The sequence below is a fragment of the Lepidochelys olivacea genome (genome assembly GCF_965140295.1).
Source record: "Lepidochelys olivacea isolate rLepOli2 genome assembly, chromosome: 14".
Classification (NCBI taxonomy): domain Eukaryota; kingdom Metazoa; phylum Chordata; order Testudines; family Cheloniidae; genus Lepidochelys; species Lepidochelys olivacea.
Genome location: NC_140424.1, coordinates 34,696,745 through 34,836,411, shown reverse-complemented (window position 1 = coordinate 34,836,411; position 139,667 = coordinate 34,696,745). Strand labels below are relative to the sequence as shown.

The window sequence follows — 139,667 nt, the reverse complement described above, 5'->3', positions numbered from 1 at the left end:
GCGGGAACCAATTCAGCCACCACATCCCACCTGAACATGCAGAGGAAAGGGTGGTCAGCAGGGAGGAAGTTAATGTCAGGTGTGAGTCAGGGTGCGTGGGAAGCCATGAATGACATATCTTGTGGATCTGACACCTACTGGAGACAATCCAGAATTAGGAGCGTACATGAGGACTTTGTGAGAATCCTAGCTGTTCCTTCATTCAGCAATGTTTTCTGAGTTGGTTTTAACTAACACCTTTACCTGCATGGCTATATCTCAGGATTCCCCTTTCCTCTGAGCCCTGGAGATCCGTGAGCCACGGCTCTTCTCCCCTTTCCAGCTGGGAGATCACTTCAGGTTTGGGAATCGGAAATCCTGCTCAAGGGGAAAGTAAACAGGTGAGAAGTCCCATGGCTTGTGTTATACTGGAGATCAGACTATACAATTACAGTGTCCCTTCCAGTCTTATCATCTACGATTCTATGAGATCAAAGTGAATAACGTGTGTGGAGAACAGTTCCAAATAAAAAGTTTAGTAATTTTGACCCAGTCACTGTTTGTGCTGGTGGAACATGCATGGGAACATGGTCACAGAGATCCTTTGGGATTCACATGTATGTGTCACATTTCAGAGTGGTAGCCATGTTAGTCTGTATCAGCAAAAACAACGAGGAGACCTTAAGGCACCTTAGAGACTAAAAAATGTATTTGAGCATAAGCTTTCACGGGCTAAAACCCACTTCATCAGATGCATGGAGTGGAACACACAGTAGGGAGGTATAAATACACAGCATATGAAAAGATGGGAGTGAGAGGGGTGTTGCACCTTTAGGACTTCCAGACACTGGGGAATTGGATCGCTAAGACATAGTCTTGATGCTACGTCCTTTGCTTGCTTCTAAATCTCCAGAGACCTCTCTCTGGGTAGAGCCAGTGCCAAGAAGGGAGGAGAAACAGAGAGCCTGTATGCACATGGGGGTGTAAGTACGTGTAACTCACACACCTTCTAGGTGTGGTGTTGTGTCTCCTCTAGTGGCACTGAAACCACTTACAGAGATTAATGAGTCTGTTACAGCCTTAGCTAAGAGCAATGTGGCTTTTAGCTCATGCGGTGGAGGCTCATGCATTTAGCTCCAGAGGTCCCAGGTTCGATCTTGCCCACTAACGACCAGTATCTGTCAGTGTTACCTACAGACAGGCAAATTCCGCCTTTCCGCCCTTTGAAAGTTCTGGGGTTGGCAGAATTAGCATCTCCAATAAGTATCTGGCTCCCCTAACCCCGGGGGAGGAGGTAAGAAGGAAGCCAGTCTCTCTCACTCAATTCTGGGCACCTGAAGAGCGTGCCATCCCCTCAGTGCCAACAAAGGGAAAACAGACCCATGCCAGTTGCATGAGAGAGATTCAGCCAGCAGCGGAGAGTTGGAAAGCATGCTGGGGGAAAAATAAAAGTTCCTCACATGAGGGTGTAACCCTGCAGTGGGGCAAGTTAAGGAAGTAAACAGTCACCAAAGAAGTTGCCCTGGTAAGAGTTCCTCGGTGCTGTGCCTGGCACCGCTATCACAAAGGCAGGCTGGGTGGGGGTGTAGCCTGATCCCCTTTAAATCTAAGGGACCAGAAAAGAACCTTGACCAGAAGCCAACCGGGCACTTCAGAGACAGCCCCCCACCCCCAGCTTCTACTTCCCAAGGGGACAGGGATACTTACCCAGCGAGGTCACATTATCATAATTCTCCTGCATGACGTCCCTGTACAGAGCTCTCTGACTCGGGTCCAGGAGAGCCCATTCCTCCTCGGTGAAATACACAGCCACCTCTTCGAAGGTCACTGGCTCCTGAAAATGACAATTGTCCCCCATTTGGTAACTTCTGCCCCAGCCCCAATCCCACTATTGATGGGGGAGGAGGGCCAAAAAAAGTAAAAGCTCTGGGAGGAGCACAGTAAAACAATCCCATCCTGTGCAGAACAACCTGGAGGTTTCCGGGTGTGAGGAGAAAGAGAGTCCTTGTCACTCCTAGCAAAGGGAGAGAGGGTCATTTGCATTTATCACACACCTACTAGCCAGATACTGATACAGACAGAGACCTACAGCAGGGTCCAGGGACAGACCCTAGTAAGAACCCAAACACCTCCCCCATTCCCAGCAGCTGGATGTGAGGAGACGGGGCGGGGAGGATTAGGAACAAAGGATGCAGGCCATACTTACAGGATGGGGGACTCTGCCCTGGGAAACAGTGACTCTGAAAAAGATTTCGGGGTCATGCTGAACACAAGCTCCATATGCGATGCTGTAGCCAAAAGAGCTGATGTGATCCTTGGATGCATAAACAGGGGAATCTCGAGTAGGATCAGAGAAGTTATTTTACCTCTCTATTTGGCACTAGTGCAACCACTGCTAGAACCCTGTGTCCAGTTCTGATGCCCACAATTCAAGTAAGCAGCTAAAAAGGAGGGGGTTCAGACAAGAGCCATAAGAATGATTGAAGGATAGTCTTTCACTGCCTTATAGTGAAAGACTAAAGGATCTCAATCTATTTAGCTTGACAAAGAGAAGGTTAAAAGGTGACTTGATTATGGTCTATAAATACCTACATGGGGAACAGAAATGTGATAATCGGCTCTTCATTCTCACAGACAAAGGTATAACATGATCCAATGGCTGGAAGTTGGAACTAAACAAATTTAGACTAGAAATAAGGCATACATTTTTAACAGTCAGAGTAAATAACCATTGGAATTATTTATGGAGGGTCATGGTGGATTCTCCATCACTAGCAATTTTAAAATCAAGATTGGATGTTTTTTCTAAAAGATCGGCTCTAGGAACTATTTTGGAGAAATTTTATGGCCTGTGTTATACAGAAGGTCAGAGTGGATGATTACAATAGTGTCTTCTGGCCCTGGAATCTATTAATTCTGACTAGCAGGGGGAAATTGGTTGTAAATCTGAAGTTTTGAAAGCAATTTGTGGGAAAGTAATCATGATATGGTAGATTTCATGATTCTAAGGACAATGGACTTCAAACTAACCAACTTAAACAATCTCAGAGATCAGGTAGGTAAGGTCCCCTGGGAAAAAATATAAAGGAAAAAGGAGTTCAGGAGAGCTGGCAGCCTCTCAAAGAGACAATATCTAAGGAACAGCAGCAAACTATCCCTATCTGAAGGAAAGATAGGAAGAACAGTAAAAGGCCAATATAGTTCCACTAGGAGCTCTGTAATGACCTGAAAATCAAAAAGGACTCTGACAAAAAGTTGAACCATGGACAAATGGCTAAGGATGAGTACAAAAATATAGCACAACCATGAAGGGACAAAAATCAGAAAGACTAAGGCACAAAATGAATGACACTAAGCAAGGGACATGAAAAACAGTAAGAAAAGGTTCTATAAATACATCAGGAGCAAGAGAAAAATAAAGGAAAGTGTAGGTCCTCTGCTTAGCTGGGAGGGAGAGCTAATAACAGATGACACCAAGAAGGCTGATACATTTAAGGCTTATTTTGTATCAGTCTTCACTAAAAAAGTTAAATGTGACCAGATACTAACACAATTAATATTAATAACAAGGGGGAAGGAATGTAACCCAAAATAGGGAAAGAACATGTTAAAAAATATTTAGATAAATTAGATGTGTTCAAGTTGCTAAGGCCTGCTAAAATTAATCATAGGATACTTAAGGAACTAGCTGAAGCAATTTCTGAACCATTAGTGATTATCTTCAAGCACTCATGGAGGACAGATGAGGACCCAGAGGTTTGTTGAAAGGCAAACATTTTACCTATCTTTAAAAAGGGGGGAAAGCTGGGCCTGGAAAATTATTGACCAGTCATCTTAACTTCAATGCCTGGAAAGTTAATAATAACTGGAACAAATAATTAAACAATTATTTTGTAAGCACCAAGAAGATAATAGGGTTATAAGCCAACATGGATTCATCAAGAACAAATCATTCCAAACCAACCTAAATTTCTTCTTTGACAGGGATATTGGCCTACTGGATATGGGGAAAGCTGTAAACATGATATATCTAGATTTTAATAAGGCTTTTGACACAGTCCCACATGACATTGTCATAAGCAGATTAGGGAAATGTGGTCTAGTTGAAATTACTGTAAAGGGAGTGCAAAATTGGTTGAAAGACCATACTCAAAGAGTAGTTCTCAATGGTTCATTGTCAAACTGGGGGTGGGTGGGGGAGATGTATCTACTGGGGTCCCATAGAGGTCCATCCTTATTCATTGTTTTCATTAATGACTAGGATAATAGAGTAGATAGTATGCTTATAAAATTTGCAGATGACACCAAGATGGGAGGAGTTGTCAGCACTTTGGAGGACAGGATTAGAATTCAAAACAACCTTCACAAATTAGACTGAAATCAACAAGATAAAATTCAGTAAAGACAAGGGCAAAGTACTATATTCAGGAAGGAAAAATCAAATGCACAGCTACAAAACGGGGAATAACTGGGCATGCATTGTACTGCTGAAAAGGATCTGGGGGTTACAGAGGATCATAAACTGAATATGAACCAGCAATGTGATGCAGTTGCAAAAATGGCTAATATCATTCTGGGGTATATTAGCAGGAGTGTTGTGTGTAAGACAGGCAAGGTAATTGTCCTGCTCTGCTTGGTACTGATGAGCCCTCAAGTGGAGTGCTATGTCCAGTTTTGGGTGCCAAGCTTTCAGAAAAATGTGGACAAATTGGAGAGAGTCCAGAGGAAAGCAACAAAAATGATGAAAGCTTTAGAAAAAGCTTTAAATTTAGTTGGGGATTGGTCCTGCTTTGAGCACGGGGTTGGACTAGATGACCTCCTGAGGTCCCTTCCAACCCTGATATTCTAGGATTCTATGAAAACGGGATCTCTACGGAAAGGTTAATTAGACGGGGTATGTTTAGTCCTGAAAAAAGAAGATTAAAGGGGGACCTGATAGCAGTCTTCAGATATGTGAAGGGCTATTTATAAAGAGGATGGAGATCAATTGTTCTCCATGTCCTCTGAAGGTAGGACAAGAACTAATGGGCTAATCTGCAGCAAGGGCGATTTAGGTCAGATATTAGGAAAAACATTCTAATTATAAGGGCAGATAAACTCTGGAATAGGCTTCTGTCAAGGTTCCTTCCCCACTCTGAACTCAAGGGTACAGATGTGGGGACCTGCATGAAAACCTCCTAAGCTTACTTTTACCAGCTTAGGTTAAAACTTCCCCAAGGTACAAACTATTTTACTTTTTGCCCTTGGACTTTATCGCTGCCACCACCAAATGTCTAACCGGTATATTACTGGGAAAGAGCCCATTTGGAAACATCTTTCCCCCCAGAATCCTCCCAAACTTTCCACCCCCTTTCCTGGGGAAGATTTGATAAAAATCCTCACCAATTTGCATAGGTGAACACAGACTCAAACCCTTAGATCTTAAGAACAATGAAAAAGCATTCAGATTCTTAAAAGAAAAATTTTAATAGAAGAAAAAGTAAAAAGAATCACCTCTGTAAAATCAGGATGGTAAATACCTTACAGGATAATCAGATTCAAAACATAGATAATCCCTCTAGGCAAAACCTTAGGTTACAAAAAGACACAAAAACAGGAATCTACATTCCATTCAGCACAGCTTATTTTCTCAGCCATTTAAAGAAATCAGAATCTAACGCATCTCTAGCTAGATTACTTACTAAATTCTAAGACTCCATTCCTGTTCTGTCCCCAGCAAAAGCATCACACAGACAGAGAGAGAGGCTTTGTTTCTCCCTCCCCCCAGCTTTTGAAAGTATCTTATCTCCTCATTGGTCATTTTGTTCAGGTGCCAGCGAAGTTATCTTAGCTTCTTAACCCTTTACAGGTGAAAGGGTTTTTCCTCTGGCCAGGAGGGATTTTAAAGGTGTTTATCTGTCCCTTTATATTTATGACAGCTTCCAAGGGAGGTTGTGGAATCCGCATCATTGGAGGTTTTTAAGAACAGGTTGGACAAACACCTATCAGTGATAGTCAAGGTTGACTTGGTCCTGCCTCAGTGCAGGAGGCTGGACTAAATGACTTGTCACGGTCCCTTCCAGCCCGACATTTCTGTGATTCTATGAACTCTCCTGGGGCTGCAGGTGTGAGTGCCCCTTTCACATTCCTCACCCTTGTGTATTTACTGCCTTCACCTCCTTCCCAGCACATACCCCCTCCACTGTGCACTGAAAAACCCCTACCTGAGCCGCCGCTACTGCAGTCATTTCCCTTTCCCGTCCCCCAAGAGGATGGGATGATCCGGAGTGAAACACAGACATTATTCTGCAGCCTGTCAGGGCGAGAAGGGAGGTTTCAGAAGGGGCTCTAGTCCATTCATCTCCCCTAGTCTCCACAGGGTCTTTCCCTGCAGACAGACACTCTAGACTGCAATTCAGGAAAAACCCTGGGTCACTTTACTACTGCACACAGCTGGCCCGTCTCACCAGGACTAAACCCACCAAGACATTTTTAAACCAACCCCCCTCCCTCCCCAGGAACAGTCTCTGAAGCAAATGCTAGAAAAGAGCAGAATCAGAGGCCGCTTAAGGGGATCCCCCCCCGACATTGTCCTTGAGGGGATTTTATATCAATATTCAATAATTTGAGAGAAAAGTGCAAAATCTGAGAGTTTATATAAATATTTGGTAAATAAACAGGAAGTTCCCTGGGCAGCAGGGAACCTTGGGCCCAATCACTTTACTGAAGGCTGAGGGGAGGAGGATGGAGACAAAAGGTTCTGTGATGGTTGGAAGGGGCAGCAGTGGGGCAGGAGCAGGTGACTGACTGGCAGTTCGTGATTGGGGGGAGGTGTATTGGGCTGGCAGGAGCTGGGAGAGGAAAAACTGGGGCTGGACAATCTCAGTTTAGGGCACTTGCTCCACCCACTTGCCCTGCTTGGCCCTCCAATCTAGGTTACTGACTCAGGGCAAGTTTCCCTCAAAAACAAAGAGAAGGTGCTAAAGTTAAAAAAGCATGGGGAAAGTACCCAATCTGAGAAGATTTTTAAATCAGTGTTCCATAAATGGAGAAAAAGAACAGCAACATTTGAATGGATTTTATGTCAACGTTCAATCATTAGAGAGAAAATGGCAAAATTTGACAAGATTTGATACTCAAGTTTAACAGTTAAAAAGCAATGAGAGCTGTTAGAATGATATTCAATAATTAGATTAGAGATTGGGAAAATTTGAGAGATTTTATATTAATGTTTGATAATAGGTGATGGGTCAAAATCAGAGTGCATTTTATATCAGTATTCGAAAATTGGAGAGAAAGGGGCAAAATCTGAAGAGATTTAATTCTAATATCAGGTAATTAGAGAGACAAGGCAAAATCATTAATAGCAAACTAGAAAATGGGGCATAATTTTAGAGGATAATATGTAAATATTTGAGCACTCGGGAGAAAATTGGCTAAAATCTAAATATTCAATAATATGAGAAAAAAAAACAGCAGCAATCTCCAATTGTATGAGAGAAAAGGGGAAAAATTGGAGGGGATTTTATATGAATATACAGTAAATAAAGAGAATGACCAACACTTTCCCAGTCACACACATCCCAGTGCTCTCCCGAACTCCAGCTACTTACCACATACTGACACCTCCCCATCCCACCTGGGGAATGACTCAAGGCAACAGTTTTCCTCCAAATTAAAATCAGGGGAATTTGCTGCATTTCAAAAAGGGAAGACACCCTCCAAATCTGAGTGGGACGGTTATAGCAAGATTTGAGAATTAGAGGAGAAATAGCAAAATTGGAGGGGATTTGACATTAATCTTCGTAATGAGAGAGGAAAAAAAGGTAAAATCTGGGGGATTTCATGTGAATTTTTTTTTTTTTTTTTTTGGTAATCAGAGAAAGAAAAAGAGGAAACCTGAATCGCTTTTTTCTACCAATATCAACAATTATCTGGATAATGGCAAAATCTAAAGGCAATTTTATGTCAATATTTGATAATTAGAGATTAAAAAGAGCAAAATGAGGCGTGTTTGTGTCCATATTGAATAATTAAGAGAGGGCAAGAGGGAAATCTGTGGAGATTTCTCACCCATATTTGATAGTGAGAGAGATAGGGACAAAATCTGAGGGGATTTATATGAGTAGTCAATAAGTAATTAGAAAATGCTGGTTCTCCTCCCCTCCTGCACCCTTCTGCCATTCACATGGACAACCAGGAGTCCTGGATGATGGTGCTTTAACAGGAGAAGCAGGCGCAGAGGGTGGGGGAATGGACCTGGAAGGTCTCAGGCAATTGGGAGCGGGAAAGGAACCAGAAGGCGGCATTGCAGCGGGAGGGGGTAGTAGCGGGGTCGGGGTAGTTGGTGTGTTAATATTCAATAAGTCTGTGAAAATGGAGCAAAATCTGTAGAGGATTTTTATATCCTTGCAGTAGAACTTAGATTCTATCAACCCTCTTCTTAAGAAAGTTCAGTTACATGAAATCATTTTTCCTGATAGAAAAAATAAATTATATAATGAAAGTGATATTAATGAAGAACACGTTGACATCTCTTCCCATTCTGATGCCTTGGAAATTGCTTTGCAATGGTTTGAAAGACATGAACAAAGCAATGTAATATTGAGACATTTGCTTCTATGAACTCCTCAATAAAAAATACTTCATGAAATCAGAGTTCTATTGGTTTAATAATTAGTTGGAAGTTGAATCCCAGTCACTCAGGGTCCAGCCAACTGCCCCGTAAGCAGCTGGGTGGTGCCACTCCCCTATGTTCTGTTCTATTCAGTTCTTACAGCGCTCTCATCCCCACAGGGTCCCAGCACTGTCTATCCGGGCCCCAGCCTCACAACTTGCATTTGTTAGGAGTGATTCTCTCTTTCTCCCCAATGAGAAGAGTGTGTGTGGGGGGGAGAGGAGGTTAAATTTAATGTTTTATTTATTTATTTGTGCCCGGATCCACCCAAGTCTCAATTTTAGGTACCACTGCAATCCACGAAACCTCCGCTCAGCTGCTGCCAAACCCTGTAGGTGCCTAAACTCACTCTCAACCTAAGATTTTGCAGTAAAAAGTCCCCTAGGCACCTATGTTTCTGCCTCTGAGCGTGCATACTGCTGCCTCATTCTAGGTTTCTAGACCCTTATCTCCCACCCTGAGTGATCCACTAACTGGGGAAAAAGAGACTTTTGGCGGCCTAAGTCATATGCAGGTCCTGATCCAGTAGGTGTATGCAGAGGTCGCCTATATGTACACGAAAGAGCTCAGTTAGGACAAGGGAGGACACCCTCACTTATAATATTTAGCCTGCTGGTAAGAGTGCTCATCTAAGATGTGGGAGACCAGGAGTTCAAGTCTCCTGTCTGCCTGATGAGAAGGGGGTTGAACAAGGGTCTTCTATGTCCCAGGAGGGTGTGTGCTATAGGCATCTGGCCTATAGAGTGTTTCTCACTCTTTCTCTGGGCCAATTAATATTAATTATTCAATTAAAGTGGAACAACTTCATTAGGAGAGATGGAAGGAGGGCCCACATCAGAATGTCCCCTAGCCCAGTGGTTACAGCACTCTCCGTAGGGGTAGCAGACTTGAACTTGGGACTCCCAAGTACCCTAACCAGTGGGCTAAAGATTGTAAGAGAGGCAATCCTCCTCTCCTGGCTGTTCTGGGTGGTGTTTGTTTGCCTCTGCGCACACTACCAGATCTGGTCTCTGCATTTGGAGAATCCCTGATTTTCCCCTAGTTTGTGGATCGCAAGCAGATTGGTGTCTCCATGCACCTGGGACTTAAGTGCTGAACTCCAAGCGAGGTGTGGTGCTTAGGACACATCCCTCTCCTCAGCTTCTCCCACTGGCTAACTTGGGCGGCTCCAGTCTGGCTTTTGTGGAGCCCATTCTAAGCACCTCTCTCTCCCCATTGATTGGATACGGAGCCTAGGGGACTAACACAGGCTTTGGGGATCACAGCGTTGTTACCTAAGACCATTTGTGGATTCAGGCATCGGATGCCAGCTGCAGTTTGTGGGCTGGTTACTGAAAGCAGGTCTAAGAAGTCTACTGGCACTGAGAATGCAGATCAGGGATGTTTGTGCTAGTTTTGAGCTCCTGTGGGAGTTTGTCCCATGGCCCAAGAAAACTGTCTCATGCACAGAAGAGTTTTCCCTCTGCCACAGACAGCTCCTTTTGCCTGAGGAGCCGCGTTGTTGCCAATGGTCATTATCCCAGAGCTTCAGGCAATCTTTAGGAATCCTGGTTCTAGACTGAGTGCCTTGAAGATAAAGGGCAGACTATGAATAGGGGGAGGCTCCTGGCTTTTATGTTCATTAAATCTGGGAAAGACAGCAAAAATGTCAATTTTAATGTACATAAATGGGAAAAGAGTTTCCTGCTGAAACGAGGGTAAGTGGCTACAGATAAAAAGGGTAGAACCTCCTCTCCCATCTGAGATTTTATATGGAGAATTGAGAATTATTAGTGAGAAAATAGAGCAAAATCTGAGAGGGATAATTGGCCAAGAAAAGCCAGGCCCACACTCAACATGATGGTATTTCTCTGTTTGGATGTAATAATAGCTTTTGAACACTGCGGCTGATCAATTCCAAAATGTCAGGAAATATTCTACATGTCGGTGGGTAGAATATGGATCTTGATGAAAATCAGAAAATAGGAAGGGGGAAAGAGGAGACACACAGTTGAAGCCCATGGCATCTGGTTAGCACAAACATCACTTTAACGAGGACTGTAATTGTCTATAGATCTGGTTGATGACAGCCATTGATGCCTTCCACTAAAGCAGTGGTTCCCAAACTGGGGTTCGTGAACCCTTAGGGGTTCGCAAAACATTACAGGGGGTTCTCAGGAAAAAACTCCCTAATGGTGGACAGAGCTGTCCCTAGGGACCCCGGGCAGCACGGGGCCAGCAGCCCTGAGCTCCTAGACTTCCAAGAGCTAAGCGGATCAAAGCAAGCATATCTATCACACTGAGGAGATTTAAATTTCAAGACTCCTTATTAGAAATGGAAAGGCAGGTGGATATTTTCTGCTGTTTTTAAAATTAAATATCAGCTAGTATTGTTTTTAAAATTATTATGTAGAACAAGTTTAAGCTTTGTTGTAATGTGAGTTGTTTGCCTGGACTGCTCCAGACCTGAATGCTTGTGTAGGAGGAACTCTTTGAGTTGGCTTCTTAAATCCCTTCATGCTGCTTCACAGCTGATATTCCTTGATGAAACATAGGAGCCTTGTTTTATAATAGGCTTATCCAAACTGATACAAGCTATGAAAGTGAGATCTTGGCAGATTGTTGCCATTTTCATAATGTAATAAAAATACTGTAATGATAAATAATAATTAATAATAAATAGTGTGCAATAAGCATGTCACAAAAAAATTATATTTCCAAGATCACTGCTTTTATAATTTATGTTCAGGTAAAGGAGAAAATCCCTGGAAATATTCATTTTTAAGAGGGGGTTCACAAGACTTGACATTTTAGTGAAAGGGGTTCAAGGGTTGTTAAAGTTTGGGAACCACTGCACTAAAGCAATAGCCCCATCTCAGCTCTGCCCTTTGTCCAAATGGAGTTTAAAATGTTGCAGGGAGTCCGTGAAATAGAGGGGGACAGGGGAGGGGAATTGAGGTATGCAAGGAGCTCTAGATATATGCAATCAGTTCCTACTACAGAAGCAAGATAGCATGTGTCCCCTTTTTTTAAATTTAATTAAATTTTTTTTAGCACCCATGATTGCAGTAACTTGGGGCTGTATTTTCAGAGGTGCTGCGCAGCACCCACCACTCAGCTGAAGTCAATGTGAGCTGTGGGGGCTCAGCACCTCTGAAAAATCAGGCCCCCCTGTGACTTGATTGACAAGGGGAGTGATTTTTTATTGGGACAGTTTGAACAGTTTTGCATTTGTTTATTTCTGTAATATTTAGCCCCAAAAGCTTTGAGGAAAAAATCTGTTTGTATAAGATTCAGCAACCCCTCCCCACTCTCAATCTTCAATGAGAAGCTGAGAAAGCTCCCACTACACTTGGGAATCATCCAAACAGCCCCCACCAACAACAGGGGAGACAAGACTTAACCGCCATTATATTATTATATTATTGTTTTCATTTTTAAATAAAGACCCCCTCCTCACCTGCAACTGACTATTTATCTAACAGAGGGTCACGCACTTTGGGGCTTCTTTAGACCAAGTTCATTGCACACCAACAACTCCTTGCTCTTATCCATTCTTCCCCACAAGTGCCCTGTGTTCTACACTCCCATCCCCTTCTATTTTAAAGACTCCCTAGAACCCCAATGCCAGGGGTTCTGTGTGTCACAGAGAGGAGAATGGGGACATGCCCAGGACTCAGTTTCCCCAGTTTCACTCTTTTGGTTTTCCAGATTTCACTCAAATCAATAGGGTTCTGTCCTTTGAGTCCTAGAACGTTCCCTAAAATCCTGGAATCAATCAGATGCAGCATTCAAAAGTTAACGTGTTACAGACAGACTGGAAAACAATATCGAGTTGAATTCAGGCCCTCACACGCTCACCCAAAAATCCTGGGAAAGAATCAGGGGTAATTTGCCACATTCTTGAATGTTAGAAACTTACTAATGCTCCAATGCTCCATAGAGTCTTTTAGGCTTAAGACTCTTTTGTAATACTAAAAAAAGACGACGAAAATCCCGTCCAGGTCTTTTTTAATGTACACAAGGAAGCACAAAATCAACAGAAAACCAATTTTTTTCGTTTTGTTTTATAAAGTCATTCTTAAAAACCCTGGGTGCATCCTCTCACCAGCTCATCTAAGTTGCAGTTGAGCAGCTATAAGGATTAGGCTGAAGGCAGCAGGATCTGGCCAAAGGTTTCTTTCCCACAAAGTTCTACTTGTACCTGCTGATGGGAACATAACCTGCTAACACTGGGGACTGAAAAGTAGCTCTTTGAGAATGAAATTTGGCAGCCCTTTTCTCCCTGGCAAAGCATCCTTATTTGTAGAGCTGTGGTGAAGTCCTAGGAGTGTCAAACAGAGATTTATTATTGGAAATTACAGGCTTTTTTTGAAACACAATATATTCCCTGAAGAGTTGGCTATTCAGAATCCCCTCACTCTGCGTTTGGCCGTTGGACAGGAATAGCTAGTTTCCTCCGATTAGCAAAACCATTAAGGGCCTGATCCTGCCAAGAAAACCATATGCATCATTTTAGGGGTGTCACATGATTTGCAGGAAGGAGTCCAAGCCAGGTTACACATGATGTGTCAGATGGAGCAAACATATACCGGTCAGCACTTTAACACTGGGGAGGTTTACTGGGTTCTGTGGAATCGGAATTAATCCCATGGTTATTTCTCAGGGGCTTGATAATGTGGAGAGATTTTTAAAACTACAAATAATCCCTCTCCTCTATTCTCTGTGCCCCCCACTCTCCTCTGCCGGTTACTTCCCTAAATGTGCAGAGATGGTTAAAACTGGACACATTTCTTGTTGTCCCCCCATTCCCTCCCTCCCTTTTTCTATCCATCCTTGCCTGATTTTTCACCCCTTTCCTTCCTGACATTCCTGCCTGCCCCACAGAGACACAAAAGAGAACCCTGCAGGGGAGCCCATTCATGACCCCACTGCAGCTCCTCTGAACCACTGTGCTCCCCTTACCCCCCCCCCCCAGTCCCCTGGTTTTTGCTCCTGGAGCAGACCCCAGGCAGAGGAGGGCAGTGACTTCATTGTTAAGGCCAGTGAGATCCCACCCCCAGCTGCATTAACAAACAGGGCTCAGGCATGGGTGCTGGACCTAAGGGTGTGGCCACACCCCCGCTCTTGAAGTGGTGTCCATCCCTTACAGGATTCACAGTTTGGTTCAATAGTTCTCAGCACCCCCACTGCACAAATTGTCCCAGCATCCCTGGCAGGGTTGCTTTGAGCAGCGAGTCCTTTTCCTGCCCAGTTCCCACCACTTCCCCCAGTTCTGTCCCAGTCACCTGGCGTCTCCCCTGCAGGGGCTGGTGTCGGCAGGCGCAGCAAGATCAGCAGAAACATCTTGCCACAAGCTGCAGGGCCTTTGATTGCTGCTGCTGCCGCTGCTCTGTCGTCTTCCTGTGCCCGTAGATACCAACCCGGGCTGCAGCACGTCCCAGGCAGGGACTGGAGTTTTCTTTTCCAGAGCTGGGAAGAACCCGGGCATGCTGACCTCCCCCCACCCCCGCCACACACACAGCCCTCCCCTCCTTCTTCCGCCCCTCCCCAGCGAGTCTGCCCTCCCCCTGTCTGGGATCCGGGGCTCTTGTCTGGGGAGGGTTTTCCTAACCAGAGCTAAATTCACCGCGTGTCACAAACACCCTATGAGCGGCCCCACGGCTCTCGCTGGTTTATTCTCCCCTCTTCGCCCCCCCCCCCCCCCTACGCCGATGGATCTGGCCAAGGGCTTTCCTTTGTGTTTGCAGAGGAGCCAGGCCCCAGCCTGGAGCCTGCAGGATGCGCTCAGCTGTCCTGGGGGGCCCTCAGCCCGCTTGCCCGGACCGCTGGGATGAGTGCCTTTGCTGCCCCAACATAGTGTCAGAAACGGCTTCCTCGGCACACTTTGCTAGCTAGCAAAAACGGACACGGAAGATGCCTTTTTCCTGCAACTCCTGTTAAAGTAGCAAATTCTGCCAGAAGAGGAAAGTCTCCCTTTCAGAATTTGCCTCCTCTCACCTTTCCCTGCAGGGTTCTGACCTCCCGCCCTGTTCTGAGAACTTCCGGCCTCCCCTTTCCCCGAGAAGTAGCAGCATGGGGGCAGGGGGAGCCTGCAGAACCTTCCCCACTTCTGCAAGCAACATGATTTAACCCAGTGTGGTTCTCAACCTATTTTCCACTGTGGGCCAGACACACAGCTCTCTGGGTGTTATGTGGGCTGCAGCCCTGCAAAATATATGCTACCTCTATGGCCCTGAGGATGTCACATGGGCTGGAGCAGTGTGCTGATTGGGCCACAAGTGGCGGACCTACTGATTTAACCCGTGATGTAAGCCCATTATTGACATCCAGTCTTTGATATTTAAATGGTCAAACACATAGGAAATAGTCAAAATTTTGATCTGTAAGGCTATGCAGTTTTGGTTAAGGGTGGATAAGTTGCTATAATTTTAAATCATTGCTTGAAAACTCATTCATCATAAAATATCAATGACTCAACTTAATTTTTCCACACTGTCCACTTTGCTGTGGTGTGACTATGTTGTTGCAGCTCCAGTAAATTATTTATCTTGTCTACTCATCAGCATAAACTAGTCAGTAGGCCTGCGTTTTTGGACATATGTTTGGTATACCAGTGGAAAGCCACAAGAAATGTAATTCTTGGATTCCTCTAGTTCAGCCTGTCTGTTGATAGAGGTCACAATGACTATCAATAAGGCAGCACAAAGATACTGAAAGTTTGCAGTGGCGCTGTGACAGGTGTGTACACATTTATACAGGGAAAAAAGTGGGACTAAACCTAAGAGAATGTGATAGGCTTGGATGGATTCGATTTTTATAGACAAATGTTGCTAAATAATTTCACTGCACACACACACAAACAAATTCAAATATTTCTATCATTAACTATTGAAATTTACAGGTAGCAAAGTAAGAAAATGCTTCTTGATAACTTATTGGAGTGTGATTTAAGGATATTTACTTTGTATATTTCGACATGTGATGTGTTTTAATGGTTAATAAAGCTTTAACTTTGTAATCACAATATCTGCTGTCATTCAATAATTATTGTCTGAACTGTGAAAATTTAAATCTATAAAAATCTAAAAGCATGTTTAAAAAAATCTATATTATCAGTTGAAATTAAAAAAAATCTAATTCTGCCAAGCCTATATATAACTTAAATACTAAGTGTAAAATTCTAAAAAGCTCATAAGTGACTTAGTAGCCAAAGTCAATAATACATGCTCCAACACCATTTAGGCATTTATGGAAATTTCATAAAAGTATATGCAAAACAATTCCACTGGTAATAAAGCTTAATGCTCTTTTGTTGCTGTCAGGTTTGTTTTCTGTTTCTTTTTTCATTTGTTACTCATTTAAATGTGAGTGCCACACACACAGGGAATTTCATTATCACCAACTATTCTGCCCATGGTCCAGGGTTAGGTTGCTAACCTGGGATGCAGGAGACCTTGGGTTACCTTCCTTGCTGTGCCAGACTGTTTGACTGTGGACTATTGACTTAGGCCCAGAAGTACAAAGTGAGTTAGGCACTGACACCCCCGATTTAGAAGCCTAAATCCCAGTGTTAGACGGCATTGCATCCCACAAATCCCCTGCTCAGCTGCTGCCGAACCCAGTAGGTACCTAAACTCACTCAGCACCTACGTTTTTGCAGTAAAAGTTCCCTTGGCACTTAAGTCACTGCCTCTGAGCATGCATGCCCCTGCCTCACTCCAGAGCCTGGTCTACGCTACAAAGTCAGGTTGACATATGCATAGGCGCCAACTTCTCCTGCCGCGGGTGGGTGCTCGACCTCCCCACCCCTGCCCCTGCCCCCACCCCTTCCCCACCCCCATTCCAACCCCTTCCCCAAAGTCCCCGCTCCAACTCCGCCCCCTCCCTGCCCCATTGGACTCCTTCCCCAAATCCCCGCCTGGGCTCTGCCTCTTCCCCGCCTCCTCCCCTGAGCATGCCGCATTCCCACTCTTCCCCGCTCCCTCCCACAGCTTGTTACACCGCAAAAGAGTTGTTTTGCGGCAGCAAGCACTGGGAGGTGAAGCCGGGACACAGCACGCTCAGAGGCGGAGGTGATGTGAGCTGGGGCAGGGGACGGGGGAGCTTGGCTGCTGGTGGGTGCAGAGCACCCACCAATTTTTCCCTGTGGATGCTCCAGCCCCGGAGCACCCACGGAGTCAACACCTATGGACATACGCCACCTTGCGTTGACCTGATTGTGCAGGTATCTACACTTGGTCTCCCAATGTAAGTTGAGCTCTCCTTTACACTGACATAGTAACACCACCTCCCTGAGTGGCGTTGAGCCATGGTCGATGTCCAGAGGTCAACGCAACGGGAATGTAGACACTGTGTTACCTATGTCACCCCAAATGTTCCTCCAGCAGCTGTCCCACAAGGCGCAGAGCTGACCTCTCTGGTCACAATTGTGAACTCCGCTGCCTAGAGGTCACAGAGACGGGAAGCCACCCGCCCCTTTAAAGCCCAGCAAATTTTTGAAATGCCTTTTCCTTATTGTCCATCTTGATGAGCACACCTAGGAGCTCTCCCTTGTTGTGTGCAACTGCCCAGCTGACCATGCCGGCTACATTATCCAGGCTCACGCCAGCCTGGAGTAGACAGGAGAGATTGGATCTCGTGGACCTACAGGGAGAAGAGGCTGTGCTCACACAGCTATGGACCAGCCAGAGAAACATGGACATCTCTGAGAAGATTGCATGGGGCGTACAGGAAAATGGGCATGACAGGAATCGGCAGCAGTGCCACGTGAAAGCAAAGGAGCTGTTGCAGGCATATCAGAAAGCCAGAGAGGCCAATAATTGATCCAGTGCCAAGCCACAGACCTGCTCCTTTTACAATGAGCTGCATGCCATACTTGGCAGAAACCCCACCACTACCTCACACACCACTGTGGATACCTCCGAGCATCCTGAGACCCAGGTCCCAGGTGTGAACAGCAAGGAGGAGGAAGAGGAGGAGGGTAGGGGACATGCTACAGGGAGGTCCAGCTATGCCACAAGCCAGGATCTCTTTGAGACTCCAGTGAGTCCCAACAGTCAAGCATAGTCGAGCCTGATGCAGGGGAAGGAACTTCAGGTAAGTGTGTAAATTTATTTCCCAATACAGTGATAGCACCCCCAATTTAGCAGGATACAGCTATTGACTTTTCATTAATTTACTACTGCTAGAAGAGGTAGCTGGGTACAGGAGTGGCAGAAGCGCCTAAAAGTGTGTGTGTGTGTGTGTGGGGGGGCGACAAACACCCAAACTGAGCCCCCATCCTCTGCGCCATGCTGTCCCTGAGGCTCCACCCTCACGCCACCCATTCCCCCTAAACCCCCGCCCTCACATTTCCCCTCCCCCAAGATCCCACCCCCACACCAGCTCTTCCCCTGAAGCTCCGCCCCGCTCTGCCTTTTCCCCCAGGGCCCCACTCCTGCATCGCCTCTTCCCCTCAAGACCCCACCTCCCACTCGCTCCTCTCTCTGCCCCCTGCCCCCATCACTCGCCCTTACCACTGGTAAAAAGTGGGAGGGTCATGGCCCCCTGGTCCCCCCCTTTTCCAGTGCCCCTGGGTGGGTAAGCGGAGCAGTTTGTTTATGTACATGGAGATATCCCTTGAATCCTCCTAAGAGATCTTGAATAAACTTTCATGGAGGTGCTCTGCAGTCCTCTCCCCAAGGTTTCTAGGGGTGTCAATCTTATCTCTTCCTCCACAGTAGGACACTTTCGTCCTACTACGTTAAACTGGCTAGTGGCCTATGGGCCTGGATGGTTTTGTTACCCTCAGGAGTGAGATACCAGCTAAAATCACACCCATCTGTGGAAAACGGTGCCAGTATTCAGTGCTAGTGCCCTATACTCATAGTTTTATGCAACCAAGCAATTCCCTCCTCATTTCCCTCTCCCCGGGTGGGCCATGCGCACCACGGCCGGTGCTGTGAGTAGCGCTGTGCACAAGCCCTCCCAAGCAGAAGTGTCAATAAGCAGGTCTTGTTTAAAACGTCAGGGGAGCGAGGGAAGGGAGTTCTGAATCTCAACTTCCACTTTCCATTGTGACAATCATGCCTGTGTGTTTTATCCAGACCTACTGCCCCTCTTGAGGGGTTCCCCTTTCACACCTGCAGAACACCTGAGCCAGATAAGTAGGAGAAAGAAGAGAACTCAGGATGACATGTTCAGCGAGATCCTGCAAGCCAGCGCTGCATCCAACGGTGAACAGAGGGTGTGGATCATGAATACTGTGTGGAGAAGGAAAGAGCGGACAGGAGAAAGGCGCAGGAAAAGCAGAGGGAGATGCACTAGGACATACTGGGGCTTCTCTGACAGCAAGCACAGATGCTTGTGGACCTACAACTTCAACGAACACGGGCTTGCCTCCCTTTACAGTCCATGGAGAACTCCAGGATAGCACCTCCCTACACCCCTCCTCAACCTTCCACATGGCATCAGGGCTGCATCTGTACCCTAGCACTCTGGGGGACATGAAGGACAACCACGGTGTCACATACATCAACTGTACCTCTCACAGGTCAGTGTATGTGTAGCTAAAATGGACATAAATGTTCCTTCCGCTTCTTTAAGCTCTGTTCTATAAATGTGCTAAGGTTTTAACGTATTTGCTTTTCATTTGCAAATAAATTTTAGTGTTTTCGTTGCTCAATAAAACTGTATTGTTTGGAAAACAATTCATCTTTATTAGTCCCCAACATATGTTGCACATTGCCTGACAGTAGTGAAAGCACCCACTTACTTGTTGTCGTACACTGCGACACAACTCATAAGATCAGCAACAAACACAGTGTATCACAGAGGTACAGCAAGCATCACAGAATTGCATTGTCAGTGTTATATTCATAGATGTAAACCAAGCACTACACAATGCCTAACGGGCCTCAAAACAGAAGGACCAGGTAGAGCATAGTAAACCACAACACATTACTGTGGCTCATTATTAAAGCACTCTTTCAAAGCCTTCCTGAGCTGTACAGCTCTGTGTTGAGATGTTCTGGTAGCCTTAGTGTCTGGCTGTTCAAACGCTGCAGATGGTCACTCCTCTTCTACCCCTGCTGCAACTTTTCCCCCTTTGCTTCACAAAAATTATGCAGGATACAGTTGGCAACTAACCACTGGGATATTTTTCTCACAGAGGTCCCATCTTGTGATTAAACAAAGTCAGTGCCCGTTCAGTCTACCAAAAGCACATTCAACTGTCACTCTACATCTGCTGAGCATGTAGCTGAATCTTTCCTTGGTGCTGTCGAGGTGGTGGTCGGGGGGTGGGGGCACCTTGCTCATTCTGCTGTCTAGGTGCTTGCTCTGTTCCACCAGCCGCCAACCACTCCACTCAGACGGCCGCCTTGCCAGGGTGAGAGGTGAGCTCATGCAGATGCACCTCTGAACTCTGGGTCTTCCCTGACCAAGGACAACCACTGTGAGTGGTGTGCCCTGGAGGGAGAAGGGAGGGGCACGTTAAAGGAACTTTTGGTTGCTGGAATTGGTTGCTGACATACTCTGGGGTGGGTGTTTGGCTCATGGTTTTGTTTATGAATCCTGATTGCAGCATTTTCCCAAATTAATGCCAGGGAGAATCCCTCCTTGTATTAAAAATTTATTTTCTACACACAGACTCAGTGCTTGTGAGAGGGGAAGTATTGCCTCTTAGAGATGCCCAGGGATGGTATTTAATTGTCCCAGGTTACTGGGCAGGGACTGGAGCCAGTTTTGTGTTGTATTTTTGAAAAGGAACCCCTAGATATTCAACCCGGCCCTTGTTGCTGCCAACTCCACCTGGCAGAAGGGTTACACGTATCTGCTTAACTTTACCTACGTAACTTCCCCCTTTGATTTAACTAACTTGCACTCATGTGTTTGCAGCATTGGGACCTTTGAACAAAGAGCCCTGAAAGATGGCTAACAGAAGAAGTTATACATTTAGTGAGACTCGCTCTCAACAAACTTTCCTTTGCCAGCAATAAAGTATCTGGATCCTCTCTGCTAATTGGACAGGATCCACCTATTGATTTGGGAATTGCTGTCTCCTGTTTCAGCTCTGCTAGAGAAAAGCGCCCCCTATAGGAAGCCAGTCTCACTGTCACAGATGGTGCATTCTCTGCTGAAATTCTCCCCAAGGGAGACACCACAGAGGAGACTATAACCAAAGTAAACACACTATTTAGTGGCTGATTTGATCTGTTTTTTCTTCCATAATAAATTGCTTATTGATCATAACTCTGTGTTCTCTTGGTGCTTTAAGACAGAGTGTCCTAGTCATAGTAAGAATCTTTAAGAGACAAATGGCATCATGTCCTGGCATTTAGCCCACCTGACTTGTTTCTGCAAACCATGGGCCTTTCCTCAGCTGGTGCAAATGGGCATGCACCCTAACTCACCTGTAAATTCCCCTTTCATATCCACCTCACCCAGCTCAGCAATGTAGTAGGAAGAAAGCCTGAGACATAAGCCCTTGTATCAGAGGCATGGTATGAGGTGGGCCCTGCTCACAGAATCTGGCAAGAACAGGGCTGATATTGCAGAAATACACATTCCTAAGAAGTGCTAGTTACAGAGTGCTTATGCAAACACATCCCGATATCAAGTGGTACCAGAATATCTCGATATCAAATATGGTACAAAAACATTCCCCAAGGATAACAGGAACACGCTGACCCCTCTTAAAAGATAAGGTCAGGATGACAATACGTAATAGAGATGTTTTGATTGAACCAACCTGTACAAGGTGATGGGTAATAACTCCCCATGTCAGGGAGTAGTAACTAATTGTCAGAGGCAGTACTAACTTGTTTGTATTGTGGTATAAAGATGCATCTTAGAGGGAGTATCTTTGTCTGGGCTAGGGAGGAATGGAAAGTTCCCCCATTCACTGAGCTAGTCCATTGTTATGGGCATACATGTATTAGTGGTCCGGTAGAGTCTGCGGGATACTAATACCATGTTTTGTCGACAATAAACCTGGCCTGGTAACTTCGTCCCTTAACAGATCTTGTGGTCATTGGGTGGTTTACTCAAGGTCTGCTATGCTGGCTGTCTGCGCAGAGCTGGGGCAGCACACAGGAACAACACACACAGGCAGCCAAACATCCTAACCACAAGCTCCATCCCCAGCCAACCAACTGCCCAAGTGCAAAGCCTAGGGTGCAGGAACCCCTCCTCAAGGGAGCTCAAGCTGCTGTTTCCTGGGGAGACAAGTGTCTCTGTCCCCTTTCCTCAAGACTGTTGCACCCCTGGTGCCTCCCCTGATTCCGGCAGCTGGCTTGACCCTGCCCTGCTCAGGGCTACTGCTCCCCCAGGGACAAACCCATCTACTCCTGTGAAGTCTCAGCTGAGTTGTAAGAGCTGCCCAAGGACTGAGTCTTTCACAGCACCCAGATCAGGGGCAAGGTCTCTTCCACTGGTCTCTGATGTACAGCAGGAGCCCATCATTCCAGCCTTCAGACAAGGCCAATGTTCTCTCCCCTCTGAGAGGTCCCTTGGCCAGTTTGTTAGAAGGTGGCGCTGGAGGTCCCCAGCTGGACACACCTTCAGCCTCATTTTCAGAAAGTGCTGGACAGTTACAGCGCCAAGTGAAGTCAGCAGCATCTACAGAACATGACAGCCCAGGCTGGGGGAAATGAAGCCTCAAAGAGACTTCTCAGGAGGTCTCCAACTCCCTTAAAGCCCATTTTTTTACTCCTTATTCCAGTCAAAGGAGTCTGGAGAGACTCCGGTGTCACGTTGGGGTCGGGTCACCAAAGCAAATGCAGGAAGTCAAGGGGGCTCAGATTCATGGGAACCACAGAATGAGGTAAATTTACAGCAGGGTCAGTGTTTCCAATCCCAGCGGAGGCTTTTATTCCTCTGGGGATATCCTGGGGCCGGGGGGGGAGGTGAGTGGGGCAGGCAGAGTTTCTATTGTCCCCATACAGAGCACTGCAGTAGAAGGGGGAAAGGGGGTGACCAGATAGATGTTTAGCTTCATCTTCTCCCTCTGGTCTTAGTGCTGGGACCTTCCCTACTCTTGCCCTTCCTGCCATTCTTCTCCTCTGCCCCCCACCCTTCTCCCTGATATTTGCCCTGCTCACTAGGATGGGTCTGGAGGGCCCATGTGGTTCTGATTCAGAGTTTCCGCCTTGTCCCTTGTCACATGTGACTTACTGCTAGGGGTCCCATGGTGAGGGGCCTGGAGTCTCTGTCAGAGCCAAGTGGGATTTGCGGGATACTAAGAAGGAGTGGGATGCGAGGAGGGTTCTGAAAACGCAGAGGGGGTGGCCAGGAGTACTGGGCATAAGGGGCAGCACAGGGGGGAGTTGAGGGGTCTCTGGTCATTGCAGGAGTCAGGATACTGTGTGATGGACAGGCAATGCTGAATGGGCTCTTAGGCTCCCCCATAGGGATGGGTCTGGTCACAACTGAAAGGATCAGGTCCAGATCTGTATTTGCTTCTTAGCCCTGGTACCCTGACTCAGCATCTCAGCTCCCTGCAGAGGGGAAATCCAGTCTCTGGCCCTAGTGAGCCACAGAACTGACAGGTACAGACTAGAAATAACTCTAAAGCCCATGTGGAAGTATAACATTGTATAAGTATAACGTTGTATAAGGGACATGCTGGATACATTGTATATGAGAGGGCATGCCAAAACATGTTACAAAGTATCTGAGGGAGCACACGTAGGGACAGTTAGCTTTGAATGGAGAAGCAATTAAGATAGAGCCAGCATGTCTAAGAAGCAGGCATCAGAATGGAAGGTGTGAAGGGCAATTAGTTAAGTTAACTGGAAGCTGGAGATTGTTAAGGGTGGCAGGTAATTGAAGATACGTGACTGGTCTCAGGGATCTCGAAGGGTGGTGACTAAAATCTTTTTCTTCTTTTGTCTGTAACTGCTCTGTAACTTGTTCTCCAAAAAACTGTATAAATTAAAAGACACAAGCCCCACTCGGGGGGCTCACTTCTAAATGTATTAGCAGAGCAGCTTTGCTAATAAAACAGAGTGGTCTGATAAATTGTGAGTCTGAGTCAAACTTTGACAATTTGGAGGTTCCACCGAGATGGCAAGCGGCTTCACTGAGGCTGTGTGATCCCTGACTGCCTTGCAGGACGATTGTGGCAGCCGGCGCCTGGACGCTTAGTCCAAGCGATCCTCCATGAGACAGAAAGGTACACAGCAGCAGCGCAGTCTACGCCATTGAACTTGTTGGTTCCCGCTCTGTTCGGGTAGGGGTCTTTGGATCCACCTTCTGGAATCAGACGTCTCAGGTAATTATTATTTTTGTGCTTTAACCGGTTTGAGGACTGTCTTGTCTTTGTGTCTATCTGTCTTCCCCGTGGTGTGTGTGTGAATCTGGGAGCCATCTCTGTCCGGAGACTGGCTGACCAAGGGGTCCCCGTCCCCACGGTCTGAATAAGTGGAATCTGCACAGCTGCAGCAGCACCACACCTTGGGTATAACCCCTGGTGTGAAAGCAAGGGCAGTTGAGGCAATAGCCTGTGGGCTCCTTTCTGTGTGTTGCACCGGATACATTAGTATCTGCTGAGCCTGAATTTCCTTCTTGTGTGAGTGCTGTGTGAAGTCCTCCTGGATGGGTAATCAGAAGTCTAAGGTAGAACAGTTCCCTAAGGGAACTCCAGCTTATTTTATGTATTTTAGGAGGGGTCCGGACTCTTGTAGGTTTCTTGAAAAATGGTCCAAATTAGCTCTAGAGAACCCCAAATTACAGTGGCCACTGTTAGGTTCTTGGGACAAGGATCGAGTGGACACTTTAAAAAGCAAACTCGTCCTCCCAAAAACCAAATTGGAGAGAGGAGAAGTAGACTGCTTCATGCAGTGGTGGGAAGAGGCAAATCGTAGATGGACTGAGTCAAAACTCACCTCTCTTAAAAATTCTATCAAAAAACTAACAGTTCAATTGGATGCAGTCTCTCCCACCACTAGTCCGAGCGCTCCCCTTTTTCCCAGTCCTGTGCAATGATCCGGATCAAACCTGACCCCCACCATACTCCTGCGCAAATGAGAAACCAGAAAAGGAAAAATCTTCAGTGACTACAGATAATGAAAGTGAAGAAGATACCCTCATTGGCCTTGCAGCTCTGCAAAATATTATGAAGAAGAAATCCATAGCAGACTGCAAAGATTCTCTTGACATCTCTTCTTGGAAAAGAGAACCTGATGGGAGGTTAATGAGAGACTCTGATCAAACTGTTGTGGCACCCTTACGAGTCCTTAAGATGGGAGAAAGTGAGTCCATATGGGATTATAAGCCCTGGACTTGTACGGAACTTTTATCTATAGTTAAAAGTTTTCCCAAACCACAGGAAAACTCTGTCAAATGTGCTGAGGAGTTTCTGTTAATCTGTGAAACCTATGAACTCTCTGAGACAGATCTCCTCCAACTGTGTAAATTGTTAGCTCCTGCCAGTTATTATGAAAAATGGTTGGCTGCCGCAGACTGGCCAGCTGAGGCACGCCACTCAACCATAAAAAGTACTGGCCCAGATTCGACATACAGAGACCAGTGTATGGCTCTTTGGAAGCGCCTGCATCAAGCCATTCCCAAAGTGTGGTCTCCTAAAACAAACTGGACAGCAATACGTTGCTGTAAGCAAGGGCAAGGAGAAAGCCCAGGTGACTATAGGTCCCAGCTAACTGATATTTTCCTACAGCATTCAGGAATACAAGAGCCCGATGTAAAAGGGCAGGGGGCCTTGGCACATGCATTTGTTGATGGTCTTCTCCCTGCCACAGGCAGCATGTTAAAACGAATAAGTGTGGGATGGGAGACTGAAACCATGGACAAATTGCTGGCAGTAGCAGAGCATTGCCACCGCACTTTAAAAGGAAAGGAGGAACAGTCCTCCCAAAAGTTAATGGCTCTGCAGATATAGCATTATTCAGGACTAAGCAGACCACACCGGGGACAGGGATGGGGTTGCAGAAGGGGGCGGGGGGCTGGATTAACTGGGGTTTGTAACTACTGTAAACAGCCTAGACACTGGAAAAAAAGAGTGTCCAAGACAACCTAATAATTGTATGGGAAATCAAGTGAACTCCCCGCTGGTTCCTCCAGCTGATCCCCAACCCTATTTTTCACCTCAACAATGACGGGATGCTGGGGAACCTCACAAAGTTTTAGCTCCCTTATTACCTCTGTCCCCTACTGGAGAATGTGTCCTGACTGTAAATGATCTCTCTTTCCCTTTCCTTGTTGATACTGGAGCTTCTCTTTCTACAATCCGCACCACTGACTTGCCTGAGGTTCCCCGATCTGGAAAATCTGTGTCTGCTGTTGGCATTACAGGGATCCCTACCTCTTTTCCCCTCTCAAAACCTTTGTCTGTTCAGGTCGGTCCCCTCTCTGAGGAGCATGCATTCCTCCTCTCTGATTGCACCCCTGCAAACCTTCTGGGATGGGACTTGCTATGCAAACTTGGCTGTTCTATTTACTGCCCCCCAGATGGTATCTATCTGCAAATCCCTCAGTCTTCCTTATGTGATTCTGTAGCCTCCCTGCTGTCTGAAACTTCCCTCTCTACTCCAGTCCCGTGCTGTCCCTTAACTCCGTCCCTAGAGCACCTAATCTCTCAGGTTCCTTCCTCCCTATGGCCATCTCACCCATCTGAAGTGGGCCGATTAAATACTGACCCAGTTCGGATTACTGTAGACAATTCCAAACCTCTGCCTCGCCTGTCTCAGTATCCTTTGAATCCTGAGGCAGAGGCTGGGATTGCTCCAGTTATATCTGCATTAAAAGAACAAGGAATTATTGTCCCTTGTTCCAGCCCCTGTAACACCCCTATCCTCCCAGTTCAAAAGGCTGATGGAAAATCGTGGCGATTTGTTCAAGACCTTCGAGCTATTAACCGTATTGTCATACCTTCTTTTCCAGTGGTTCCTAACCCTGCTACAATACTAGTGTCTATTCCTCCAAATGAAACCCACTTTACTATTGTAGATTTGTGCTCCACTTTCTTCTCTGTCCCAGTTCACTCTGAATCCCAGTATCTCTTTGCCTTCTCCTACAAGGGTCAGCAATATACATGGACTACCCTTCCCCAGGGGTATACAGAGAGTCCATCCTATTTTTCTCAAGCCCTAGCCAGGGATCTCGCTGATCTGGTTTTCCCATCAGGATCCACACTGATCCAATATGTGGAAGACTTACTCCTGTGCTCCCCCTCTCTGTCTGCCTCAGAAACTGATTCACTAACACTTCTCACAGCTTTAGCAAACAAGGGTCATAAGGCTTCTCACACAAAATTGCAGCTCTGCCAAACCTCTGTCACATACCTAGGCTTCCTTCTCTCCCAGGGCTCCCGTACACTCTATCCAGCCCGGGTACAAGCCATCCTTAGCTTTCCCCAGCCTTGCTCTCCACGCCAGGTCAGAAAATTCTTAGGCATGACAGGGTTCTGTAGGCAATGGATTCCCCAATATGCTTCTCTGGCTAAACCACTCCAAGAACTCACTCGATCCTCTGTACCTAACCCCATGCCATGGCCACTTGAAGCAAATGCTGCCTTCATCTCCCTTAAGCAGAATTTAGCCTCTGCCTTAGGGTTACCTAACTGACAAGCCTTTTACCCTTTTCTGTCATGAACAATCTGCTTGTGCCCTCCAGGTTCTTACTCAAGAGCACGGTGACAGAAATCACCCGATGGCTTATTTTTCTGCAACCTTGGACCCTGTAGCCCAGGGTTTACCCCCTTGCCTACGCGCTGTAGCTGCTGCAGCGCGCCTGGTTGAGATGTCTGAGTCCCTTGTCCTCCGTTCTCCTCTCACTCTCATGTTTCCCCATTCTGTGGAAACTCTCCTTCTGCAATGCAACACTGCTCACCTCTCCTCTGCTCGTCTCACTAGGTATGAACTTTTGCTGCTTTCAGCCTCACATATCACTATTAAGCGCTGCTCCCGGTTAAACCCTGCTACCCTCCTTCCTTTACCTAGTGATGGTGAACCCCATGACTGCCTTGCAACTGTCTCCGCTATCACTGTCCCGTGCCCCGACCTTTCAGATGTACCTCTCCCTAACTCTGACCTGGTATTATTCACTGATGGGTCCTGTTATAGAAATGACCAAGGCCACCTTCTTGCAGGGTACGCTGTGGTCTCTCTCTCTCTGAGACCATAGAAGCTGCTCCCTTACCCTCTGTGACCTCTGCCCAGGTGGCTGAACTGATTGCTCTAACCCGTGCCTGCTTTCTAGCCGAGGGGCTCTCTGCCACTATTTTTACTGATTCTCGGTATGCCTTTGGGGTTGTGCATGACTTTGGCACCCTCTGGCAGGCTTGAGGTTTTCTTACCTCTACTGGTACCCCTATCAAGAATGGCCCCTACATTGCCGCCCTCCTGTATGCAGTTTTACTCCCGTCTGCCTTGGCAATTGTTAAGTGTACTGGCCACTCAGTGGCAGACACCGAGGTGGCAAAGGTAATGCACTTGCTGATGCAAAATGTGCCGCCACTATAAAACCTTCACCAGAAGCATTTCTTGGTCCCCTCTCTGTCTCTGTAACGTCACCATCTCTGTCTCATCTCGCTCAGCTCCAGGATTCTGCCCCAGAAACAGAAAGACTCCTGGAGTGCTTTGGGTTGCTCTTTGCATTCTGATTCCCTTTGGTGATCGCCCACCAGTACCTTTGTAGCCCCCCTCTCACTCTACCCATCTCTAGCCGCCCTGCTACATGGTGTTTCGTATGTCGGCAAGGAGGGGATGGTCTCTGCTATGAGTAAGGAGGGGTGGTGGGCTCCCCATTTCAGCTCCTTTGCAACCCGCCACTGTGCCGCTTGTGTTACTTGTCAAAGCCACAATGTAGGCAAATCTGTAAAAGTAACACAAGGGTTTCGGGGTTTGCCTCAAGCACCTTTCCTACACTGGCAACTTGATTTTGTACAAATGCCAAAGTGTCAGAAATATGAATTCATTTTAGTTATAATATGTCTGTTTTCGGGTTGGATTGAAGCCTTTCCCTGTCGCAAAGCTGATTCATTGTCCGTTGCAAAATGTCTGTTAAACCACATTATCCCTACCAAGGGAATTCCTGCCACTTTGTCTAGTGACCGGGGAACACATTTTACTGGAAAAATTGTTCAACATCTAAACCAGGTATTACATGTCACCCACCTGTTGCACTGCCCTTACCATCCACAGAGTGCAGGGGCAGTTGAAAGGCGAAATGGTGTGCTTAAAAATAAGCTGGCAAAAATCTGTAGTTCCACAGGGTTAAACTGGCCAGCTGCTTTACCACTGGCCCTTATGGAAATTCGGTCATCCCCATCCCAGAGACACAAATTGAATCCATTTGAAATCATCATGGGACGCCCTATGCGAACAATGGCTACTATTACCTCAGCCCCAGACCTAAACCTAACTCACAGCATGCTCCTCCAGTACTGCAAAGGGTTAATGCAAGCTGTGAGCTCCTTCCATTCGCAGGTGCGAGCAGCTTGGCCGAGGGAACCCACCTCTGCTGCCTGTCACACTCTTGAGCCTGGTGATTGGGTCTACCTGCGGCACCACCTTCGGAAGCCCGCCTTGGAACCCCGGTGGAAGGGTCCATACCAGGTACTGCTCACCACCCAGACAGCAGTGAAATTATCCGGCATCGCTGCATGGATCCACGCCTCACAGTGTAAGCCAGCGCCACCTCAAGGGGACCAAGCACCTCTGCAAGACCACGCAGAACCAGCTTCAACCTCAGAAGACAAAGAGGAACAGCCTGCAATACCTTACAATCTGCGCTTTCGTAAGGGTTGCCACAAGCAGAGGGTAAGCAGACAGCAGGACCCAACAAACAAGAAGCAGTAGTGAGCCTAGCGCCTGCTGCCTGGTGGACGTAAAACCGTGACTGCGGTTCCCTCAAAAGGGGTTGTCGGAACCAGAAAGGGTCCTGCTTCCAACATGTGTCCTTTGAGAAGCTTAATCCTCAGCTACTGTGTCCTGAGGGTCTGGGGAATCCAGAGTGACAGTGACAATTCTTTCATCCAACAACAGGTGCAGATAGCCCAGATCCTGAATATTTCTAATTGCTGGGTCTGCAGCCACATCCCAGCTCACTCACAAGCTAGTATCCCCACCATGGCAATCCCTTTGAATTCCTCAGAGCTTGCTGGAGAACCCTATCCACTTAAAAGGACATGGAAGGAAAATGACACTTGGGGGCTGGGAAAAACATATGTTCCTAAACTTATAAGTGTGGTGAAAGGAAAGGGCCACTGGTGCTGGGTGTGTAATAGGACAGGGCTGAATCTAGGGAGGAGCAGCTGTATGGTGTATGGGACTATTCAAACAAGGTTGGAGAATGGCGAACCGGGTATGGAAAGATAAACTTCCTCTCAACCTGGGTTCAAACCAAAGATTCAATCTCTTGCTCCCCCTACAGCCTCCCTGAGCAAAACAGCACCATCTACAAATGTCATGTGAATGCTACCTCTTCTCCCAGTGAAAATCATCCTGTGCCCTTTGGGGGATACTATTCCTCCTTCATAAATTCTTACATGTCAAAGGGTTGCAGTCAACCCTTCCCAGCTTTAATGGGACATCATTGGGTTTGTGGGGAAAATGCTTACACTGTGTTACCAGCAAATTGGTCAAGTATCTGTTATCCTGCTCAGCTTTTCCCACAATTCCGGGTGCTTCAATCTTTCCCACGAAATCACCTCCATAATTTCAGGCGAAAAAGGAGGGACTTGCCAGATGCTAAATGGTATGTGGATAACATAAACCCCCTAACTTGGGAAGAAGCTGTTGGCATTTCTTTAGTCCCAGTAGGGGGGGTAATCCACCATGCAAAAAGGCTTTTAAGGTTACAAGCGGTGGATGAGATCATGGCCAATGAAACAGAAGAGAGCTTAAAAGCTCTAGCCAAAGAAGCAGGAGCGGTCCGACAAGTGGCCCTCCAAAACCGTCGGGCATTAGATATAATACTGGCAGCCAAAGGAGGGACCTGTGCACTAATTGGAACAGAATGCTGTGTATACATACCTGATAATACTAATGAGGTAATAAATCGTGCTAGCCATCTGGAGCAAATTGCATACCTTCCCCACGAAGAACCAAGTTCCTTGTGGAAATGGATAAGTAACTTATTCAATTTCTCTAGTCTGGGAAACTGGTTGTTTCAAGGAATCCTGACTATCCTATTTGGAATTCTAATAATCTTTGTGTATTTTCAATTGATTTCTTGTTGTATCCAAAACTGCACAAGACACACCATCCATCAGGTTACCCCTAACCAGAGTGCTAATCTAATGTTGTTAAATGTCACCAGTGAAAGTAATGAAAAAGAACGATTGATGTATGGAATCCAGTAAGTCATTGGTCATGGGCGTAGCCTTGACCAAAAGGGGGGATTGTGGAAGTATAACATTGTATAAGTATAACATTGTATAAGGGACATGCTGGATACATTGTATATGAGAGGGCATGCCAAAACATGTTACAAAGTATCTGAGGGAGCACACCTAGGGACAGTTAGCTTTTGAATGGAGAAGCAATTAAGATAGAGCCAGCACGTCTAAGAAGCAGGCATCAGAGTGGAAGGTGTGAAGGGCAATTAGTTAAGTTAACTGGAAGCTGTTAAAGGAAATTGTTAAGGGTGGCAGGTAATTGAAGGTACGTGACTGGTCTCAGGGATCTCGAAGGGTGGTGACTAAAATCTTTTTCTTCTTTTGTCTGTAACTTCTCTGTAACTTGTTCTCCAAAAAAACTGTATAAATTAAAAGACACAAGCCCCACTCGGGGGGCTCACTTCTAAATGTATTAGGAGAGCAGCTTTGCTAATAAAACAGAGTGGTCTGATAAATTGTGAGTCTGAGTCAAACTTTGACATGTCTGAGTGATAGATTCACCCTCCTGACCCCAGGATGGAGGCTTGCTGTCCTCTCTAGTGACCTCCAGTGTCAACCCCCCTCCTTGTAGGGTGAGCTCCTGCCACTTCCCCATCAGTGCCCCTGACAGCTGTTCCACCTCCAACCCACCTGGGGACACCGCTCAAGTTCATAGAACCCTCTCCTCCACCCCCACCTCCATCCCCACCCAGGTAGGGCAGGAAGGGGGCTCTAGCAGGGGGGCAGGAGGGATTCTGGCAGCAGTGAAGTGGGATGGGGAGAGCTTGAGACCTTTCCCCAAGTCACCCCAGTGACAAAAGGTGAAGCCACAGGATGGCAGCCCTGGTGAACGGGACAGGTCAGCAGCCCCTGCTGACTGAATCCTCCCAATCTCTCGAGAGCGGGTCCAGCCCTACCAGCAGCAAGACCCAGCTTCCCACGCCCATGTGCCTCAGCCCTTCCTGGTCAGTCACCATCACCAGTCAGTCCTAAGCCTCCCAGGCTGCCAGAGATGGGAACAACTCTCGATGGTGGCTTGGGTGACATGGACACTAGGCCATAGGGAAATGGGGGCAGCTCTGTGGGGCAGGAAAGGTTCCCATAGGGCACTTAGGGGACTCTCCTTTCCTTCCCAGGAGTGATAGCAGAGCACCACATCCTAAGAAGAGAAGTCCATGAAGTCCAGAAGTCCCCACTAGGCTCCTTGCTACCAGGCCAGCGAATGGCGAGAGGATGGGAATGAGGCCCTGGGCCCCACCCCAAGCTCCTGAGTTGATTGCAGCTGATTACCGTGTCCCCCATCAGTTGCTGGGCTTCCCCCAGGAGGGAGTAGATGAGCAGCAGCCCAGCCTGGCTGACAAGCAGCAGGGGGTCATGGATAGCCAGCACTGCTGTCTGCAGGAAGGATCTTCTCTGCCCGTCGGAGAAGAATTTTCCAAAGACCTAAAACCAAGAGGACACGAGGCTTGAGCAGATTGCCCAGAGCCAGCCTCCAAGTCCTGGCAGTACAATGGCGTCTCATGCCCCAAAGGACGGGGAAGAGAGCTGCTGTGGTCAAGGCAGTTCATTCCCCAGGAGGCTTTCAGGCTCCCAGGGCTCAGGGAAGCCCCTTTATTAAAAGGTCACACATGCTGAGGGACCAAAGCCTCCAGTGGCTCTTTCAGGATGGCAATTTATGGCAGGGGCCAGGATGGGCTGGAAATGGATCTCTAATGTGTGTGAGCAGGCCCACTCTGCTGTGCAGGCAACAGAGATGACAGGGTACCCTGTGTTGCTTCCAGCAGAGAGCTCTCCTTCACCTCAGCGGCTAGAGGAGTGTGTGTGTGTTGTGGGGGGCAAGGGGGTTGGAGCTGACAGACGAAAGGTCTATTCCCCGCAGCTTAGTGATTTGTCTCGTTGCTGGGAATGGCCTCTGCAGCTCCTTGGTTTCTTCAAGGGGAATCCAACCTGCAGCCTGACAAGGACAAGGAGACTCATGGCCCAGTCCCCATCCCAGACACTCCTAGGAGACTTTTCTTCCGCTGCAGCAATTTAGCTTGTGGGAGGCGGGACAAGCTCACACAGTCTCTCTCACAGGGCGTCTGTGGAGCAGCGTTCTGTAGATGCTCTTGTCGATCCATGAGCCATTCCAAGGCCTCCTCTGTGATGTGGAAATCACCCATTTCACCTTTCACTCCAGCCTGGGGGCACTGTGTTACGGTGTGTTCGAAGGTTTGGATATTCTCACCACAGTTGTGAGACGGGGGCGGGGGCGTGTCTTTGATTTTCTACTTGTGCAGCAAGTAGCCGCAACTTGTCTCAGTGACAATGTGCTTCTTTGGAACAGTGGCTGAGGTCCAGATACTCTGCCATTCCCTGGCCAGGGCTGGAGACATGACGGGGGCGCATGTGGTCCATATTGGCTCTGGAGCTCACTATGTCCCCTACCCAGTTCCCAGGTTGGGGCATTCTGCTTCCTGACCGGCAATGGAATTGGGCAAAGCCCACCTCCTTTCTCTGCTTCTACAGGGTGCAGGGAATTAAACAAGGGTCTGATCAAGCAATCGTGACTGACTGACTCAGGGCTCTCCTCTCAGACACTTGGGGATCAGTCAGGGGGACAAGTAGCAGAGAGACACCCAGAGCCATAATCCTATATTAACTCACTCACGGGGGATTCTCCTCAAATCACGGCAACTAGTGAGGTTCCAATGTGGGACCTTTAGCACCAGCCTGTCCCACTGGTTGCTGGATGAGGAACTCTGAGCTGGAAATAAGGAGTGGGCTCTTTTCCTGTCTCCAGGAGGCATCCACTGCAGGGAACCCAGCCAGCCACACTCCCTGAGCTGTGTCATGCCCTGGCACAGTGCCCTTACCTCCCCCACTCTGGCTGTGTTCTTGTAGCCCAAGAGCCTGCTGTCCTGGTGCCAGTCATAGCACCAGAGATCTTCCGTGTCATGTATGGTCAGGCCTGGGAGAGAGAGAGAGAGAGAGAGAGAGAGACTTTTCTCATTCTGGTTGCAGTTTCTGTGTCCTTCCAATCCCATTGGTGGCTCCACAGTGGAGTGGAGAAGAACAGAGGCAGAGAGAGACTTGTCCTCCAGCTTGGGTCAGTCTGAGAGAAATGGTCTGGGGTCCCATTATCCACCTGTGGTCACTCTCAGTCCCCTATTGGGTTCCGTGTCCCAGCTGGGTTCCTTACCCCTCTGTTGGAGCAGCAGTTGGTAGAGCCGGTAAGTCCCCTCCCTGGCCTGCCGGCTAATGTCCTTGTCTGGATCGCTGATTAATAGAGCCAGCTGGGCCACATGGTGACCCAACCGAAGGAACTCGGCTGAGATCTAATGGAAGGGAGAGCAGAGGGGACTCCATCAGCATTTTCCTGTCAGCTCCCTGTCCCCCCTGGGCCAGAGGGCTCCTTCCCCTTAGCTCCTCTGCAGGAGATGCTGGGGGAGAGGAGCTTGAGACCGACCCTTCATTTGCTCTGCTGCCAAGGGAGCCCGGAGCTGCTTTGGGATGCCAAGCAGGGCTGGAGCATGGTCCCCTTAAAGGCCCAGGGACAACACTGAACCAGGACAAGAAGAACTTGACTCAAGCCTAGCTCAGTCCTGCTCTGCCTCTGCCTCCCCATGAAGAACCCTCCTAAGCCACAGCCCCGGCAGCAGCAGCAGATCCTGCAGCCCGCTGGAGCCAGCCCGCCTCCGCCTGGAGCCAGCAAGCTGGGGTCGGAGGTCACTTACGTCAAACTCAGGGAGGGTGACTGTGTATCTCAGCAGGGCTGTGCTGCTCCTGATAGCCCTGGCTCGCTCCTGGGACACCCTGGACACGACCCAGAAGTTGACATGCTGTGGGGAAAGGAGGCAGGTCAGACTCAGGGGCCAGGTGCACCTGCTTTGCAAATGAGCCCCACGCCCCCAGCCCGAGGGGCCTGAGACATTCTGCTCAGGGGGGAATAGCTGAGTCATTGATGGCAGAGCTTTAGAAGGGGATTCTTTCCCCCAGGACGCAGCTTGTACCCTGCAGGTCACAACTTGTCAGCGTCTCTCTCGATTGGGACAATGTTCGGGGTCGGGGCTGGTCCCATCCTCCCAGAACTCCTGATTCCTGAACAGTTCACCAGAAAGGAGACTGATCCCTCGGCCCTTCCCTGCTATGAAAATCCTTGGGGGGATGTAGGGAGTGATTGAGAGCACAATCCCCCCAGGAATTTCAGAGCAGATCAGAGGGAAGGGCTGATTCCATGGGCTCCTCCTGTTTCTCTAGGAAGGAGCATGTGCTTCTTATCTGAGAACCATCTCCTGAATCTCATGGGGTGTGTGTGTTGGAGGGGTGGGGGAAGGGTGGGTTTTCAGACTCTCACTCCCCAAGACTGCCAGAAGCCCTGTGCTTAGTGCTCAGCAGAACCAGGCAGAGCTCTGGCTTGTAGTCCCAGCTCCTTCCTCTGTCCCTCAAGAAGGAAGGACCTGGCACTGCATTGCATTGACCTCCCCAACCAAGGACGGCCCCCTGGGAACCCAGCTAGGAGAACAGAGTAGAAAATGGATCTTCCAGTCTCTCCTTACCAGTCCCCCTAAGAGTTAAGATAAAATGGGGCTCACCTCCAAGATGAAGTGGAGCCTGTCTGTGTCTGGGGACTCTGCCAGCAGGTTCCCCAGCATGGCATCCAGGACCTCTGGGATGACTTTGCGCAGAGCCTGCAAAGCATGGGTCAGAGTTAGGGAACCTGGGACTACACCTGCCACAGGATGGGAAGAGGGGTCTCTGGTAAGCACTGGGGAGACTCCCAAACACATCTCCTGGCCTCTCTCCTTCACATCCCACTGCAGACAATTTGCAAGAATTGATGACACCTGGACCTTTGACCCATGAGCTTAGCAAGTCTCTGCAGAGGGCCTTGTAGGCAGAAAAGTAGGAAACAGCCAAGTTGCTATGGATGGAAGCTGGGCTTCTGGATAAAACATGGCTTATGAAAGAAAGAAAGACAGAAAGAAAGAAAGAAAGAAAGAAATCCCCCAGGGAGGGGTAATCTCTTCCCTGGTGGAGGGAAGGATCCAACCCTGCAGCTTGTTCCATCTCCGCTACCCCACCCCTAAATCTGGAGCTCCAGCGAATGAAGGGAGCAGGGACCAAGGACCATTCTGGAAAAGTGAGACGATGGAGGAGGAGGATGTCCCTGGATGCCGGTGGTGTCCTTCTCCGTGCCCAGAGTGAAGACGGAGTGAAGGGCAGCTCGCAAGAGGTGGGTCTCTAGGTCTGGCTCCAGGGCAGGTTTCATGGTGCTGGCAAGAGAGAGGAGCTGGTATTAGACTGTGCAGTACGGGAGTGGGACTGTTGCCAACACGGACACCAACCCACAGGGATAGAGGCACAGGCTGGTGAGAATGGAAACTGAGGCACTTAGCTAGGGAATGACAAGGCCAAGGAGTCCTCTTCACAGTCAGTGCTTTCCTGGATGCACTTCCCCATTCTGTAGGTGTGGCCTGCATGCTTTGTCGCTAGCTATAGGACCCTTCCTTTGGTTCTTTTCCAACTTGTTTTCTTTGAATGTCTCCACTTTATCAAGGGATCCGATTGCTCTGGGTCACTGCCCTCTCCTCATCATTGATTACCACTCTACTACTATTTTATCACCCACCAATGTTAGCAGCAGTGATTGTTATTTGGGTTGCAGTTCATTGATATTGATTTTCAAGATTTAGTCCCCGAGAGCCTCTTCATATCCCTAGTGCCCAGAACCTGCTCCACACAGCACAGCGAGAAAAGGCCGCCCAGCCCAGCTGTGCCAGAGGGGCTAAGCACAGAACAAACTTAGGAGCTTGTGTCATCCATAGCTTCTGAACAACATGTGGGGGTCATCAGCTTACAAAAAGACACTCTAGACCGGTAGCGTAGACAGGCCCCAAATGGCATGACCCCCAAATCTAAGTGTCCCGCCTTGAAAAACAGGAGAGAAAAAAACAGAACCTTGAATAGCTTTATTTTATAGTCGTGGAATCTGAGGCACATGGAAGCAAAGAGATTCGCTCATGGTGAAAAAGCCAGGAATAGAAAACGGCAGATCTGCTGATAGTCAGTCCTGGGCCCTAGCCGTGTTTGTCCTGGCCTCTCTGCTTCAGCTCCAGTAACAACCCGAGTCGAGGTTTTCTTCTTCTCCATGTCCTTTAACTTCACGGCACTGCAGAAGAAAGATTGTTTCTGACCAGCTGGCTCTCATGCATGTCGATGTCTTTCCAGAAGATGTGCTCTGGCTCAGTCACATGTCATGGGTTTTCTGGAGGAAGTGCTCGGTCCCGTTCTAGGGCCTGTGTTACACAGAAGATGGACAGAATGGTCCTTTCTGACCTTAATTTTTTTCTTTCACTAGGAGGGTAATGCTGGACATTTTCTCTCATTCACTTTCCTTTGGAATAATTTCAATCCAGTCCAAAGGATTTCCTCTTCCATTGTGTCTTCAGCACCTTTCCTAGCAAACAGTTCCTGTTCGAGCACAGGTTTCCAGTTTCAGGCTGTCCCAGGGTGAGATGGTCATGAAAGGGGTAGTAGCTCAACTGAACCTATCTCCAGGTGAAGGGAATAAGTGCAGGGGTCACATAAGAAGGAGCAGCATGCAACTAGGATCCAGGACTGTTGGGCGATATAAGAACAGCCTGTGCTCAGCCAGGAGATAGACCCGCACTGGGAGCATGGCTGGGAGGGGCTTGGATAGTCCCTTCAAGTCAGTTTTGGTACACAGTAGGGGATGGAACAGCCAAGCTGCTAGGGTTGGGAGCTGGGCCTCCTGGCAGTGTCCAGGAACGAAAGCACAGCATCTGCCAGGAAGGGAGTCCTCACAGAGGGACACCGTAATCTCCCAGGGAGGGAAAAGGCTCTCACTGCCATTTCTTAACCTCATGGGGTGTTCTCCTGTTCTGCCAACCCCACCCCTATTTCAGCATCTCCAGGTGCCTGAGGGAGCAGGCACCAGAGGCCATCCTGCAGCTGGGACAGAGATGGAGGTTCATGACCTACCTGCCTGTGGTGACTATGGTGCAGGACAGCCCTCAGGACATGCGAATGCAGCTCCAGATCTGGGAGTAGCTTCCCTTTGCTGGCACAAGACCTTTGCAGGTTGCGGGGGACAACACTAACTTTTGGTAACCCTCAGTGGGATCGGAGCATAATGGTTTGTAGAAAGTGGTGTTGGAGAGCTTTACAAAAACTAGGCAAGCCATTTACAACACACACTTTGCTTCTCTGCAAAAGAAAAAGGACACTAAACTATCTAAACTACTGCATGCCAGAAGGGGCCACAACAGTGGTTCCTTTAACCCACCCAGCAATATTGTTAATCTATCCAACTATACTCTTAGCCCAGCAGAAGAATCTGTCCTATCTCGGGGCCTCTCCTTCTGCCCCTCAACCCCCACGAACATGATACAGTTCTGTGGTGACCTAGAATCCTATTTTCGACGTCTCCCACTCAAGGAATATTTCCAACACACCTTTGAACAACATACTAACCCACAGAGACCTTCCTACCAAGATGACAAAAAGAACGTTTCTGGGTGGACTCCTCCTGAAGGTCGAAACAACAGACTGGACTTTTACATAGAGTGCTTCCGCCAACGTGCATCGGCTGAAATTGTGGAAAAGCAACATCACTTGCCCCAAAACCTCAGCTGTGCAGAACACAATGCCATCCACAGCCTCAGAAACAGCTCAGACATCATAATCAAAAAGGCTGACAAAGGAGGTGCTGTTGTCATCATGAATAGGTCGGAATATGAACAACAGGCTGCTCGGCAGCTCTCCAACACCACTTTCTACAAGCCATTACCCTCTGATCCCACTGAGAGTTACCAAAAGAAACTACAGCATTTGCTCAAGAAGCTCCCTGAAAAAGCACAAGATCAAATCCGCACAGACACGCCCCTGGAATCCCGACCTGGGATATTCTATCTGCTACCCAAGATCCATAAACCTGGAAATCCTGGGCGCCCCATCATCTCAGGCATTGGCACCTTGACAGCAGGATTGTCTGGCTATGTAGACTCCCTCCTCAGGCCCTATGCTACCAGCACTCCCAGCTATCTTCCAGACACCACTGACTTCCTGAGGAAACTACAATCCATCGGTGATCTTCCTGAAAACACCATCCTGGCCACTGTGGATGTAGAAGCCCTCTACACCAACATTCCACACAAAGATGGACTACAAGCCGTCAGGAACAGTATCCCCAATAATATCACAGCAAACATGCTGGCTGAACTTTTTGACTTTGTCCTCACCCATAACTCTTTCATATTTGGGGACAATGTATACCTTCAAATCAGCGGCACTGCTATGGGTACCCGCATGGCCCCACAGTATGCCAACATTTTTATGGCTGACTTAGAACAACGCTTCCTCAGCTCTCATCCCCTAATGCCCCTACTCTACTTGCGCTATATTGATGACATCTTCATCATCTGGACCCATGGAAAAGAAGCCAGCGAGGAATTCCACCATGATTTCAACAATTTCCATCCCACCATCAAACTCAGCCTGGACCAGTCCACACAAGAGACCAACTTAATGGACACTACAGTGCTAATAAGCGATGGTCACATAAACACCACCCTATACCGGAAACCTACTGACCGCTATTCCTACCTACATGCCTCCAGCTTTCACCCTGACCACACCACACGATCCATTGTCTACAGCCAAGCTCTACGATACAGCCACATTTGCTCCAACCCCTCAGACAGAGACAAACACCTACAAGAGCTCTATCAAGCGTTTTTACAACTACAGAAGCCACCTGCTGAAGTGAAGAAACAGATTGACAGAGCCAGAAGAGTACCCAGAAGTCACCTACTACAGGACAGGCCTAACAAAGAAAATAACAGAATGCCACTAGCCATCACCTTCAGCCACCAACTAAAACCTCTCCAACGCATTATCAAGGATCTAGAACCTATCCTGAAGGACGACCCATCACTCTCACAAATCTTGGGAGACAGGCCAGTCCTTGCCTACAGACAGCCCCCCAACCTGAAGCAAATACTCACCAGCAACAACATACCACACCACAGAACCACTAACCCAGGAACCTATCCTTGCAACAAAGCCCGTTGCCAACTGTGCCCACATATCTATTCATCACAGGGCCTAATCACATCAGCCACACTCTTAGAGGCTCGTTCACCTGCACATCTACCAATGTGATCTATGCCATCATGTGCCAGCAATGCCCCTCTGCCATGTACATTGGTCAAACTGGACAGTCTCTGCATAAAAGAATAAATGGACACAAATCAGATGTCAAGAATTATTACATTCATAAACCAGTCAGAAAACACTTCAATCTCTCTGGTCACTCGATTTCTGATCTCAAAGTGACTATCCTTCAACAAAAAAACTTCAAAAACAGACTCCAACGAGAGACTGCTGAATTGGAATTAATTTGCAAATTGGATACAATTAACTTAAGCTTGAATAGAAACTGGGAGTGGTTGAGTCATTATGCAAAGTAACCTATTTCCCCTTGTTTATTCCTTCACCCCCCCCCCCACTGTTCCTCAGAGGTTCTTGTTAAACCCTGGATTTGTGCTGGAAATGGCCCACCTTGATTATCATACACATTGTAAGCAGAGTGATCACTTTAGATAAGCTATTACCAGCAGGACAGTTGGGTGGGGGGAGAGAAAACCTTTTGAAGTGATAAACACCCATTTTTTCATGGTCTGTGTGTATAAAAACATCCTCACTGTATTTTCCACTTTATGCATCCGATGAAGTGAGCTGTAGCTCACGAAAGCTTATGCTCAAATAAATTGGTTAGTCTCTGAGGTGCCACAAGTCCTCCTTTTCTTTTTGCGAATACAGACTAACACGGCTGCTACTCTGAAACCTGACTACACAGAGTGCTGTCAGTTGCACAAAGATAAAATGTAGAAATGTTGTGTGTGTTTAACCTCTTTCAATCAGTGGGCTCTTAAATGTTGCAAATAATTTCTAACTCAACCAGAAGTTAGGGGCTTGAGGTAGGAGTCTCCCAGGCATTGTCTTTACTGCAAAAGTGTGTTTACACGGAGATAGCTAACTTGAAGTAAAATCCTACTGGAGACAAGGCACAGGTGGCTTTAACCTCTGTGTCACTTGTCCAGGTAAATTCCAGGCTGAGCGTATAGCATTCCTGGACTAGCTACATCAAGGTAAAAGGCACCTCTCCCTCACCTCTACTAGTACTATACATTGAGTTAGCCAGCTGAGTGTAAACACATACTTTTTGAGCTGGGAGGTGATTTTTTTTGTTTGTTTTGCTGCTTTTTGGTGGTGGTGGGGGAGGGCACTGAAGCCATAATAGTGACATTCTCTAGCCTGTGTTATTTGTATTACTGTAGCACATAGGAGCCCCCGTCATGGATCAGGACCCAATTGTGCTAGGTGCTGTACAAAACAGTACAAAAGACAGTCCCTGCCCCAAAGATTTGACAATCTAAGTATAAGACAAGAGACAGATGGAGACAGACAGACAGGGGAGTGCAAGGAAATAATGAGACTGTATTGATCGGTATGATAGGCAGTGGTCTCAGCACCCCAGGAGACAGGCTGTTGAATTTTTGGTAGACACCAGGGCAAAGAAGAGCTTTGATTTGGGAATTGGAGATGGATAATGAGGTAGGTTTGCAAATGTTGAAGGGGCTCTCCTCCCAAGCATGTAGGGCATGTAGCAGAAAGCATGGAGGTGGTTGTCTGAAAATTTAACAAGTGGGTGTTGCTGGCAGCATGGACCGATTGGAGGTGAGAGTCAACACCTTGGTACAGTGAATGAGAGATGTCCGGTTGGGAGAGGACAGTACGTGAAGGGCCTTGAAAGCGAAGACAAGCAGCTTCTGTTTGATGCAATAGAGAAGGGGGAGCCAGTGGAGGGATGCAAAGAGGGGTGACATGGTGAAAGCAATGGGCTAGGAGAATGATCTTTGCAGCTTGCAGCAATATTCTGAATGCATCTGAGCTGGGCAAGATGGAGAAGAGAAGCATGTGGTGGTAACTGAGATGTGATGTGATCAGAGCCTCGATGGGAATTTTAGCTGTGTGGATGGAGAGGAAAGGCTGTATCTTAGTGATGTTATGCAGGAAAACTCCACAAGACTTAAGCACAGCCCTGGATGTGAGGACCTAGAGCAGAGGTGGGCAAACTACGGCCCGCGGGCCACATCCGGCCTGCGGGACTGTCCTGCCTGGTCCCTGAGCTCCGGGCAGGGGAGGCTAGCCCCCGGTCCCTCCCCTGCTGTCCCCCCACCCCTGCAGCCTCACCTCACTGCGCCGTCGGCGACGGCTCTGGCCCGCTGCTCCTACCGGGTAGCGAGGTGGCGGGGCTGCGAGCTCCTGCTGCTCTGAGCAGAATGGTAAGGGAGCGGGGGTTAGATAAGGGGCAGTCAGGGGATGGGGGCAGTTGGATGGTGTGGAGGTTCTGGTGCGGGGCAGTCAGGAGATGAGGAACGGGGGGATTGGATAGGTGTGGGATTCCTGGGGGGGGCTGTCAGGGAGCAGGGGTATGGATAGGGGTCGGGTCACTCAGGGGACAGGGATTGGATATGGGATGGGGTCCCAGAGGGGGTGGTTAGGGATGGGGGTCAGTCAGGGGGCGGGAAGTGGGAGGGGGCGGATAGGGGGTGGGGGTCAGGCTATTTGGGGAGTCACAGCATTCCCTACCCGGCCCTCCTCTGGTGCACGGGGGGAGGGAAATGAACAATTCATGAAATGGAGTCAGACTGATCTTTGAAAACAGCATGAAAAAACTCAAACCCTGTAACCGCCATTTCTGGGTGGGATCTGGGGTCCCGCCCAGCTCAGGGCCAGGGGGCACAGGAGGAGGAGAAGGGGAGGGTGGCCTGGCATTGATAGCCATGTAAAGAGAGTATTAGGGAAGGTTTCTGGCTGTAACAACCGTAACACAAAATGTCCACTGGAAACCAAAGGACACATTGTTCATCACAGAGAGCAGGGCTCCCCTTGAAAGCTCCTATCCCCACACCCAGAGAACGGGCTGCATGCAGAGCAGACTCAGGAGAGGGGGTGGGGAGAACACCGGGGGTGGGGGTGGGGGGGGAGATTGAAATTGAGGTGAGGAAAGGAAGGGGGGAGGATTGAGAAAAGGGGGAACAGGAGAAACGCAGGAAGGGGACGGGGGAGAGAAAGAACTGGGGTAGAAGCAGGAACTGGAGAAGGAAAGAGAGAGAAGAGAGGAGGGAGAAGAAGAAAAACCCGAAAGAATCAGGGAGGGAAGGTGGGAGCAGCCCCCAGCGACTGCGATAAAGAAAACCCAGAGGTGGGAATGAAACCCACAGTCACGGCCCCTGGAATCAAAGTGCACCTCTGAGAGGTGAACCACTGAGGGGGGTTGGGGGTCAGATTGCACCCTTCAGCCTGGCCCCCCTCCATGCACCATGTAACCTAAACCAGCTCCCCACATCTGCCTGGAATCAGGGAGGTGTTTGCTGCTAGCCAGAGACGCCCAGGTGGGATATGTGAGCCGTGGCTCCAGGGCTCCCTGGCTGGCCACCACCCAGTTGTTCCAGCAGCCCCGGGGCTGGATCGGCTAGCAGGAGGCGCTCGGGGGAGGGGCGGAGAGGAGCAAGTGGCAGGCGGGGGAGGGGCCTCGGGGGAGGGGATGGAGAGGAGTGAGTGGCGGCCATGCGGGGCGGGACCTCGGGGGACGGGGGCAGGAAGAGGCGGAGCGAGGGCTGGGCCTTGGGGTGGAGCACCCACCAGGAGAAACAAAAGTCTGCACATGTGACGGGCCGGGCGTCCTCTTCGACCACACAGCCCCGTGCCTGTGTCACGCTCTGTGCTCCCCCCTTCCGGGGGACCTGCAGGCCGCTGGTCGGCCACTTCCCTGAGTGGCTACTGCAGCGTATTGTCTGGCCATTTTCTTGTGGCCCCAGCATCCTCTTTGCCCTCGCCTCAGGGCCTCAGCCTGCAAGCCCCAGCAGCCTCTCTCACTCCCCCATTCCCCGCACACTGCCCCCTAGGTCAAGTGGCTGCAATGTGGCTGTTAGCCCATCCTGGGTCTTTGTCCCAGCCCTGCAGCCAGCCAGCCATGGGCCCTGCATAATCCAGCAGGTTTTGGTCATTGCCTGACTGCTGCGTATGATCTGCATGCTCTGGTCCTCTTTGGTTCCTGGCAACCAGCAAGCAAGAAGTGGCCCTGAGCCAGGAGGCTCCTATCATGGCTCTAAATCACGTGCTTGACCCCCTGGGTCCTTTACTGCCGTGACAGGTTGTTAGACACTGCAATGGCCCATGCTGTCTGTTCCCTGCTGCACACGTAGGAGGGGTAAACTAAAGGGCTCTGTCCCCTTGAAGGGATTTGGCACGCTTTGTGCTAATCTGATCAGTGTCATTACAAATGTCCCGCCACGCCGGTCAAGTTTCATTCATTTCAACAGCGGATGTAGTTAAGGCTCTTGGTGCCTTGTCCAATCCAGGATCAGGATGCTAATAGAGTATATGGCCACGCCTCTGTGTGTATTGCAGTCCCCTTGCTGCTGGCTTTTTCCCCGGGTTTTTCCTTGCACTAGCAATGGGGGAAGACATGATGTGTGTGCACTCAGCTAATGCACAGAGAGGGGGAGATGGAGCAGGGACCTGACCTGCAAGGAGTGCTGCAGCCATGAAGTCCCTGGACGAGGTAAACCGTGATCTTCCTACGTAGCAGTGGCTTGTGAAACTGACTCCCAACCCCCTGCTCTGCAAAGGGGGACACGGGCTTGGGTGGAGATCAGAGGTTCTTTGGGAGACCCTGATATTGCAGCAGCCCTATTGTTGTTTTTACAGCCCCCAAAGGTGGGCTAAAGGGCCTCCCAGGACACATGAATGATGTACTATTATTTGCAGATTTAATAATTTTACTAAGATGATGCTGAAGTAAAAAGAAAATGGTACAGAGTTTAAGCATAGAAGTTTCTGGTGATCAGGGAATAAGGTACAGATTACCAAGGGGTGCGAAATTCGGTTTAGGAACAGATGGTGTAAGGAATACATAATCTGCAATCTCCGCAATTGGGGGTAAAAGTTTAACGGGTCAAAGTACAGACATTGAGATATGGGGGTATATTATTCATATAATGGCTATGTTCAGGTGTGGAGTATAATGAGTGGATAGGATGATGAGGATGGATTGACCCTCATTTGGTGGGATTTAATGTTCAGTGTTTTATGGCTCCCAGCAGAACAGAATCCCGTTGTGCTCGGTGCTGTATCTGTATGTAGTAAGAGACTGTCTCTGCCCTGAAGAGCTGTGCTAGGTGCTGTAGAGACACTTAGTTAGAACTGCATGGTCTCTACCCTGAAGCTGGTATGATCCAGTTTCACATGTGGCACCAGGAAAGGGATGAACAAAATACCTGAAAAGAGGATAGGTGTGTTACTGCCTCAGTTTCCATAGATACAGGTTTTTTAGGTCTAATTCTGAGTCCTCAGCTTGTCTAATCCCTATGGTATATCACAGCCCCAGTGCATGAAATGCAGCCACCTCTGGGTTGGGGCAGCTGGCAATAGCTGTGCAGCAAGGTTGCCCAGGGATTGCTTGCCAAGTACTGAAATATAACTGTCTCTGGGGTTGGGTGCAGCAGCTGGTTGACAGCCATATAGTAACAATGCGCAGCGATCGCTCGTCCAGTGCTGAAATGCAGCCATCTCTGGGGTGGGACTCATCAAATGTTTAAATGTATATCAACATTTTTGCAAAAAATTTTAGTTGCATTTTTTCACTTAGAACAAACTCAGGTTTTGGGTTAAAGGGGTCGGAGGCATGGAAGAGAGTATGTAGTGAACAAAAGATTCATTTTAAAAGTGTCAGAACAATATTGTGAAACCAGGAAATTCCTACAGCCTTGACTATCTTTCCTGAAAAACCCTTGCATTCCAAAAACAGTCACTTTTCTACAGACAATCCTTCCTCTGGAAAAGATTTTCAACCGTGTCTAGAAATCGCTCCCAGGTCAGTGTCTCTCTGAGTGTGGGGTGCACTCATTTGCCCTCCCCTTCCCCTGGGGATGTGTATGAAGCACTAGTTAGAGGGGTACAGAAGAGGTATAAATAAAGATGATTAGGTCTTGATGAATACACATGTGGAGGGTGTGGGGGGACAGAGACATGACTGATTGTATTGTCCTGAAGCAGTGCACAGCTTCCAAAGATTTGATGAATGCTTCTCTGGGGGAAGCAGTGAAACTGACTAGACAGAGTGCTGTCAAAAGAAAAAGAGTACTTGTGGCACCTTAGAGACTAACCAATTTATTTGAGCATAAGCTTTTGTGAGCTACAGCTCACTTCATTGGATGCATTCAGTGGAAAATACAGTGGGGAGATTTATATACACACAGAACATGAAACAATGCGTGTTACCATACACACTGTAAGGAGAGTGGTCACTTAAGATGAGCTATTACCAGAAAAAAATGGGGAGGGGAGGGCAAGAAAACCTTTTGTAGTGATAATCAAGGTGAGTCATTTTCAGCAGTTAACAAGAACATCTGAGGAACAGTGGGGGGAGGGGAGGAGAATAAACATGGAGAAATAGTTTCACTTTGTGTAATGACCCATCCACTCCCAGTCTCTATTCAAGCCTAAGTTAATTGTGTCCATTTTGCAAATTAAGTCCAATTCAGCAGTCTCTCCTTGGAGTCTGTTTTTGAAGTTTTTTGTTGTTGAAGAATTGCCACTTTTAGGTCTGAGTTCGAGTGACCAGAGAGATTGAAGTGTTCTCCGACTGGTTTTTGAATGTTATAATTCTTGACGTCTGATTTGTGTCCATTTATTCTTTTACGTAGAGACTGTCCAGTTTGACCAATGTACATGGCAGAGGGACATTGCTTGCACATGATGGCATATATCACATTGGTAGATGTGCAGGTGAACAAGCCTCTGATAGTGTGGCTGATGTGATTAGGCCCTATGATGGTGTCCCCTGAATAGATATGTGGACACAGTTGGCAACGGGCTTTGTTGCAAGGATAGGTTCCTGGGTTAGTGGTTCTGTGGTGTGGTATGTTGTTGCTGGTGAGTATTTGCTTCAGGTTGGGGGGCTGTCTGTAAGCAAGGACTGGCCTGTCTCCCAAGATCTATGAAAGCGATGGGTCGTCCTTCAGGATAGGTTCTAGATCCTTGATGATGCGCTGGAGAGGTTTTAGTTGGGGGCTGAAGGTGATGGCTAGTGGCGTTCTGTTATTTTCTTTGTTAGGCCTGTCCTGTAGTAGGTGGCTACTGGGTACTCTTCTGGCTCTGTCAATCTGTTTCTTCACTTCAGCAGGTGGCTTCTGTAGTTGTAAAAACGCTTGATAGAGCTCTTGTAGGTGTTTGTCTCTGTCTGAGGGGTTGGAGCAAATGTGGCTGTATCGTAGAGCTTGGTTGTAGACAATGGATCATGTGGTGTGGTCAGGGTGAAAGCTGGAGGCATGTAGGTAGGAACAGCGGTCAGTAGGTTTCCGGTATAGGGTGGTGTTTATGTGACCATCGCTTATTAGCACTGTAGTGTCCAGGAAGCGGATCTCTTGTGTGGACTGGTCCAGGCTGAGGTTGATGGTGGGATGAAAGTTGTTGAAATCATGGTGGAATTCCTCGCTGGCTTCTTTTCCATGGGTCCAGATGATGAAGATGTCATCAATGTAGTGCAAGTAGAGTAGGGGCATTAGGGGATGAGAGCTGAGGAAGCATTGTTCTAAGTCAGCCATAAAAATGTTGGCATACTGTGGGGCCATGCGGGTACCCATAGCAGTGCCGCTGATTTGAAGGTATACATTGTCCCCAAATATGAAAGAGTTATGGGTGAGGACAAAGTCAAAAAGTTCAGCCAGCATGTTTGCCGTGATATTATTGGGGATACTGTTCCTGACGGCTTGTAGTCCATCTTTGTGTGGAATGTTGGTGTAGAGGGCTTCTACATCCATAGTGGCCAGGATGGTGTTTTCAGGAAGATCACCGATGGATTGTAGTTTCCTCAGGAAGTCAGTGGGGTCTCGAAGGTAGCTGGGAGTGCTGGTAGCATAGGGCCTGAGGAGAGAGTCTACATAGCCAGACAATCCTGCTGTCAGGGTACCAATGCCTGAGATGATGGGGCGCCCAGGATTTCCAGGTTTATGGATCTTGGGTAGCAGATAGAATATCCCAGGTCAGGGTTCCAGGGGCGTGTCTGTGCGGATTTGATCTTGTGCTTTTTCAGGGAGCTTCTTGAGCAAATGCTGTAGTTTCTTTTGGTAACCCTCAGTGGGATCAGAGGATAATGGCTTGTAGAAAGTGGTGTTGGAGAGCTGCCGAGCAGCCTCTTGTTCATATTCCGACCTATTCATGATGACGACAGCACCTCCTTTGTCAGCCTTTTTGATTATGATGTCTGAGCTGTTTCTGAGGCTGTGGATGGCGTTGTGTTCTGCACAGCTGAGGTTATGGGGCAAGTGAAGCTGCTTTTCCACAATTTTAGCCCGTGCATGTCTGTAGAAGTCCAGTCTGCTGTTTCGACCTTCAGGAGGAGTCCACCTAGAATCCTTCTTTTTGTAGTGTTGGTAGGAAGGTCTCTGTGGGTTAGTATGTTGTTCAGAGGTGTGTTGAAAGTATTCCTTGAGTGGGAGACGTCGAAAATAGGATTCTAGGTCACCACAGAACTGTATCATGTTCGTGGGGGTGGAGGGGCAGAAGGAGAGGCCCCGAGATAGGACAGATTCTTCTGCTGGGCTAAGAGTATAGTTGGATAGATTAACAATATTGCCGGGTGGGTTAAGGGAACCACTGTTGTGGCCCCTTGTGGCATGTAGTAGTTTAGAGAGTTTAGTGTCCTTTTTCTTTTGTAGAGAAGCGAAGTGTGTGTTGTAAATGGCTTGTCTAGTTTTTGTAAAGTCGAGCCATGAGGAAGTTTGTGTGGAAGGTTGTTTTTTTATGAGAGTATCCAGCTTTGAGAGCTCATTCTTAATCTTTCCCTGTTTGCTGTAGAGGATGTTGATCAGGTGGTTCCGCAGTTTCTTTGAGAGCGTGTGGCACAGGCTGTCAGCATAGTCTGTGTGGTATGTAGGTTGTAATGGATTTTTTACCTTCAGTCCTTTTGGTATGATCTCCATCTGTTTGCATTTGGAAAGGAAGATGGTGTCTGTCTGTATCTGTACGAGTTTTTTCATGAAGTTGATAGATTTCCACTCCATACGGCTAAATTCAGTGCCTTGCATCAGGACAGGTTTCAGAGTAGCAGCCGTGTTAGTCTGTATTCGCAAAAAGAAAAGGAGTACTTGTGGCACCTTGTTTGATGCAATAGAGAAGGGGGAGCTGGGTTAAATGGAGGCAGGGCTGAGGGCGGGGCGCACGTGGATCGGCCGCTGTTGTGATGAAATCGGGCACTGGCGTCTCCGCTGTTCTCTTAGGTCGCGCTGTGGCTGTGAACTCACCCGGCGGGATGCGGCTGCGAGCTGGCCTGGCTGGTGCGTGGGACCTCACCTCCTTCCCCCCGGCTGCGGCACCGGGTGCTCTTCCCGTGGGCGAGACGCTCCCGGTCCCAGGGGTCCCTGCCAGAGCCACCCGGGGCGTGGGAGGGAGGGTGCTGCTGGCTGCTCTGCGGTGGCTCGCTCGCTGCTCGGCGGGGTTTGCGGGCTGGTTCCAGCCACAGCCGGGCTGGGGCGATGGGGGACCGCGGGCCCGAATGCGGGGGGGGGGGCTCGGGCGGGAGCCCGGATGGGGAGGGGCTGGGGACCGAATGGGGGCTGCAGGGGGCTGGAAGGTCAGGCCTGTGCTGCCAGGGGTGGTGGTTTGAGAGAGCTGACCCATGGCAGGCCTGGACAAGACTCCCCCAAAGGTGCCTCATTTGCCTGCTATGAATTGCTCAAACGGGCACACGTCCCCGGCTCATTCCACCCCTGCACCCCCCAGGTACAGCCCGCACAAGGCATTCTGCCTGGGGCGAGGAGAACACGTGAGCTTCTGCCCTTCTGTCCCATTCCTGCTGCTTGCCCGGAGCTAGGCTGCCTGCAATGGGTTTTCAGTGTTTGCTACTTTCAGTGGGTTTAGCATGCAAGTGGCTGCGGGAGGGGAAAAGAGAGTCGGAAAGTTGTATCCCGAGGGTTTAGGGAAGCATCAACCTCCACCGTCCCATGAAAGCCGTGGCAAATCAAGTATGTGAGGCGGTGCAGGGCGGTAGTTCACACTCCACCGCGTATGTCAGCCTGCAATGCAAGGAGGGGGGTGCACCAGACGTCTCTCTTTTCCTTGCTTGCCTGGACCCAATCCCAGTGATGATAGGGAGGATTTCTGGTTGGCTGTACCGGGTCTGCTACCCAGCAGTGTCTTGAGCCCACTCCCGGTGAAAATTCTCACCCTTAGTCTCACAAATAGGGTGCAGGCCGTATCAGGCCATACTGGGGTTGGCATTAGCTCCGCTCACCACAGGGCCCTAGGCAGCAGACGGTTCAGATTCTCAGTTGGTTTTAAGAGCCATGGCAGGAGAGGGGAGGTAGGAGCCCCTTAAAACTATATTGGGCACAGACAGGCTCTTGAGAAGTTTGATTTGTCCCATGGCCCCGTCCCCACTCTGCCCCTTCCCCCAAGGCCTCACCCTCGCGCCCCCTCTTCCTGCACCCAGGGAGTCAGCACCCACAGCAGGTGTGTAAGACTAAGTGACGCGCGTGTGTGTGACAGAGAGAGAGAGGGGTTAGATAATTTCTGTATTGATAAACGCAAGAGTTCAAAATGAGTCAGGCCTCAAAACCATGAGACCCACTTAAAAATCATGAAACTTAAAATACTAAATGCAGAGTTTTTTATCTGCTGGTTTGTGAGCCTTTGGCGGTCATGGTGTGGAACCAGGAAGAGTAGTGTCGTCCCCAGGGGGAGCCAGCGGGGCCGGGGCAGAGAAGGGTGTACAGTTCTGGGGGGGGGTGGGGGGGCATGGCAGGGGGGCCCAGGCCCAGGTCCAGGCCCAGGCGAGTTCAGTTTCAACAGCTGGAGGTGGTGGTGCAGGGTTCGGGGAGACTGAGGCACATGGGCCGGGCTGGGCTACCTACACTCAGAGCCCTGGGTATAAACAGAGAGACTCAGCCTAAGCAATTGCTTGGGGCCCCCAGCAGTTCAAGGGGGGGGCCCTAGTCCCTTTTTTTATTATAAGAACTTGTCTGTTTTAGTATTGGGGGAGGGGCCAAAAGGCAACTTGGGGGGAGGGAGAGGAAGGGATGGGGCGGGTCAGAGCCTCTCTGCAAGCTGGAGAGAGAGACACACACACACACCCCCCCAGCGCCTGTCTTCCCACTTCCACATTGTAAGGTGGGGGGGAGGAGCGAGGGGGCGGGGCCTCAGGGGAAAGGGTGGTGCAGGGGGCAGTGCCCCGGTTCGGGCGCCAGTGGTCCCGTCCCCCCCCAGCACACACACTGCCCCGGAAAGCCGAGTGTGGGGGGACTGGGCTGTCGCCCCTCCGCAGCCAGCTGCTGCACACAGGGCCTGCCAGGGAGGGGCTGCGGCTCACCGGGAAGCTGAGCCTGGGCAGGGATCGGGCTGCTGCTGCCGCCCCTCCCCAGCCAGGCTCTCCCCAGCAGCTGGCTATGGCCACTTGCTCCCTGCCTGGGGCCTGGCTGCCCAGTCTCTGTGACGCAATCGGTTAGCACATTTGGCTGTTAACCGAAAGGTTGGTGGTTCGAGCCCACCCAGGGACGCAGATCTGCTTTGGGGGGGTAGGGATAGCTCAGTGGTTTGAGCATTGGCCTGCTAAACCCAAGGTTGAGAGTTCAATCCTTGAGGGGGCCATTTGGGATCTGGGGCAAAAAGTGGGGATTGGTCTTGCTTTGAGCAGGGGGTTGGACAAGATGACCGGCTGAGGTCCCTTCCAACCCTGATACCCTATGAACAGGGGGAGGGGTGGAGCAGCAGGAGGACACAGCCCTGCCCCTCCCACCCACATGTCTGGAAGACGCGCCTAATATGGTATCATACGTCACTGGCCGACAGTCGATAGCGGGGGTGGTCAAACTACAGCCCGCAGGCCAGGGGACCCTCCTGTCCAGCCCCTGAGCTGCTGGCCCGGGAGACTCACCCACTTCCCCGCAGCCTCAGGCCAGGCGCTCTCCCCGGCAGCTGGCTACGCTGCACTGAGCCGCATCGGGGGGTGGGGGGCGGCTCTATCCCGCTCCCCGATGCGCTTCATATGGATAATTCCGTGTCAGTGTCCCCGGATCTCGCGGCGCGGCATATTTAAGGAGGACGCCCCGCCCCGCCCAGCCCGAGCCATAAGCCCGGGAGGCAGCCACACAAGAGCGGGGAGCGCTGCGGGATCCTGACCGGCTGGAGCCTCTGCTCTTTGCCTGCTCCCCGGGGACAGACAGCTGGGTGCGTTTCCCTTCGGTGTTGCTGACCTGCCCAGCTGAGCGGGGCTGCAGCTGCGGGACCCTCTCCCCGAGCCTGGCGGCTCCCGGCGGGGCAGCCCGTCCCCTCGCTGCTCCCTCTGCCTGCCAGCCGGGTTCGCTCTGAGCCCGCTCCAGGGGACACGAGCCTGGGCGAGCTGCGAGCCAGGATCCAGGCGCCGGCTGCCCAGGGAGCGATCAGGGGCTGGGGGTCTCCACCAGCAGGTGAGGAGGGGCTAGTGTTGTGCACGGATCGGGGAAGGGGCGAGCAGGGAGGTGCCGGGTGGGGGGGGGGAGGAGAAGACCTGGGTGGGTGCATCGATCACACTGGGGAACCCTGGGTCTATTGGGGAGGGGGTTGTGTGCTGACCAGATGGGGGCAGGGGCGGGCGGGGTCTATTGGTGAGGGGGCTGTGCGCTGACCAGATGGAAGGAGGGTTAAGGGGGCAAAATAGGCGGGTAACCTGCAGGAGCTGAAGTTGCCTCCCGAGACAAGAACTCCGCTGCTGGGCAGCAAATCATGAGCACGGATCGTTTTGGGGTGGAAGGGGAAATGATTTTTCTCTGCAGTGAGAGAAGATGTCTCCGTTGGTCCCCAGGGCAGACTTTGTTTCTTTGTCTTTTAACTGATGGGCCAAAGTGTCCTAACACCCCCTCTGAACTGCCGTCCCGGCAGCGTCGCGTGACTCAGCCCGCCGTGGGGGGGAGTCCGGGGCTGACCCTCACTTGGGGTCCCAAGCGAGCCCTGGGGACGAGGCGCTGAAGGACGGGATCTTAGTGGAGGGCAGCTAAAGAGATTTTATTCTAGCAAAGCGCCAGCTCCCTGCCTAAAGCACCGATCTCCTACCTGCTCTGAAATCCATCCACTCACTTGGAGCCTTGACAGTTTGTGTGCCTCGGGGGGGGGTGTGTGTGCCCACAGGGCCATTTGGACAAGGGATTTCTGAGATCCCCTCCTCCCCCAAACAAAGCCCCCAACCAGCTAAAGTTGACCTGCTTTCCTTACAGCCAGGGCTGAGATCACTGCACCAGGATTTTAAATGCATCCGACGCAGTGAGCTGTAGCTCCTGAAAGCTTATGCTCAGATAAATGTGTTCGTCTCTAAGGTGCCACAAGTCCTCCTGTTCTTTTTTTAGATGGCTGAAAGTTCTCCCAGCAGAGTGAAGGGCATCCCCCAGCCCTTTCGGGGAGATCAAATGACCACGTTATGAACCACTTTGATTCTAGGTTGGCCAGCTGCTGAGCCGGTGTGAGACTCATACGCCAAGCAGATCACGCTGTGCCCGTGCAGGGAGAGAGGGGAAGGAGCTTGAAAGCTAGTTATGACTCCAGGGGGAATGGTCCAGCCATTGAACCGAAGCGGGCATCATGAATTCATGCAGAACAGGTCCATCCATGGCTATGAGCCAAGATGGGCAGGGATGGTGTCCCTAGCCTCTGCCAGACACTGGGAATGGGCAAGAGGGGATGGATCACTTGATGATTCCCTGTTTTATTCATTCTCTCTGGGGCACCTGGCCCTGGCCACTGTCGGAAGACAGGACACTGGGCTGGATGGACCTTTGGGCTGACCCAGTGTGGGAGGTTTATGCTCTTAGGAGTTCAAATCCAAGCCTTGGTAGGAAATCTGTATCTTAAAAAAAGGAGGCATCTTGCTCTAATCTGCCTCTCTCCAAGGGTTTTTATTATTATTATAATTTATTTTGGGGAAACTTAATCCAAATACAGCAGAATACTCAGAAGGTGCTAACCCTGTCTTTGAAATGACAATGAATTCCACATGCAAATGCTTGCTGGGAGTGGAGGGTGAGAAGGACGGAAGAGTGGCTGGGAATAGGGGCAGAGAGGGGTTGAGGTTGGGGGCTAGATGGGGTGGGGCACTGAGAAGGGAGGAGTGGGGGAGAGGGATGGGGACTGGGGGAGAATAGGAGCGGGGGTGTGTGGGCCATGATCTGGCACCTCCCAGTCCATATATGGCTGATACCCCCATGGGATCTGGGAGCTGGAAGGCCTTGGCCTGTCCTTGAGGAGTCTGAGCCTGTTTCCCTAAAACTTCCCATGTGTGCCTGTCCCTTGTGCGAGTGGCAGGATCTGGGGGAGGGGGGAGGGCCCTGGCCAACTGTGTAGTTCTGACCCCACCCTCTGTGCCCTCCATCCTCATGTGAGCATGGTTCTGGGGGGCCATTGCTTTTGAGGGAGGGTCCTGAGCCCCCTCCCTCCCAATGATCCTCGACCCCCTCATGTGAGCTGGGCTCTGTGGGTCCCTGCCCTTCTGGGGGTGTCTGAGCACCTCTTCCTGCACCCCCTGTGAGCCAGTATGTGGGGAAGCCCTACCACTGTGGGTGTGGAGCGGAGAACAGGCATACTGGGAGCATGCACCAAGAACACACCGCTGACACCAGGGTGAGGAGCTGAGTCCGGGCACGCTTGGTGCATATCCCAGGCTCTCCAGCAGTGGGGATGAGAATATCCATGGCCATGAATGGAGCAGTTCCAGAATATCGAGTTTAGCAAATCTCAGCCACCTAAAAGCCAGGAAATACAGGTACGTGCCCAGGTAGCCGTAACTCCGCCCTCTGAGTGATGTCCCAACAGGTCCAACATACGCTCACACTCGGCCTTTTCACTGTCATGGACAGGAGCTGCCTCCGCTTGCCCAGGGCTCAAACACTAATCACAATCCCTGCACAATACTGCACATGTGAAATGTACCAACCACTTCCCACTCACTCACTGGATACCATCTAACCGTAGACTTTCCCTTACCCACCATTCAACCCACAGCCTGCTCTGGCATCCCACCTCACTGCTGCCAATCCCCGTGGCAAGACCCCGCAGTGCCTTGCTACTGAGACAGCATACACAAGTTTGCAACAAAATGAGGCAGACTGGATCCTCAAGGTACAAGGCTTCCTGCGCTTTGATGGGGTGGGAGCAACCCCTGGTTTCCTCGTAGCCCAGTCACAGCTCGGACACTCCTCAAACTAACGCCTATCACCTCTCTCGACCTGCCCCACCCTTCAGTACAGCTACAGGTCCCACAGTGAGTGCAGCCGCTGTACATGCCGATAATCCCAGTGCCTATTGCCTGCTCCAGGGAGAAGAGTTGAGGTTGCCTGGGCATGGACCGTAACTCTGTAATTCCCAGGTTTCTGATGCTTGAGTTTTGCCGATGCCCACGTCCTGGAAGGGAAGGAGCTGTCCCTGCCTGGCAAGCCGGACCTCTGCCTGCATGAAGTCTCTGCTGTTTAACTGATTTCAGATTCCTGCCCCTGGTTGGAGCTGAATTCACACTGCTGCGGGGTGGCGGCGGGGGGGGGGGGGACGGGACGGGGGACAGTCTCTCAGAGCCCCACAAGTCTTGTCCATCCCAGCGGCCTTTCAACCCTCTGGCTCTCTGTCTGTGCATGCTCAGTGTAGTCCAGGGGTTCTCAAACTGGGGGTCGTGAGGTTATTATGTGGGGGTCATGAGCTGTCAGCCTCCACCCCCAAACCCTGCTTCATCCCCAGCCATTATAACAGTGTTAAATATATTAAAGTGTTTTTTAATGTATAACGGCGGGGGAGGGGGGTTGCACTCAGAGGCTTGCTGTGTGGAAGGGGTCACCAGGACAAAAGTTGGAGAACCACTGGATAATCCATTTGGTTCTTGGGCTGGAGGCACAACCCTAAAAGGAGACGCACGCGCTTTTGCCTCTCGTGTTCTCCGTTTTGCTCCGGCTGGTGGGGCTGCAGGGGTAGCTGCTGCCCCTGTCCCAGGCTGGCTAGTGGGAAGGGAGGGACAAGGACCCTGGGCTGGAAGCACTGGGAATGAATTCTCAGCCAAGCAGATTGTGGGGCGTGACACCAGGAGCATGGGAGAGGGTATGAAGCCAGATAACTGGGTGTGGAATGGAGGGGCAACAGCTCCGGAGCCCATTGGGGTGGCATTGGGACAGGGGTGCTTGGGAGAGACACCACTGGTCACAATCCTGTAAGTGGGGAGTGGATGAACACGAGTGAATGTCACCACGTGCCTGAGGGATCCCAGCAGGCCAGGGCCAAGGACTGAAGTGAGATCCCTTCATCTGGTCCCTCCAGGGCGTGGTGAGGGGATATAAGGGGGGAATCCTGATACGGGGACCCCACAACCGGTTCTAAACCATGGAGGCAATGTCGTGACTGACAGGTCTGGGAGGAACTGTCCGAGCTCCCCTTAGAGAGAAGCTTGCCACGTTCAGACAATCTGCAAGGGGACAGGAGGTGACCAGCCCTGCAAACCAGCTGCTGAGCCACCCCAGAGGGGCCTGATCCCAACCCAACGCTCGCCTGGAGCCCAGATGGATCCAGCAGCTTCTCCCTCTGCCAGGGCACCACAGCCCACAGGGCATCTTCATGGCAGGATGGGCCTGGCACAGCCCCAGGTACCGCGCTTCTCTGCCCGGGACGGGGACGGGGAGAGGCTAAACACGGACCCTGCAGGGCTGAGCGGCAGCAGGTGCAGCTGGCTGGTCCCTGTGTGCATCCCCCCATTGGGATCTGCTGCAGTTGCTCTTTGGGGGGCAGGGAAGGGGCCCTATGGCCAGGCAGGGGGCGCAGCTGTGCGTGCAATGGGTGCAGGGGCTGGAGTTGGGGGGGAGGTGGTGGGAACTGGGGTGGGTGGGATGAGGGATTTCACAACAGCTGTAACGAGTGGACTGAAATGGTTCATTGACTTTTTTTTTTTTTTTAGGAAAAATTGGGTTTTGATTCAAGGCAAGTTTTTGTGGAAAGTGTCGGCTTTAATAGAAAACATTCACTGTCTTCCTGGAAAATTCAAAAACCAAAAATTATTCTGTTTTCAATGATTCTGGACTAATTTTTTCTGATTCTGGAAGAAGATTTTGGCGGGGTTGGCCATTTTTGTCGGAAGTTTTTCTTGTTCTAGCCCTCCTGGCTGGGGAGAAAAGCTTGAAAAGGTGACCCCTAAAGGCTGCACCACCAGGAGATCAAGAACAGAACCCAAAGTTGTTTTCAAAATCTCATCTTGTTTCAGCCAATCTGATGGTTTTGGGGGGCTCTGACTTGTGATTTTTGGTCACTGGGGGTTGGCCACATGGGCTAGAACCAGTTTGGCCAGGATCCAGATGTTAACACCAGTGTAGAGGGCCCTGGCAGTGGCCCATACCCAGCAGATGTGGGGGCAGGAGAGAGATTTGATGTGTTGCCTGAAGTTCAAATTAGCAAGAGAACCGGCCGGGGAGACGCATTATAAACTGGGGGATCAGTGACATTCAGGACGAGGCAACATTGAAAATACTCAGCAGTGTTACAGTTACTTTGCTCTGACGCTCTCAGCCCTGGTGGAGCAGAGCCCCCGGCCCTTCCCTGAACACACCCACAGATACCCCTGCTATGGGGGTCCAGAGCTAGGAGCGGGGCAGGGGGACCCCTGGGCACCAACTCCTCACCACACTCTCCTCTCCCTGTTCTCTCTCTCTCTTTCCAGATCCAGCCAGCCGGAGCGGGGTGGAAGCTCCTCCCGCCCCACAGGGACCCCTTGCTGCAGCTGTCATGAGTAAGTGTTGGGGAGCGAACCCCTGTGCCAGGCCGGGATCTCGGTGTCTGGGGTGGGGGGATTTCCTGGGGGGTGTCTCTCTTCTGCGCACTCACAGCCCTGCTTTCCTCTCTCTGTTAAATCTCCTGAGGTGGGATCTACCTTCCACCCCTCCGCTGACCTGCCTGTGCCCCTCTCCTCTCTCTGCCAGGCCCCTGCCTTCACTTGGAGCTCTCGCCGGGGAGGGGCTGCTGCTGCTGACTCTGCTCTGAGCTCTGCCTGAGGCTGGGGAAGATGCACTCGGCTCCTGGAGGGGTCAGGAACCGAAGGTAGAGAGCATCTTGCAGGGGTTCCTGTTTCAAACGGATCGCTGCACCCAGGGCCTGCTGCACTGGGAGAGCCATCGAGGGCCTGATTCTGGGAGCTCCCTCCTCTGAGAATCGGCCCAGAGACGCCTGGGAACTAGTTCATGGTTTGAGATTGTCTAGCTCGGCATTAGTCCAACTGGGAGTCCTGACCCAAAAGGGGGTTGCAAGTCTTTGGGGGGGTGGGGGGGTCAAGAGATCACAAAAATATTCTCAGGGGAGGGGGGGCAGGAGGGGAAGAGGGCTACAACAGCTGTCCCTCTCCAGCTGCCCAGCTCTGAGGGCAGTGCCCCGCCCGTAGCAGCCCAGAAGTAAGGGTGGCAATACCATGCGTATGTTTCTATGAGTCCGTACAGTAACTTGCTATGACTGTTTGGGGGTCGGGGGTTGTCATAGCCTGAAATACTTTCAAAGTGGGGCCAGCAAAACCAAAAGTTTGAGAAGCCCGGGTCTAGCTTATTCTGATACCTGCTGCTCCCAGCCTTCCCCCAGCTGGTTTTATAGAGCTGGTGAGGCTCTTCCTCCCCATCTAGTGTCCGATGCTAGTAAAGCAAGAGGGAAAAAAGTGATCCAGGCAACTACAGACCCATTCATCTAAGCAAAAAGAAAATGAGGACTTGTGGCACCTTAGAGACTAACCAATTTAGTTGAGCATAAGCTTTTGTGAGCTACAGCTCACTTCATCGGATGCATTCAGTGGAAAATACAGTGAGGAGATTTATATACACACAGAACGTGAAAAAATGGGTGTTATCATACACACTCACTTCAGATGAGCTATTACCAGCAGGAGAGTGGAACGGGGGAAAGAAAACCTTTTGTAGTGATATTCAAGGTGGGCCATTTCACTCTCACAAATCTTGAGAGACAGGCCAGTCCTTGACTACAGACAGCCCCGCAACCTGAAGCAAATACTCACCAGCAACCACACACCACACAACAGAACCACTAACCCAGGAACCTATCCTTGCAACAAAGCCCGTTGCCAACTGTGTCCACATATCTATTCAGGGGACACCATCATAGGGCCTAATCACATCAGCCACACTATCAGAGGCTCGTTCACCTGCACATCTACCAATGTGATATATGCTATCATGTGCCAGCAATGCCCCCTGCCATGTACATTGGCCAAACCGGACAGTCTCTACGTAAAAGAATAAATGGACACAAATCAGATGTCAAGAATTATAACATTCATAAACCAGTCAGAGAACACTTCAATCTCTCTGGTCACTCAATCTCTGACCTAAAAGTTGCTATATTACAACAAAATGACTTCAAAAACAGACTCCAACAAGAGACTGATGAATTGGAGCTAATTTGCAAACTGCATACAATTAATTTAGGCTTGAATAAAGACTGTGAATGGATGAGTCATTACACAAAGTAAAACTATTTCCCCATGTTTATTCCCCACCCCCACCCCCACTGTTCCTCAGACGTTCTTGTTAACGGCTGGAAATAGCCCACCTTGATTATCACTACAAAAGGTTTTCTTCCCCCTCCCCGCCCTCCTGCTGCTAATAGCTCATCTGAAGTGAGTGTGTATGAGAACACCCATTGTTTCACGTTCTGTGCTTATATAAATCTCCTCACTGTATTTTCCACTGAATGCATCCAATGAAGTGAAGTGAAGTGCATGCAATTATACTCTCAGCCCAGCAGAAGAATCTGTCCTATCTCGGGGCCTCTCCTTCTGCCCCTGCACTTATTCCCTTCACCTGGGGATAGGTTCAGTTGAGCTACTACCCCTTTCATGGCCATCTCACCCTGGGACAGCCTGAAACTGGAAACCTGTGCTCGAACAGGAACTGTTTGCTAGGAAAGGTGCTGAATACACAATGGAAGAGGAAATCCTTTGGACTGGATTGAAATTATTCCAAAGGAAAGTGAATGAGAGAAAATGTCCAGCCTTACCCTCCTAGCGAAAAAAAAGAATTAAGGTCAGAAAGGACCATTCTGTCCATCTTCTGTGCAACACAGGCCCTAGAACGTCACCGAGCACTTCCTCCAGAAAACCTACGACATGGGACTGAGCCAGAGCACGTCTTCTGGAAAGACATCTCCGTGCATTAGAGCCAGCTGGTCAGAAACAATCTTTCTTCTGCAGTGACGTGAAGTTAAAGGACATGGAGAAGAAGAAAACCTCGACTTGGGTTGTTGCTGGAGCTGAAGCAGAGAGGCCAGGACAAACACGGCTAGGGCCCAGGACTGACTATCAGCAGATCTGCCGTTTTCTATTCCTGGCTTTTTCACCATGAGCGAATTTCTTTGCTTCTCTGTGCCTCAGTTTCCATCACTATAAAATAAAGCTAATCAAGGTTCTGTTTTTTTCTCTCCTCTTTTTCAAGGCGGGACACTTAGAAACATTTGGGGCCTGTCTACGCTACCGGTCCAGAGTGTATTTGTAAGCTGATGACCCCCACATGTTGTTCAGAAGCTATGGATGACACAAGCTCCTAAGGTTATTCTGTGCTTAGCCCCTATGGCACAGCTGGGCTGGGCGGCCTTTTCTTACTGTGCTGTGTGGAGCAGGTTCTGGGCACTAGGGATATGAAGAGGCTCTCGGGGACTAATTCTTGAAAATAAATATCAATGAACTGCAACCCAAATAAAAAATCACTGCTGCTAACATTGGTGGGTGATGAAATAGTAGCAGAGTGGTAATTAATGATGAGGACAGGGCAGTGTCACAGAGCAATTGGATCCCTTGAGAAGCTGGACCCATTCAAAGAAAACAAGTTGGAAAATAACCAAAGGAAGGGTCCTATAGCTAGCAACAAAGCATGCAGGCCACACCTACAGAATGGGGAAGTGTAGCCAGGAAAGCACTGACTGTGAAGAGGATTTCGGGGCCATGCTGGGCAAGCCATTCAACATGAGCATTTGGCTTCCACCTTTGAAAAAAGATTTTGAAATCTTGGAGATGGGGCAGCAAAAAGCAATGAAACATTTCGAGGGCTGGAGAAAAATGCCTGCTCGTGAGCTATTGAGAGAGCTCAGCCTGTTTAGATGATAAAAAAGATCGGGAGGTGACGTCATTGAAGTGTTGAAGTGACTTCATGGAGAGAAACTATCGGGTATTAAAGGGCTCATTGATCTAGCAGAGAAAAGCATAACAAGATGCAGTGGCTGGAAACTCAAAAGAGACCAATTCGTATTCGAAAGAGGGCACACATGTTCAACCGTGAGGATGAATCACCAAAGGAACAAACTAGAAAGGGAAGTGGTGGGAATTCCCCACCTCTTGATGTCTTCTAATGAAGACTAGATGCCTTTCTGGAACGTGTGTAGTCAAAAACCAGCTCTTTGCGCTACAGAAAGCATGTGATATGCAGCGGGTCAGATGACATGCTCTAATTGTCTCTTCTGTCCATAAAGTCTGCTAATTTATGAAAAACTGAGCATAGCATGGGGAGAAGCCTCTGATGTTTTACTGTGTGGTTGGTGTCATCCCCACAAGGAAGAGTCATTGCGTGGGGTGATCCAGGGGAAGCAGCTCAAACATCCAGTGTGGCTGGACAGGGGCAGGACATCAGCACTGCAGGGGAGGGGTGGGTGTGGCAGTGACATCACAAGGGCCTTTGGCAGGACCTCAGCCTATTGGACAAAGGTGGTGGGGAGGCGATGACCTCACAGAGAGATCTTGACATCAGCCAGGCAGGACAGGGGTGCAGGACAGGGGCAACCTCGGAGATCCCTGTGGCTTTGCTTCAGCACGTCTCCTTCTCGAGGTCTCTCCTGGAGGACTGAGAGAGCATTCACTTGCACGTACGTGAGCGCAAGGAGGACCCTCTTCGGAGTTTTCTCCTATTCTTTTCGTGGTTTTGCTCGAAAACAGACGTCCCTGTATAGAAGGTAAGAGCCTCGGAGAAGTTTGGAACCTGCTCAGTCTGATCCATCAGGTGCCAGCTGATTTTTAGGAAAGGAAACCACTAGTTTGTGGGGGCAGCATTTTATTTCCGACCTAGGACTTAGTCCCTTAGAATTACTGGGGACATTGAGGTTTCTCCTTTTTGTTTTCCCTTTTCCTCTGTCCCTCCTACCTTTCTCTTCTTGCTTCCTTTGTCCTTTTCCTCTGCTCTCCTCCCACCACCAGGAGCTCTGTGTCTGGAGCGGGGGCCGGGGGGGGGGTTGTGGGAGGCCCTCACAGAGAGGTGAGACTGGACTAGCGGTGGTGACCAGGGCCATTCTTTGGGCTATTTGATGTGAACTCTTAGCCTCCCACCCCTCAAAGTCCCAACCTTGATTGGCTGAGGAGGGGGGTATTAACAGGGAGGAAACTGTGGTCTTTCTTGTTCTCTTTTATGATCAAGCAAATAAGTCACAACCAGTTAGATGTTTGACCAATGTGGACGCTGCTCTCCATTCATTGTCTCGGAGCAGTTCATGATCCTCTCGAACATTCCAATTCTTCTGAAATAATTGCTGAATAATTACTAGGAACAATTGTTGGTCTGTAGCTCATTTGAGAACAACTCTGCTACTGACTGGCTGCATCAGCTAAGACAAGTCACTGCTCCTTTCTCAGCCTTCGTTTCTCCTTCTGTCAAGGACGAATAACAATTCTCTCCCACCTACCTCGCCATGGGTGGATGCTGGGGATCCACTGAAGAGTGTCATTCGGAGCAGTGCAGACTAGGGGATGTCCTATCACACTGAGCCATAGCAGATTATGACCTAATATTCGATTGGATTTGTATTTTATTGTTTTGAAATTGTGAAGAGCAGCAACTACTTAGCTCAGACTGAAGTATCTCATCTAATTTTCTGGAGCACAGTGTCTCCCCTTTGTGTACGATGAGACAGTTTAATGCACCATGATAAACAGGAGATGCTCTTGTTTTGCAAACAAATATTTTTGCAAAGAATTTTCCTCCTACTTGTTACGATTTCAGGAAACAAAGTGGTTTCATCTGAATGGATTTTCTGACAGAAAACGGTTTCCATGAAAATGTTCACATCTTATTTCCTGGGCTTTATCCCTGCTTCCGGGGGGTTGTTGTCTGTTAGTTAGAACAGGAGTTAGGACTGTTGTCTTCTCTTTCTGGCTCCGTCCCCGTTTTGCTGTGTGACACCTTGGGTAGGTCCAACAGGAACAGGGTCAATTCTCTAACTCCAGGCAGCAGGGAGCCTGGGTGAGATAAGGGATGTTAAGGCCATCTGCAAAGGAGAAAGGGATGTTTCCAGGTGTTGAATGTCAAGAATTCTAAACTTTGCTAAAATGGCTAGTCTCGAGAAACAAGAACTAGTTGGGGCCAAACTTTAACCATTGTCTTTTTTAAAGCCCATTCAGGGATGTGAGTCCCAGAGAGCCTAGAGAGGGGGAGCAACTTGCCCAAAGTCCCACAGATCAAGAGGCATCAGTGGAAGCAGGAGTGACCCTCCCTCTCAAAGGCAGGGGGACCAGACGTTAGGGCCTGGTTGCAATTGCCAGCTGTGGGAGGGAGTGTGCGGCAGTGGTTAGTGAAGGGGTCCATCCATGGCTCTGACACTCAGTGTGACCCTGAGCTAGTAGCTGAGGTCCGTTTGCCATCAGTAGGGTTGGGGTCCCATCGCTACAGCCCAGCAGGGTTGGGAGGCTCCAGGAAGGTGTGTAAAATGCTGGGATGTCAGGATCCTGGAGGCGCTGTCACCTCCGCCCTAGGGCAGTGTTCTGCACCCTGCTGCTGGCTGAGTTTCTCCGTCCCTTGGCAATAAGACAGACTCTTCTTTTCACAGCCAGTCGATCGCCCTCGTGTCATCACCCTGCCTGCTGGCTGGGCAGGGTAACTCCTGAGGTCACCACCCTCTCCAGCCTGCCTTGGGCTTGGAGAGTGAGGAGGAGGGCGAGGGACGTCTGCTGACCCTGAACATCCGCCATCCCTCATCCCATCACTGAGAGCAAGTGAGTGGCATTCGGGTTCCTGGGTGTCTTCCCCTGTCTGTCTTGGGAGAGGCAGAAACAGGGGAAGAGAATATCTCCAAAGGGGGATTTCATTTGCAAACAGCCCCCAAGAGCCCCTCACTCTTAGACCGGGCAGGGGCTTCTCCAGAGCCATCTCCAGTGTGTTTGGAAAGGTTCCAGCAATGGGGCTCCCAGCCCTTCCCTTGTGGGACACTGTTCCCCAGGCTGAGAGTCTCTGAGCTGGGTCAGACCCTGTGAGCTGCTGAGCATGGAAATCAATGGGGAACGAGGAGGGCCCTGGTCTTCCTGTGCCAAGGGTCTCTGTGACTTTGACATGGGGAATGGTTTCGCAGGAGAAGTCCGGGCTCCTGGGTTCTGTTCCTTCTCTAGCCTGGGCGGGAGAGTGGCCTGGGACGACAGGAGGGGGCTGCATGTCCAGAGTAACCGATGGTCTTTGGGACTGACCCCATTGCTGGAAAAGGATGAGACTTCCTGGATATTGCAGCAGCAGGGATTATGAGGGGGAACGTTGGGAGCAGATCATGCAATGAACTCCTGCCCGTGTGTGTAGATGGCACTCCCTGCACTCCTGTGGGGGCAGAGGGGGCTGCTGTGGTTGGAGCAGGGAGGAGGAGGGACGGAAATGGGCCAGGAGTGAAAGGCTGCCTTGAGCCCAGACTCACCCTTGCTCCCCGCTCGGTTCCAGGATGGCCAGGCTCCTGCGGATGTTGTGGAGGAAGGCTCTGCAGGTGGCCCCAGAGCCTGAGGGAAGCAGCTGCCGTCTTCCCAAGGGGCAGAGCAAGCCCTGCGTCCCCGCTGGCGGGGAAGCAGGTCCCGTCCAGGCCAGACGGCGGAAGTGCCCGGCCTTCTGGAAAAGGACCCCGGCTCCCGGCGCAGGCGCCGAGCTGGGAGAGGCCCCGACCAGGCCCCAGTGGAGCTGGCCCAGGCTGCGGTTTGGCAGACAGGACCCAGCCCAGGAGGGGCGCCGGGCAGGGTGGCTCTGGGGCTTGTTGTGTGGGCAGCAGCGGCCCCAGGAGCCCAGCCCTCCTTCCCATCAGGAGGCCTCGCCCTGCCCGGTCTCTGAGGCCCTTCCAGCCCCCGCCGGCCAGGAGGGGGAAGGTCCCTGTCCCAGCACCGGCAGCTCAGCCTGGGACAGCGGCAGCACCTGGGCCTCTGGCAGCAGCCAGGCCGACGGGCGCCACTGCTTTGTTCCAGGTGAGGAGCCAGGCTGGGCTCCGGGAGGGCTGAGGACGGGATGTGAACACCCTGGGCCCAGACGCTCTCCCAGGGATACGGGGTGGGGGGGGTCCCCAGCCCAGGTGTCTGGCCTGAGCCCCGCGAACCCCACGGACAGCAGCAGCCGTCACACAGCTGCCCCTTCTGCACGGGGACCTGGGGGTGGGGGCGTGAAGAGCTGCTGCCAGTTGGTCCTTGCTGCTCCGGGCGGGGGGAACAGGCACCTCCCCTGGAGTCCTGGGCAGGGGAGGGGGGCTCTGCTCTGGGCTTCGGCAGCTGTTGGGGGCTGAAGGCATCCCTGAGAGGGAGGTTTGGGGCCCGATCTGCCCTGGGTGCCTGAAGCGGGAAGGGGGGTCTTGAATCCTGCTCTGCCCACCACGCCCCTGTCCTTCCCTCCCTGGTGCAGGGAGCCCCCTGGATTCGGAGCAGGAGGAAGGGGTGGACGTGGCCAAAGATGAAGCTGCTCTCAAGCTCATCCGAGAGCAGCTCCAGTGCGGAGATAAGGTACAAATGTTCCCCACTTGGGCTGGAACCAAGATGGCCCTGTCCCTTCCCAGCATCCCCACCCCCTGCCGAGGGTCTTGTCCCTTCTGGTCCACCACCCCTAATGGGGCCCTTTTACATCCATGATGTGGGACCCCCAAGATGGGGGTCTTTGTCCCACAACAGCCGAGGTCGTCTCCCCCCACAGGCACTGTCCCAGTTCCTGATCCTGCTTGTGTAGGAGTGGTGGGGGATTTGGACAATCGGCGGGTCCCCACAATCTCCCATTGAGGCCTGAGCCCTGGAGCTGGTTTGGGTGGGGCAGGAAGGTCCCTCGCTAACAGGTTCTCTCTCGCTATACCCCACTTCTGGTGGGTCCAGGATGAGGGGCAGCAGCTCCTGTTCCTTCAGGCCATCTACCCCGCATGTCTGGCTGCACGGGAGAGAGGGGAGGACACGCTGGAGCCGCGCTGCTGCAAGGCGGCTGTGGTGAAGAGGATCGTGGTGAGTGAGACACGCCATACGGCAGCTGGCGAGAGGAGAGAGACATGGGATTGGCAGGGGTATGGCCCTGCTAATGGGTGGGGGCTGGGTACTATTGGAGGTGGCAGCAGAGGACAGGGATTGCTGTCGCTGAAGACTTGGGAGAAGAGAAGGGAGAAATTCTGAGATTGGTCAGTAGTGGGCAGGGAGGGAATTGTGGGGCTGGAGGGCAGCTGAGAGTGGGAGACAAGGAATTACATGGTCCCAGATTGGTCATCGGGATGGGGCTGAATGGGGGCAGTTTTGACAGGGAGGAGGAAAGAAGGGGATTGGGGGTGAGCTGCGCAGGAATCCGGGAAGTGGGACAAGTCGGATGGGCAGGAAGGAATCGGGGGAGCGGGTGGTGGTGGGGGATCCTGCTGGCCATGTGGGGCACTGGCTGTGTCATCTCCTCACTGGGAGGTGTCAGTCAGGCCTGAATCTTACACTCTGCTTTGTCTCCTTTGCATTTCACAGGAGCTCATCGAGGAGCTTCCCGATGACTCGTCACCCAGCGCCGTCCTCGCCCACTCCCTGGCTGCAGTGGGCAACCTCTGGTACCGAGACAGCCCCACCCCCCCACCCCGCCGGCTCCCCTCACCCCAGTGCTGCTCAGGCCCAAGGCTGGGAGTCACCGTCACTCTCCCTCCCAGGTCACCTCCCAAGAGTGGCACCTCTGGCAGAGATGGTGGGGTGGGAAGATTCACTCTCTCCTGGCAGGGCTCTTCTTTTCACTTCCATAACATGACAGGGGCCTTGGGGAGGGGCTCACTCCCGTCCTCAGATACAGGAGGGGCAGCAGGCTCCAGGGAACAGGAGCTATTCCTGTCCTGCCACTGTCTGTCTGGGACGCCTTGGCCTTGTCATTCCCTAGCTAAGTGCCTCAGTTTCCATTCTCACCAGCCTGTGCCTCTATCCCTGTGGCTTGGTGTCCATGTTGGCGACAGTCCCACTCCCGTACTGCACAGTCTAATACCAGCTCCTCTCTCTTGCCAGCACCATGAAACCTGCCCTGGAGCCAGCCCTAGAGACCCATCTCTTGCGAGCTGCTCTTCACTCCGTCTTCACCCTGGGCACGGAGAAGGACACCACCGACATCCAGGTACCTCCTCCTCCTCCATCCTCTTACTTTTCCAGAGTGGTCCTTGGTCCCTGCTCCCTTGATTCGCTGGAGCTCCAGATTTAGGGGTGGGGTAACAGAGTTGGAACAAGCTGCAGGGTTGGATTCTTCCCTCCAGCAGGGAAGAGATTACCCCTCCCTGGAGGATTGATTTCTTTCTTTCTTTCTTTCTTTCTTTCTTTCTTTCTTTCTTTCTTTCTTTCTTTCTTTCTTTCTTTCTTTCTTTCTTTCTTTCTTTCTTTCTTTCTTTCTTTCTTTCTTTCTTTCTTTCTTTCTTTCTTTCTTTCTTTCTTTCTTTCTTTCTTTCTTTCTTTCTTTCTTTCTTTCTTTCTTTCTTTCTTTCTTTCTTTCTTTCTTTCTTTCTTTCTTTCTTTCTTTCTTTCTTTCTTTCTTTCTTTCTTTCTTTCTTTCTTTCTTTCTTTCTTTCTTAAGCCATGTTTTATCCAGAAGCCCAGCTTCCATCCATAGCAACTTGGCTGTTTCATACTCTTCTGCCTACAAGGCCCTCTGCAGAGACCTGCTAAGCTCATGGATCAAAGGTCCAGGGGTCATCAATTCTTGCGAATTGCCTGCCGTGGGATGTGAAGGAGAGAGGCCAGGAGATGTGTTTGGAGTCTCCCCAGTGCTTCCCAGAGACCCCTCTTCCCATCCTGTGGCACGTGTAGGCCCAGGTTCCCTACCTCTGACCCATGCTTTGCAGGCTCTGCACAAAGTCATCCCAGAGGTCCTGGATGCCATGCTGGGGAACCTGCTGGCAGAGTCCCCAGACACAGACAGGCTCCACTTCATCTTGGAGGTGAGCCCCATTTCACCTGAACTCTTTGGGGGACTGGTAAGGAGAGAGTGGAAGATCCATTTTCTACTGTGTCCTCCTAGCTGGGTCCCCAGTGGGCCGTCCTTGGTTGGGGAGGTCAGTGCAATGTAGTGTCAGGTCCTTCCTTCTTGAGGGACAGAGGAAAGAGCTGGGATTTCAAGCCAGAGCTCTGCCTGGTTCTGCTGAGCACTAACCACAGGGCTCCTTGCTGTCTTGGGGAGTGAGAGTCTGAAAACCCACCCTTCCCCTACCCCCCCAACACACACACCCCATGAGATTTGGGAGATGGTTCTCAGAGAAGAGGCACATGCTCCTTCCTAGAGAAACAGGAGGAGCCCAAGGAATCAGCCCTTCCCTCTGATCTGCTCTGAAATTCCTGGGGGGATTGTGTTCTCAGTCACTCCCTACATCCCCCCAAGGATTTTCATAGCAGGGAAGGGCCGAGGGTTCAGTCTCCTTTCTGGTGAACTGTTCAGGAATCAGGAGTTCTGGGAGGATGGGACCAGCCCTGACCCCGAACATTGTCCCAATCTAGAGAGACGCTGACAAGTTGTGACCCGCAGGGTACAAGCTGTGTCCTGGGGGAAAGAATCCCCTTCTAAAGCTCTGCCATCAAGGCCTCAGCTATTCCCCCCTGTGCAGAATGTCTTAGGCCCCTGGGGCTGGGGGCGTGGGGGGCTCATTTGCAAAGCAGGTGCACCTGGACACTGAGTCTGACCTGCCTCCTTTCCCCACAGAATATCAACTTGTGGGTCGTGTCCAGGGTGTCACAGGAGCGAGCCAGGGCCATCAGGAGCAGCACAGCCCTGCTGAGATACACAGTCTCCCTCCCTGAGTTCGACGTAAGTGACCTCCGACCCCAGCTTGCTGGCTCCAGGCGGAGGCGGGCTGGCTCCAGCGGGCTGCAGGATCTGCTGCTGCCGGGGCTGTGGCTTAGGAGGGTTCTTCATAGGGAGGCAGAGTCAGAGCAGGGACTGAGCTAGGCTTGAGTCAAGTTCTTCTTGTCCTGGTTCAGTGTTGTCCCTGGGCCTTTAAGGAGCCCATGCTCCACCCCTGCTTGGCATCCCAAAGCAGCTCTGGGCTCCCTTGGCAGCAGAGCAAATGAAGGATCGATCTCAAGCTCCTCTCCCCCAGCATCTCCTGCAGAGGAGCTAAGGGGAAGGAGCCCTCTGGCCCAGGGGAGCTGACAGGAAAATGCTGATGGAGTCCCCTCTCCTCTCCCTTCCATTAGATCTCAGCTGAGTTCCCTAGGATGGGTCACCATGTGGCCCAGCTGGCTCTATTTGTTAGCGATCCAGACAAGGACATAAGCCGGCAGGCCAGGGAGGGGACTTACCGGCTCTACCAAATGCTGCTCCAACAGAGGGGTAAGGAACCCAGCTGGGACACGGAACCCAATAGGGGACTGAGAGTGACCACAGGTGGATAATGGGACCCCAGACCATTTCTCTCCGACTGACCCCAGCTGGAGGACAAGTCTCTCTCTGCCTCTGTTCTTCTCCACTCCACTGTGGAGCCACCAATGGGATTGGAAGGACACAGAAACTGCAACCAGAATGAGAAAAGTCTCTCTCTCTCTCTCTTCCAGGCCTGACCATACATGATGCGGAAGATCTCTGGTGTTATGACTGGCACCAGGACAGAAGGCTCTTAGGCTACAAGAATACAGCCAGAGTGGGGGAGGTAAGGGCACTGTGCCAGGGCATGACACAGCTCAGGGAGTGGGGCTGGCTGGGTTCCCTGCAGTGGATGCCTCCTGGAGACAGGAAAAGAGCCCACTCCTTATTTCCAGCTCAGAGTTCCTCATCCAGCAACCAGTGGGACAGGCTGGTGCTAAAGGTCCCCCATTGGAACCTCGCTAGTTGCCGTGATTTGAGTGTCTTACATGGCTGCATTGCTCCGTGGCATAAGGAGGATCCCCGGGTGGGTGAGTTAAAATAGGATTATGGCTCTGGGTGTCTCTCTGCTCCTCGTCCCCCTGGCTGATCCCCAAGTGTCTGAGAGGAGAGCCCTGAGTCAGTCAGTCACGATTGCTTGATCAGACCCTTGTTTAATTCCCTGCACCCTGTAGAAGCAGAGAAAGGAGGTGGGCTTTGCCCAATTCCATTGCCAGTCAGGAAGCAGAATGCCCCAACCTGGGAACTGGGTAGGGGACATAGTGAGCTCCAGAGCCAATATGGACCACATGCGCCCCCCTCATGTCTCCAGACCCGACCAGGGAATGGCAGAGTATCTGGACCTCAGCCACTGTTCCAAAGAAGCACATTGTCACTGACCCAAGTTGCGGCTACTTGCTGCACAAGTAGAAAGTCAAAGACACCCCCCCGCCCCCGTCTCACAACTGTGGTGAGAATATCCAAACCTTCGAACACACCGTAACACAGTGCCCCCAGCCTGGAGTCAAAGGTGAAATGGGTGATTGCCACAACATCACAGAGGAGGCCCTGGAGCGGCTCCTGGATAGACAAGGGCATCGACAGAACGCTGCTCCAGAGACGCCCCGTGAGAGAGACTGTGTGAGCTTGTCCCGTCTCACACAAGCTGAATTGCTGCAGCGGAAGAAAAGTCACCCCTTTGGGATGGGGACTGGGCCATGAGTCTCCTTGTCCTTGTGAGGCTGCAGGTTGGATTCCCCTTGAAGAAACCAAGGAGATGCAGAGGCCATTCCCAGCAATGAGAGAAATCACTAAGCTGGGGTGAAGAGACCTTTGGTCTGTCAGCTCCAACCCCCTCGCCCCACACAACACACACACACTCCTCTAGCCGCTGAGGTGCAGGAGATCTCTCTGCTGGAAGCAACACAGGGTCCCCTGTCGTCTCGGTGCCCTGCACAGCAGAGTGGGCCTGCTCACACACATTAGAGATCCATTTCCAGCCCATCCTGGCCCCTGCCAGAAATTGCCCTCCCGAAAGAGCCACTGGAGGCTTTGGTCCCTCAGCATCTGCGACCTTTTAATAAAGGGGCTTCTCTGAGCCCTGGGACCCTGAAAGCCTCCTGGGGAATGAACTGCCTTGGCCACAGCAGCTCTCTTCCCCACCCTTTGGGACACTAGACGCCATTGTACCGCCAGGACTTGGAGGCTGGCTCTGGCCAATCTGCTCGAGCCTCATGTCCTCTTGGTTTTAGGTCTTTGGAAAATTCTTCTCCATCGGTCAGAAAAGATCCTTCCTTCAGACAGCAGTGCTGGCCATCCACGACCCCCTGCTGCGTGTCAGCCAGGCTGGGCTGCTGCTCGTCTACTCCCTCCTGGGGGAAGCCCAGCAACTGATGGGGGTCACGGTAAGCAGCTGCAATCGACTCAGGAGCTTGGGGTGGGGGCCAGGGCCTCATTCCCATCCTATCGCCATTCGCTGGCCTGGTGGCAAGGAGCCTAGTGGGGACTTCTGGACTTCATGGACTTCTCTTCTTAGGATGTGGTGCTCTGCTATCACTCCTGGGAAAAGCAGGAGAGTCTCCTAAGAGCCCTCTGGGAACCTTTCCTGCCCCACAGAGCTGCACCCATTTCCCCATAGCCTAGTGTCCATGTCACCTGAGCCACCATCGAGAGATGCTCCCTTCACCAGCAGCCTGGGAGGCCAAGGACTGACTGGTGATGGTGACCGAGCAGGAAGGGCTGAGGCACATGGGCGTGGGAAGCTGGTGTTGCTGCTGGTAGGGCTGGACCCGCTCTCGAGAGATTGGGAGGATTCAGTCAGCAGGGGCTGCTGACCTGCCTCATTCACCAGGGCTGCCATCCTGTGGCTTCAGCTTTTGTCACTGGGGTGACTTGGGGAAAGGTCTCAACCTCTCCCCATCCCACTTCACTGCTGCCAGAATCCCTCCTACCCCCCGCCACCCTGCTAGAGCCCCCTCCCTGCCCTTCTAGAGGGTTCTATGAACTTGAGCGGTGTCCCCAGGTGGGTTGGAGGTGGAACAGCTGTCAGGGGCACTGATGGGGAGGTGGCAGGAGCTCACAGTACAAGGAGGGGGGTTGGCACTGGAGGTCACTAGAGAGGACAGCAAGCCTCCATCCTGGGGGTCGGGAGGGTGAATCCACCACTCAGACATGAGCAGCTGCTGGGTGGAAATGATGGTGCTGGTTCCAGGTGCCCTTAATCCTCCCTGATTCCTGGGGAGTGTCTCTGTCTCTAACATGTTCTCGTTCCCCTGCAGCACGAGGATGTCACAGCCAAGGTCATGTGCCAGCTTCACATCATCAGGCACTTGCACCAGATGCCCGAGGCGCTGCAAGGGCTGTGGCTCGTCTGATGCTCTTAAAAGTTCCCCTCCCTGTTCAGCAAGTCCCGCTCCCTGCTGCAGGTACTGCTCTTTCTCACTGTAAATGCGGGGCTAGTGGAAGCAGAAATGGAGGCCCCTGGCACTCACAGAAATTCTCTGCCCTCTCTGTGGAGCCGGGTCCTTCCCTTGGCCCCCCAAATTCCTTCATGTGGGGCAGGAGCTCTTTCCCTCCCACCCATACCCCTCCCCTCTTTCCTTGAGCTCACCCCCATCCCATTCCCCGTGCTCCCAGGCAGAGATCTTCCTGCCCCATATGGCGCAGAAGGACCTTTGTGTCAGGGCTACAGACTGTCTGCCCAACTGAAGCTCAGGAAGCTCCACATTTGCGGAGGTGAGGATGGGACAGAGGCTCAGGGCTAGCTTCATCTCCTGCCCTTTATTCTTCTTTGGGCTCTCAGAGTCTGACATGAAGAGGAGCCTGCTCCCCCCACGTCTTCTAGGCACTGGGGTGTGTGACAGCCTCCCAGATGGCTGCACTCAGAAGCTGAACCACCTCAGGGAGCAGTGGGGGCAGGTCCCTTGTCCGAGGAAACCAAGCAGTGGTAGTTCTCAAAGAGGCTGAGAGGGAAGACCCCGTTCCCTCATGGAGGTAAGAGCCATTGACTTCTTTGGGCCTATGGGTTTCTTGGGGGAGAAATGGGATCCCTGCTGCATAGCCTGGCTAGGAGCTTCCCCCATCCCTGGGAAAGAGACATCTCCATCAATGTTCCACCCTTGTTTTTTTCCTAGCAAGAGACTCCCCAGAGAACTCCTCAAACCTGTTCTCCTGGGAGAGTTTCTGGGAGGAGGCTCCCATCCCTCAGTCTCCAACTCCATCATGCAGTCTCTTTCACCTTACTTCTCCGCTCTCCAGCTCCACTTCCCACAGCAGAACAAACGGACCTTCAGCTCCTAGAGAACAGACTCTGACCTCCTTCTGATCAGCAATGGGTTTTCACCATCCCCTCAGCAAACCTGTCAGCCGGGCTGGACCGGATTTGAAGGAGGAGGGTATCTAACAGGGTGGCTTGGCCTATGGCTGCCTAGCCTGGGGCAAGGCCAAATTGATGACCAAGTGAGCCCCACCTGAGAGGAAACAAGGGAAAACAGCATCAAAGGTACAGAAACAGAGCGAGCTGTTCAGTCGACGGCCTTGGGTCAAAACCTGGAGTCCAGGGTAGGACTGGGTTCTCTCACCGTCCCTAAGGAAGGGGACACAGAAGACCATAGAAACCCAAGAAGGGCAGGCCGAGCCGAAATCAGGAGGAGGAAGAACTCCCCACGAGGGTGGAAGGCCTTGTTTCTGTTCAAGACATTTTTGGACTTTGTTTGGAAGGAGCACGACCCAGGAAGGAGTGGAGTAAAGGCCAGTCACCTGGTTGGAGGGCTGAGTTCTCAGCCAAAAAACTGCAAGAGTGAGTATCAGTGGGGTTGCTAGCCAGCTAGAAAGCGGTGACACGAGGCCTGGCCAGCATCTAGCGGTGAGTGAACTCTGGTACGCACCTGCTTCCATTCTGGAAACAGCCTCGTATTGGAGAATGAGTGGGGAGAGCAGGGAGGTGGGAGGGGTTCCTGAGGCTGGGGTGGGGAGGAAGCTGTGGGGCTGGCAGGGGAAGGACATGGCCCAGCTTGTGGGAGGGATCCTGCTGGCTGTGTCCGGAGCCCTGTGTAGCCTCTTCTGTGGGAAGTTCCCATGGATCAGTGGGGCCTGAATCTCTCCTGCTCCTTTGGTCTCTTTGGGCTTCACAGGAGATGTCTGGTGAACTGCCCTTGGACTCTGGGCCCAGCACCGCTCAGAAATTATTCGCTACCTTCAGAGAGACAGGGCACAGCTCAGCCTGTTGGGTAGGTTGGAGATTCACACTTCACTCGAACACACAACGCTGAGGTGCTTTGGGAAGCACAGTAACAAAGAAGAGATTTAAGTGAAACTAAGCAAGAGAAAAAGACAAATTTCAATCAGACAAAGAAAACACAACTCACTTTGTAGTGACTTAAACTGAACCTTTACAAGTCACAATCTTTGCCTTAGCTGTTTCCAGACTAACATCTCAGCTTTCCTAACAGACCTTCTTTGATGTCCCTGTAGGGTAAAAAACTTCTCTGTCGAATCCGCGGATTTGATTGCTTCGTCTTGTGGTTTCAGACCCTCTGTTCTCCTTCTGGGCTGCCTGGACCCTGATTGTAACATCTCTCTGGCCCAGCCTCTTACACAGATGTGTGCTGCAGCCAGCCCGGCGCAGGGAGCAGTGGGGACAGATGATCTCATCCTGTCAGACCAAGAAATAGGGGTCCCAGTGAGGCTTAGATGGAAGATCCCAGGCATGTCCTGGAGGTAAGAACCGTCAATTCTTCTGGGCACTTGGGGCTGTTGCAACAAAGAGGGGGCTCCTGTTCCATAGCCTATTTGTCCTCATGACTGTGTTTTTTTATTCTCAGAGGATGCATCCGGGACCCTGGAGACTGTTTCATGCAGGAGGTTTGAGCGGGGAGAGATCACTCACTGTCATGACCCATGGCTCATTAACCCGGGTGTGCAGGGTTCCTGGGAGCAGCCACCCTCCAGCACGCCACCTGGAAGCCTACGAAAAACTGCTTAGCTAGGACTGATGAAGTCCAGACCCAGTTTGAGGCTCCTATTGGCAGAGTCCCAGAGCAGCTAATCGGCCCCCAGGACCTCCTTAAACCAGCAGCAGGAACAAGAAGCTGCCTGAACACCCGAGCTCCCACCCGCCCCCTCTGGACCGTGTGTTAGCTGTTCCTGCTCCCACTCCCCAGGCTTGATTTCCTGGCATCTGGACTCGGGGTGACTCATCTGACTTGAGGTGCTGAACACAATTTGGTCTTTTGCTTCTGCTCTTCCAGTGTCCTGACCCAGCTGACTCTCGACTCCTGTCTCGTGAGTGTGGACTCTGCCTCTGACCACTAGATCTGGCTGCCCATGACTCGGCCATGACACTGACTTTTCTACAATTCCTCCAGTGCCCTTTTCTGCTCTCCAGCTCTGCTCTCCCAGCAAGACACACCGATCCCTGGCTCCCAGAGTCCTGCTTGCCTGCTAGTCAAGGGCTCAGGGGGAGAGCTTGTCTTGCCCCCTCCCCTACCACAGCTGCTTTTCCTCGGGGACTCTCCCTAGCGTAGAGGAGAATCCGTCCTGGCAGCAATTCAGGAAGTCACAGAAGGGACGGTCTGCTCAGCTCCCTCTGCAATGCCACTGCCTGAGACCATGACGAGTGGGTGCCCAGTGACTGCGCCGGCAGCTCCTTGAGAGACTCCTGGGGCAGGGTAGTCGTGTTTCCCGGTGACCGCGGGAAGCCATGCAAAGAGTGCGGCGTTGAGGAGACTCTCCTGCTGTCCCAAAGGGTTTCTGTTCTCCTGCACGGTCAGACTGTGGGGCCGGCTGGCAGAATGGGGAAGAGCTGGTTGGTGATGAGTTGGAGGAATCACCATAGAGGTGGCAGCAGCTGCAGATCCTGGAGTTGCCTGTGGTCGGGTTACCATGCGTCCGGATTTTCCCGGACATGTCCGGCTTTTGGGGTTTTAAATTGCCCTCCGGGAGGAATTTGTAAAACTCTCCAAAGGGCCAGGATTTCCCTCCCAATGCAGCACTCTGGGGGCGGGACGGGGGGGAGCTGTGCGCTCTGTGGGGGAGCGCGGCACTGTGTCTGGCTCCGCACCTCAGACACACTGCTCTGAGCAGCAGGATAAGGGGGCCGGGGGGCTGGAGAAGGGGCATGGGGTCCCAAGGGACAGTCAGGGGACAGGGAGCAGGAGCGGTTGGATGGGTCAGGGGTTCTGGGGGGAGCCTGTCAGGGGGTGGGCATATGGAGAGGGGTCGGGGGAGACAAGGGACAGGGAGCAGGGGGGGTTGGATGGGGCGGAGGTTCAGGGGCAAAGTCAGGGGCAGGGAGCAGGGGGAGGTTAGATGGGTCGGGGGTTCTGCGGGGGCAGTCAGGGGACAGGGAGTGGTTGGATAGGTGTGGGAGACCTGGGGGTCTGTCAGGGGATGGGGTTGCGGATTGGGGTCCAGGCAGTCAGGGGACAGGTACGGGGGGAAGTTCTAGGGGGGCAGTTAGTGTGGGGGGTGTCTAAGGAGGAGGTAGTTGGAGACAGGGAGAAGGAAGGCTTAGACAGAGGGCGGGGTCCTGGGGGCGGCGATCAGGGGACAAGGAGCAACAGTGTTTGGATGGGTTAGCAGTTCTGTGGGGGGCAGTCAGGGGGCAGGAAGTGGGAGAGAGTAGATAGGGGGCAGGGCTACAACTGCCCCCCCCTCCAGAGTGTCCTCTTTTTGGAAAGTTCAAATATGGTAACCCTACCCTATGGGCCAAGCCTCCACTCCTGAGAGTTCAGGCGAACCTCCCCCTGTTCTCAGGGAGTCTTTGGCTTTCACGGCTGGGCCTGCCTGCCGAGACAGAGGACTCAGTGTTTCCATCAGGCTGCTCAGCTGCAAATGCAGCCACCCAAAGAGGTGAAGAATGGAAGCGAAAGAGCGAAGCTGGACCCTCCACTGAGCTCCTGCCATCAAGTGAGCACAGCCTGGGAGAGACGAGGGAAAGCTCCAAGGTGGCTGGTGGCTGCAGGAATCCAGGGGAGGAGAAATAAATAGTTCATGATGAATCCTACGGGCTTTGTCTTGTGTGGTGAAGAGTTTAAAATGGGTCTAGTTACTATCACATTAAACTTTCAATGGCTGTGTCTGATTGAAGGGCAGGTCTGGAAAGGTCAGAGGTCACTCGAGGAGCTTCAAGTCTCCGATTCTGTCCCTATTGCCTGCTTTGACCAGCTGATCTCAGCCCAACACATCCCTCAGGTGGTCGCAGTGGTGAGCTCTTTCCCCCTTTTTCTGGATTAGCCGCCAGCATGGGGACAGGATCCATGTGGCCAAGGAAATGGAGAGGCGTGGGGGTCACGTGCAGAGGCATGCAGAGAACTTGCAGAGTTGCCTGTTCATGCAGCTCCTCTTGGGGAAGCACGGTAGGGTACCGTGCACTCAGGGCACCATTTCAAATTTTGGTGGTGGTGGGGAAAATAATTTCACCATGATTCCAGGGGCTATTTAGGCACCTGAAAACTCTAGTGTTTTGGCAGATAACCTAGCAATGAGGTGACAGGAACACTTGCTAGACTGCTTTCCGGGGAAGACAGCTATAAGAATGGATCCAGGGAATGGTTCTGTATCTCTGAGCTGTTTGGACACTTTCAGGGAACATTCCAGATGCAAGACAGAGATCCCCAAAGTTATCCTGGGTACCCCTGAGAGACTTATGGAAAACTAGCAGATACCTCATCTCTGCTGTCACTTTGCCCTGAGAAACTTGGACTGTCCGAACCTGTTCATGTATTTTACCTGCTTTAAGCTCTCAAGAACTTTCACAAATAAAAGAAAGAAAATTAAATAAATGACGTAGTTACACCGATATAGGGCCGTAGCATAAACCCAACCTCAGAGTTGTCCCATTGAATGGAATTATTCACAGCAGTCATTAAAGTTAAACATGCACGTAAGTGTTTCCAGGGCCAAGATTAAGGCCACAGCTTATGAGAGGGGCAGACGCAAGAAGAGAAGAGCGGTGCAAAAGCTGAAATACCACTTGGAACTTGGCCCAAACAATGCAGCATGACAAATAAACTCATCTTGTTATACAGTAATAGAGCTGGTTCAAAATGTTTTTACACTGACAATGCAACCTTTGAATTAGAAATGCCACTTTGGATTACATTGATCATTTGAACAAAGTTCCCTTTTTAAAAAAAAACATTTTGGATTTCTCTGCCCACTTGAGAGAGAACGTGGAGTTTTTCCCACCAAAACTAAACAAAAATTTGATCTTTAAAAACATTTGCAAATAAGTTTGAAGAATATCGGGGGGGGGGGGAGTGGTTTCTTCTTCAATTTTCATGACTCTCCCCACCCCCCTATTTTTGACCAGTTCTAATTATGAATAAATGTCTGTCTGTCCATGAACGATAAATATGTCTGCTACTGAAACATTTACAAACAATAAGAAAAGGAGTACTTGTGGCACCTTAGAGACTAACCAATTTATTTTGGTTAGTCTCTAAGGTGCCACAAGTACTCCTTTTCTTTTTGCGAATACAGACTAACACGGCTGTTACTCTGAAACCTTTACAAACAATGGCTCTCAGCAGGAGCACTGAGGTCACATTAGGCAGAGAAACACCCAGGCCTGCAGGGCTCACATTCTCAAAGACATAAACCGCCCCAAGGACGGAAACGGGAATGTCACACACAGCACAGCGTGACTGGCCCGGGTTGGTTAGGTGTGTGTTTTGCTGTTGCTGGCGAATTGTGCTTTTTTGAGGTGTTGGGGAGTTATATTTGAAAGGAGTTCTTCATCCTCTCCCATTCTCATCCAGGGGAGACCAGGGCCCACCAGTTTTTACTGGCCATAAGTGTGAGCGACTGGATGAGGGGGGAGAGAAAGGAGCGGAGTGGGGGTGTTTTGGGGGCAAGAGACAGCGTGAAGTGGGAGCTCAGGGAGAAAGACGGCATGAGGGGGGCGCGTCAGGGAAAGGGGCAGTTTGAGGGGGCAGGACCTTGAGGAGAAGGGGTGGCACAGGGGCTGGGCCACAGTTTGGCTGCCAGCAGCCCCCCCACTTTTAGGAAGCTTTTGCCCATCCTGCCCTCATCCCAAATACATTTGTTACAGTAAGAAAACTTTGAGCAACAAGGAGACTCAGAGACCCACAATATAACCACTAATATTCTCAACCGCCAGGGTGAACAAAACTAAAATTTTTCCAAGTTTTTAATGAACCGAAAAGCTTTAAAAAAAATAAAAATAAAAAAGACCCAGGAACATTTCAAGGGTTGTAACTTTTAGAATTTTTAAAATAAAACTGAAGGACATTTTTAAACAAAAAATTGTTTCAAGCTGAAAAATCAAAATGGTTTGTTTGGAAAGTGTCTAAACGAAATGCTTCGACTTTTTAAGAACTGGGGGGAAGGGCTGGACGTGAACAATTCAGCAGACCAGACATGAATTCGCAAACTGCTGAATTGGCATTTTTCACCTAAAAAAAGTTTAGATGAAAAGTTTTGCCGAGTCTAGTCCCCACCATTGAGGGGCATCGTAAGAGGGATCAGCTCTTCTAGCTGGTTTCCCAGCCCAAGTCTGTCTCCATTTAATGGGTCCCTCCCCCCCACTCCAGTTTAGGGTTGCCAATTTTAATTGAACATATTCCTGAAGATTTTATCATATGACATAATTGTTAATTCAAAATTAATCTTTAATTCCTGCAGACTCCCGGTCATCCTGGAGGATTGGCAATGCTACTCCAGTTTCCTGGGCCACACCCGTGTCCCCACCTAATGGATCCCTTCCTCTGGGTTCCTGGGTCAAGCGTCTGTCCACCATTAGCAGGTCTCCTTCCCCATTCTCCAGGGCTGGGTCTCGATTCCTGTTTCTGGTTCCCTGGGCCTGGTCCCCATCCCTGTCACACACTGCGGTGAGCTCATATTCCTGTGAATCCTGCAGACTTCCAGGCTGCTGGGAGGGATGAGTCAGCAGCTTCCTGAAGACGAGTCGCGAGTAGGCAAACGCTTTCCCTCTACCTTTCCAAAACCCACATTCGTATAGTGAGACTAGCACCCCCACCACTGCCACCACTCCAAGCACCATGAAACGATTCCAGGACGCTGGCTCTGAAACAAAAAAAGAGAGAGAGAAAGGCCCCATGACTAAGGGACTCCATTAAATCATCCCACTGCTCCTATGATGATCCCAGAAGATGAAGACGTTCCTGGGATACAGGAAGAGCTGAGTTGGGTCGTGTGCACATGGTCACCACTCAGAGCAGCGGGAATGAGATCTCCAGGCTCATTATCCCCATCGGCCAACGTGACGGCGGGAGAAAGGTGAGCCCGGCAAAGCAGCCCCTGTTCCAGAGTCTGGGAACTGTGATTTTTAAGACGCTCCGGGATGGGATCCCTCAAGTCTTAAGGTTAGAGGGGACGGTTAGGATCATCTACTCCAGCGTCTCCTGAAGCGTGGGGAAGGGCTAGCCATGGTGGGAAGAGTGGGATTTGAAGATGTATACAGGAAAATGGGGGGTGAGGTCGCTAACACATTGCTGACAGGTGAGGGGCACGATTGGTTTCTTTGCCTTGAGGAGCGGGCTCAGCTTTTAAAAGTTTTGGGGAGAATAATTTAGTCTGAGCCCTGGCATAACCCAGGCCAGAGAACATCACCTACTGATTCCTGCACCCAGTCCAGTGATTTATGGCACTGACTTGGCATTGAGAGGGATTTTATCATACGCTGAAATCCAGCTGCAGAAGGGAAAGGGCATTAGAAGCTGAAAGACCCCAGAAGTGGCTCTGGTTTTCTACTCAAAATAACCACCCAGGGCTGATTTTCCCCAGCCAGCACCTTGCAGTCATGCACCCAGGGCCTAGTGAGTTCGGTGTGCAGGCAGGCTCCCAAATCCAGACAGTGGCTCTTCACATCCGCTTTCCCCTGGCGTCAGGGACTGCCCTGAGCGCCCATCCTGCAAACGCGTACGCACCTGAGCCCTCCCACTGCGATCTAAGGCTACTCCTGTGATGGAGTTAAACACGTGGCTAAAGCGTTTGCAGAGGTTCCAAAGAGCTGAGGCTCTGTGCAAAAGGAACATTAGTCCAGTTCTTCCAATCTTGGGTTGATGAGATGCTCCTGCCCACCCCCTCCCTTCACAGCTGAGTCTCCCATCCAGTGGAATTCTCCAAGGAACTTCCCACTCCAAGAGACAGAGGTGCCTGAAGTGGCCATTAGCCTCTTAAGTCCCTTTGTGAATCCAGCCCTAACCCTTCATCGGGACAAGTCCTCAGCTCCCTGCAGCTGTCCTGTTACCCAGGTCACACGGTGCAGGTTTCCTCTCACCCATCAGACTTCGTTTTTATAGGAAAGCTGAGATGCAGGAGATCAAGGTGGTGCTTCCAGTGAACAAGTACCAGGTCACCCACCCCATGAGATTCAGCCTCGTATGGTCCTTGCTCCAGACCCCCTAACTCTGTGGTTCTCAAGCAGGGGTACACGTATCCCTGGGGTACACAGAGCTCTTCCCAGGAGTATGTCAACTCATCTACATATTGGCCTAGTTTTACAACGGGCTACATAAAAAGCACTAGCGAAGTCAGTGCAAACTAAAATTTCAGACAGACACTGACTTGTTTACACTCTTCTTTCTGCTACACCCGGACATGTAAGTACAATACATGTGGAGAAAGAGGTGGTTCGGGACTATTTAGAAAAGCTGGACGTGCACAAGTCCATGGGGCCGGACGATTTGCATCCGAGAGTGCTAAAGGAACTGGTGGCTGTGATTGCAGAGCCATTGGCCATTATCTTTGAAAACTCGTGGCAAATGGGGGAAGTCCCGGATGACTGGAAAAAGGCTAATGTAGGCCAATCTTTAAAAAAGGGAAGAAGGAGGATCCTGGGAACTACAGGCCAGTCAGCCTCACTTCAGTCCCCGGAAAAATCATGGAGCAGGTCCTCAAAGAGTCAATCCTGAAGCACTTAAAGGAGAGGAAAGTGATCAGGAACAGTCAGCATGGATTCACCAAGGGAAGGTCATGCCTGACTAACCTAATCGCCTTCTATGATGAGATTACTGGTTCTGTGGATGAAGGGAAAGCAGTGGATGTATTGTTTCTTGACTTTAGCAAAGCTTTTGACACGGTCTCCCACAGTATTCTTGTCAGCAAGTTAAAGAAGTACGGGCTGGATGAATGGACTATAAGGTGAGTAGAAAGTTGGCTAGATTGTCGGGCTCAACGGGTAGTGATCAATGGCTCCATGTCTAGTTGGCAGCCGGTGTCAAGTGGAGTGCCCCAGGGGTCGGTCCTGGGGCCGGTTTTGTTCAATATCTTCATAAATGATCTGGAGGATGGTCTGGATTGCACTCTCAGCAACTTTGCGGATAATACTAAACTGGGAGGAGTGGTAGATACGCTGGAGGGCAGGGATAGGATACAGAGGGACCTAGACAAATTGGAGGATTGGGCCAAAAGAAATCTGATAAGGTTCAATAAGGACAAGTGCAGGGTCCTGCACTTAGGACAGAAGAACCCAATGCACAGCTACAGACTAGGGGCCGAATGGCTAGGCAGCAGTTCTGCGGAAAAGGACCTAGGGGTGACAGTGGACGAGAAGCTGGATATGAGTCAGCAGTGTGCCCTTGTTGCCAAGAAGGCCAATGGCATTTTGGGATGTATAAGTAGGGGCATAGTGAGCAGATCGAGGGACGTGATCGTCCCCCTCTATTCGACATTGGTGAGGCCTCATCTGGAGTACTGTGTCCAGTTTTGGGCCCCACACTACAAGAAGGATGTGGATAAATTGGAAAGAGTCCAGCGAAGGGCAACAAAAATGATTAGGGGGTCTGGAACACATGACTTATGAGGAGAGGCTGAGGGAACTGGGATTGTTTAGTCTGCAGAAGAGAAGAATGAGGGGGGATTTGATAGCTGCTTTCAACTACCTGAGAGGTGGTTCCAGAGAGGCTGGTTCTAGACTATTCTCTGTGGTAGAAGAGGACAGGACAAGGAGTAATGGTCTCAAGTTGCAGTGGGGGAGGTTTAGGTTGGATATTAGGAAAAACTTTTTCACTAGGAGGGTGGTGAAACACTGGAATGCGTTGCCTAGGGAGGTGGTGGAATCTCCTTCCTTAGAAGTTTTAAGGTCAGGCTTGTCAAAGCCCTGGCTGGGATGATTTAATTGGGGATGGGTCCTGCTTTTGAGCAGGGGGTTGGACTAGATGACCTCCTGAGGTCCCTTCCAATCCTGATATTCTATGATTCTATGAATACTTATTTCCAATGGGTTTATTTTATAATTGTATGGTACAAATGAGAGTCAGCAATTTTTCAGCAATAGTGGCTGTGGCAAAATTTTTATTTTTACGTCTGATTTTCGAAGCAAGTCGTTTTTAAGTCAGGAGAAACTTGGGGTACGCAAGACAAATCAGACTCTTGAAAGGGGTGCAGTGGTCTGGAAAGGTTGAGAGCCACTGCCCTAACTCATCTCACAGCCTGGGACGTCTTCTCGACTGATGCTCCGCATGGAAGTTAGAGATGAAGGAGAACACCAGAGCCCAGCTTCCCATTAGCGGGAGGGGGAGGAAACACTCACTCATCAGGGGACGAGGTCCTGTTCCTCCCCAGCCCAGCCCAAACTTGCAGCTAGAGCCTGGCACACGGTAGGAGCCCCTGCCCGGGACGCTCCCAGCCCTGCCCCTCCCCCATTCCAGAGTCCAGCACTCAGAGGTTAAAAGGGCCTGGAGCTGGCGGGGGGCGGGGCTCCCTCCTGACCACCGCGCTCGGGGCAGTTGCCCACGTCACCCACCCATAAGGTTGGCCCTCCCCCCCCGCCCCCCCCCCCGCAGCTGCTGCTCTCTGGCCGCCCAGCTCTGAAGGCAGGGTAGACGTAAGGGGGGCAGTACAGGGACATATTCCCCCCCCGCCCCAGCCAGATGTCACAGGGGAGACCAGATTTCACAGGCTGAGATGCATTTTTCATGGTCATGAATTTGGTAAAGCCCTACTCACGGGGCGGGACTGGGCTTTAGGCAGAGCAGAACTCTGGGCGGGGCCGGGACTCAGGTGCCCCGCGCAGTCACAGTTCCTCTCCTCGGTCCTCCTCACTGGGCTGGGGCCTTGGGGTGTCATTTCTAACTGCCCCAAACCTGCAGTAAGTTAATACCCTGCAATGCTTCCCAGGGTACCCAGGGCTGGGAGGCACCTCGCCACCACCTGCCCTTTGCCTGAGGGAGCCTTGTCTGTGCCTGCCAGGGGTCAGCTCCCCCACTCCACTGGCCACACGCACTCGCTGCTGGGCCTGCCGTCACTGCAGGGTAGCAATAGGCCCACTCTGCCCTCAAGCCCTCTGAACATCTGTCTGGAGCGTCCAGTCCCTGGTCCCCTGGGCACTGGCAGGATTCACAGATTCACTGTTTCCAAAGGAACAGTAACATCCTCGGCCCCAGCTTACCAGGTCCAGCTCAGATCACTGCTCCACTTAACACACAGCGCTGCCATAGGCTCATAGTGAAATCACCCCTCAGTTCAACAAAGCCAAGAGTCGAGTGAAAGTGTTGGAAACAAATGGTTACATATAACAAAGTCATAACGTGTTCTAGAGCCTAGACCGAACTAACAAGATATTCTCCTGTCTAACCAAGTACAGCTCACCCGAAATCCTTGCAGCACTTCACAGCCAGGCAGGCTCGGACTCTTCTTTCATGAGACACGTGTATGGTCAGTTTGTCTCCGAGGGGAAGGATCCAGTAGGTCTCTGCGCACCGAGAGAGATCAGACCGATCTTTTGTCTTAATGCTTCAGCACCACAGATGGACACACACACAGCCCCCTGCTCTTAGTTTCTTCCTGTAGATTTCCCTTTTTTGTGGATTTTGCAATCTAATTTTGCACCTGGCTCAGTGGCAAAGAGACATCCTACGGCAGGCACAGAATACACAGATGGCCAGTCAGGGAGGTAACCTCAGTTGCCTCCTGTCTGAAAGGAGCATCTGGGGTACATCACCTCCCTTGACCTGCCTTGACTCCAAGACCTTAAAAGCATCATTGTCAGTCTAGAGACACAGCTCCTTATATAGTATCCGTACAGAGGTCTTGCTCCAATTATGGTGACCATTGGGCTACTGGCCCTTGATACAGACCTCGCTTGCCCCCTTTGGTGAACTATTCTGTAGACCACTGGTTCTCCACCAGGGGAACATGTACTCCTGGCCGTATGCAGAGGTCTTCCCGGGGAGACATCAACTCATCCAGATATTTACCGAGTTTTAAAACAGGCTACATAAAAAGCACTAGCAAAGTCAGTACAAACTAAAATTTCAGATAGTGACTTGTTTACACTGCTCTATCCCTATACACTGAAATGGAAGTACAAGATTTATATTTCCATTGATTTATTTTATTATATGGTAACAATGAGAACGTCAATCATTTTTCAGTAACAGTGGCTGTGACGCTTCTGTATTTTTTGTGTCTGATTTTGTAAGCGAGTAGTTTTTAAGTGAGGTGAAACTGGAGTTTCGCTTTTTAAGTGAGGTGGCAAATCAGACTCCTGAAAGAGGTACAGTCATCTGGAAAGGTTTAAACCGACTGATGTAACAATCAGACTCAGGGGATTCCTGGAAAACCTTCTGTGCTGCCTGCCACTTGGCACCAAGGGGTCCCTGGGTCACATGCATCTTTCCCCCAAACTCCATCTCTGGGCAGGCTCAGCTCCTCTCTCCTGCAAGGAGGGAACTGGAGCCAAGGCCGTGCGCTGTTTGCAGTGTCTTGCGAGAGTGCGCGCCAACCTCAGGGCAGACTGCTGGGAACCAGGGCACAAATCCAAACTGGCTGAGAATTCTAGACCTAGATTTCACCAACCAAACATGCAGGGTAACCTCCTCCGGCATCCTAACAGCCTAGCCATGCAGTCCCCTTGGGTTCTCCGATCTGTCTCGCAACCCAGGTGAGCCTGCCTTTGAGAGACAGATGGTCTCTCACACTCAGAATCACAACAGTATTCAGGTTACTCCCAGTCCCACAGGCCCAGGCACCCCAGGTGAACTGCACCTTAGACGTCACACCAAAGACCGCGCATGTAGCCAGTCTTATTATATGACACTTTATTAAAAAGGAAATAAGATTTATTTACAAGGCTAAAGCGGGTGAACATACATACACAACGAAGCTACAAAGTTTCAAAAGGTAACAGAAGCATCTATAGCAGACATGGGGACTTTGGCATGACCTGCCACCTGGTCTGTCTGTCACACCGACCCCCTCCCTGCCCTTTTCAAACCCACTGGGCTCCAGGAAGGGAGAGAACAGACATTTCTCCTCTTACTCCTACGTTCCAGGCCCTAGGTGTCCCACGAGGAGTGTAACAGGGGTCCTACTCCCTTGGCAGGTGCAGTGCTCTTAAAAAATGGAAAATTAAAACTAGTTTAAAACGTTCATTCTTTCATCCAAAGCAGTATCTGGCAACAAAAACCAGGAACTGGTGTGTAAACCTGCAAACTTCAAAATCAATTGGGTTTTCAAAAAACCCAAAAACTGACCCATAAAAAAATCTTGTTAAAAAGTTTCTTGGGGCGGGAAGGGAATGGAGAACATCCCCCCTCAGCTCTATTCCAGACCATAAAATGGGAATGATGAATATTTTTAAAAGATTCCATAGATAATTTTCTAGAATAAAAAGCTTCTGTTGGGGAATGTCAGGGCAGTGAAAGCTGAGGCTGGTACCTTGGCTCAGTTAGGCAGAGTTCCTGGTGCAGCTGAGGAGGGGTAGGAAAGGCTGGATTTGAGCCGTTCCACTAGCGGAAAAAGAGATGGCACGGGTGTGGGGACAAGATGTGCAAATAGCATCTCTGGTTTTCACCTGAGTCCACAGTGCTCTGCCCAGTGATGCGCAGAGCATTCCCCGATATTCTGGAATTGTTCAGATGTGATCTTGTAAAGAGATCAGTCCGGCTTTTCCGGGACTAATTCCACAGTGCTCTCCTTACGAGCCCCCTTCCACGGCAGCCTCCTGTGCCTGTGTAAATGCATCGGGTTTGGTGCAGATCCAGGGTCTCTCACTGCTGCATCGCCAGCTGCTGACCGCACTCAGATCGTTCAGATACGCGCAGTCTCCTCCTCCTCCGATTGGAAACCTGCAAGACAGAAGCCAGGGAGCTGGTGTCAGGTAGGAGTTGGACATTTCCCATCAGTCACAGGCAGGGAGAGACGCTCTCGCACAGTGCAGGGAGCTGCTGCACTCACAGCCCCTCACAATTCCCCTTCCTGCACCTGCCACAGGCCCCAGCTAGAAAGGGGGCAGTGGGGCAGCAAGGCCAGGAAAGGCTCGAAGATCAACTGACCTCCATGGAGCATTTATGCCAGGTGGGTATTAACCCAGTTCCTACTCTCTCCCCCGCTCCCCCCCACCCCGGCCCAGCTGGGTCTGGATGGGCCCCTGCAGGCCCAACCCACCCAAACTGCCCCGGGCGCAGGTTCCAGGTGACTCTCAGCGTGGCGAGGAGCAGGAGTAATGCTGCACAGAAGAGCTGGGTCCAGGGCTCCCTGGACAGTTTACATCAGCTCTCAGGCCAGAGGCCTGTCAGGACAGGCTGTATTGCAGGGGGCGGCTGGAGTGAAATGCCAGCAGCACAAACCCAGCAGCCATGGGGTGACCCCAGCCACTCACACAGAGCTTCCTGTGAGAGCTGGAGGCCAGCGCTTCCCACCTGGGAACAGGGTGGGATCCAGGCCCACAGGCAAATCCTCCCCCATGGTCCCATCCTGGCTACTCACAGCTGTCATGTGCTGGGCTGGGAGGAGGCCCAGCACTACTCTTTGGGCAGGCCGGGATCTCCCTGCCCTCAGGCCACCAGCCTCTGGCTTGGGGTGAGATCTGTCCCAGAGAAGGGAGAACCCAGCTCACAGCCACCTGAGCAGTTGGCTGTGGGTGGCTCCCCCACCAGCATCACCCCGGAAGAGCTCTGAGGAGATGGCAACGATGCACCCAGAGCCTTCTGCTGGGGCGGGCGCCCACAGGGTGGCAGATTTCAGGGTTAACACCCCACTGAGATGCCTGTTTACCCAGTTCCGGTAAATTGGCGTCACATTAGCCATCACTGATGGTGTCTAAAAATCGCATCTCTGCATCCCATCCAGAGGGGACATGTTCCCAGACAATATGGGGATAGTTGAAAACCCCCATTATTATTGGGTTTTCTGCTTTTGTAGCCTCTCTAATCTCTGAATTTCACAGTCCCCATCCTGGTCAGTAGTATATTCCTGCTGCTAGATTCTTATTCTTCAAGTGTGGAATTTCTACTCTGAGAGATGCTAGGATACAGTTGCATTTGTTTAAGATTTTTACTGTACTTTACTCTATTCTTTCCTGGACATGTAGTGCCATTCTCCCGCCAGCGTGACCTACTCTGCCGTTCTTTCAGTGCTGATGCTCCAGGGTCAAACCCTGCTATCGGATCAGCTGGGGTTTGGTTATTTGATCCCACCCAGATCCCACTGAAATCCCTCTTGGGATGTCGTCTGGGCCATCTCTACTGTACCCCACTTCTCATGGCAGCCCCAGTCACTCAGCGTTTGTGACTATAAGGCATCTTTAACGCAGATGGCCCCACTAAAGCCAGACAGATCTGAAAGCTTTGGCCAGTCTCCCAGCAGACAACACTTGCTTCCACCCATCACTAATATGCAGAGTACATAGCACTGACTGGTGAGTCGGCTGAACTCGGTATTTCAGACACCAGGGACCCAAAGCCCAGGCATTTCACAGAGGACTTACAGGTTGTTGAATTTGGTGCCATTGGCCCATTTCCAGAGCTGCCCAGGGTCCCTCCGGAGGCCAATGCAGTGGTCAAATCTGCCTTTATAGCACAGCAGGAAAGCCTAAAAACAGCAGAGGGAGAGGTGGGGTCAGAGCACAGGCTCTGTGCACCAGAGACTCACAGGGATACACTGACGGGCTCTGTTTTCAGGGAACAGCTGAGGATTTTCGCCTCCTTCTTGCCCAGCTCTGGGTAATTCAGTATTAACTTTCCCATCCCAAACCCAGCTCCCCCTCAGACCAATCCGCCCAGGGCTGGAGCAGCTCTTGGGTGCTGCTGGGTCTAAGCTGCCCCCACACCTCTCTATAGAAGGCCACATTCTGTGTCAAAGCCTCGCCTTACAGAACAGCTGAGCTCCCCTCCCCATCACAGGGGAAGGGGAAGGAAAGAGCCCAGCTGAGCTCAATAAGGGATGCTGGGAAGGGCCAGGGATGAGAGAAGAGCCACCAAATCCTCAGCCAGAAGGGGCCAGGGCTAAGAGGAGCCCCCCCATCCTCATCTGGCTACCCAAGAGCACTGGCTCTTCAAGTCAATCTGGGATCTCAGTACCCCTTTGGCCCCATGCCACCCAGAAGACACTCAAGCCAGCCTAGCCCGAGAGAGGGGCGGTCTCCTTTTGAGAGGGCTGACAGTGAGTGATCCCTGCAGTCAGACACGGACACTAGAGGTGCCCCGGGCCAGCCAGCCAGGCCTGGCATTCAGCAACTGGAAGCTCATTTACTCAGAGCTGCTCCTCGAACCCAGGTTCTCCTGCAGCAGCTGCTGAGCCAAGACCAGAACGTTGCAATTTTAGCATCTCACACCATTTCCTGCTCACTGTTGATCTCAGCCAGGGAGGCGCTGAGCGCAGAGCAGTGGGTCAGGCTGCAGGTCCAGTTCCTTTCGGCCTCAGAGAAATAGTAGCATCTCCCTCGGTATCCGATCCAGCCGTCTGGGCATGTGGGGCCAGCAGGGAGGCCCAGATCAGCTGACAGAAGCTGAGGTCTCCACACTGAGAATGAGACAGAGACACGTGGTGTGAGCGAGACCCGCCACCCGCCAACGAGGAGAACAGGGGGAGATCAGCCCCTGCGCCCCAGGCTTCTGAGACACCTCGAACCAGGGTGGGTACTGAAAGGCCGTGAGGGAGCCAGGAGGACGCTGGGAATCCAGCCCCAGAGGGGGGTTATCTGACTCTGCTCTCACTCTCTTGGGTTCACATTCAACAGGGATGCAGCTGACAAACTGCTCATGCCATGAAGCCCAGGACAGCGAGCTGGGCCCAAGCTCAGCGTTACAACACGGGGTGGGCAGAGAGCTGCAGAGGGAGGGGACAGTTACCAGGGGGCCAGCAGGGGGGCAATAATTAATGGGTAGGAGATTAACTTCAACATGATTTGCCAGGTCTAGTATCCCAAGGAGTTCTGCTAGCCTGGACTGCTGCCCCCTCCCCCTGCTCTGCGCTTTGCTTCCCTGGAGAGGCAGGTTGAGATGAAGACGGGAACAAACTCCCTTCCCTTCAGGAGACCGAACGCCCGCTGCCCGGCCTGTCCAGCACAGCCAGCCAGGTTCACGGTCACCATAAGCAGCTGCCATCTGCGCTCGCACACGCTGTCTGTGCAGGCGGGGACGTCAATAGCGCGATGAGACCCTGCCCTGCCGAGGTCACCAAGGGGTGGGTTTCACGCTGCCTTAAGGGAGGTGTCCGTACTGCGTTCCACGGCTCCTTTCAGTGACACGCCAGCACCTGCCCAGCACTGGGACCACCCGGGGATGCAGGAAGGCCAGGCTGGCACCTCAGGGAGACACGCTGCAGGCAGAGGGCCCAGCTCATTCCTGCCCTGCACCGTCAATCACCCCCACTCTGCATGGGTATCAGTGACCGTGCCTGGGGCCCGGCAACAGTGACTTGGACCCAGAGTGCTCAGAGATGGGCTGCGGGGAGCTAATGTCAGTCCCGACACAGAGAGTGCCCAGGTGCAGGGGTCTGGGAGGGAGCAGGAGGAGGGTCTTGGAGGAACACCCCCCAGGAATCCTCTGTCCCAGGGGCAGAAGCCAGACAGGCCAGGAGGAGAGACTGAGTGTGGTGGCTCCAGGGGGAATGGGATGTGCAGAGAGGGGGAAGGGAAGGGCGAGAACTCACCTGCCAGGAGAATTATAAGAACTAAGAACATAATTGCGAGGGCGACTGTGAGCACAATTGTACATGTCTTGTAGTTACATTTCCTGCAGTTAGGACGAGGATCTGAAACAGAAAGACTTGTCAGGCAGGGCTGCAAGGACATGTCTCCCCGACAGCCCCAGGGCTGGAGCTGCCTTAGAACAGTGGTTCTCACCCACCGGTTCCTGTACCCCTGGGGGTAAGCAGAGGTCTTCCACGGGGCACATCAACTCATTGAGAGATTTGCCTCGGGTTACAACAAGCTACATAAAAAGCACTAAGTCAGTACAAGCTAAAATTTCCTACAGACAATGACTCGTTTATACTGCTCGATAGACTATACACAGAAAGGTACAGCGTTTATAGTCCAATTGATCTATTTCATAATTAAATACGCAACAATGAGAGACTCAGCAATTTTTCAGGAATAGTGGCTGTGACATGTTTGTATTTTTATGTCCCATTTTGGAAGCAAGTTGTTTTTAAGTGAGATGAAACTTAGGAGAGTGCAAGACAAATCAGCCTCCTGACAGGGGGACAGTCCTCTGGAAAGGCTGAGAGCCACTGGACTCGAACATGCACCTTTCTGTTGATTGCTCCTTCCCTCAGATGCTGAACAGCCCCTCCTTCCCCTCAGCCCAGTGCCCTCCCCTGGGCACTCCCAGCCAGGCTGCCAGGAGGCCTGGTGAGCTCAGGGGCACAGAGATAAGGACCCGCATGTCCTGGTGGCAGTTGCTCCAACTGCCCCCCCACCATCCCCACCCCCATTCTGCCCCCTGCCAAGCGCTGGCTGGGCCCACACTGCCGAGTGCCCCTGTCCCCGCACACTGGGGTCTCACACTGGCCAGACACAGCAGAAGGAGGGAGAACGAACCAGGCAGAGATGGGCCAGGGCAGTCACAGGGGGTCTGACACACCCAGCCCAGGAGGGCCCTGCACAGCCCCACGACCACCGCTGTGTGCGCCAGACAGCAGCTGTGAGCCGGGGATCGGTGCCCTGAGAGCCCCTGGGGGTGATCCAGTCCCTGCTACCCACAGACGGGGCATTGCTGGGCACTGGCTGCTGCCACTGAGAGCCTGGCCCCATGTGGGGAAGCCTCAGTGTCTCTCTCCAGCCTGTTCCCAGGCAGCGACACCCCATTACCTGGCTCTCCTCCAGTCTCCAGGTCTCCATTGCCCTCAACAGGCCACTCCTGCAGCGGCTCTTCGCTCCCAGCAGGTCCAGGTGCTGGCCCCATCATCTCTCTCAGTGACGCTTGGGCTGCACACGCTGCTGGAGGCGCTGGGCTGGGGTCGGCTCCTCTCTGTGACTGTGTCCGATTCAGCAGCAGCGAAGCCGAGCTGGGGCGGGGGTCCTGGCCCTGCTTCCCCCCACACCCTGCTCTGGACTCTCCAGCCGATCTGAAAGTCGAGACGGACCCAGCAGGACAGGCCAGTGGGGCGGGGGGGGAGGGGCGCGATTTGTGGTTTCTCGTTCCCTGCCCAGCAGCCCAACCCCCAGCCAGAGGCTGTGCCATGATGATTGAACGCCCTTAAACGCCATGGCCCCTCCATCCCCCAGGGCTTCAGAGACCTGATCTGCTGAGGACCCCACCCGCCAGGCACCACCCACGCGTGACAGGCACCCAGCTGGGGTTGACAGGAGGGAAAAACCCTCCCTCCCCACACATACCTCCCGCAATCGAGAGCAAGTCGAGAATCCTAACAGGAGTGGGGAGTTGGCGGGCGGGGGGAGAGAACCAGGATGGAATGAGTAAAATCAAGGCAATTAAATCACCAAGTCCAACGCCTCAATTTAAATGATCAATTTTAATCAACTTATCGATTCACACTTCAGTAATTTTCTAAGGCCAAGTGCCCACTCAGTGGGTGACAGAACCATTAAAACTTCATGTCCAAAACTTCCCCCACAGGGGGGGAGGAGGGGCGGGGAAATTGTGTGAGTGGCCCTTTCTTTCCCCCTTTTTCATTGGGAACGCAGGGAAGGGGAGGATGCCCGTGGGAAGCCCGGCCTGGGGCCCCCAAGGTTGGGGGTACAGGGAGCAACAGTGCGCTGATGCCCCCCCACCCCACTGGCTTGGGGCCATGGGAGGGGAAGGGCCCAGGTAGCTCCATGCTGCACACAGGTGCCCCATCCCCAGCGAGCCGACCGAGGCGTGGGGAGAGCCACCAGACACCTAAGAGAGGCCCTGCCCCCAGAGGAGAAGGAAGGGGGACAAAAGAGAGCCCCCCCCACCAGCCCAGAGAGGAGAAGAAGGGAAGGGAGAGGAGGCACCTCCCCCCCCCCCGAGCCTGGACAGTGGGAGGGGACGGGGGGGGCGCGCCCTGTCACAGAGTGTGGGGGAGTCCAGGCCCTGCACCCCTCTTCCTGGGATTCACTGAGACTCTCAGCCAGCCAGTAAAACAGAAGGTTTATTGGACAACAGGAACACAGTCCAAAACAGAGCTTGGGGGTACCCCCAGGACCCCTCCGTCAAGTCCTTCTGGGGGAGCAGGGAGCTTGGACCCCAGCCCTGGGGTTCCCTGTGTTCCTCCACCCAGCCCCAAACTGAACTAAACCCCCCCAGCCGGCTCCCTCCTGCAGCCTCTGTCCACATTCCCGGGCAGAGGTGTCACCTCCCCCTTCCCCTCCTGGCTCAGGTGCCAGGCTCTCAGGTCTCCCATCCCCAGGGCACATTCCCAGGTCAACACTCCCCCCTCCCTGCTGCCTCACATCCTCACAGGCCTCCCCCCGGAGCCCAGATGGGGGGGGCGCGCCGCCTCCCCACCCCGGAGCCCAGACAGGGGGAAACTTCCCCAGAGTCCTGCCTGGCTTCATGGGGAGCAGTTCCAGAGCATCGCCCAGGGACTCCGGGACACCCCCCCAGCCCGGAGAGATGGGGGGGGGTTCCAGCCCCTGCCCCCCCTGTGTCCCGGCGCTCCCCCCACGAGCCCGGCACGCGTGGCACGTTTCTCACCGGCTCAGGAGCGACTGTCACCATCCGGAGCCTCCCCAGCCTCTGCGACCGCCCCCCCCGGGCTGCGCTTTAAACCTCGCGCTGACTCCGCCCCCGCCCCGCCCAGTCCTGCCATAAAACAGTTGAACATTTTGACCCGTGACTTCACTTGCTGACCCGCTTCCGCCCTCAGCAAAGGCTCGAGGGGGAGGGTCCTCCGGCGTGTCCGGAACCCAGTGTCCCGCCCGCTGGCTGGCTCGGACAGTCCAAAATGATGTGCCTGGTTCTCAGACTTGTCCCTGCTGCTGGGGATCAGCTCTCACAGCGGGGCGCCCCCCCGGCTTTCTCCGGGAGAAGCCCCCCCGACCCCCCCAGCTGTCTGCTGCCAGGTTCCCGGTCCCTTCCCTCCAAGCAGCTGGGACTGGCCGCTCCCGGAGGCAGAAGACCCCGGGCTGGCCGGACCGAGTCAGACGCGGGACGGTTGTGCCCGAGGGGAGAGCGATAGTAATCCTGAACTTCAGCGAGGAGGAGCCAAGATGGCAATAAACAGGGTCCCACGTCATCGGGGTTGTAGTTGGGTTTGTAACCTCTTTGGTCTATTTAACTGCACCCAGGCTGTTCTGGTTACCAGCGCTTGTCCCTCGCTCGTTTCCAGCGGGGAGCAAGGGGACTGGACTAGGAACTGTGCTACAGAGAAAGGAGAGGGGAGTGTAATTGTTTGAATTAAGCGTCAAAGCCCAAGCAGATGGTGGAGAGACAGGTGGGCAAAGGACAGAGCCGAATAAATAAGGTGACAGAACAAATAAAAGTGTATTTTTACACCTCAAAATAAAGAAATACATTCGTCTTAAAAGCATCTGGTTCAAAACCCTGGGTTTTCTACAACACAATCCCTTGCTTTCCAGTGTCATAAATTATCAGAAGAATAGAAACGTCTGATATGTAGCAATACTGCACAGACGTACAAATCACAGTGCATTCAGATCCCTATGCCAGGTTTTAATGCCCCTGCTAGGATATATCTTTTAAAACAACGAAGACTGTTAACAGTGTGGCCTCTAGTAGAGCTGATCAAAATACAAAAAGCCATTTTCATGCACAGTGGCAAAGTTGTTTTCATTTCAATGTGTTTGAAACAAACCCACTTTTCTTCATTTTTGTTCGAATGTTTAATCCAAAACAGTTATTTATTTTGTTTGCCAAAATCCACTTTTTCAGCAAACCAGTATTTTTGCTCTGTGTTTTGGAAATGATCAAATAGTATTAAAATATTTATTTTTGGCAAACAAACAAAAAGGTCGACAACTGTGCATGAAAAATCTCACTGTTGGAAAAAAAAGCTTTTTATTGAAAAAACCATTGAAACATTTCGACCAGCTCTCATCTCCAGTGTTTCAAGAACAAGAATCCACCATTCAAACAGCTTTGCACAGTCAGGAGTGTTTACAGAGATATGCCCACTGTTGCACCCCCATTCCAGCTATTGTAACACCCTCCCTCTAGGGTTCAGCTGGGTAAGCAGATGGCACGGGCAGTGCTGGTTGGAAAAAGTGGGTCCCCCCACCATGGCAAACTGATGAAAATGCGGGGGGGGGGGGATAATTTTCACTGAAATTTTCTACAGAAAGTTACACTTTTAGGCAAAAAGTTGAAAACCAAAATATTTCAGTTCAACGTAATGCTGCCATGAGGCCACATGGTACCCTGGTAGGATTACATTGAACTGAAATATTTCATGACATGAAACAACATATAACATGGTGCATTTTTCTCAGGAGGCTTGGTGGTTTCTTGATCTGACTGCATCTCCCACAGTGCACCACAGTCTCTCCTCAAGGTGAGGGGAGCCAGCTGTATCGTGGGTGTCTCTGACTATGGTGCATCATGGGAGATGTAGTCCAGCCAACCAGAATGAGGAGAGTCCCTCCCCAGAGCAGAATGGGGACATGAGACACCTGGACCACAGCTCCCTTGCAGCATCCCAGCAGGCTCTACAGATTGAAATGTTTTTGGTTTAGTGCAAATATTTTGTTTTTCAGACATTGGGGGTGGTGGTAAAAAAAACAACAAAAAGAACTTTCCGCAGAAAACAGCCAATTTGTGAAAAATCTGAAGTCAGTCACATTCTGCCCCATTAAGTAACTCTGGGAGGCAAAGGGGATTTAAAATGGGTGTAAACAGCCCTTGAAAATTCCCCTGCACAAGGCATCTCCCTGGCTGTTGTGAAGGCTCGGCACGTGCTCTGCTCCTGGGCCTCTGGGGAGCAGAATGTTACAGCAGCCTCAAGGCTGCTCTGACTCACACCAGGTCAGCACAAAGCCTGCCGGTCGTTCGTCTGCTCTCGGATCACGCTGTCTGGATTGAAGAGATTTGATGCACCTTACCCTACTGTACCCGTATCGTGTCCGAATCCCAGAGCTGTCGACACAGTGACATCACTGTAAATGGAACATTCATTAATCCCCAAATCTGCTCAAAGCTTGTAAGTGCAAAGGAGAACGTAATAATAAAATATATTTTAAAAAATCCCTGAGAGGTTTAGGTCTGTAAACAGTGTCCCTCCTATAGGGGCACATCCTATGGTCCATATGCACATCCAGCACTATACAGATCAGATTCAGAGCGATGTTCTAATCCACGTCCATCTCCTCGTCCTCTTGTTCTCCCATCTCTTCCTCTTCCATCTCCCCCACATCGCTGCTCTTGGGGTCATCCTGGGGCTCTGTCGGGAGCAGGGGACTGGCTCTTTGGCCATCCGCTGCTCTGTAGTGACCCCTAACAGCATCTCCCAATGGCAGCTGCAATGTGATGTTCACAGCAAGGCACGAAGCATGGTTGAAATCTACAATCCAAGCAGAAAGCCCCATGGCTGGGTTAAAGGGCCGAGTGCAGGGAAGTTTGTGCTGCCCATGCAGGCAGACGGATGAAGGCAAAAAGATTGAACAAGGAACCAAATTGGACAACCATGTCAGGCTATGAGCTGTCTCAGTGTAGACAAACACCTCATTGCCCCTCAAGCCCAACCTGCAGCTCCCGGCTATCCCAGGCCTTGGCTCCCTCCACCAGAGATTTGTCAATACTCCTCAATCCCACCTCACCCCCCTGCGGTTATGGCCCGAGGTTACCCCGGACAACTCTTGATTCTCGTCACTCCTTCTGTGGCAGATACAGGATACACAGTGGGGCGGTAAGCGGGTTCCTTTGACACTCACTTGGAGTGATCTCTATGGAGATGGAGTTCATCTGTGAGGCTCCATCACAGCCATTATGCCAATTTTATAGAAATTGCACCCGTCCTAAAGTCTCATAAATGCTTATCAAATTTCTTGCACTGCACAGGCCACAGGGGAAGTATTTTACTCAATATTTTAAGCCATCAAAAAAGTGGGGGAGGTGTGGGGTTTGGGGTTTTTTTTTTTTTCTGCCCCACTAGCCAGGTATCTCCATTCCCCAGGCAGCGATTTTCAGAGCTACCTAAGGGATCTGCATGCCCAGTTCATCATGAGCCATGAAATCCTCTTGAAAATGAACTTCCCAGTGCCCCCTGGCTGGGGGTCGTCTGCTGGGGCTGATCAGTGACCTCTGGAACTGGAAAGCAGTTGCCTCTAACAGAACTGATTAAGGGAGAGATACCCAGTTGGTCCCAGCAAAGGATTTGCCCCCCGCACTGCAGAGGAAGGCTAAACACCCCCTAGCTCCCTGTCAATCTGATTTGGAGGAAAATTCCTTCCCAACCCCACATATGGCAATAACTGAGACCCTGAGCATGTGACCCAGCATTAGACCCAGCCACCCAAGCTCCTGAGAGAACGAAAGCTTGGTTCCACTCCAGAGAACTGGACCACCCCATCCAGTGTCCCACCTCCAGCCAGGGCTAACTCTGATGCTTCAGAGGATGGAAACAAACAACAAACACCGCCCCCAACCCAGAATACATGGGGCGCGGGGGGAGAGAAGTCCCTTCCTGACCCCTGCAGGTGACCAGCTGAAGCCCTGAAGCATGAGACTTGGGACTATAAGACATATGCCAGAAAAGACCCCAGAGTTGGCCAGTCCAACCCCCACCATCACAAGCAACCCTGTCATGCAAATCACACTCAAATGTGTCCAAAGCTATCTTAAAACTAATAAAGTTGTTTGTTCCACAACTCCTTTTGGAAGCTGATCCAGAACCTCCCTCCTTGGATGGTTAGAAACCTTCTAATCTCCAGCCTAAACTTCTTCTTGGCCACTTGATCCTCATTTGTTCTTGTGCCTACATTGTCCTTTATGTAGAACAGCTCTTCACCCTCCCTGGTGTCTACCCCCCGATGTATTTATGGAGAGCCATCAGATCCCCTCTCAGCCTTCCTTTTGCTAGACTAAACCAGCCCAGCTCTCCCTTTCTCCTCTCATAGGACAGACCCTCCATTCCAGATGAGGGCCCCCCAGTGCCATATACAATGTCATTAATGCTTCTCTATCTCTACTGGAAAGGCCTCAGCTGATACATCCTAGAGTCACATTTGCTTTCTTCATGGGTCACATCACATTGGTGGCTCCATCATCCTGTAATCGACCAACTCATGAAGGTCTCGCCCTTCCTCTGTCTCCTCCAGCTGATGAGCCCCCAGCATACAACAGAAATTCTTATGATTAGACCCTAAGTGCAGGATCTTGCACCCGGTACTATTAAATTTCATCTTTTTCTGTTACTCCAGTCTACAAGGTCATCCAGATCTTCCTGTGTAAGATTCCAACCCTCCTCTGTACTGACCACGTTTCCCAGCTTTTTATTAAGTTTTAAGTAAGTTTAAGTAAGTTTTGTTATCACTCTCCTACTTTTCGTGTTAACACCATTAGTAAAGAGATTAATGAAGATGGATCCCAAAACCGATCCTTGAAGAACTCCATTAGGAACCTCCCTCTGGTCCCATAGTTCATCTTTCAGCCTTCTCCCCTTCAGTCGGTTCCTCACCCACCTTACAATTCTTGTGCTGATCCCCACCTTCCTTAATTTAGCTAATTATTTCCCATGTGGTACCATATCAAATGCTTTACTGAAGTCCAAGTATATTAGATCTGCTGCATTTCCCTTGTCTAAACAATCAGTTCTCGTCTCAAAGACGGAACTCGGGTTAGTCTGGCCCCAGCTACCTTTGGTTACATCCCCCTTGCCATTTACCTCCATGAATTTCATCATCCTTCCCTCACAGCGTGTTCTACAGCCCCTTGCCTACTACTCAGCTAGGCTTCGATGAATGGGTCTGGAGTCGCCTGGATCACTTTTTTATCGGACACTAGATGGGGAAGAAGAGCCTCACCAGCTCTATAAAACCAGCTGGGGGAAGGCTGGGAGCAACAGGTATCAGAATAAGCTAGACCCGGGCTTCTCAAACTTTTGGTTTTGCTGGCCCCACTTTGAAAGTATTTCAGGCTATGACAACCCCCGACCCCCAAACAGTCATAGCAAGTTACTGTACGGACTCATAGAAACATACACACGGTATTGCCACCCTTACTTCTGGGCTGCTATGGGTGGGGCACTGACCTCAGAGCTGGGCAGCTGGAGAGGGGCAGCTGTTGTAGCCCTCTTCCCCTCCTGCCCCCGTCCCCTGAGAATATTTTTGTGATCTCTTGACCCCCCCCTCACCGCACCATAGCTTTGCAACCCCCTTTTGGGTCAGGACTCCCAGTTGGACAAATGCCGAGCGAGACAATCTCAAACCATGAACTAGTTTCCAGGCAACCCCTGCGAGATGCTTGCTCTACCTTCGGTTCCTGACCCCTCCAGGAGCCGAGTGCATCTCCCCCAGCCTCAGGCAGAGCTCAGAGCAGAGTCAGCAGCAGCAGCCCCTCCCCGGCGAGAGCTCCAAGTGAAGGCAGGGGCCTGGCAGAGAGAGGAGAGGGGCACAGGCAGGTCAGAGGAGGGGTGGAAGGTGGATCCCACCTCAGGAGATTTAACAGAGAGAGGAAAGCGGGGCTGTAAGAGCACAGAACAGAGACACCCCCCAGGAAATCCCCCCACCCCAGACACCAAGATCCCGGCCTGGGAGAGGGGTTCACTCCCCAACACTTACTCACAACAACTGCAGCAAGGGGTCCCTGTGGGGTGGGAGGAGCTTCCACCCCGCTCCGGCTGGCTGGATCTGGAGAGAGAGAGAGAACAGGGAGAGGAGAGTGTGGTGAGGAGTTGGTGCCCAGGGGTCCCCCTGCCCCGCTCCTAGCTCTGGACCCCCCTTGCAGAGGTATCTGTGGGTGTGTTCAGGGAAGGGCCGGGGGCTCTGCTCCACCAGGGCTGAGAGCGTCAGAGCAAAGCGACTGTAAAACCACTGAGTATTTTCAATGTTGCCTCACCCTGAATGTCACTGATCCCCCAGTTTATAATGCGTCTCCCCGGCCACTTCTCTTGCTAATTTGAACTTCAGGGAACACATCAAATCTCTCTCCTGTCCCCCACAGCTGATGGGTATGGGCCACTGCCAGGGCCCTCTACACTGGGGTTAACATCTGGATCCTGGCGAAGCTGGTTCTAGCCCATGTGGCCAACCCCCAGTGACCAAAAATCACAAGTCAGAGCCCCCCAAAACCATCAGATTGGCTTAAACAAGAGGAGATTTTGAAAACAATTTTGGGTTCTGTTCTTGATCTCCTGGTGGTGCAGCCTTTAGGGGTCACCTTTTCAAGCTTTTCTCCCCAGCCAGGAGGGCTAGAACAAGAAAAACTTCCGACAAAAATGGCCAACCCCGCCAAAATCTTCAGAAAAAATTAGTTCAGAATGATTGAAAACAGAACAATTTTTGGTTTTTGAATTTTCCAAGAAGACCCTGAATGTTTTCTATTAAAGCCGACACTTTCCACAAAAACTTGCCTTTAATCAAACACCCAATTTTTCCTAAAAAAAAAAAAAAAAAAAGTCAATGGAACCATTTCAGTCAACTCGTTACAGCTGCTCTGAAATCCCTCATCCCTCCCACCCCAGTTCCCACAACCTCCCCCACAACTCCAGCCCCTGCACCCATTGCACACACAGCTGCGCCCCCTGCCTGGCCAAAGGGCCCCTTCCCTGCCCCCCAAAGAGCAACTGCAGCAGATCCCAATGGGGGGATCCGCACAGGGACCAGCCAGCTGCACCTGCTGCCGCTCAGCCCTGCAGGGTCCGTGTTTAGCCTCTCCCCGTCCCCTTCCTTGGCAGAGAAGTGCGGTACCTGGGGCTGTGCCAGGCCCATCCTGCCATGAAGATGCCCTGTGGGCTGCGGTGCCCTGGCAGAGGGAGAAGCTGCTGGATCCATCTGGGCTCCAGGCGAGCGCTGGGTTGGGATCAGGCCCCTCTGGGGTGGCTCAGCAGCTGGTTTGCAGGGCTGGTCACCTCCTGGCCCCATGCAGATTGTCTGAACGTGGCAAGCTTCTCTATAAGGGGAGCTCAGACAGTTCCTCCCAGACCTGTCAGTCACGACATTGCCTCCATGGTTTAGAACCGGTTGTGGGGTCCCCGTATCAGGATTCCCCCCTTATATCCCCTCACCCTGGAGGGACCAGATGGAGGGATCTCACTTCAGTCCTTGGCCCTGGCCTGCTGGGATCCCTCAGGCACGTGGTGACATTCACTCGTGTTCATCCACTCCCCACTTACAGGATTGTGACCAGTGGTGTCTCGCCCAAGCACCCCTGTCCCAATGCCACCCCAATGGGCTCCGGAGCTGTTGCCCCTCCATTCCCCACCCAGTTCTCTGGCTTCATGCCCTCGCCCATGCTCCTGGTGTCACGCCCCACAATCTGCTTGGCTGAGAATTCATTCCCAGTGCTTCCAGCCCAGGGTCCTTGTCCCTCCCTTCCCACTAGCCAGCCTGGGACAGGGGCAGCAGCTACCCCTGCAGCCCCACCAGCCGGAGGAAAACGGAGAACACGAGAGGCAAAAGCGCGTGCGTCTCCTTTTAGGGTTGTGCCTCCAGCCCAAGAACCAAATGGATTATCCAGTGGTTCTCCAACTTTTGTCCTGGTGACCCCTTCCACACAGCAAGCCTCTGAGTGCAACCCCCCTCCCCCGCCGTTATACATTAAAACACACTTTAATATATTTAACACTGTTATAATGGCTGGGGATGAAGCAGGGTTTGGGGGTGGAGGCTGACAGCTCATGACCCCCACATAATAACCTCACGACCCCCAGTTTGAGAACCCCTGGACTACACTGAGCATGCACAGACAGAGAGCCAGAGGGTTGAAAGGCCGCTGGGATGGACAAGACTTGTGGGGCTCCGAGATACTGTCTCCCCCCACCCCCACCCCGCCACCCCGCAGCAGTGTGAATTCAGCTCCAACCAGGGGCAGGAATCTGAAATCAGTGAAACAGCAAAGACTTCATGCAGGCAGAGGTCCGGCTTGCCAGGCAGGGACAGTCCTTCCCTTCCAGGACGTGGGCATCAGCAAAACTCAAGCATCAGAAACCTGGGAATTACAGAGTTACGGTCCATGCCCAGGCAACTTCAACTCTGCTCCCTGGAGCAGGCAATAGGCACTGGGATTATCGGCATGTACAGCGGCTGCACTCACTGTGGGACCTGTAGCTGTACTGAAGGGTGGGGCAGGTCGAGAGAGGTGATAGGCGTTAGTTTGAGGAGTGTCCGAGCTGTGACTGGGCTACGAGGAAACCAGGGGTTGCCCCCACCCCATCAAAGCGCAGGAAGCCTTGTACCTTGAGGATCCAGTCTGCCTCATTTTGTTGCAAACTTGTGTATGTTGTCTCAGTAGCAAGGCACTGGGGGGGTCTTGCCACGGGGATTGGCAGCAGTGAGGTGGGATGCCAGAGCAGGCTGTGGGTTGAATGGTGGGTAAGGGAAAGTCTACGGTTAGATGGTATCCAGTGAGTGAGTGGGAAGTGGTTGGTACATTTCACATGTGCAGCATTGTGCAGGGATTGTGCTTAGTGTTTGAGCCCTGGGCAAGCGGAGGCAGCTCCTGCCCATGACAGTGAAAAGGCCGAGTGTGAGCGTATGATGGACCTGTTGGGACATCACTCAGAGGGCGGAGTTACGGCTACCTGGGCACATACCTGTATTTCCTGGCTTTTAGGTGGCTGAGATTTGCTGAACTCGATATTCTGGAACTGCTCCATTCATGGCCATGGATATTCTCATCCCCACTGCTGGAGAGCCTGGGATATGCACCAAGCGTGCCCGGACTCAGCTCCTCACCCTGGTGTCAGCGGTGTGTTCTTGGTGCATGCTCCCAGTATGCCTGTTCTCCGCTCCACACCCACAGTGGTAGGGCTTCCCCACATACTGGCTCACAGGGGGTGCAGGAAGAGGTGCTCAGACACCCCCAGAGGGGTAGGGACCCACAGAGCCCAGCTCACATGAGGGGGTCGAGGATCATTGGGAGGGAGGGGACTCAGGACCCTCCCTCAAAAGCAATGGCCCCCCAGAACCATGCTCACATGAGGATGGAGGGCACAGAGGGTGGGGTCAGAACTACAGAGTTGGCCAGGGCCCTCCCCCCTCCCCCAGATCCTGCCACTCGCACAAGGGACAGGCACACATGGGAAGTTTTAGGGAAACAGGCTCAGACTCCTCAAGGACAGGCCAAGGCCTTCCAGCTCCCAGATCCCATGGGGGTGTCAGCCATATATGGGCTGGGAGGTGCCAGATCATGGCCCACACACCTCTGCTTCTATTCTCCCCCAGTCCCCATCCCACACCCCCACTCCTCCCTTCTCAGTGCCCCACCCCACCTAGCCCCCAACCTCAACCCCTCTCTGCCCCTATTCCCAGCCACTCTTCCGTCCTTCTCACTCTCCGCTCCCAGCAAGCATTTGCATGTGGAATTCATTGTCATTTCAAAGACAGGGTTAGCACCTTCTGAGTATTCTGCTGTATTTGGATTAAGTTTCCCCAAAATAAATAATAATAATAATAAAAACCCTTGGAGAGAGGCTGATTAGAGCAAGATGCCTCCTTTTTTTAAGATACAGATTTCCTACCAAGGCTTGGATTTGAACTCCTAAGAGCATAAGACCTCCCACACTGGGTCAGCCCAAAGGTCCATCCAGCCCAGTGTCCTGTCTTCCGACAGTGGGCAGGGCCAGGTGCCCCAGAGGGAATGAATAGAACAGGGAATCATCAAGTGATCCATCCCCTCTTGCCCATTCCCAGTGTCTGGCAGAGGCTAGGGACACCATCCCTGCCCATCTTGGCTCATTGCCATGGATGGACCTGTTCTGCATGAATTCATGGTGCCCACTGCGGTTCAATGGCTGGACCATTCCCCCTGGGGTCATAACTAGTTTTCAAGCTCCTTCCCCTCTCTCCCTGCATGGGCACAGCGTGATCTGCTTGGCGTGTGAGTCTCACACCGGCTCAGCAGCCGGCCAACCTAGAATCAAAGTGGTTCATAACGTGGTCATTTGATCTCCCCGAAAGGGCTGGGGGATGCCCTTCACTCTGCTGGGAGAACTTTCAGCCATCTAAAAAAAGAACAGGAGGACTTGTGGCACCTTAGAGACGAACACATTTATCTGAGCATAAGCTTTCAGGAGCTACAGCTCACTGCATCGGATGCATTTAAAACCCTGGTGCAGTGATCTCAGCCCTGGCTGTAAGGAAAGCAGGTCAACTTTAGCTGGTTGGGGGCTTTGTTTGGGGGAGGAGGGGATCTCAGAAATCCCTTGTCCAAATGGCCCTGTGGCCCCCCCGAGGCACACAAACTGTCAAGGCTCCAAGTCAGCGGGTGGATTTCAATGCAGGCAGGAGATCGGTGCTTCAGGCAGAGAGCTGGCGCTTTGCTAGAATAAAATCTCTTTAGCTGCCCTCCACTAAGATCCCGTCCTTCAGCGCCTCGTCCCCAGGGCTCGCTTGGGACCTCAAGTGACGGTCAGCCCCAGACCCCCCCCCCTATGGCGGGCTGAGACACGCGACGCTGCCGGGACGGCAATTCAGAGGGGGTGTTAGGACACTTTGGCCCATCAGTTAAAAGACAAAGAAACAAAGTCTGTCCTGGGGACCAACAGAGACGTCTTCCCTCACGACAAGGAAAAACCACTTCCCCTTCCACCCCAAAACAATCTGCGCTCGTGATTTGCTGCCCAGCAGCGGAGTTCTTGTCTCGGGAGGCAACTTCAGCTCCTGCAGGTTACCCGCCTATTTTGCCCCCCTTAACCCTCCTTCCATCTGGTCAGTGCACAGCCCCCTCCCCAATACCACCCCCCCCGATCAGAGCACAGCCCCCTCCCCAATAGACCCCACCTGCCCCCTCCCTCCCCCATCTGGTCAGCGCACAGCCCCCTCCCCAATAGACCCGCCCGACCCCCTCTCCAATACCCCCACCCGATCAGAGCACAGCCCCCTCCCCAATAGACCCCGGGTTCCCCAGTGTGATCGATGCACCCACCCAGCTCTTCTCCTCCCCCACAACCCGGCACCTCCCTGCTCGCCCCCTCCCCGTTCCATGCACAACACCAGCCCCTCTTCACCTGCTGGCGGAGACCCCCAGCCCCTGATCGCTCCGCGGACAGCCGGAGCCCGGCTTGCAGCTCGCCCAGGCTTATGTCCCCTGGAGCCAGAGCTCCCCCGGGGAGCGGGCTCAGAGCGACCCCGGCGGGCAGGCAGAGGGAGCAGCGACGGGACGGGCTGCCCCGCTGGGAGCCACCAGGCTCGGGGAGAGGGTCCCGCGGCTGCAGCCCCACTCAGCTGGGTAGGTCAGCAACACCGAAGGGAAACGCACCCAGCTGTCTGCCCCCGGGGAGTGGGCGAAGAGCAGAGGCTCCAGCCGGTCAGGATCCCGCAGCGCTCCCCACTCTTGTGTCGCTCCCTCCTGGGCTTATGGCTATCCCTACCCCCCCAAAGCAGGTCCGCGTCCCTGGGTGGGCTCGAACCACCAACCTTTCGGTTAACAGCTGAATGCACTAACCGATTGTGCCACAGAGACTGGGCAGCCAGGCCCCAGGCAGGGAGCAAGCGGCCATAGCCAGCTGCTGGGGAGAGCCTGGCTGGGGAGGGGCGGCAGCCCAGTCCCCCCCACACTCGGCTTTCCGGGGCAGTGGAAGTACTTAAAAGTGTGTGTGCTGGGGGGGGGGGGGGGAACCACTGGTGCCCGAACCGGGGCCCCGCCCCCTGCACCACCCTTTCCCCTGAGGCCCCGCCCCCTCACTCCTCCCCCTCACCTTACAATGTGGAAGTGGGAAGACAGGCACTGGGAGGGGTGTGTGTCTGTCTGTCTGTCTCCTTCTCTCCCCAGCTTGCGGAGAGGCTCTGACCCACCCCATCCCTTCCTCTCCCTCCCCCCAAGTTGCCTTTTGGCCCCTCCCCCAATACTAAAACAGACAAGTTCTTATAATAAAAAAAGGGACTAGGGGCCCCCCCTTGAGCTGCTGGGGGCCCCAAGCAATTGCTTAGGCTGAGTCTCTCTGTTTATACCCAGGGCTCTGAGTGTAGGTAGCCCAGCCTGGCACATGTGCCTCAGTCTCCCCGTACCCTGCACCACCACCTCCAGCTGTTGAAACTGAACTCACCTGGGCCTGGGCCCCCTGCCGTGCCCCCCCCCATAACTGTACACCCTTCTCTGCCCTGGCCCTGCTGGCTTCACCTGGGGACGACACTACTCTTCCTGGTTCCACACCGGCTGGGCCATGGAGCTGCCCCCACAAGAGTACCCCCACCTCAAGATCAGGAAAGACTGTGACCAGTGAGGATCTCTGGGCGCTGACCCCGCTGAGCTGAGCCCTGGCCGGTGCAGCTTGCCCGGCACTGTGCGGATCCCCCGATGGGTCTCCGGGGGCACAAAGGAGCCAGGCAGGGGGCACAGCAGTGTGTGCAACGGGGGTGGGCTGAGGCTGCAGCTGGACTTGGGGAGAAATGTGGGGAGGGGGGTTCCCTGGTATATTTAACAAGAGGTTAACATGTGTCCAACTTTTTTTGAGGGAAAATTTTGCTCTGGGCGAAGGATTTGGGCTGTAGTTACGTAACCCCTCTTCCAGGTGGTGTCGGCAGCAACAAGGGTGCGGTTTAGTTTCCAGGGGTTCCCCTTAACAACTCAAAACAGAACCAGCTCAAGCCCCCAGCCAGTAATCTGAGAAAACTAAACACCCCCGGGGGCACATCTACGAAGCAACACTTTCCCCCTCACCAGCACGGAGTCTGTGTAGTAGAACAAAAATACCCTGACTTCTATTAAAAGTTCTCACCTCTGCCTGAAGGGGAGAGTTAACCACAAAGGAAAGGAGCACAGGAGACATGCACGGCAAAGCAGAGCACGGAGAGGAGCAAAGGAATCCTTTGCAAAGGGATTTCCTGTCTTGCACCTACCCAACCATCACAAAAGTTCTCTTGCTCGACCCTGTTCCATTGGGGTTGGGCTTCCCTCCCCTCCAGGTTAGGTGACCCAGGTTAGGGCAACAAAAATGATTAGGGGTCTAGAACACATGACTTATGAGGAGAGGCTGAGGGAGCTGGGATTGTTTAGCCTGCAGAAGAGAAGAATGAGGGGGGATTTGATAGCTGCTTTCAACTACCTGAAAGGGGGTTCCAAAGAGGATGGCTCTAGACTGTTCTCAATGGTAGCAGATGACAGAACGAGGAGTAATGGTCTCAAGTTGCAGTGGGAGAGGTTTAGATTGGATATTAGGAAAAACTTTTTCATGACGAGGGTGGTGAAACACTGGAATGCGTTACCTAGGGAGGTGGTAGAATCTCCTTCCTTAGAGGTTTTTAAGGTCAGGCTTGACAAAGCCCTGGCTGGGATGATTCAACTGGGAATTGGTCCTGCTTCAAGCAGGGGGTTGGACTAGATGACCTTCTGGGGTCCCTTCCAACCCTGATATTCTATGATTCTATGATTCTGTGACCCAGAGCTGGGAGGCAGAAGCAGAGTATAATCCACATTACACCAGGAGGCTGCAGGACTCAGATACACCTCCAACACACAGTTCCTCGTCTGCTTCCTTCTGACTTCTAGGGAGTTGCACTTTCTCTAAACCAGCTGTAACTTACTGCCCATTCTCCCCTTTTATGGCTCATGATAGCTGGTGTTTTTCTTAAAACCCCAGCTCCTAGAGTCCTGTGAGCAGGCCAGAATCTCAGTTCTCATGGTTTTCTTAGGGAGGGCAGACAAAATAAAGTCTTTAACCCTTGCAGAGCATGCTAGAAACCATGACCGCCAAAGGCTCGCAAACCAGGAAATAAAAAACTCTGCATTTAGTATTTTAAGTCTCATGATTTTTGAGTGGGTCTCACAGTTTTGAGGCCCGACTCATTTTGAACTCTTGCGTTTATCAATACAGAAATTATCTAACCCCCCCCCCTCTCTCTCTCTGTCACACACACACGCATCACTTAGTCTTACACACCTGCTGTGGGTGCTGACTCCCTGGGTGCAGGAAGAGGGGGCGCGAGGGTGAGGCCTTGGGGGAAGGGGCAGAGTGGGGATGGGCCATGGGACAAATCAAACTTCCCAAGAGCCTGTCTGTGTCCAATATAGTTTTAAGGGGCTCCTACCTCCCCTCTCCTGTCATGGCTCTTAAAACCAACTGAGAATCTGAACCATCTGCTGCCCAGGGCCCTGGGGTGAGCGGAGCTAATGCCAACCGCAGTATGGCCTGATACGGCCTGCACCCTATTTGTGAGACGAAGGGTGAGAATTTTCACCGGGAGTGGGCTCAAGACACTGCTGGGTAGCAGGCCCGGTACAGCCAACCAGAAATCCCCCCTATCATCACTGGGATTGGGTCCAGGCGAGCAAGGAAAAGAGAGACGTCTGGTGCACCCCCCTCCTTGCATTGCAGGCTGACATACGCGGTGGAATGTGAACTACCGCCCTGCACCGCCTCACATACTTGATTTGCCACGGCTTTCATGGGACGGTGGAGGTTGATGCTTCCCTAAACCCTCGGGATACAACTTTCCGACTCTCTTTTCCCCTCCCGCAGCCACTCACATGCTAAACCCACTGAAAGTAGCAAACACTGAAAACCCATCGCAGGCAGCCTAGCTCCGGGCAAGCAGCAGGAATGGGACAGAAGGGCAGAAGCTCACGTGTTCTCCTCGCCCCTGGCAGAATGCCTTGTGCGGGCTGTACCTGGGGGGTGCAGGGGTGGAATGAGCCGGGGACGTGTGCCCGTTTGAGCGATTCATAGCAGGCAAACGAGGCACCTTTGGGGGAGCCTTGTCCAGGCCTGCCATGGGTCAGCTCTCTCAAACCACCACCCCTGGCAGCGCAGGCCTGACCTTCCAGCCCCCTGCAGGCCTCGCTCTCTGTGTACAGGTTAGCGATCAACACCCCCAAAGCCTCTGAGCGTCCCTCGGGAGTGCTCAGCCCGTTCCGCTGAGCACACGCAGAACTGTGACTCTAATCCCACAGGCGCGGTCCACAGCAGCTTGTAAGATTCAATTCAGGCCAACCACTCTATTGAGAACCCAGCACTTAGATATACAGAAAACAGGAACGAGTTTATCATCAAAGAACAGAGATGCAAGCGAGAGTGAATAAATAAATACTGGAAAGTAATGGTTACATAGAAAACCAAATCCTCACACTTTCTAGAACCGGGGTTCTCACAAATTTTTGGCAGCCTCAGCATGCGGCTCTGACAATACTTAACTAACTGTAGGAAAAACAAACAAATAAATTACATGTGCATATTTACATAGGGATTTTTTGCAGACTCAATAATAAATATAAGGTACAGTTGTGTCCTATCTTTACTGGACCTAAACACAGAACAAACCAGTGCTTTGCACAGTCTTGTCTTTTTTGTTGTTCTTTTGCTTTTTCGGTCAAAGTTGATAATAGTAACAACAAAATCTGAGCTGTTGCTGTTGTCTTTTCAGCTTGGTTTTTGCATCATTTAACAGCTTGCGCCTCTGAAACTCACCGTGGTAATTTGGTTCAATTTCCCTTGCACGAGTGCTGTAGGGACGTTGCACGACATACATTTCAATTTGATGAATTTCTCTCGCACACTGCAACTTGCTCAGAAACGGAATCGGGTGGCTTCAGAAACACAGGAAACTACCTTTCCCCCTGGTGCTGAAGTGTTCCTTTTTCTTTCTATGTTTTGCTTTTCTTCGCAGAAGGTCCCAGGGGACCGAACTGCTGTCACATTCAAGGTCATGTTCTGGCACTAGATTATTTGAAATATTTTCTGATACCAAGTCACATTTTTAACTCTTTCACCTCCCCCGCCCCCATGAACAATCGCAACCTACACAAACACCACGCAGTGAGATGGCCCATAGCCACTTACAGAGCTACAGTAACATGAGATGTGAATACAGTGCTTAGAGGTCTATAAAATCATGAGTGGTGAGGAGAAAGTGACTAAGGAAAAGCTATTTACTTGTTCCCATAACACAAGAACTAGGGGCCACCAAATGAAATTAATGGGCACCAGATTTAAAACAAATAACAGGAAGTTCTTCTTTACACAGGGCACAGTCAACCTGTGGAACTCCTTGCCTGAGGAGGTTGTGAAGGCTAGGACTATAACAGGGTTTAAAAGAGAACTGGATAAACTCATGGAAGTTAAGTCCATGAATGGCCATTAGCCAGGATGGGTAAGGAATGGTGTCCCTAGCCTCTGTTTGTCAGAGGGTGAAGATGGATGACAGGAGAGAGATCACTTGATCATTGCCTGTTAGGTTCACTCCCTCTGGGGCACCTGGCGTTGGCCGCTGTCGGCAGACAGGATACTGGGCTGGATGGACCTTTGCTCTGACCCAGTCTGGCCCTTCTTATGTTCTTAGCCAAAGAATACACTTTGCAACTTCAAAGAAAACTACACCGATGTAGCTCAGCTCTGCTGGCATGGTACTATGTAAAAGGGAGCGCGCATTAGGATTTATGGCATTTAGAAGGCACCTTTAATACCTAACATCTCAGCGATTGTTGGGGCACTTTGGAGGCTCTTGTGGCTGCAAAACAATCAGCTGGTGGCTGCATTTGAGAAATGCTGTTCTGGAGTCTAAACGAACAAGGCCTTCCCTTCTCTCATTTCCCCAGCGTGTGGCTGAGACTCCTTCTCATGAGATCACTCCCTCTCAGCTGCAGAGAAAAGCTTGACAATGTGACCCTGAGTTTAAAGGTTCAAAAGCAGAAGGCACATATGAAGAATCCATAGTTTAAATGAGACACACTTATTGCTTGAGGGCCCCACTGCCTGATTTTGAGATCCTGGCCAGGCTGACGAATGGGGACTTGGCTCGTTCAAGTAGGTGTGAGTTGGATCAGTGTCATTTCTAGGAGTCTCATTTCGAGCCCCCTTCCAGTGCAGTCTCTTTTCCCATCACATACACCTCAGGTTTACTACAGATCCACCATCTTTCCATGTAGCACCGTGAGCTGCTGACCCCTTTCTCCTCGTTCAGATACGCGCAGTCACCTCCTCCTCTTATCTGAAACCTGCAACACAGAAGCCAGGGAGCTGCAGTCAGGCAGAGGCTGGGCATTTCACACCAGTCCCAGCCAGGGGAGCCGTTCTCCACAGTGCAGGCCTGAGTGCGGAGCAGCTACTCTCCCAGACCCTCAGGAGCAGAGCTCAGGACAGTGGGGGCTTTGCAGAACCGCTGACTGTTCGTGACCCTCTATGCTGAGCAGCCCACAGGGGTGCTGGAGAATGGAAAGTCCCCAGCAGGATGGAGAGAATTTGTTAGACTGATTGTCAAAAGGGACCGGTCCTCTAACAAGAGGGGCAGACCATCACCAGAACCAGACGACCAAGCAGGAAAAGCGGGGGGCAGGAGGAATCTCGCCTCCTTGAAACACACGGAGCAGAACCAAGATGAACCTGAAAGAGGAAATTGCATTCAAGGGTTTCCTTTTCCATTGATCTATAACTCCTGAGCTTTCCATTGGGGATGGGAGAAAAAGAGAGTGTTGAAGAAGTTCCTTTGTGAAAGCATGTGTGCCTTGTTTGTAATCCTCACGTGACCCTCCCAGAGTTCCTCTGGAGTGGAGGGTGGAGTTCTAGGGACAACATGCCTCTCGGGAGGTTTGGGAGGGTTCAGACCTGGTTTTGGGTCCTACAGCAGCTGATCTGCAGGGTCCCACATCCTAAGGAGGGAACCAGACAGGGAGTCCGTACCCCAGGAGACGGCCACAGAGGCCCGAACTCGGGACAGTGTCTGGTGGCTATTCAGACCCAGTGAGGCTGGAAGCAGGTGGGATCCAAAGGTTGGGTCCAATACAGCAGAATGGGGACTGTCCATTGGGGAGCCCTGACCCAGCGCCATAACAGCCTGAGTTTTCAAAGTACTGAAGTAACCCAGACCAGGGAAGTGGGGGGTCTCCACCCCCCTCTAATGGCTGGCCTGCATAAGAGCTTTATCAATCGGGGGGGGGGGGGGTTTCAGTTAAAGAAGTGGATTCTTTCGCTCCTATGGCAGAGGCTCATGCTTCTAGTGCTGAATTCCGGGGTTCAAACCCTGCTCCCGGCTCAAGGTTTTGTGATCACACTTGGAGCCCACTGAAACCCATCGCGGGGTGTTGGTTGGGCAGCCATCACTACTGTACCCCGTTCCCGTGGGAGCCCCAGGCGTCCAGCACCTGTGAACCGCAGGCTCCTTTAACATCGGTGCCTTGCTGCGGATTCAGAGGCCTCACCAGCCAAGTCACTCAAACCTGCCGGCTGCAATCCCCAGCGGGACCTGCACCTGCCATGCACTGCTCGGCATGCTGCCCTCTCTAGCGGCCACTGTTAACCTGAGCTCCCTGCTGCCTCCTTTCCGCAGGGGGGGTCAGACACCCCAGGGACCTTGCTGAAGAGGGCTGGGAGAGAACAGCGAGTGTCCCAGCTGAAATCCCAGCGCGCTGCGAGGGCACCTCTGGCTATGGCGGGCTCTGTCTCCGGCCCAGCACCGTGCTGCGGGGAGGAGCCGAGAGTTCAGGGACACGCCGGCTCCCATCGGTCTCCGATACACGCAGGACGCGAACGGACCAGGGTCGTGTCTGGTGGTTTCACTAGCACTGAATGGTGGATCGACCTGAGCTCAAACCGCTCAGACACCAGAATCCCCAAGCCCAGGGAATTAGTCCAGAGGGGTGAGAGAGACTCACAGGCCCTTGAATTTGGTGCCGTTGGCCCATGTCCAGGGCTGACCCTGCTCCCTCCGGAGGCCGATCCAGTCATAGACACCCTTATGGTGCAGCAGGAACGCCTTAAAGAAAGCCGAGGGACAGCAGGTATCAACCCCAGCTCCCGTGCTCCCCCCACCGCCCCTCCAGGGCTCTGTGCTGCAGAGAATCCCAGTCACATATTGAAGGGTGCTCAGTTTATTTTCGGGGGGGGGTTCCCTTCTCTCTTGCAAAGCACAAGACCACCCGGGCAGTCTTAACCCTCCCACCGCACACAGCAGCCCCACCCCAGTGCTCCCAGTCACCCACACCCCAAGTCCCCCTGGGCTGGGGGCAGCTGCTGGGTCTGAGCTCTCTGCAGAGACGTCTCTTCTCACAGAGCAGCCCCCGCTCACCACAGCAGGGTAGGAGGAGGGAGCGAGTCAAGCTGAAGTGGGAGGGGTCAATGTGACAAGTTCCCACCCCCACCCCACCCCCCCACATCCTCACCTGGCTGCTCCTTTCCCTTCCCCCAAACAGGAGCACTGGCTGGGTTCTCAGTCCCACTCCCGCAGCCAGTAGATGCCTGAGCCAGCCGTGCCCTAGAGAGGGGCTGTCTCCCTATTTGGGGAGGGTTAAGCTGAGAATGGCCAATCCTCGTGATCACACCCAGACAGTAGGGCCCTGGGCCCAGCCAGGGCTGGCGTTCAGCAGCTGGAAGTTCATTCACTCCGGCCTCCCAGCACGGGAGGGGGCACAGCTGCTCCTCACCCCACAGGGGCAGAGCCCAGGTCCTACTGTAGCAGCCGCCGCTGAGCCAAGGCCAGTGTCTGGCAATTCGAAAGTCTCTCACCATTTCCTGCTCACTGTCGATCCCAACCAGGGAGGCACCCGGTGGAGAGCAGCGGCTCTGGCTGTCGGTCCAGCTCCCTTCCCTCTCTGAGAAATAGTAACATTTCCCTCGGTATCCCATCCAGCCGTCTAGGCAAGCAGGGCCAGCAGGGGGGCACAGATCAGCTGATGAAAGCTTAGATGCCAGCACTGAGAATGAGACAGTCACATGGAGGGTAAGAGTTGCACCTAGAATTGGGCATTTGACTGGTACAAAAATTGGTTAACTGACCAGTCAAATGTGCCAGATAGTGGTCAGATATTTTAAAATACCAATTTATCAGAACAGTAACAAAAAAGAGCAAGACGTCATTGTCTCCAGTAGCTTTAGCTTGATATGGATCTACTGAATTTTTTTTTTAAAATGTACTTCATTGAGTTATTTTAACTCAGAAAGCAAAGGCGAAACACTGAAACCAAGTTCTGAAAAACACCAGCTAGGCTCCAAGACGCAATCCGAAAGGCAGGCTGCCTCCTGCCCCCAGGGCTCTCGCTGGAGTATTTGACTGTGGCCAAACGAAAAGGAGGACTTGTGGCACCTTAGAGACTAACCAATTTATCTGAGCATGAGCTTTCGTGAGCTGCAGCTCACTTCATCGGAGTGTAGCTCACGAAAGCTTATGCTCAAATAAATCGGTTAGTCTCTAAGGTGCCACAAGTCCTCCTTTTCTTTTGGCGAATACAGACTAACAGGGCTGCTACTCTAAAAGAAACAAAGAGGATCAATCAGCTCCACACGCTGCCAACTCATTTGCGGAGGGGTTTGGAGGCAAGGGGACCCGCTCCCCAGCCTGGCATAAGGGGCCCCTGATCTCGAGCGGGGGATGGGACTGTCTCTCACTGTGTCTCTGGGCAGCGCTCAGTACAAGGCAGCCCCGACCTCAAGAGCTGAGCTCTAGGTGCTGCCATAACACTCACAGTCATTTATAAGTGACCCAACTGCGTCTCCTTCAAGGCCCGGAAAGGGTTAAATCTCACACACTGATTTTGAGTCTCTCTCTTGTTTAACCCGTCTCCTCCCGCGAGAAACAAGCCCCCCCCCCCCCTTAAATAAACGGTGAATCACGTTCTAGCAGTGTCTGGAGTTAGTGTCTAACAGTCTGGGGCATGCAGTTCTTCTCGCACCGCCCCACATGCCCACTGCCTGCCACTGAGTGAAAATCACAGCACTTTTCCAAGCCATTCACCTCCCTTTGAATACCCACAGGTTCATTCTGAAAGGTTTTTTTTTAATTTGTTTAATGAAGCCATCACAGTCTCTTTAGCACATTAATAAGCCTGATATTTCCCAGCTGCTTAGGAGAGAATCCGATCAGACTTTCTGCCCCCTTATTTATTATTATGATGATTTTGTATTACATCAGCTCTTAGGAGCCCCATGCATGGACCAGGGTTGTGCTAGGTGCTGTACAAACCCAGAACACAAAGCCAGTCCCTGCCCCTTGTGCGAGAGTGGCACTGTTAGCCCCATGCGGGATTGATGGTAGGAATCATTCCCTTTGAGGTGGGTGAGACTGGAGGAGGAAGGTAGCTGGGTCCATAAGCGTGTGCCATGAACACAGCTGTGCAGGAAAGGAACAAACCGTGGATCAGGGTTTTAAAAATCAATGTAGAATAAAGGATTAGATGAAAAGCAGATGATGCTATGAAAGGAAATGCTCTGCTACATAATGCGTAATTAGCCTGCGGAACTCATTGCCCCAGGATGTTGTTGAGGCCAAGAACTTGGCAAGATTCCCAGAATAATTTTATTTGGATGAGGTGAGTATCCAGAGTTAGATACTAAAGGTTGTTTTGGAATCACTAAAAAAATTGGGAAGGGCTATAAACCCTCATGCTTCAGGGCACGATCCAACCTAACAAGGGTCAGGAAGGAACTTGCCTTGGGAGCACTTTTCAGAATTTGTTCATGCTCTGGGAGCAGCAAGACTGGTTCTTTCTTTAGGCAGCAGGAGTGTGGGAGGGTGGGGCCAAAAACTGGCTTTACCCAGCAAGATCCAACTTACACTCGCTCCCAGGAGGGAGGAAATTCCTACCTGCTATGAGGCCACAGTTAAAGAAAACATGGATGCAGTTGCAAGAATATGAAATCAGGTCACGTAGAATATCAAGGTTGGAAGGGACCTCATCTAATCCAACCCCCTGCTCAAAGCAGGACCAATCCCCAATTTTTGCCCCAGTTCTGTAAATGGCCCCCTCAAGGATTGAACTCACAACTCTGGGTTTAGCAGGCCAATGTTCAAACCACTGACCTATCCCTCCCACCCCCTTGCCTTCTGCTGACACACATGCACTCTACATGCCTGTCTATAGAAATCTGGGGTCCATCATGTTTGCTGGAACCCCACCCCTTCCATTCCACCCCAGTTACAGATGTTTTGAGCTCCGGGTCCCGGTACAAGTGTCACACCTGTCCCATCTCTCATCAGCCTCACACACTCCACTCTCTAGGCTCCTCCTGGTCCCCTCTCTCCCAGGCCCAGATCAACAAGGTATTTGGGCTCCTGACCTCTACTGATATTATGGGACCCTGTCGCTCCCCCAGGGATGCAGAGCTGCCTGGCATCATTCACCTTCTAGCCTGGCCTGGCTCCTGGTGGAGTTAGTCCCTCCCTAGCAGAAGGGCCCGTGGCCAGGCTGGCACTGAGCCCGTCGTCACAGTGGTGGAGCAGCCCACGAGGCTAGGGCCGCGACTGCGGGCGGTGCTCGGCGCTGCTAGGGAGCCGGGCCCAGCTTGTTGTAAATGCTTTAGTAGGACATGAGAATGTTTGAATGGTTCTGTCAACTAGGGAGTGCACACTTTCCCCTAGAAAGAGACTGAAGTATTAATGGAAAAGCTGATTTTAAATTGCTCTTAGCGAGTGGGGCTGATTTGATCCTGGGAGCGGCTCCTAGGGAGCTGGAGGCAATGTTACGGACCCCGCCGATCGCCTTGGGATCGTTGACCCGACAGAGCCAGCTGCAAGAGCAGCCCAGCGGGCTTCAGCCGAAGACGGGCTCTTGGCGAGACTCGCTTTTAGCCCGCTTCAAGGGCCCCCGATCCTGTGCGAGCCGGGCTCTGTTGGCCTAGGCTCGGGCTGCTTTGGCACTCCGGCGGCAGATGGAGCCATCGGATTCTCCCCCTGCCCAGGCAATGCACCCCGCGGGGCTTCCTCATGGCAGCAAAGCCAGGCCCAGTGTCACTGGGGGGAGGTTTTCGCCTCCCTGCTCCTGCCCGTGCGAGCAGCACAAGTCTCTGTGCGCTCTGCCTTCTCCCCTGGCCGTGCTCTGCCTTTGGATTGCACCTGCTGCGGTGCTAAGGGGAGGTGCTGCTGGGGGTCAATGTGGGGCAGCAGCCGGTCACGGGGCCAGTGCCCCAGCGAAGCCCCAGCTCCAGGAGGACCCCGACAGCAGCAACGTGAAGGAGGTGGAGGAGATGGGGGGACAGGAAGAGGAGGAGATTCAGACGTGGGGATTCCTGGCCCTACCAACACCCTCCACAACCTCCCAAGGCGGGCTCCTGACCCATGAAGCCAGAGAAGGCACTTCTGGTGAGCGAACCTTTGTAAATACAATAAGGGTTTAAAAGCAAGTGTGTTTAGTGATTCATTTGCCCTGAAGACTTGGGATGCATTCACGGCCAGTACAGCTACTGGAAAAGTCTGTTCATGTGTCTGGGGACGGAGCGGGAATCCTCCAGGGACATCTCAGTGAAGCTCTGCTGGAGCTACTCTGAAAGCCTTTGCAGAAGGTTTCTGGGTGGGGCAGCCTTATTCCGTCCTCCACGATAGGACACTTTACCACGCCAAGCCAGTAGCAAGTCGTCTGGAATCACTGCAGCACAGAGCATGGCAGAGAATGCTCCTGGGTTTTGGGCGCATTCAAGCAACATTTGTCATTTATCTCTCTGTGTTAGCCTCAGGAGAGCGATATCATTCATGGTCACCTGGTTGAAATAGGGGAATTTGTTCAAGGGGACATTCAGAGGTGCCTGTTCTTGCTGAGCTGTTTGGGTGTGGCTGATGATAGCCACGCGGTGGGGCGAGGGGTGAAGCGATCATCCCAGAGAATTGGGTTGAGGGGGGGTGTGTTGTGTTGCACATCCACCTAAAAACTGCAGCCTCTCCTTTTCAGTGGCCAACCCACCAGGCATTGCTTGGTATGGGAAAGGAGGGCACCGCAGTTCGAAAGCATTCCCACATGTTATGAAGGCGGAAGAAGCCAAACTCCGCGGGCCCCTTGGGATTACTAGGGCTACCTGCAAGCCAAATTCTGGTGCCCAGCCACATGTGATGTCTCACACCAAACCAGCAGGCACTCAATATAACAGGCAAAATGTGACCTTGTATCGAAAGAACATGTGCTGTGTGGTTTGAATCGCTTGATTCACTCTGAAAGAGTCTCCCCTTTGTTCTCTAAAATGTATCTTTTTTAATTCTGCTCTCCCTTTTTTTCCTCCCACAGGTGCAAATGTTTCTACGCTCCCCCTATCATCTCCATCCCAGAGGCTATCCCAGATTAGAAGGCAAAAAATCCGCACTCGTGATGACATGTTTTCCGAGCTCATGCAGTCCTCCCGCCCCACCACAGTTGGGGAACCCCATTGCAGCAAAGCCATCCACTATGACCTGCACATTTCCCAGAGTCACTACCCTTGGTAGCAGCAGCTCAGTGATTGCGTTGGCTACTTGGATCCAGCAGCCCCCAAAGTTGATTTGCCCACTCCAAATTAATTCCCAACTGACTGGTAGCAGTCAGGCGTTGCAAGCTTCCAGAGGGCTATCGCCACTCGTTTCTCAACTGTGAGGGCTCCTCCCATCTTGGTATTCTTGCGCTTCAGAGCAGAGGAAAGCAAGTCACAAAGTTCCATGAAAGTGCCCTTACGCATGAGAAAGTTTTGCAGCCACTGGGAATCATCCCATACCTGCAACACTATGCGGTCCCACCAGTCTGTGCTTGTTTCCCAGGCCCAGAATTGGCGTTCCACGGCATGAACCTGCCCCATTGCCACCAAGATGTCCAAATTGCCAGGGTCCGTGCTTTGAGAGAAGTGCGTGTCCATGTCCTCATCACTCTCGTCACCGCGCTGCCGTCGCCTCCTCGCCTGCTTTTGCAGGTTCTGCACGTACTGCAGGATAATGCGTGAGGTGTTTACAATGCTCACAATTGCAGCGGTGAGCTGAACGGGCTCCACGCTTGCAGTACTTTGGCGTCTGCACGGGTAATCCCGGAAAAAAGGCACGAAACGATTGTCTGCCGTTGCTTTCACGGAGGCAGGGAGGAAGGGAGGGGACACTGACGACATGTACCCAAAACCACCCGCAACAATGTTTGGTCCCATCAGGCATTGGGAGCTTAACCCAGAATTCCAATGGGCAATGGAGACTCCGGGGACTGGGGGTAGCTACACACAGTGTACCGCTCCAAGAATTGATGCTCCCCACTGTACTGTGGACGCACTCCCCGATGTAATGCGCTTAGTGGGGGGACACACAATCGACGAAATAAAGTTGGTTCTGAAAAATCGACTTCTGTAAAAGCGACCTAATTTCGTTGTGTAGACATATCCTCAGTAACAAAAGTAGTCCCCCAGCCTCACTACTTAGATCTGTCCTCTCTTGGTGGATACTTTCCAAAGCCAGTCATAACGGTTGCAGTAATTTTAAGACAACTGCCAAGAATCACTCATAAGAAAGCCAGCAGGTTTTCCCAGGTTGGACTCATTTGAACTTCAGTCCCAGTGTATCTTCTATTTGTTTCCAAAATGTTCAATCCTTTTGGACTCTTGCTGAAAAAAGAGTCATAAAAAAACCATGAAATTTGTGGCTTTTTAATGTCTTGGAGATTCTGCAGCTTGTACTAGCGCTAGTTGGCGTAGATGGCCTCTACAGTGTGTGTAGGAGAGATTAGGGTGACACTTTTCTCTGAGCAGAGCTTGTACTCCACTAAGTCTTCCAGAGAAGTTTGTAGCTCCATCAAATGCACAAGCAGCCATCTCTTTGGGGTTCAGTTGACAAGCATTTAACTCTTCTAAAATGTCACAGATGCAGCTGATGTGTCTCCTATAACCTGAACATCTAGAATGCACCTACTGGCCTACCAGAGACATCAAGATAACATATGCAATGACTTAATAATTGATGCCTATTTGCATTGGTGCATTCGCCAGCCATGTATGCACATATTTTGAATATAGTGAGAGAGTTCTTCATTTTTTCAGCTCCTGAGTCTTTCCCTGTTGCACTGCATGTTTCTAGAGAGTCAGCTGAGCTTCTTGCAGAAAGATAGTGAGCATTTGCCAGTCTTGTTCAGAACCAGTGTCCAACTTCAGGATTAACAAGTGACAGTGCGCTTAACATAGGCCTCTAGTTTGTAGTGTGTGGTATCTCCTGCACAAATCCAGGTTCTCGTGTGTGTGTGTGTGTGTGTGTGTGTGTGGTTTTTGGGAGGGGGGTGAGGGGGTGAGAGAACCTGGATTTGTGCAGGAAATGGCCCAACTTGATTATCATGCACATTGTGTAAAGAGTTGTCACTTTGGATGGGCTATCACCAGCAGGAGAGTGAATTTGTGTGGGGGGGTGGAGGGTGAGAAAACCTGGATTTGTGCTGGAAATGGCCCAACCTGATGATCACTTTAGATAAGCTATTACCAGCAGGACAGTGGGGTGGGAGGAGGTATTGTTTCATATTCTCTGTATGTATATAAAGTCTGCTGCAGTTTCCACGGTATGCATCCGATGAAGTGAGCTGTAGCTCACGAAAGCTCATGCTCAAATAAATTGGTTAGTCTCTAAGGTGCCAGAAGTACTCCTTTTCTTTTTGCGAATACAGACTAACACGGCTGTTACTCTGATAAACTGAGTTGTGTCTCCAGCATTCTTAACAGCCTCCTTAAGTTCTTCTAAAATTGGCTTTGACAGGGACTGGCTTAGAAGGCTTTCTGCATGTCGACGCAGTCCAGAGGCAGCCTTTTCATGTCGGTTGTCAGCATTGGCTTAGCTGATCAGTCTGGCAAACCAAGCTCCTCCACTTCTACTATATAAATTCATGACATGCCCACATCTTAAATACTGCATGTAGTTCTGGTCACCCCATCTAAAAAGAGATATATTGGAATTGGAGAAGGTACAGAGAAGGGGAACAAAAACGATTAGGGATATGGAACAGATTCCATATGAGGAGAGAAGACTGGGCCTTTTCAGCTTGGAAAAGCGTGGATAGGATAGAGTCTTATAAAATCTTGATTGATGTGGAGAAAATGAATAAAGAAGTGTTATTACCCCTTCATTTAACGCAAGACCCAGGGGTCACCCAATGACATGAATGGGCAGTACGTTTAAAACAAACAAAAGGAAGTATTTCATCACACAACGCACAGTCACTTTTTTGCCAGGGATCTTGTGAAGGCCAAAATTATAACAGGGTTCAAAAAAGAATTCGATCAGTTCATGGAGGCTAGGTCCATCAATGGCTATTAGCCAATATGGGCAGGGATGCAACATCATGATCTGAGTGTCTCTAGCCTTTGTTCGCCAGAAGCTGGGAGTGGACGACAGGGGACGGATCAATCAAAGATTCCCTACTCTGTTAATTCCCTCTGAAGCACCTGGAATAGTCATTGTGGGAAGACAGGACACTGGGATAGATGGACCATTGATCTGACCCAATATCACCATTCTTACATAAAATATAATTATAATAAAAAAAAAGTTTAGTACAGAAACTCCCCAAGATAATGACCTCTTGAGATAGCGATGATGTGAGATAATGACGTTGGCAAATAACGCATTTTAAAAATCTTGGCCTACTAGGGAAGATATATTGATGTAAGTTTCTCAGTCACAAATCTAGCTTCTGGAGAAAGGTCACTAAAACATAGTCCAGTGCTCTGGCTGCTGTTGTTTGTCAGGCCACCATTCACCCGATTGCTCTGCCCCAACAGCCCTGCGCTGTCACCGTCTGCTGCCACTTGCCACTGTGACCTCTGTGAGTTGGTCTCTCGCGGTTCCCACCCAGCTCTCAGTGGGGGAACCTCCCTGCTAGTGCAGGCTGGGCCAAAGTGTCTTCCACAGAAACACTGTCCCACAGCAGGTCTGAGCACTTAGACCTGATTATCAGAGATTTCAGCTGCAGTGGTCACTGAACAGAACAAAAGACTCTCTAGGGAGCCTAATCAGCTCTGTCTTTAAACAGTGGAGAGGGACAGGTCCCCACCCTCTCCTTTGATGCCCTCAATCAGCGCAGGCTAAGTACAGTTCTGCTGCCCTTTACTCATGCAATAAGAACAATAACCTTTCATCTCCCCCGCCCCCCCCCACCCATTCAAGGGATTTGTAACCCAGCCCCAGCCAAAATCTATCACTTGGGCAACAGAGCTCTGTTTGCTGGATACCAAGGTAGATTAGGTGTGAATGTAAATACAATCTGGTCCTGAAGCCTTTCCCCCCAGTCCCCAGCTCATCACTAGCTCTCAGGGGGAGCTCATTTAGACTTTGCTTACAAATCATCATTTGAAATTACTAGGTTGGCCAACCTCACTGAAATGAATGCGCTGACATCGCCACCAAAAACAACAGCTGTATAAGGAAGCTAGTCATGTTCATACTTTTCAAATCTACTGTATTTTTTTCAGATACACCTATTTTATCATACACTCTATATACTTTTAAAGTGGGTATTAATGTTTCAATTTCAATTCAAATTTCCAAACAATCACGAAAGTGGCAATGCTGCAGGTAACTAGTTCACAAAACTGTGGGGGGGGGGTTTGGGAAAATTTGGGGGTTGGGGTGTAGGGAAATCCCTGCCCCCAGCTTTCTCTGTGAAAAGTTTGCTGGGGCTGTGAGAAGGAAGCTGGCACTATTTCAAATCCCGGAGCTGTGCTCCACCCATGCGGTGGGCACGGGAATTGCACCTTTCCACGTTGCTTTTGAACACACAGTTGCATGAGCTGGCTTTCAGCACCCCCCACTATAAAACCGGATCGAGCCCCGCTGCCCTTTGCCCCCTTGTAGCCCTTGTAAAGAGCAGGCAGCAGAATCTGATTCCAAGTAAGGGGAGGCTGAGGACTGCAGCTTCAGCAGATGTTACCGAGCATGCTCAGGACAATCTAAGCAGCAAATTCTGTCAGGGAGCAGTTTTTTGACAGGACACCTGCCCCCACCTCCCACGTATGGGTGGAGTCTAGAGGGGAGGGAGGGGGTGTGGGCGTGAGGTGTTGCAAATTTTATTACAATCTTAGGCGAAGAAAAGACAATTTCCAGGGTGAAACTGGGGTGGCCAAACCCTGGGGCGTTGGCGAGATCCGATGTCGTCGCTGTAGCCGGGTTGCAGGCTCCTGGAGTCGTTAGCACTGACACAAGGTTTACTCTGACTTGGACAGGAAACCTCAGGGCGTTGGGGCATTTTTTATTGTGCAGGGGGGATTGCCAGTCTGAAAAGGTGGGAAACTGGTGGTCTGCATGATGAACAGAAAGGCCGAATGGAGGGGGGAGGAGGGAGAGGCTAATGGGGAGGGGCATGTTCAAGGCCGTGAGGGAGATGCTCGGTGTGGTGGGGAGGATCCAGGGGCACCATTTCAGATTTTGGGGAGGGGGCAACTCCAAGTCCATGAGGGAGGGGGGAGAGGAGCAAACGATGGGGGGGAGTTTGCTTCTGCCTGGTGGTACAAAACTATGGCCACCCCGGGGGAATCAAAGTATGAAACCTCTGGGGAATTCAACTCCTTCCCTATGGGGTCCGTTCCCTTTTAGGGGGGCCGAGAAAAGGCAGCACAGAAGAGCTGCCCCTTGCTCTCCTGGGCAGGGTAAAGGGAGCCGATGCCAGGGTGAGTCACTCCCTGTGGGTTCCTGTGCTATGGGAAGTATTAGGACAGGCTGGGCTGGGCCTGCCCAAAACTAAAGGCCCTGTCCCTTGACAAAGGGGGAGGAACCACTAAGTCCAGGCTCCAGTTAATGGTGGGGGACAACAAAGGAGAAAACAGGAACGGGAGCCTGGTCTCAGGTGGAAAATCAGGGATCCGGAGGGGGACGCCGAGCAGAGAACCCCCAACAGCCCCCACCGCTCCTCCAAGGCGTCCAGGAGTCAGTGGGCACTGCCCAGAGGAACTCTGCCCGGAGACAGGAGCGGACAAGGGACCGGAAATAGGCCCCACAGTCGCAGGACAAACCCCATCCAGCTTTCTGCTCCTGGAGTGACAGATGGCTGTCGGGCCAGCGCCAGGAGGTGGTTGAGGAGGAATCTTATGGCTTTGTGGGGCGGCAGGGGCATGTGTGCAGCTCAGGAGGTGCAGGGAGAAATGCAGAGAGGTTCTGGAGGAGCCGGAAGAGGGGCTGCAACAAAAATGCCGTGTGCCTGGGTCTCTGTCTCCACAAAAGGGAGAGGCACCGGGGGAGCTGGGGAGCTGTGCCAGGTACACACCCCTGCTTTGGCTCCAGGGAGGAGCCACCCACTAGTATCCTCGGCTGGCCGTGCAGCCGGACAGCGGTACTGGCCCCCTGGGGTTCCTCACGCGCTCAGGGGGCAGCAGGCCCTGCCACCCGCTGTTGAAGCTGGACGTGAGGGCGAGGACATGGGTGGGGTGAACATGAGAGGGTACAGATGTTCTCTGGTGCAGTTTGGAGGCGGAACATCTGGCTGTTCTCCAGCCGGATCAGGTGGAGTTTTTCCTAAGGGGAGAATTCAGGTTAGATACACAGGGACATTGGGAAGATAAATCCATCCAAAGATTGTGAGATGCTCCCGTACTACAGTGATGGGGTGCGGGGGACATAAGTGCCATAGATCGATGTATAGCCTTGTCTTCACAATCCACACCCTACCTGGCCTCTCTCATTCGCTATCACCCCTAGGAGGAGCTCCCCATCAACATTTGCAAAACCTTCGCATTGCCCTCTTTCAAATCACCCCTCAAAACCTCTCCTGTGTCGGGAAATCTGAAACCAACTTGACACTGGTTAGGTTACTGGGGTGTTGAGACCACAGCCTCTACAGAAATCCATGGTACGCCCACATCTTGAATACTGCATGCAGATGTGGTCGCTCCAACTCAAAAAAGAGATATTGGAATTGGAAAAGGTTCAGAAAAGGGCAACAAAAATGATTAGGGGTCTGGAACAGCTTCCTTGTGAGGAGAGATTAATAAGACTGGGACTTTTCAGCTTGGAAAAGAGACAACTAATGGGGGATAAGATAGAGGTGTATAAAATCATGACACGTGTGGAGAAAGTAAATAAGGAAGTGTTATTTATTCCATCTCATAACACAAGAACTAAGGGTCACTAAATGAAATTAATGACAGGTTTCAGAGTAGAAGCCGTGTTAGTCTGTATCCGCAAAAAGAAAAGGAGGGCTTGTGGCACCTTAGAGACGAACAAATTTGGTGTTTAAGTGTTTAAGTGACCATCGCGTATTAGCAGCGTAGTGTCCAGGAAGTGGATCTCTTGTGTGGACTGGTCCAGGCTGAGGTTGATGGTGGGATGGAAATTTTCTATACCTGGCTTTTTGACCATGAGCGAATCTCTTTGCTTCTCTCTGCCTCAGTTTCCATCACTATAAAATAAAGCTAATCAAGGTTCTGTTTTTTCTCTCCTGTTTCTCAAGGTAGGACACTTAGATACATTTGGGGCCTGTCTACGCTAGCAGTCTAGAGTGTATTTGTAAGCTGATGACCCCCACATGTTGTTCAGAAGCTATGGATGACACAAGCTCCTAAGGTTGTTCTGTGCTTAGCCCCTATGGCACAGCTGGGCTGGGCGGCCTTGTCTCGCTGTGCTGTGTGGAGCAGGTTCTGGGCACTAGGGATATGAAGAGGTTCTCAAGGACTAATTCTTGAAAATAAATATCAATGAACTCAACCCAAATAAAAAATCACTGCTGTTAACATTGGTGGGTGATAAAATAGTAGCAGCATGGTAATTAATGATGAGGACAGGGCAGTGACACAGAGCAATCGGATCCCTTGAGAAGCTGGACCCATTCAAAGAAAACAAGTTTGAAAATAACCAAAGGAAGTGTCCTATAGCTAGCAACAAAGCATGCAGGCCACACCTACAGAATGGGGAAGTGTAGCCAGGAAAGCACTGAATGTGAAGAGGATTTCGGGGCCATGCTGGGCAAGCCATTCAACATGAGCACCCAGGGTGATGCTGTGGTGAAGGGGGCTAAAGCCATCATTAGATGTATGGAAAGAGCAGTGAGGTGCATAGGGAGGTGACACACCATGAGGAAGACTGATCATGGAATACTGCATCCAGTCTTGGCATCCACCTTTGAAAAAAGATTTTGAAATCTTGGAGATGGGGCAGCAAAAAGCAATTAAACGTTTTGAGGGTTGGAGAAAAATGCCTGCGAGTGAGCTATTGAAAGAGCTCAGCCTGTTTAGATGATTAAAAAGATCGGGAGGTGACGTCATTGAAGTGCTGAAGTGACTTCATGGAGGGAAATATCAGGTATTAAAGGGCTCATTAATCTAGCAGAGAAAAGCATAACAAGACCCAGTGGCTGGAAACTCAAAAGAGACCAATTCATATGAGAAAGAGGGCACACATATTCAACCGTGAGGATGAATCACCAAAGGAACAAACTAGAAAGGGAAGTGATGGGAATTCCACATCTCTTGATGTCTTCTAATGAAGACTAGATGCCTTTCTGGAATGTGTGTAGTCAAAAACTAGCTCCTATGCTCTACAGAAAGCATGTGATATGCAGGGGGTCAGAAGACATGCTCTAATTGTCTTTTCTGTCCATAAAGTCTGCTAATTTATGAAAAACTGAGCATAGCAGGGGGAGAAGCCTCTGATGTTTTACTGTGTTCAGCTTGAGCCCACAATGAATGCTCATTGAGAAGGGTGATCCAGGGAAAGCATGTCAATGATCCAATGTAGCTGGATAGGGGCAGGACATCAGCACTGCAAGGGAGGGGTGGGTGTGGCAGTGACATCACAAGGGCCTTTGGCAGGACCTCAGCCTATTGGACAAAGGTGATGGGGAGGCGATGACCTCACAGAGAGATCTTGACATCAGCCAGGCAGGACAGGGGCGCAGGACAGGGTCAACCTCGGAGATCCCTGTGGCTTTGCTTCAGCACGTCTCCTTCTCGAGGTCTCTTCTGGAGGACTGAGAGAGCATTCACTTTCACATTCGTGAGCGCAAGGAGGACCCTCTTCGGAGTTTTCTCCTTTTCTTTTAGTGGTTTTGCTCGAAAACAGACGTCCCTGTATAGAAGGTAAGAGCCTCAGAGAGGTTTGGAACCTGTTCAGTCTGATCTATGAGCTGCCGGCTGAATTCTAGGAATGGAAAACATTAGATTGTGGGGGCAGCATTTTATTTCCGACCTAGGACTTTGTCCCTTAGAATTACTGGAGACATTGGGGTTTCTCCTTTTTGTTTTCCCTTTTCCTGTCTCTCCCTCCTTTCTCTCTTCTCTTGCATCTTTGTCCTTTTCCCCTGCTTTCCTTTCACCACCAGGACCTGTCTGTGCGTGTGGAGTTGGGGACGGAGGGGGGGCGGGGGGGGTGGAGTGTTGCACTCCAACTCTCATTGCGGGAGGCCCTCCCAAAGACATGTGGCTGGAATGGTGCTCTAAGAGTGACTCCCTCCGGTGGTGACCTGGGACATCTGGTGAGAACTCTCAGCTTTCTGCTTCTCAGAGTCTCAATGCTGATTGGGGAGCTTGGGGCTATTGTGAGGGAGGAGACTCAGGTCCTTGTTACCCTCTTTTAAGACCAAGGAAATAGGCCATAACCAAACATGTATTTGATTGCTCTTGCCGCTTTTCTCCATTCATTGTCTTTGAGTAATTCACGATTCTCTTTCTAATGGGCTAGTTCTTCTAAAATACTTACTAAATAATTAGGTTTTAATAAAGCCAAATACAACCCCATACCTCCAGTAACAAAGGAGTCAGACAGCACCCTACAGAATTGGGGACAATCCGCTGGAAAGCAGTGACCCTGAAAAGGATTTTAGGGCCATAGTGGACGAGCTGCTCAATGTGATCTGTCAATGTGAAACTGTGTTAAAAAAGGTTAAAGCCATTCTTGGATGGATAGAGTAGTGAGGATGGAAAGGGAATTGAAACAGCATTGGTGAGACTGATGTTGGAATGTTGAATCCAGTTCCTGTGTCCACATTTTGAATATTATGTTAAAACAATTGGAGAGGGTACAGAAAAGATTCATAACTGAGTGATGGGGATGATGCCCTATAATGAGACATTGAAAAAGCTCAATCTGTTTAGTATATACAAGAGAAGAATGAGAAGTGAGTTGCTTGACTTCATGGAGAGAAAATGTTGAGTATAAAAGGGCTCTTTTATACAAGACCCCATGGATGGAAGCAGAAATCAGAAAAAGTATAATGACAATAAGACCCAGATTTGTAAGAGGGTGGTTCATCACTGGCACAAAGAACCAAGAGAAATGATGGCTTCTCCATCTCTTGATCTCTTCGAATAAAGACTAGATGCCTTTCTGGAAAATGTTTGAGTAAAAGAAAAGCCCAGCTCTTCTGACATACAGGAGGCCTTAGGATACGCAGGGGATCAGATTAAATGCTTGAACAGTTCCTTCTGGCCATAAAGTCGACTAACATGTGAAACCTAATTGCGGCCTGGGGAAGAACCTCTGTGTTCGACTGTGTAGTCGGTGTCATCCCCACAAGGGAGAGTCATTGAGTGGGGTGATGCAGGGGAAGCAGTTCAAACATCCAATGTAGCTGGACAGGGGCAGGACATCAGCACTGCAGGGGAGGGGTGGGTGTGGCAGTGACATCACAAGGGCCTTTGGCAGGACCTCAGCCTATTGGACAAAGGTGGTGGGGAGGCGATGACCTCACAGAGAGATCTTGACATCAGCCAGGCAGGACAGGGGTGCAGGACAGGGGACACCTCGGAGATCCCTGTGGCTTTGCTTCAGCACGTCTCCTTCTCGAGGTCTCTCCTGGAGGACTGAGAGAGCATTCACTTGCACGTACGTGAGCGCAAGGAGGACCCTCTTCGGAGTTTTCTCCTATTCTTTTCGTGGTTTTGCTCGAAAACAGACGTCCCTGTAGAGAAGGTAAGAGCCTCGGAGACGTTTGGAACCTGTTCAATCTGATCCATGAGGTGCTGGCTGATTTTTAGGAAAGGAAAACATTAGATTGTGGGGGCAGTATTTTATTTCCAACCTAGGACTTTCTCCCTTAGAATTACTGGGGACATTGGGGTTTCTCCTTTTTGTTTTCCCTTTTCTTCTGTCCCTCCTACCTTTCTCTTCTTGCTTCCTTTGTCCTTTTCCTCTGCTCTCCTCCCACCACCAGGAGCTCTGTGTGTGGAGTGGGGGCTGGGGGGGGTTGTGGGAGGCCCTCACAGAGAGGTGAGACTGGACTAGTGCTCCGAGAGTGATCCCCTCGGTGGTGACCAGGGCCATTCTTTGGGCTATTTGATGAGAACCCTTAGCCTCCCACCCCTCAAAGTCTCAACCGTGACTGGCTGAGGAGGGGGCTATTGACAGGAAGGAAACTCTGGTCTTTGTTGTTGTCTTTTATGACCAAGCAAATAAGTCACAACCAGTTAGATGTGTGACCAATGTGGACGCTGCTCTCCATTCATTGTCTCGGAGCAGTTCATGATCCTCTCGAACATTCCAATTCTTCTGAAATAATTGCTGAATAATTACTAGGAACAATTGTTGGTCTGTAGCTCATTTGAGAGCAACTCTGCTACTGACTGGCTGCATCAGCTAAGACAAGTCACTGCTCCTTTCTCAGCCTTCGTTTCTCCTTCTGTCAAGTACAAATAACAATCCTCTCCCACCTACCTCGCCATGGGTGGATGCTGGGGATCCACTGAAGAGTGTCACTCGGAGCAGTGCAGACTAAGGGGTGTCCTATCACACTGAGCCATAGCAGATTATGACCTAATATTCAATCTCATTTGTATTTTATTGTTTTGAAATTGTGAAGAGCAGCAACTACTCAGACTGAAGCATCTCATCTAATTTTCTAGAGCATAGTGTCTCCCCTTTGTGTACGATGAGACAGTTTAATGCGCTGTGACGGACAGGAGATGCTCTTGTTTTGCAAACAAATATTTTTGCAAAGAATTTTCCTCCTACTTGTTACGATTTCAAGAAACAAAGTGGTTTCGTCTGAATGGATTTTCTGACAGAAAACGGTTTCCATGCAAATGTTCACACCTTATTTCCTGGGCTTTATCCCTGCCTCCGGGGGGGGAGGGGGTGTTGTCTGTTAGAACAGGAGTCAGGACTGTTATCTTCTCTTTCTGGCTCCGTCACCGCTTTGCTGTGTGACACCTTGTGTAGGTCCAATGGGAACAGGGTCAATTCTCTAACTCCAGGCAGCAGGAGCTTGGGTGAGATAAGGGATGTTAAGGCCGTCTGCGAAGGAGAAAGCGATGTTTCCAGGTGCTGAATATCAAGAACTCTAAACTTTGCTAAAATGGCTAGACTCGAGAAACAAGAATTAGTTGGGTCCAAACTTTAACCATTGTCTTTTTTAAAGCCCATTCAGGGATGTGAGTCCCAGAGAGCCATAGAGAGGGGGAGCAACTTGCCCAAAGTCCCACAGATCAAGAAGCATCAATGGAAGCAGGAGTGACCCTCCCTCTCAAAGGCAGGGGGACCAGCCATTAGGGCCTGGTTGCAATTGCCAGCTGTGGGAGGGAGTGTATGGCAGTGGTTAGTGAAGGGGTCCATCCATGGCTCTGAGACTCAGTGTGACCCTGAGCTGGTAGCTGAGGCCCGTTTGCCGTCAGTTGGGTTGGGGTCTGATTGCTACAGCCCAGCGGGGTTGGGACGCTCCAGGAAGGTGTGTAAAGAGCTGGGATGTCAGGATCCTGGAGGTGCTGACATCTCCGCCCTAGGGCAGTGTTCTGCACCGCCCTGCTGCTGGCTGAGTTTCTCCGTCCCTTGGCAATCAGACAGACTCTTGTTTTCACAGCCAGTCGATCGCCCTCGTGTCATCACCCTGCCTGCTGGCTGGGCAGGGTAACTCCTGAGGTCACCACCCTCTCCAGCCTGCCTTGGGCTTGGAGAGTGAGGAGGAGGGCGAGGGACGTCTGCTGACCCTGAACATCCGCCATCCATCATACCATCACTGAGAGCAAGTGAGTGGCATTCAGGTTCCTCGGTGGCTTCCCCTGTCTGTCTGGGGAGAGGAGAAACAGGGGGAGAGACTATCTCCAAAGGGGGATTTCCTTTGCAAACAGCTCCCAAGCCCCCCTCACTCTTAGGCCAGGCAGGGGCTTCTCCAGAGCCGTCTCCAGTGTGTTTGGAAAGGTTCCAGCAATGGGGCTCCCAGCCCTTCCCTTGTGGGACACTGTTCCCCAGGCTGAGAGTCTCTGAGCTGGGCCAGACCCTGTGAGCTGCTGAGCCTGGAAATCAATGGGGAATGAGGAGGGCCCTGGTCTTCCTGTGCCTAGGGTCTCTGTGACTTTGACATGGGGAATGGTTTCGCAGGAGAAGTCCGGGCTCCTGGGTTCTGTTCCTTCTCTAACCTGGATGGGAGAGTGGCCTGGGATGACAGGAGGAGGCTGCTTGTCCAGAGTAACCGATGGTCTTTGGGACTGACCCCATTGCTGGAAAAGGATGAGACTTCCTGGCTATTGCAGCAGCAGGGATTATGAGGGGGAACGTTGGGAGCAGATCATGCAATGAACTCCTGCCCGTGTGTGTAGAAGGCACTCCCTGCACTCCTGTGGGGGCAGAGGGGGCTGCTGTGGTTGGAGGAGGGAGGAGGAGGGATGGAAAAGGCCCAGGAGTGAAAGGCTGCCTTGAGCCCAGACTCACCCCTGCTCCCTGCTCGGTTCCAGGATGGCCAGGCTCCTGCGGATGTTGCGGAGGAAGGCTCTGCAGGTGGCCCCAGAGCCTGAGGGAAGCAGCTGCCGTCTTCCCAAGGGGCAGAGCAACCCCTGCGTCCCCGCTGGCGGGGAAGCAGGTCCCGTCCAGGCCAGACGGCGGAAGTGCCCGGCCTTCTGGAAAAGGACCCCGGCTCCCGGCGCAGGCGCCGAGCTGGGAGAGGCCCCGACCAGGCCCCAGTGGAGCTGGCCCAGGCTGCGGTTTGGCAGACAGGACCCAGCCCAGGAGGGGCGCCGGGCAGGGTGGCTCTGGGGCTTGTTGTGTGGGCAGCAGCGGCCCCAGGAGCCCAGCTCTCCTTCCCATCAGGAGGCCTCGCCCTGCCCGGTCTCTGAGGCCCTTCCAGCCCCCGCCGGCCAGGAGGTGGAAGGTCCCTGTCCCAGCACCGGCAGCTCAGCCTGGGACAGCGGCAGCACCTGGGCCTCTGGCAGCAGCCAGGCCGATGGAGGCCACTGCTTTGTTCCAGGTGAGGAGCCAGGCTGGGCTCCGGGAGGGCTGAGGACGGGATGTGAACACCCTGGGCCCAGACGCTCTCCCAGGGATACGGGGGTGGGGTCCCCAGCCCAGGTGTCTGGCCTGAGCCCCGCGAACTCCACGGACAGCAGCAGCCGTCACACAGCTGCCCCTTCCACACGGGGACCTGGGGGTGGGGGCGTGAAGAGCTGCTGCCAGTTGGTCCTTGCTGCTCCGGGCGGGGGGAACAGGCACCTCCCCTGGAGTCCTGGGCAGGGGAGGGGGGCTCTGCTCTGGGCTTTGGCAGCTGTTGGGGGCTGAAGGCATCCCTGAGAGGGAGGTTTGGGGCCCGATCTGCCCTGGGTGCCTGAAGCGGGAAGGGGGGTCTTGAATCCTGCTCTGCCCACCACGCCCCTGTCCTTCCCTCCCTGGTGCAGGGACCCCCCTGGATTCGGAGCAGGAGGAAGGGGTGGACGTGGCCAAAGATGAAGCTGCTCTCAAGCTCATCCGAGAGCAGCTCCAGTGCAGAGATAAGGTACAAATGTTCCCCACCTGGGCTGGAACCAAGATTGCCCTGTCCCTTCCCAGCACCCCACCCCCTGCCGAGGGTCTTGTCCCTCCTGATCCACCACCCCTAATGGGGCCCTTTTACATCCATGATGTGGGACCCCCAGATGGGGGTGTTTGTCCCCCAGCAGCCGAGGTTGTCTCCCCCGACAGGCACTGTCCCAGTTCCTGATCCTGCTTGCGTAGGAGTGTTGGGGGATTTGGACAATCGGCGGGTCCCCACAATCTCCCATTGAGGCCTGAGCCCTGGAGCTGGTTTGGGTGGGGCAGAAAGGTCCCTCGCTAACAGGTTCTCTCTCGCTATACCCCACTCCTGGTGGGTACAGGATGAGGGGCAGCAGCTCCTGTTCCTTCAGGCCATCTACCCCGCATGTCTGGCTGCACGGGAGAGAGGGGAGGACACGCTGGAGCCGCGCTGCTGCAAGGCGGCTGTGGTGAAGAGGATCGTGGTGAGTGAGACATGCCATATGGCAGCTGGCGAGAGGAGAGAGACATGGGATTGGCAAGGGTATGGCCAGGCTAATGGGTGGGGGCTGGGTACTGTTGGAGGGGGCAGCAGAGGGCAGGGATTGCTGTCGCTGAAGACTTGGGAGAAGAGAAGGGAGAAATTCTGAGATTGGTGGGTAGTGGGCAGGGGGGGAATTGTGGGGCTGGAGGGCAGCTGAGAGTGGGGGACAAGGAATCACATGGTCCCAGATTGGTCATCGGGATGGGGCTAAATGGGGGAAGTTTTGACAGGGAGGAGGAAAGAAGGGGATTGGGAGTGAGCTGGGCAGGAATCCGGGAAGGGGGACAAGTCGGATGCGCAGGAAGGAATCGGAGGAGCGGGAGGTTGTGGGGGATCCTGCTGGCCATGTGGGGCAGTGGCTGTGTCATCTCACCACTGGGAGGTGTCAGTCGGGCCTGAATCTCACATGCTCCTTTGTCTCCTTCGCGTCTCACAGGAGCTCATCGAGGAGCTTCCCGACGACTCGTCACCCAGCGCTGTCCTCGCCCACTCCCTGGCTGCAGTGGGCAACCTCTGGTACTGAGACAGCCCCACCCCCACACTCCGCCGGCTCCCCTCACCTCAGTGCTGCTCAGGCCCAAGGCTGGGAGGCACCGTCACTGTCCCTCCCAGGTCACCTCCCAAGAGTGGTGCCTCTGGCAGAGATGGTGTGGTGGGAAGGGTCACTCTCTCCTGGCAGGGCTCTTCTTTTCACTTCCATAACATGACAGGGGCCTTGGGGAGGGGCTCACTCCCGGGCTCAGATACAGGAGGGGCAGTAGGCTCCAGGGAACAGGAGTTATTCCTGTCCTGCCACTGTCTGTCTGGGACGCCGTGGCCTTGTCATTCCCTAGCTAAGTGCCTCAGTTTCCATTCTCTCCAGCATGTGCCTCTATCCCTGTGGGTTGGTGTTTGTGTTGGCGACAGTCCCACCCCAGTACTGCACAGTCTAATACCCGCTCCTCTCTCTTGCCAGCACCATGAAACCTGCCCTGGAGCCAGCCCTAGAGACCCACCTCTTGCGAGCTGCTCTTCACTCCGTCTTCACCCTGGGCACGGAGAAGGACACCACCGACATCCAGGTATCTCCTCCTCCTCCATCCTTTTACTTTTCCAGAGTGGTCCTTGGCCCTACCTCCCTTGATTCGCTAGAGCTCCAGATTTAGGGGTGGGGTAACAGAGTAGGAACAAGCTGCAGGGTTGGATTCTTCCCTCCAGCAGGGAAGAGATTACCCCTCCCTGGGGGATTTCTTTCTTTCTTTCTTTCTTTCTTTCTTTCTTTCTTTCTTTCTTTCTTTCTTTCTTTCTTTCTTTCTTTCTTTCTTTCTTTCTTTCATAAGCCATGTTTTATCCAGAAGCCCAGCTTCCATCCATAGCAACTTGGCTGTTTCATACTCTTCTCCCTACAAGGTCCTCTGCAGAGACCTGCTAAGCTCATGGATCAAAGGTCCAGGGGTCATCAATTCTTGCGAATTGCCTGCAGTGGGATGTGAAGGAGAGAGGCCGGGAGATGTGTTTGGAGTCTCCCCAGTGCTTCCCAGAGACCCCTCTTCCCATCCTGTGGCACGTGTAGGCCCAGGTTCCCTAACTCTGACCTATGCTTTGCAGGCTCTGCACAAAGTCATCCCAGAGGTCCTGGATGCCATGCTGGGGAACCTGCTGGCAGAGTCCCCAGACACAGACAGTCTCCACTTCATCTTGGAGGTGAGCCCCATTTCACCTGAACTCTTTGGGGGACTGGTAAGGAGAGGCTGGAAGATCCATTTTCTACTGTGTCCTCCTAGCTGGGTCCCCAGTGGGCCGTCCTTGGTTGGGGAGGTCAGTGCAATGCAGTGTCAGGTCCTTCCTTCTTGAGGGACAGAGGAAAGAGCTGGGATTTCAAGCCAGAGCTCTGCCTGGTTCTGCTGAGCACTAAGCACAGGGCTCCTGGCTGTCTTGGGGAGTGAGAGTCTGAAAACCCATCCTTCCCCCACCCGTCCAACACACAAACCCCATGAGATTTGGGAGATGGTTCTCAGAGGAGAGGCACACGCTCCTTCCTAGAGAAACAGGAGGAGCCCAGGGAATCAGCCCTTCCCTCTGATCTGCTCTGAAATTCCTGGGGGGATTGTGTTCTCAGTCACTCCCTCCATCCCCCCAAGGATTTTCATAGCAGGGAAGGGCCGAGGGTTCAGTCTCCTTTCTGGTGAACTGTTCAGGAATCAGGAGTTCTGGGAGGAGGGGACCAGCCCCGACCCTGAACATTGTCCCAATCTAGAGAGACGCTGACAAGTTGTGACCTGCAGGGTACAAGCTGTGTCCTGGGGGAAAGAATTCCCGTCTAAAGCTCTGCCATCAAGGCCTCAGATATTCCCCCCTGTGCAGAATGTCTCAGGCCCCTGGGGCTGGGGGCGTGGGGGGCTCATTTGCAAAGCAGGTGCACCTGGCCACTGAGTCTGACCTGCCTCCTTTCCCCACAGGATATCAACTTGTGGGTCGTGTCCAGGGTGTCGCAGGAGCGAGCCAGGGCCATCAGGAGCAGCACAGCCCTGCTGAGATATACAGTCTCCCTCCCTGAGTTTGACGTATGTGTCCTCCGACCCCAGCTTGCTGGCTCCAGGCGGAGGCAGGCTAGCTCCAGCGAGCTGCAGGATTTGCTGCTGCCGGGGCTGTGGCTTAGGAGGGTTCTTCATGGGGAGGCAGAGTCAGAGCAGGGACTGAGCTCGGCTTGAGTCAAGTTCTTCTTGTCCTGGTTCAGTGTTGTCCCTGGGCCTTTAAGGAGCCCATGCTCCACCCCTGCTTGGCATCCCAAAGCAGCTCCGGGCTCCCTTGGCAGCAGAGCAAATGAAGGGTCGATCTCAAGCTCCTCTCCCCCAGCATCTGCTGCAGAGGAGCTAAGGGGAAGGAGCCCTCTGGCCCAGGGGAGCTGACAGGAAAATGCTGATGGAGTCCCCTCTCCTCTCCCTTCCATTAGATCTCAGCTGAGTTCCCTAGGATGGGTCACCATGTGGCCCAGCTGGCTCTATTTGTCAGCGATCCAGACAAGGACATCAGCCGGCAGGCCAGGGAGGGGACTTACCGGCTCTACCAGCTGCTGCTCCAACAGAGGGGTAAGGAACCCAGCTGGGACACGGAACCCAAAAGGGGACTGAGAGTGACCACAGGTGGATAATGGGACCCCAGACCATTTCTCTCAGACTGACTCCAGCTGGAGGACAAGTCTCTCTCTGCCTCTGTTCTTCTCCACTCCACTGTGGAGCCACCAATGGGATTGGAAGGACACAGAAACTTCAACCAGAAGGAGAAAAGTCTCTCTCTCTCTTTCTCTCTCTCTCTCTCTTCCAGGCCTGACCATACATGACGCAGAAGATCTCTGGTGCTATGACTGGCACCAGGACAGAAGGCTCTTAGGCTACAAGAATACAGCCAGAGTGGGGGAGGTAAGGGCACTGTGCCAGGGCATGACACAGCTCAGGAGTGTGGCTGGCTGGGTTCCCTGCAGTGGATGCCTCCTGGAGACAGGAAAAGAGCCCACTCCTTATTTCCAGCTCAGAGTTCCTCATCCAGCTACCAGTGGGACAGGCTGGTGCTAAAGGTCCCACATTGGAACCTCGCTAGTTGCCGTGATTTGAGTGTCTTACATGGCTGCATTGCTCCGTGGCATAAGGAGGATCCCCTGGTGGGTGAGTTTATATAGGATTATGGCTCTGGGTGTCTCTCCTCCTTGTCCCCCTGGCTGATCCCCAAGTGTCTGAGAGGAGAGCCCTGAGTCAGTCAGTCACGATTGCTTGATCAGACCCTTGTTTAATTCCCTGCACCCTGTAGAAGCAGAGAAAGGAGGTAGGCTTTGCCCAATTCCATTGCCAGTCAGGAAGCAGAATGCCCCAACCTGGGAACTGGGTAGGGGACATAGTGAGCTCCAGAGCCAATATGGACCACATGCGCCCCCCTCATGTCTCCAGCCCTGGCCAGGGAATGGCAGAGTATCTGGACCTCAGCCACTGTTCCAAAGAAACACATTGTCACTGACCCAAGTTGCGGCTTCTTGCTGCACAAGTAGAAAATCAAAGACACCCTCCCACCCCCATCTCACAACTGTGGTGAGAATATCCAAACCTTCGATCACACCGTAACACAATGCCCCCAGCCTGGAGTCAAAGGTGAAATGGGTGATTGCCACAACATCACAGAGGAGGACCTGGAGCGGCTCCTGGATCGACAAGGGCACCGACAGAACGCTGCTCCACAGACACCCCGTGAGAGAGACTGTGTGAGCTTGTCCCGCCTCCCACAAGCTGAATTGCTGCAGCGGAAGAAAAGTCTCCGAGGAGCGTCTGGGATGGGGACTGGGCCATGAGTCTCCTTGTCCTTGTCAGGCTGCAGGTTGGATTCCCCTTGAAGAAACCAAGGAGATGCAGAGGCCATTCCCAGCAATGAGAGAAATCACTAAGCTGGGGTGAAGAGACCTTTGGTCTGTCAGCTCCAACCCCCTCGCCCCACACAACACACACACAGACTCCTCTAGCCGCTGAGGTGCAGGAAATCTCTCTGCTGGAAGCAACACAGGGTCCCCTGTCGTCTCGGTGCCCTGCACAGCAGAGTGGGCCTGCTCATACACATTAGAGATCCATTTCCAGCCCATTCTGGCCCCTGCCAGAAATTGCCCTCCCGAAAGAACCACTGGAGGCTTTGGTCCCTCAGCATGTGTGACCTTTTAATAAAGGGGCTTCCCTGAGCCCTGGGACCCTGAAAGCCTCCTGGGGAATGAACTGCCTTGGCCACAGCAGCTCTCTTCCCCGCCCTTTGGGGCACTAGACGGTGATGCCATTTTACGGCCAGGACTTGGAGGCTGGCTCTGGCCAATCTGCTCGAGCCTCATGTCCTCTTGGTTTTAGGTCTTTGGAAAATTCTTCTCCATCGGTCAGAAAAGATCCTTCCTTCAGACAGCAGTGCTGGCTATCCACGACCCCGTGCTGCGTGTCAGCCAGGCTGGGCTGGTGCTTGTCTACTCCCTCCTGGGGGAAGCCCAGCAACTGATGGGGGTCACGGTAAGCAGCTGCAATCGACTCAGGAGCTTGGGGTGGGGGCCAGGAACTGACTTCCCATCCTATCGCCATTCGCTGGCCTGGTGGCAAGGAGCCTAGTGGGGACTTCTGGACTTCATGGACTTCTGTTCTTAGGATGTGGTGCTCTGCTATCACTCCTGGAAAGGACAGGAGAGTCCCCTCAGAGCCCTCTGGGAACCTTTCCTGCCCCACAGAGCTGCACCCATTTCCCCATAACCTAGTGTCCATGTCACCTGAGCCACCATCGAGAGTTGCTCCCTTCCCCGGCAGCCTGGGAGGCCAAGGACTGACTGGTGATGGCAACTGAGCAGGAAGGGCTGAGGCACATGGGCGTGGGAAGCTGGTGTTGCTGCTGGTAGGGCTGGACCCGCTTTCGAGAGATTGGGAGGATTCAGTCAGCAGGGGCTGCTGACCTGCCTCGTTCACCAGGGCTGCCATCCTGTGGCTTCAGCTTTTGTCACTGGGGTGACTTGGGGAAAGGTCTCAACCTCTCCCCATCTGACTTTACTGCTGCCAGAATCCCTCCTGCCCCCCGCCACCCTGCTAGAGCCCCCTCTCTGCCCTATCTGGGTGGGGATGGAGGTAGGGGTGGAGGAGAGGGTTCTACGAACTTGAGCGGTGTCCCCAGGTGGGTTGGAGGTGGAACAGCTGTCAGGGGCACTGATGGGGAGGTGGCAGGAGCTCACCCGACAAGGAGGGGGGTTGGCACTGGAGGTCACTAGAGAGGACAGCAAGCCTCCATCCTGGGCGTCAGGAGGGTGAATCCACCAATCAGACATGAGTAGCTGCAGGGTGGAAATGATGGTGTAGTTCCAGGTGCCCTTAATCCTCCCTGATTCCTGGGGAGTGTCTCCGTCTCTGACATGTTCTCGTTCCCCTGCAGCACGAGGATGTCACAGCCAAGGTCATGGGCCAGCTTCACATCATCAGGCACTTGCACCAGATGCCCGAGGCGCTGCAAGGGCTGTGGCTCGTCTGATGCTCTTAAAGGTTCCCCTCCCTGTTCAGCAAGTCCCGCTCTCTGCTGCAGGTACTGCTCTGTCTCACTGTAAATGCGGGGCTCGTGGAAGCGGAAATGGAGTTCCCTGGCATTCACAGAAATTCTCTGCCCTCTCTGTGGAGCTGGGTCCTTCCCTCAGCCCCCCAAATTCCTTCATCTGGGGCAGGAGCTCTTTCTCTCCCACCCATACCCCTCCCCTCTTTGCTTGATCTGACCCCCATCCCATTCCCCGTGCTCCCAGGCAGAGATCTTCCTGCCCCATATGGCGCAGAAGGACCTTTGTGTCAGGGCTACAGACTGTCTGCCCAACTGAAGCTCAGGAAGATCCACATTTGCGGAGGTGAGGATGGGACAGAGGCTCAGGGCTAGCTTCATCTCCTGCCCTTTATTCTTCTTTGGGCTCTCAGAGTCTGACATGAAGAGGAGCCTCCTCCCCCCATGTCTTCTAGGCCATGGGGTGTGTGACAGGTTCCCAGATGGCTGCAGTCAGAAGC

General features: G+C 51.8%; 6 protein-coding genes and 2 long non-coding RNA genes across 14 annotated transcripts in view; 5 read left to right on the top strand and 3 right to left on the bottom strand.

Moving 5' to 3' along the window:
- The window catches only part of LOC311530580 (uncharacterized protein), an 18,914-nt gene extending 4,803 nt beyond the window's left edge, over positions 1–14,111 (bottom strand). The window contains exons 1-4 of one of the 4 annotated variants that reach the window (XM_084647376.1): positions 13,903–14,111; positions 6,183–6,271; positions 1,687–1,813; positions 244–357 (exon numbers count right to left, since the gene is read on the bottom strand). In XM_084647376.1, coding sequence (XP_084503502.1) covers positions 244–357; positions 1,687–1,813; positions 6,183–6,271; positions 13,903–13,960 — 388 coding nt within the window. In that variant the 5' untranslated portion in view covers positions 13,961–14,111. Of the gene's footprint in view, positions 1–243; positions 358–1,686; positions 1,994–5,472; positions 5,521–6,182; positions 6,272–13,902 lie in introns of those variants that run through there. The other 3 variants (XM_084647378.1, XM_084647377.1, XM_084647379.1) reach the window with 3 other exon arrangements.
- Positions 14,112–44,428: 30,317 nt separating this feature from the next.
- LOC311530660 lies at positions 44,429–64,834 on the top strand. The gene is made up of 5 exons (XR_014714047.1): positions 44,429–44,571; positions 57,715–57,783; positions 57,974–58,091; positions 63,852–64,017; positions 64,724–64,834. It is a non-coding gene; the product is annotated as an uncharacterized lncRNA (long non-coding RNA).
- A 265-nt stretch (positions 64,835–65,099) lies between these two features.
- On the top strand, positions 65,100–71,460 carry LOC311530644 (maestro heat-like repeat-containing protein family member 7). The gene is made up of 7 exons (XM_084647468.1): positions 65,100–65,232; positions 65,660–65,757; positions 67,255–67,360; positions 68,079–68,174; positions 68,930–69,034; positions 69,781–69,875; positions 71,320–71,460. Exons 2-6 carry the CDS (start codon positions 65,708–65,710, stop codon positions 69,784–69,786), a joined length of 363 nt encoding a protein of 120 aa, XP_084503594.1. The 5' UTR covers positions 65,100–65,232; positions 65,660–65,707; the 3' UTR covers positions 69,787–69,875; positions 71,320–71,460.
- An 891-nt stretch (positions 71,461–72,351) lies between these two features.
- LOC311530657 lies at positions 72,352–76,148 on the top strand. Of its 2 annotated transcripts, XR_014714040.1 has the most exons (5): positions 72,352–72,492; positions 72,870–73,060; positions 73,201–73,865; positions 74,540–74,785; positions 74,890–76,148. It is a non-coding gene; the product is annotated as an uncharacterized lncRNA (long non-coding RNA). The 2 variants fall into 2 exon arrangements; XR_014714041.1 differs by having other exon boundaries at positions 73,201–74,785.
- A 9,889-nt stretch (positions 76,149–86,037) lies between these two features.
- On the bottom strand, positions 86,038–93,937 carry LOC311530618 (C-type lectin domain family 2 member D-like). Of its 3 annotated transcripts, XM_084647445.1 has the most exons (6): positions 93,904–93,937; positions 92,091–92,347; positions 90,929–91,030; positions 89,610–89,797; positions 88,764–88,867; positions 86,038–87,123 (listed from the first exon to the last, which is right to left on the bottom strand). In XM_084647445.1, the coding sequence occupies exons 2-6, from the start codon at positions 92,185–92,187 to the stop codon at positions 86,973–86,975; spliced, it is 642 nt and encodes a 213-aa protein (XP_084503571.1). In that variant the 5' UTR covers positions 92,188–92,347; positions 93,904–93,937; the 3' UTR covers positions 86,038–86,972. The 3 variants fall into 3 exon arrangements, with proteins under 3 accessions (XP_084503571.1, XP_084503569.1, XP_084503570.1); XM_084647443.1 differs by having other exon boundaries at positions 92,091–93,928; XM_084647444.1 differs by lacking the exon at positions 86,038–87,123 and having other exon boundaries at positions 88,804–88,867; positions 89,624–89,797; positions 92,091–93,928.
- Positions 93,938–111,095: 17,158 nt separating this feature from the next.
- LOC311530631 (C-type lectin domain family 2 member D-like) overlaps positions 111,096–139,667 on the bottom strand; it is a gene marked incomplete at both ends in the record, with an annotated part of 432,554 nt that continues 403,982 nt past the window's right edge. Inside the window, 3 exon segments of the mRNA XM_084647460.1 lie at positions 111,096–111,249; positions 112,903–113,003; positions 113,753–113,940. Coding sequence (XP_084503586.1) covers positions 111,096–111,249; positions 112,903–113,003; positions 113,753–113,940 — 443 coding nt within the window.
- LOC311530626 (maestro heat-like repeat-containing protein family member 7) overlaps positions 134,082–139,667 on the top strand; it is a 94,269-nt gene continuing 88,683 nt past the window's right edge. The window contains exon 1 of the mRNA XM_084647455.1: positions 134,082–134,210. Within this exon, the coding sequence (XP_084503581.1) occupies positions 134,109–134,210 (102 nt within the window). The 5' untranslated portion in view covers positions 134,082–134,108. The remainder of the gene's footprint in view (positions 134,211–139,667) is intronic.
- On the top strand, positions 135,695–139,211 carry LOC311530210 (uncharacterized protein; the record flags this gene model as incomplete). The annotated part of the gene is made up of 4 exons (XM_084646682.1): positions 135,695–135,737; positions 136,453–136,547; positions 138,003–138,155; positions 139,057–139,211. The coding sequence occupies 4 exons, from the start codon at positions 135,695–135,697 to the stop codon at positions 139,150–139,152; spliced, it is 387 nt and encodes a 128-aa protein (XP_084502808.1). The 3' UTR covers positions 139,153–139,211.

Excerpts from the sequence above, each read along its gene's own strand:
- LOC311530644 (XM_084647468.1), top strand. The coding sequence starts at position 65,708 with ATGAAGCTGCTCTCAAGCTCATCCGAGAGCAGCTCCAGTGCGGAGATA. Across the intron at positions 65,758-67,254 it reads AGCTCCAGTGCGGAGATAAG|CACCATGAAACCTGCCCTGG; the intron begins GTACAAATGTTC and ends CTCTCTTGCCAG. Across the intron at positions 67,361-68,078 it reads AGGACACCACCGACATCCAG|GCTCTGCACAAAGTCATCCC; the intron begins GTACCTCCTCCT and ends CATGCTTTGCAG.
- LOC311530618 (XM_084647443.1), bottom strand. The coding sequence starts at position 92,463 with ATGGCACAGCCTCTGGCTGGGGGTTGGGCTGCTGGGCAGGGAACGAGA. Across the intron at positions 91,031-92,090 it reads GGAGACTGGAGGAGAGCCAG|ATCCTCGTCCTAACTGCAGG; the intron begins GTAATGGGGTGT and ends TTTCTGTTTCAG. Across the intron at positions 87,124-88,763 it reads GGCACCAAATTCAACAACCT|GTTTCCAATCGGAGGAGGAG; the intron begins GTAAGTCCTCTG and ends TCTGTCTTGCAG.